Raw genomic sequence first — 144,179 nt, forward strand, 5'->3', positions numbered from 1 at the left:
AAAAAGTGTGAACACATCATCTCCATACCAGAGGTCTCCTCAGTCAGGGCCGGGCAGGGCACTGCAGAAGCATGTTGCAGATTGGCTCAAACCTCTGTTGGTCCATGTGTGTTGGACTGAAGTCATCCATTCAATTTGACTGGCAAAGGGTGAAATAGTACACATGCTATCACCTTAGAAACTATTCAATGTTTAAAATGTTCAACCTTGCCTTACTTTGCTCTAAAGGAACTCCCCTGGGCACCCTTGCAGATCCTGTTTTCAATCAAGTTTTGATTTGCTGCATTGCTCCTTCATAATGGATTAAATCATCCGCACTATACAAACACCTGCAAGACAGCACTCTTTTAGCTAGCAGTCAGCTAGTGGCTACCATTGGCTCCATTAGCTGTACGAGCCGGTTGTGTTGCAGCATCATCATGATTGGTGTTAACGTTGTGGACTAGTAAAGACACATAGATGTTAAACACTGGCCACCCTGGCACATCCTGGTCAAAATAACTGCTTCAAAATCAAGTTGTATTTGCTGCATTGCTCCTTCATAATGGATTAAATCATCTCCACAATGATACAAACACCGGAAAAGATAGCACTCTTTCAGCTAGTGGCTAGCGTTAGCTACATTAGCTACACTAACAGTTTTGAGCTGCTGTAGCGTTAGCTTGTTCTGTATTTTGGTTAGCTTGATGCTATTAAATCGTTTTTAGGGTAACAAGAGTTTTTTAAGATGCTCTAATATATATATATATATATATATATATATATACCAAACCATAATGTGCTTATCAGGCAGTGTACTGTTGTCAGCTAGCTAGGAGCATGGAGCTCTTCATGGAGCTCTTCATGGAGCTGTTCATGGAGCTCTTCATGGAGCTGTTCATGGAGCTCTTCATGGAGCAGCAGCATGTTGAGCAGGTTGTTATCCTCCTCCACACCTGTCCATTGAGGTCAGCCACAGGTACACTGTTTACTTTAAGAGAGTAAAGGAGGACTCTTTAAACAACTGTACATACGTTTATAATGTGCTTAATCTTGCTGTTCTGACGGGACATTTAATGTTACTGGTGATAGATTTTACTCACTGATGAGAAATTAAATTCAAAGTTATTATTGACACTTTTTTTTTTCATTTTGCATTAAATCTTTTTCAGTCTCTCGATTCATACCTTTTATACAAGCAATGTGTTACTAATAAATCATAATACTGCATAGTCCAAGATGAATCGCTCTTTGGTTAACCTATAGTCATACAGACCTAACTGATAGATATATGCAACAACTAGGCTTATTCATTTAATAAGTGAAGGACTGTTTCACATGTTTTGTACCTTTGCATCCCAGACTGACGGCAACGTTGGTAGAAAAAGACAATAACATGTGACAGCACTTTGCATGAAAAATAAGATCACATTAAATCATATTAAACAACTGTAATACTAAACCAAATGCACAAATAACTCCATGATACTGGAGTTGGACAACATGACTAGCCACTAATTCAAAGAAGGCTAATATTAGCTCTTTAAATGGGTCTGACTAATGCTAGAAAAACAATATAAATCCACGGGGGGGTAAGATGAAAGCTTTATTGAAATAATGGATGAGTGTGTTGGCGTACGTGGGCTCCGTGAAGTTACAAAAAAGTGCCGGTTTGGTGCAGATGTAGGATTATATTACAGCTTGGGGACGTAAATTGGCTCGGTCGCACTCGATGACCTCAAGGTAGTTTCCAGTGTCCGTGGAGGGAAATTACTGCCCAGCAGTGCAACATGTTGGATGAAAACCAGGCTGATTGCAACCAATTTTTTGATGTTTTTGTGGAGGTCGGTGATAGCCGTCGCACAGTAGAATGGGTCGATCTTAGCCCTCAACTCTCACGGGTCCAATTCGTGATGTTTCTAGGGTTAAACCAAAACCACCAGAGAGAATATAAACTCATGTGGCACTGGTATATTTTTGATTACTTCCAGAGTATGTGTTGGCCCTGTTGAGGTTTTATTTCCATTTTCCGCTCTCTCTGGATTCAAACACACCCTTATCACCTCTTAAACCTTTGAGTTCGATCAGCCGTTCTCAACCTCGTCGCCTCGTGAGCTCTTAAAACGAAGCAGAGCCGGCTCGTGTCACCCAATCAAAGGCTGCGTCTGCAGTTCAACCAAAGGAATGACGTTCCCTCTTCGGGTTGTTTCATTTGATTAACTACCAGCAGAGGCCAAACAGGCTGGAAAACCTGCAGTATATCGCTGGAAGGAACTAATTTAGTGCACAATATCTGAGAAATAATATGATTTTATGGGTTGGCAGGGTTAAAGTTGTAAGTTGTGCAGGAGCTACATATTGTGTGACTAGGCTCATCATTTTGGGGTGTTTTTTTTGCAATCCTAAAAGTGTTTTCCAGGTACCAGGAGGGCATAAATATTTGGTCAGCCTCTTCTTGAACTTCCCCAGACACACTGAGTTCAGGAGGGGTTCAAACTATTTGATTACCAGTTAGGGGTGGGCCTACTGGGAGAGATCAACTCTGAAATTCCTCATTTAAAATGGAGGTCCGGCCTTGTCAGCACATCTTAAAGTTGCACTGATCAGGATTTTATAATATCAATGGATCAAATGACGACATGTAAAGTGAAAAGGGCTGCTTTTAGTGCCAAAATCAACAAAATCGGCTGTTCCCCCTCAGCTCTACAGAGCGTTTTATTGTCTTTGAGCTCATCGTTTTGGTTTTACAGTGCCAACTTTACTGCTTTGGTTCACGTTTACCGTTGACTGTTTCCTACAGGAGTTGATTGAGATCGAAACAGAACTAAAATGAGAGTGAATGTGAGATAATGTGGCCAGGAACATTGGCTTCAAATGAACGCCGATGTTGCTCCGTGTCTGCTCGGGGTGACGGATTTTTGTAGGCCAACCAGGAAGTTAGCATCGCCCTGGTTCCCGGGGTTTTTCCATTGGGTTTTGGATTATTGCAGAAAATAAGCTCTGTGGTAAACACACATTTATGATACTTACACGTTTTGTTCAGCAAGATAATCTTCAAAATGAACAAATGAACATCCCTTTTATGATTTTTGAAGTGTGAATTCAATCGCCAGAAGTAAAAAGCTAACGTTAGGATATAAACAAACTACTGTACACCACGATCGCATGAGTGTCAGTATACACACAACAAGGCTGTAAAGGTAAACTAGTGTTCGGCGTGGTGACGTATAATGTCCCCGACAACCTCTAAAGTCTAATTTAGCACGAGTGGGATATTTACTAGGGATGTGCATTCCAAGCAAAAATACTATTCGAAAATCACTGGGTATTATTCGATTATTATTCGAATACAAGGGCAATATATATTTTTTAAGATGGTACGCATAAACTATTTGATTTTTTTTATAAATTACGTATTTTATGTCATAGAACAAAACGTTAAAATCTCTTCAGCTTGTGTTAACCACTGACCTTATTTCAGGCATGTAACTAAAACCCATTGACCCTCCAGACGAGGGAACAGGCAGTGCTAAAATACTAACTAATTTCTATGTTTTAGGACTCATTCCTGCAGCTCTCTACAGGAAATGCATTTGGCATATCAACTTTATAAGGTGCCCCAAGTGGCCAAAATCAATTAACCCAGGTTTAAAGAGGACCTATTATGCTCATTTTCAGGTGCATACTTAGGTTTCTACTTGAACATGTTTACATGCTTTATTGATCAAAAAACGCTTTATTTTTCTCATACTGGCTGTGCCGCAACACCTCTTTTCACCCTCCGTCTGAAACTCTCCGTATTAGCGCCTGTCTCTTTAAGCCCTCTCCTGAAAAGCCCAGTCTGCTCTGATTGGTCAGCTGGCCCACTATGTTGTGATTGGTCAACTGAACCAAACTCTTTGGACTCCACTCCAGCTCCGCTCTAACTAGCTTCGTTTGAGGGCGTGCCAAACTAGCCGCTAGGGCAGGTATTATGCAAATATGTTACTTGGTGACATTACCACGTTACAGAAGAAAAGGCGGGACTTCAAGCGAGGCATTTCAGACAGTTCAGGAGCAGTGATTCTGTGGGGGAGAATAACTTCCTTTTGCAGACCTTTTACATGCACAAAAAACGATATAACACTATTAAGAAAAGCGGAAAAGCACAAAAGCAAAACAGGTCCTCTTTAAGTTATCTTTTTTGCAACCTCTGGTGGCACGCTAAATATGGTGTAAAACTGCTGTCTGATTGGCCTTTGAGTTGCACCTACAGTCAAACGTTTCTCTCCTTCCTCTTTAGAACAGTTTCACATTGTAGGATTCTTCGAAATGACGTTTGGCTAACAAAGCTAAAAATAACTTGTTTATTGATGTTAACTGAGCTTTGAATATACAGTATAGTGTTTAGAAATACATCACTAAAAATACAGTAGTTTAAAGTGAATTAATGACGTCTACCACCTACCAGACTGTTTGCATTTAGTCAGAATATAATTCCAACCACAATCCTTTGTGTTCAGTGTTCCCTGTACATTTTTGTTGACTTCCTAATAGACCGTTAGTAGTGGGCTTTAGGTTGGTTCTAGGAATGTCACGGTACCAGAAATCTAGTAGTCGATACCAATACCAGTGAATTTCCACGATTCTCGATACCCAATTCAATACCACGGTAAAAAAACAACAACAACAACAATAAATCCCCTGTAATTCAACACGTACTCTTTTATTAAAAACATTTGAAGATTACAAAAAACAGAGGCATGTAGTCTTTAAGTAATAAATAAAAATAATTGACCCATTTAGTTCATTTTGGCGTATCAGCGGCGTGTTATCAATCGATAGTCAGACGACAGACACTACATACTGACCGTGAACGCATCTGGTCCGTCAGCTCAGAGTAGTAGGAGCAGGAGGCAGAGGATTTGTTGTGGAAGTGAAAAGCAAACGCACCTATTTGGCAAAGTTTCACGTTTAACCCCAACGCTATAAGGGAACCATAACTTTAGTGAGGTAATCATCGCGAGGTAGATGGCGCTGTCACAGCCGGTGTGCACGGAGCAGCGGCGCCAGGTAGACCCCCGCAGCGTAGCCCCGCAGCAAAAGCTCTACCGGAGAGGCCAGACACACCACCACTCAACAGTAAAGATCAGAGTCAGCGCTCTGCACATGTTGACTGTCATCTTTTCTTGTAAAATGTCCGGTGTGATCGGTAACACGGTGTTGTCACCAGTTTATTAACCGGTGGGAACATTTTCCTCACTGTCACATCCCTACCAATGACCATTACAGGCATCGTACGGTACCTTCAGTACTGTAGAAAAAGAGTACCGTCACTTTTTTAAAATGTTGGCATCGACTTGGTACCAAAGTATCGGTTCTTGTGAAATCCCTAGTTGGTTCACATGTTTGCTAGTGAAAGGTCAGTGTGATTATTGTGTGGCGGCAGAAGCTGTGGGAACCTCCACCTTTATAACCTCAGGTGAGGCCAAGAGGGCAGAGACACAACACTGTGGAGTGGATTAGATTGCATTCCTTGAAAAAACACACACACACACACACACACACACACACACACACACACACACACACACACACACACACACACACACACACACACACACACACACACTCTTGCTGCTTGCTCCAGGAAATGAACATGTCATCTCTTTGCATGCACGCTTTCTGCCAGAGAAAGGTAAGAGAGAGAAGAGATGTGACACTCTGGGGTGTAGGATGACACCTTGAATTGGCCTGTTACCACATCAGAATGATTTTGTAATGTGCACCGAGACAACGGCGGGCCTGGGAACGGGATGACTGATATGAGAGAGAAGCAAAATGAGGTGAGGCGACATATTTCAGAGAATAACCGACAAGGAACACACTGTAGAGTTAAGACAGGGAATCAAATGAGGAGGAAATAAAGAGGAGCACAGTGTGTGGAGGTACAACCTGGCTGAGTCTGAGGTGTGAGAATGTAGAAGCCACGAGCAGGTCGGTAACTCGAGCCCCATGTGAAGTCTCAGCAGCAGGAACTCAAGAATACACTGAGTCATTACTAAGCAGCTACAATGCACTCACATTCCATAATAGTCTCTCACACACACACACACACACACACACACACACACACACAGAGAGATGTCAACCACCCACATGAATACACACTTCCTCTCCATCTTCGCCGCTCTGAACTCTGAACTTCTCACAGAGATTATGTGGCCAGAAACAAGCTCTGACTCGCTGTCGGAGACACTTAGTCAAGAGTGACGGCGTGACACCTTTAACCCCGAGGGTCTGCAGAATAAACACACACACACACACGCACGCACACACACACACACAGAGGTCGTCTAGAGTGGTGGTCCCCCAGCATGGACAGATTATAAAACAATGGGCCTCATGCATCAACATTCTCTTAAATTTCTCTTAATATTTTCCCTTAATTTTCTGTTAAGAGAAGAAATAAGAGAAGTCAACTCCAGATGCACCAAACGTTCTGAACCATCCACATCAGCTCTCACCCCGGTGAGCTGAAAGATGAATCCCACTTGATCCTAAATTGGAGGCGTGTGGTTGATTGTTTATTATCAGCGTGGGTAACGCCCCCTAAACACCGTATAAGGGCAGGTGTTGTGCTGTGTGTAAATACTCCCCAGAATTGGAGGGATGCCACCAAAAACAAGACTCGGTCAAAACTGTGTACGATCAGTCGGTGAATTTGTGGCTAAATTGTTCTACAGATAGTCCGTGGTCATGTCTATTATGTTAAATCCAGCGCTACATGTCCACCAGGTCCGGCGAGGACACTAGAGGACGCACTGCTCCACTCAACTGGCTGTTCAAGCAGGGATGTACCCTCTCGTTGAATGCACCCGATTGGTCCCTGGTTTTCTGCTCAGCGTTTCAAACAGGAAACAACATGGCGGCCTGCTCGTAAACGTTCTGTTATTCCGTCTAAACAATCCACCAAAATCTACTTCTGGAAACATCTTAAGAGAGAAATAGGCGATGATGTCACTGCTGAATCTGGTTTCATTTTATAACTAGATCACCATAGTTTCACAGTTTGGTCCAAGTTTCGTGAGCCGGATGCGTCGCGCTGGACGGGCTCATTTACATAAAGTTGAGATTTTTCAATTTTATGCAAATACAGACCCTCTCCAACTCACCTCAACACTCCCATCATGCACTGGGAGACTGCTTCTCCTGCTTTCTATAGGAAATGAATGGAAAGCAGTGAGACCATGGATGTATTAAGAGGCTGAGACGCCCTCCGTCACCAGATCTGATGGAAATGCACCGATAGAGGATCACTCGCACCGGTGAGTGGAACCGCTGACACGCCCTCTGACAACATAAACAAAGGACTGCTCCCGTCTTTTCATTTTGAAAGAGCAACGACCAATGAGGAAACTCCCAACACTCGGCCGACCAATCGTGTAACTTCATCACTCAGTCACTCAGTCAGTGACAGACTTTTGCATTTGTAGGGCTGACCCTCTGTGGTCCAGCCAGAAAGGGTGTAAGAAGAGGAAGGTCGGTCGGTGGGTCGACTTTATTCTCAAGTTGGGAAATTCCAGAGCAATAGTGGCGAAATTGAGGTTCTTAAAGGTCCCATATTGTAAAAAGTTAGATTTCTCATGTCTTTTATATTATAAAGCAGGTTTAAGTGCTATATAAATACTGTTAAACTATCAAAACACTCAATATACGGAGAAATACACACAGCCTGTATTAAGAAATTGTGCGTTTGAAACAAGCCATTAGGATTTCTGTCCCTTTGTGATGTCACAAATATACAATATTTAGACCATTACACGGTTTTAAAGATAAACATTCTGAATGTGTCCCAGTTTATTTCCTGTTGCAGTGGATGTAAATAACATCAGCTGAGAGGAAGTAAACATGGACCCAAACTGTTGCCTAGCAACGCAATTCTGTTGAAATGCACTAAAACGGAGTGTTTCAGACAGAGGGTAGATACAGGTATATTCAGACAGACAGTATGAGGAAAATAATGTTTTTTTTTTTTTTTAACATTACAGCATGTAAACATGTTCTAGTAGAACAAAATACAAACATGAACCTGTAAATGAGCACGATATGGGACCTTTAAACAAAGTAAACGTGATTTTCCAGAGCGTCAGTAAATGGTAAATGGACTTGCATTTACCACTCAAAGAACTTCACACAGTACTGGCATTAGAAAATCAAAAAGTATCTAAGAACAGCATGTAAACCATTCAGAAGCTGAACGCACACAATATCATCCAACAGCTTTTATAGTCTCAATGGGATCAATGGACCAATAGTTGTTCTTTAATAATCCCATCATTAGAATTACTCTAAAACATATAATAAACATATAAGACTACATTTGAAATGCTTGCTTGCATTGGACAAACAAGTTGTGGACGGTGAAAACCAGATGTTTCTTTCTTATCTTGGTCAGAGTGCTCTCGACCACTTCACATGTTCTCCTACCAAAGAGAGGAGCAGAAAGAAGAAGACATCGGTGAATCCCAGAAATCAAATAAGAACAAATCGTGGATACCAACAAAAATAAGAGGAAATGTGTTATCGCTTCCTGCTTAAGGCCCATCGGGTCCCTGGACACAGACAAGGCTAAAAGGAGGATCCCTGTTGCACACTGTGGCAGGAGGTCCACATTGACACTCCTCTACCAAATATACTAACTACTACTATACACAACTAATTATAGGAAACCATCAGTCAATGGAAAAAGAGAAAACATGACTAAATTTAATGTTGACCTACTGTAGCTGTACTGTGCTGCTGTATTTCGAGGACAAATACATAGAACAAATATAAAAACAAGACTATAGTCTACAGCCATGCTAGCAGCTCAATGACAATGTACTCAGGCTCATAATGACAATGCTAACATGCTGACATTACCGGCGCATGTTAGCATGCTAACATTTGCTAATTAGCACTGAACACAAAGTACAGCTGAGGCAGGTCAAAATGTAAATGTTGACCTGATGGGTCTGTTTTGTGTTTCGAAATATGAAATCAAATCATGGTCACAGATGATTTTATGGTAATTAGCCGAATATTTCTCCTCACCTGGATGTGGCTATTTGCTGGTTTGGAGTGTAATCACCAGCGACCGCCGAGCCAATTATCTGACACGAATCAACGTTTCATTGAAAGAATTATTTCCCTGGCAGTAACTTAACATAATGAATCACAACGGAGGAGGCTGAGACTAATTCAGAGTGGGTTTATCTCGCAACGCATGGCAACTGAAAACAGATGTTCTAATAAAGACATCACAGCATACTGCTGGATGCTGTGCAATAACAGATTCAAGCAGGGCACCACTGAGAGAGGACTCTTCCTTATGTTGCATTTGACTTGATGCTGTCAAACTAAAACAATCAGGCTGATTTCAGAGATTAAATCCTCTTGGAAGTGCTGGACCTGACTACAGTAAGAAATCCCTAAACAAAATCAGTCAATTTGCAACAGATAAACTAAAGGAAACAACCTGCAGGTTAACATCGTTTCACCAGGTTTGACCACTTGAGAGCAGCAGAAACCAGCTGTAGACACGTAGCAACATCTGGAATCATGTTTGTGTCTACGTGATGAACGTTAGTCCAACCCGATCTTATGGGAAGGCGTAGAAATAGCACAACATTTCAACCCATTTAAGGCTTTTCGCATGTCATTTAATGCTACGTCATAACCGTGAAAAAGTCACGGTTATGTTTAGGCAACAAAACCACTTGGTTAGGTCACGAACACCAGTCTGCTGGTTGATAGTCCTGTGTTTGTTGGTGCTTTTCGTGTGTCATTTATACGCCACGTTGTTACCATGAAATGGTCGTGGTTATGTTTAGGCAACAAAACTATGGTAATGTCGGCATTTAGGTTCAGGCAACAAAACCACTTGGTTAGGTTTGGGAAAAACATCATGGTTGGGCTTAAAATAAGTACGTAAACTAAGTAAAATACGACCGTAAACAACATAACATAAGTACGGAAAACACGTCACAAACATAACTTCAAAATATCTCAACAACACTTTGGGACACGAGCACCGGTCTGCTGGTTGATAGTCCTGTGTTTGTTGGGGCTTTTCGCGTGTCATTTATACACCATGTTGTTACCAAGAAACAGTCGCGGTAACCTGTATGTTTAGGCGACAAAACTACGGTAACGGCCTCAGTTAGGTTTCGGCAACAGAACCACTTAGTTAAGTTTCGGAATAACATCACGATTGGGCTTAAAATAACTATATGAACTAAGTAAAATACGTACGTAAATAACGAGACATAATTACGGAAAACATGTCAAAAACTTCACTAACATAACTTTAAAATGACTCAACAACACTTTGGGACACGAACACCAGTCTCCTTGTTGAAAGTCCTGTGTTTGTTGGACCCATCCACCTCCCCTCCCGTCTGCCATAAACAGTCACAGTTTTTATTCTACGTCACTAGCTCTGAGTGTAGCATATTACCGCGGGTGCGTTCACATTACAGTCGATACAGACTACATGGCGTACACATGACAGGCCAAAAGCAACAAAGGTGTTGTTATTGAACGCAAAATGACTTACAAAATAATTCATACATCATTTGGTGAGACCGGGCTGAATATTCACTCTCCTTTTAGCTCCGTTTTTGGTCTCCACCAACTCCCCCTGAGAAGAAGATCTGGCTCTTTAGCTGCTAAATGTGCCACTATGTTGTTCACCAGCTTTTTTTTGTTGAAAACATCTGCCTGCTACATCTGCAAACTTTGATGACAGAGAATCATATTGTGGGCCATAAAACGAAACAATTCAAATTAACATACCGTATTTCTGCCAAGTGCCCAAAAACTAAAAGGTCATGCTTCTCCAAACAAGTGTGTTTCAGATTAATAAATTAGGTACAAGTCAAATTTCAGCCTCCCTGGAATGTTTTTACAGGCAGCACAGAGCAATCTCCAGGTGTGACGGAGTGAGAAAAAGACAATTCAGTGGATAAATACAGAGTCGAGGAACCAGGGCTGAACTTTATGAGTAGCAGGCTGAAAAAGAAAAGAGCACGAGACCCAGACAAGTTGACCTGCTCAACCTTAAAGGGTTCAAAATAGTCTTGAATAATATTATTCTGCCGAACTGGACAGTGATATAACGTCTGAAATATCAGGAGCTGCCTTTCTGCAAGCGAATGTTTGTCCAGACGTCAGCAGGGCTAGTTTGATCTGAATCAAGAAACAAATCTGTTCAAATCCCTCATTGGATATGTTCTTAGGTTTTTAGCAAATGTATAAATACCATTAAGAGTATTTAAGAAAGAAAAATCGATTTTTTCTCGTCAGATTACTTATTTTATATTCATCTAATTTTAATAAAAAAACAAGAGAAGAGATAAAAGATTCAAATGATTTTGTTAGAATAAAAATATCTATAATCAGGTCAACATGGAACTAGTGCTGTCACAATGTCAGATTTCCACTCCACCATTATTGTAGCAAAAAGAATTTACAATATTATCACAATATTTATAGAAATAATATTAATAATAATAATAATAATACTTTCAATAACATTAATCTTTAACTAATTAAAAAATATATTTTTAATTATCTTTTTTTTTTTTTTTTATAAAATAAAATAAATATATTTTTCATATGTGTATTATTAACATGATATCAATATCTAATTTTTAATCACAGTTATCGTCAATACCGGTACATCAAGACACCCCTACCAAACCCAAACTGGAAAAATTCACAGGATGAGAGTCAACATCATACAAAAAACACAAACAGACACGTTCAAGTCAGTGAAATAATTTAGTGGGACAAACAATTTTACATTTACATAAATTACTTATGTGTCATGATTCTCTCTTTTTGTATTATTTTAGCCCTTCCACAGCAGCCCAGAAACACCTACACCCTTCCATAAGGCATGACGTGGTTTGTGCAGAATTGTCATTATGATTTCTGTATTGGAATATAACCGCCACTCAGAAGAATGGCGAGACAACACTGCATAGTTCCCAGGCTGGAGCCGCGTTACTAATCACAAGAGTCTATATGACAAAACATAAAGACATTTCTGGAGAGTTCCCAGGCTGTCATGAAGTCTTTATGGAGTGTAAGTGTGTGTATTAGATCCTCTTCTCACACTCCTGGATGCTTCACCCCCCCCGAGGCTGCAGGAAACCTCACAGGAGGGAGGGAGGGAGGGAGGGAGGAGGAGGAGGCCGACTATCCATCAGCCCAGCTCAGAGTGCTCTGTCTGGGCTCGCTGTGACGGCCGGAGGGCACGGAGCTCCACAAACCCCCCTTTATCTCCCCTGATGTCTTTATTTCTCCTCAGTATCTATGACAGAGAGGATTATCTGTTCCCTCCTCCTTTTAAATGTTTTTCTCTTTAGGTGTTGCAGAGAAGCAAGATGGCATTCCTCACTTTAGAAAGAGAGAAAGGTAGGAATGGAAAAAGCCAAAAAGGGAGCAGATGTGAACTAATCCATTGACTTATTTCTCATGTGTCCCTGTACTGCATCCTTCTGGGTTGAACATGAAATTGGGGCCAGCAGTGTCAGCGAGGATGAGCCAAAAACGGAAAGCCAAAAACGCCTCCACGTTACAAAAAAAAAAGAAGGATTCATTGTTCTCTAGTCGCCTGTGCAAACGGAGCTCCACTTACTTGGCCTTCTCCAACAGCCTTTTTTATCAAAGTTGAAGAGGTAAAAGGTGCGTTTCATTTCCGAGCTGGTGTCTTCTTCTCCCGCTGGTCTACAGAGGAGAGATGGAAGGATGACGAAGAGGACGGAGTTCAGTTGAAGAGGATGGAGTCGGGGTCTCTGTTGGCGATCTGCGCCATGTGTTTCAGGATGTCTTTCTTTGTGATGATTCCCAGCAGCCTCCTGGTGAGCCACACAAACAGAGAGGGAGAGAAGATTACTTCATATCATACTTTGCTTGGTTCGTCACGGAGAGCCACAGAATTGACAGAAAGCAGAGATGCACATTGAGTGGAGATCTGGCCTCCAGTCTCGTAGTTTTATTACAGTCCCAGGAGGAAAACTGGCACGCAGCGTAAACAGAATGAAGAGGGGAAACACAAAGACCCTCATCACACTGACGGCAGTTACTCCTTACATACGGTCAGGTTCACTCTCAGGACAGTCAGCAACAAGAGCACAAACTATCCTTTAACAAGCAGCTTTTGAAAAATGGATCACTTTCTCAGAATGAGCCACCCACACGTCCTCGTGGAATCATCTGTCACTGTCGAAATATCTCACAAAAACAACTTATATGACTTAATTCATTCACAATGTGAGTCTGACCAGCATCAGTGGGATAACAACTGTACACAGAGTAAAAACATAAGACGGAAAATAACCACGCTCTTCAGATATGTCAAGGCTGGGTGTTTTTTTGTGGTTTCTGTCATAATTACCTGTCCTATTTCTGCACGAAGCTCTTAAAAAGGGACAGTGTGTAGGATTTGGAGGCATCTAGCCCGACTGAATACCCCTCCGCTCACTCCTCCCTTTCCAAGACTGAGGTAATGTGAGCCACTGAGTGCAAAACCGCGGTAACGCCGTTCACCTCGCTCAGAGACCATCCTCACTAGGGCTGCAACTAATCATTATTTTCATCGTCGATTCATCTGTCGATTATTTTCTCGATTAAGCGATTAGTTGTTTGGTCTATAAAATGTCAGAAAATGGTGAGAAATGTGGATCAGTGTTTCCAAAGCCCAAGATGACGTCTTCAAATCAACTCATCAACTCAAAGATGTTCAGTTCACTGTCATAGAGGAGGAAACAAACCAGAAAAATACACACTGTTTGTTGGACACTCACTAAAGTTCCGCCGGGCAGACACACAGCTGACAACCTGCTAAACTAAACTAAATGTGCGGTGGAGACTTCTACTGGGAAAGTGGCTGCATGTCTGCGACACTACACGCAGCATCGTAGCTGCTAAGTTAACGCTCCCGGATGGTGAACTGGGGACTCCCGTCAACCAATATCTGTTGTGCTCCTACAGCTGGTACACCGCTTCAAGGGTCGGTTATCGGTTAAGAAAATTTTTCAAAATGAGCATCCCTATTATGAATATTATATTCAATTTCTGCTCATAAATCCCCTCAAATGTTACACACTGTTCCTTTAAAACAAGCTTGTGTTCCAGAATAAATTGCAGCTAAGCTGACAAAAGAAAAGAAACAGGCTGGGAGTGTCTTGAAGCCAGATATGACTCATGCCAATGAGGCAACCTTGAACTAAAGACACCAACTACACTGTAGATATTCTGTTGCCAGTCAGAGCGATGAAATGAAGATCTCACAAGACGGCCGTAGAGATCGTACACTAACGCTGCACTTCACACAGCCTCAAGGTCTTTTCTCTGAGTGTGTCAGACTGTCTTCATTCTCAGTCAATGAGTGATAAGCTTGCTCTAAAACCTCACGTGAAAATACAAATCCAGCATGATGAAGCAGAATGAGACACTCCTTCTTCCTTCTGCCCTGAAGACCAAGCTTTTCCCTTTTATGTGCCTCCTCTTGTTCTCATAAAAAAATGTCTTCCTGTCACACGTGGATCCACTCTGGTATAGTTTCAGCTTTCTATTGTTGGCCGGCGAGCAGCCCATCTGAAGCAAATATGTGCGAGTCCCGAAGAAGTCGTTGGGCCTGTCAACGGCCTGTCAACAGCTGCGTGGGATGTCTAAAGTGCCCTTGGGCCAGGCAGTGAGCGGACCTTAAGTTGCCCATTGGTAATCAGATCTTCTGGTGGTACAGCGGCTAAATGACCGAGAAGTAAACATGTAGAGCTGAACTCAGAGGAGCATCGGAGGCCGTTGTTGACAGCGTTTTAGCTTGATTTGGTTTGAATTATAGTTGATCAAACAAGTCACCTCCAGGCTACACACACACTGAACAGATCTTCCCCAACTGGCAGCAGATGTAACCTTAACCAGTGGTTTAACACATTAAGATTAGTCTACAGATTGCTACCAATGTTCTGCTACAGCTCCATCTACATATCCATCCATCATGTCCCAGATCTCTATGGCAGTTTGGTCTCAGACTAATGCCGACCCCACACCAAACGACTGTTCAAGCCATTTCACTGTCACAGATATATGTCCAATGTCGGAATCAAATCACAGAGTGGTGCCGTCAGATGTGGTGGTGTTTACCATGTCACCAGAAGAGTCCATATGAACGCCCTGAGGAAAATGTTGATATTCCCAACGGCATTTCTTGCATTATGTTACCCTCTTGCTTGCTAACTTGTTAGCCTCTGTGGCTTCTAGATGCCGACAGTAACGTTAATATCGGCGTTGCTTAGCAGTGTTGTTCTCACCAACGCCGCGCTTATCGTGTACACGATTTCCCATGTTATAAACACAAGCTCACCAGTTTCATTTGAAGGCACCATATTGAGTATTGAGTATTCCTGATCTATTTTCCATCAACACTGATGCATAGGATTCATTTGCAACAGGTTACAGCTTTCTTGGAGCCCGAGCAAGGCTATTACTTTGACCGCTAGATGACGATCTCACGCTCAATTTACACCAGAGCAGTGGCGAAGCAGCCGTTTATTCTGTGGCGAAGTGCGGTCAAATAAAAGTTGGGAAAAGTTTTACTTTTAGCAGCCAAGTTCAGCCAGAGAGGAACCACAGCTGATCAGTAAACATATCATGTGACATGTTGACTTATGTTACAAAGAATTTCTTCCCAACTGAAACACATGAACACGCCTCCCGGCCGCAGAAATATAGAATTATTGCGGCGAGCTGCACTTTGCCGCTGCCTGGTGTGAATTTGACCCCACGCATAACAATTAATTTTTGTCCTGCAGCTGATAAAGTTTAAGGGTTTGAAAAAACCATAACACAAAGTTTAACAAATAAAAGGATAGAATAATGCTAAAACCCTAAAATATCCAGTAAATTGTAGTGATATAAAATAGTAGTAGTGTTTATTTGCCACCAACCTTGCGTTTACGTGCATATTATTGGAAAGAAAACAGACTTCAAGCCTAAATAAACGCATCAGGTCGCGGTTACGCCACAGCTGAGACTGCACGGATCCGATGTAGACAGCTGCATAGATTAACATCAGAGCGTATCTGTTGTGTCAGACGCACGACTGAAAAACACGTCTTGCGGTCTAGACACGGGGTCAAGACGAGAGCTAGTTGGACCAAGACTACAAGCTCAATAAGCTGAGGGTCTACGTTTCACTGGAAAACAAATACAACTGTGTCAGAAATAGAAAGTGACAAAGAGAAACCACAAGATATATTGTTACATCTGTGTACAAGGCACTATAAGCCTGCGCTTGACAGTGTTTGTAAAATACACTATTTCTGTACATAACTCCGCTCCCAAATCCCTGAGAGCTGTGTGTCTGAGGACACATCTAAACAAATGAGCGTGTGTGTGAGAGACAGTAAGGAAATGAAGTGGAGAAAATGAATGAAACGCTGATTAAGTTTATTCTCACTGGGATTATCTTCTGTTCTGGTCTGTCTGAATGTAATTATTTGTCATCACAAAGACAGTCAGACAGCGTTGTGTGTGACATGTTGGAGCTGGAAGTGGTTTTGTGGATGGAGACGATTTCAAACAAAGTGATGGAAAGTTCTTGTAAATATGTTTGAGGTTAAGACCCATTTTCAAAAGACAACACATATCCTGGCTGTGCAGTGTTTATCCATCAGATGGATTTACGCCAACAATAGACTGTATATAAAAAGTGGACGTAGTCACCGTTAGGGATGTCACGATACCAGAAATCTAGTAGTTTAGTACAACAATAAATCCCATGTAATTCAACACGTACTCTTTTATTAAAAACATTTGAACATTACAAAAAACAGAGGCATGTAGCCTTTAAGTAATAGATAAAAAGAATTGATCCTTTTTGTTCATTTTGGCGTATCAGCAGCAAGTTATCAATCGATAGTCAGGCGACGGATGCTACATACTGACCGTGAACGCATCTGGTCCGTCAGCTCAGAGTAGAGTTGACAGACCGAGAAATGGCAGAGGATTTTTTGTTGAAGCGAAAAGAAAACGCACCTATTTGGCAATATTTCACGTTTAATCTCAATGCTATAAGGGAACCAGAACGTTAATGAGGTAATCATCGCGAGGTGGATGGAGCCGTCAGAGCCGGTGTGCACGGAGCAGCGGCGCCAGGTAGACCCCCGCAGCGGAGCCCCGCAGCAAAAGCTCTACCGGAGAGGCCAGACACACCGCCACCCAACGGTAGAAATCAGAGTCAGCGCTCTGCACATGTTGACCGTCATCTTTTCTTGTAAAATGTCCGGTGTGATCGGTAACACCGGTGTTGTCACAAGTTTATTAACCGGTGGGAACATTTTCCTCACCGTCACATCCCTACCAACGACCATTACAGGCATCGTACGGTACCTTCAGTACTGTAGAAAAAGAGTACCGTCACTTTTTTAGAACTTGGGCATCAACTTGGTACCGAAGTATCGGTTCTCGCAACATCCCTAGTCATGGTGACGTCACCTGTTGGTTTGTGGACTGCCGTTTTGAAGCCTCGTGTCTGGCATTTTGGACGTCGCCATCTTGTTTTTTTTGCAACCAGAAGTGACACCACTAAGCAAAGAATGTCTGGAAAAAGGAGGCTTTTTTTGTCGGGAAGTTTGTCTCTTCCTTCTATTGGAAACTAGGGCTGCCCTCGATCAACGGAATTCTTAGTCGACTAACACTCAAACGATTTCGTCGACTAATGGACTAAAGAAGACTCAGTAGACTAAGACCAAAACGACCGATTAGTTGACTAATGGACTACGAGGGGACAGCCCTACTCGTAGCACTAAAACTCTGTGTAGCGAAATACCCTCCTTCTAGATATCTGGCTGTGCCTTTGAGCCCCTAAAGCGTCAAAAGAAATGTCTACTGAGGTGCTTCAGGACATCCTCATAAACACATCCCTGCTTTACCATTTCTCTAACTTCCTTTCTCCTTTGATAGATGCTCACAGCAGAAGAAGCAGAACATAAACTCGTCCTCTGATTAGGTTCCAAAACAGTCCATAAATCAGCACTTTGAAGTGGCGGGTTTGACTTTGAAGATGGAATTTTACGAGCTACATGTAAAATACCAAATACCACGGCAGCTTTGCCGCCGTGTCCGTAAACATCTCCGCGAGGTCAACATGAATGTTTTCCATTACGTCAGCGGATGCTACAGATACCATGTTTGAAAGGGGCTCTAAAAGAGGTCAGCGGCGGTGAAGACATTTGGGTAAATACACCTGAAGAGTTTTTCTGTACCATCTCTCACTCCCCCCCCGCCCTCCATTAACCGTCCATGTCTTCCTCCCTGTGCCTCCTCGCTTTCCTTTAATGCATGACCTGACAGCTGAGCGACCCGAGGCGCTCCTACACACCCATCCGTCACTCCTTGTAGCCCTACACAAGCACAATTTCCTGAAGATGTCTCACTTTAACGTCTACAGGCGTGGGAGTGTGGTCGGTTTATGTATTCGTCCATCTTTCCTCCTATCTATCAGTCCTTTCTCTTCTGACTTTAATGCTACAGCAAAGAGGATTTTCTAGAGGAGTAAAAATAACTAAATCTGTGTGTGTGTGTGTGTGTGTGTGTGTGTGTGTTTGTTCTCACCCGTTATGTGTAACTAGACACTGGCGTAGGCCCAGCTTCCTGAAGATGTCCACAGTGATGTCCATGGGCGTGTGGTCTGTGACGGTGAAGGGGCTCAGGTCCATGATGCCTCTGAGGCGTAGTGGCGGTGGACCGTCGGCAGGCTGAGCTGGAGTATGCTCAGTGAAGACCACCTGGGAAGCGCTGACGACGCCCTCCTGGCGCTTTCGGGCGTTGTCTGAAAGGAGTGGTGGTTAGAATTTGTTGTTCAACCCGTGTGATTCATGATGCATTAAAAAATTATTTGTGTCTCGCCGTGGACTACGTTCATATTTTAAAGTCCCATGGTGGTCCACCGGAAGGGGCGGGACTTCGCCTCTCTATATGGTAAATGGTAAATGGACTTGCATTTATATAGTGCTTTTCTAGCCTTCTGACCACTCAAAGCTCTTTACACTACATGTCAGTATTCACCCATTCACACACACATTCACACACACATTCATACACTGATGGCAGAGGCTGCCCATCAGGATCTAATCTAAATACTCATTCACACACCGATGGCTATGCCTTCGGGAGCAATTTGGGGTTAAGTGTCTTGCTCAAGGACACATCAACATGTGACCCGGAGCAGCCGGGGATCGAACCACCGACCTTCCAATTGGTGGACAACCTGCTCTACCCTCTGAGCCACAGCCTATAGACATCAGATATGTGGTCCGGTTCTGACCTATTGATATGAGCAGGTCTCTTCTGAGGACAAATCCCACCAGCCTCTGGGACTCCTGAGAGACGACCACAGGGAAGCCACTGTAGTGAGTGCTTTCCACCAAGGCCTGGGGACAAACCAGAACAGTACATGTTATATATCACAGCTTACACAGGTCTATATCCGTATCCACATCTACACTCGTTTTGCTTTAAAGGAGAACTTTAGTATTTTTCAAACTGGACCCTATTTTAATAATAATCTGAGCTTGTCTGAAGCAAAAACAAGAACTTTTAGTGGACAGTGCAGGGTAGCCCCAAATTATTACATTACAGCCCGTTTAGTGTCTGCAGCGTTCTCCCTCAATACTGGACCAGTTTCAAAAAGTATTGTCCCTACAAAAACATGAGAAAATAGGGTCCAGGTTGAAAAATTCCAAAGTTACCATTTAATATAACTACATGTGCTTTCTATAGTACTGTGTATTTCTGCTTTGCATTCCAGTTTGTTGCCCCAAGCGAGGGAGTTTAAGTATCTCAGGGTTTTGTTGGATACTGGTAACAATCTCAGGGTAAAATGGAGCAGGAGATGGACAGGCGGTTTGGTGCAGCGTCAGCAGATATGCGCGCGCTGTGCCGGATAGTTGTGGTGAAGAAGGAGCTGAGCCAGAGGGCAAAGCTCTCGATTTACCGGTCCTTCTACGTTCCAACGTTCAACTACTAAAGAATGAGATTGCAGATACGAACGGCCGAAATGACCTTCCTTAGAGATTAGGGTGAGGAGCTCAGACATCCGGAGGGATCTCGGAGAAGAGACGCTGCTCCTTCACGTCTAAAGGGACCAGCTCAGGTGGTTCGGGCATTTGATCAGGATCCTCCTGGACGCTTCCCTTTGGAGGTTTTCAGGGCATGTCCAACGGGTAAGAGGCCCCGGGGTAGACCCAGAACACGCTGGAAGGCTGGTTATGGGTTAGAGGGCTCATGTTTTTCCTTGATATGTTGGCTAGAACATTTTGTAGGAGAAGTTATACAAGTAATAGCATAGTTTTCATTATTATCATTATTATTACTGTCATGATTATTACTGTTTTTCATTTATATTATTATTGTTGTTTTTATTATTAATTTATTTTTTATATATATATATATATATATATATAAAATGGAATTTATATATATATATATAAAATTCAGTATTTATTTGTTTTTCTTTTTTTAATTAGGTATTTATTTTATTATTTTTGAAAACTCTTTCTTGCGTCTTGTGACATTATTGGCAAGAACATTTTGTAGTAAAAGTTACACAAGTAATAGCATCATTTTCATTAATATTATTATTATTGTCATGATTATATTATATATACATATATTATATTTCATTTATATTATCATTGTTTTTATTATTCATTTATTTTGAATATTTATATATATTTTCATTGTATTATTCAGTATGTATTTGCTTTCCTTTTTTAAAAATTCCATATTTATTTATTTATTTTCTTATTTTTGAAGAGTCTTCTTCTCGTGTCTTGACATTATTGGCTAGAACATTTTGTAGGAGAAGTTACACAATTCATAGTATTATTTTCATTATTATTGTTTATTATTATTGTTATTGTCATGATTATTACTGTTGCTCATTTATTACAATTATTATGATTATTGTTTTCATCACTAATTTATTTTTTATATTTTATTACTCAGTATTTATTTATTTTAATATGTTAGTGTTGTATGAAGTGTTCTTCTATGGAAAAGATTATATGTTTTGCTATCTTGGAAAAATGATGCTTCACATTAAAAACATGTGAAACAGAACCCGCTGGAGAGATTCTATATCTGGTCTGGTCTGGGAACGCCTCGGGGTCCCCCAGGAGAAGCTGGAGAACGTTGCTGGAGAGAGGGACGTCTGGAATACCTCACTAAGCCTGCTGCCCCCTGCGACCCGGCCCCTGGATAAGTGGAAGATAACGCATGGACGGTGTTTTTATGATCGACTGCATGCTGTCGTGTGTCCGTACCTCTACCTCCCCTACAGTCATGCCCTCCTGTGTGAGCACAGCCAGCGCCGGGTCCGACCTCCTGGGCCTCATCACGTCCACCGTCAGGCTGCTGTGCTCAAACTCCTCTTTGGCCTCCAGGAACGGGTATCCGTTCAGCCTGATGTGAGCCTGCACAACAGTGAGGAGGAAGTATAAAAAACTTTGACCTCTTAAATCTAACGCACATCACACCAACTTTATACTATTGTGTAACTTAAAAAAAAAAACAGAGAGATGGTACAGTATGGTATGTATTTAGAGCAAAGAGTTCAGGAACAACCACCTCACCTCATAGATTCCCTCTCTTCCGAAAGCATCTGCCACCCATTTGCTGGTCATGGTCGCAGCCATGAGGGGGACGATGTACTCCAGACCGCCAGTCAGCTCAAACATGATGACGACCAGCGACACCGTCATACGAGTCACTCCCCCTGGAGGGAGACAGGAGGGGTGGGGGGACATGTTCAAAATACTCTCCAGCAAAGCATCCGAGGTGAATGATTCATGTCTGATTCATCTGAACTCTAGAACTACAGTATGAGAAGTGTGAACAGGGCTGAAACAACCTTAAAATATAAATAAAGCTGCATTTTAAACCAAACGCAGCTCGACATGTGTGCATGAACAGTTCCTGTTCCAACGCACAAACATCCTGCTGCCATTTAGAACTAAAGAGGAGAGTTTATCTGGATGGTCAAGACAGCTAAATGGACTGAAAGTTTGAGCTCTTCATGTGGTAAATGTTGAAGTTTAGGTCAGTGGTTCATCTTGCTTGGTTGCAGCCAGAATCTCTCCTCTGTGGCCTCCTTCCTCTTAACATCTAGCTTAAGTCAGCTGGTTGTGAAAGAGTTTCACTGTGACTGTTGTATATCAATGTCTGGGACGTTAACAGAACAATATGATACAAAAAATGTCAACATCGAGGTGATTATATGCTCTCAAAATTGTTCCCCTTGATGATGATTGTTGTGTTGTTTAGAGAAAATACTTTCACATGCTCTCCTCTAACAATGGACAATTGCATTTTCATGCAAAAGAAAACGCAGAGAAGAAACTAAAATGTCAACAACAGCCTATCAAAATCTCATGTTTACATGCACACTATTACTCCACTATATGACAGTATTGTGAATTTGATAGGGGTCACGTAAACTAGGGGTGTGATAGTAATATTGAGAGTATTGCGATATGTTTTGTGATACTGTATCAATTCTCAAAAACACTGTATTGATTTTTAATTAATAGTTTACATGCAAAGATTAACTCAATACTTTATTTATTTCGTTTGCAAAGATATGCATCCTCTCAGTGTGTGTGTGTCCTCTGATAGTAGAGCTATGAAGTTGGATGTTACAGGGACTATGATAAATGCAGATCCCATAAAAAGGTAAACTTTTTTACTCTGATTTTATACATATGGTGGTGTGTTCTTTATACTGCCACAGTTTCCCTGAATTATACTTCAAAAATTGCAATATATCGCCTTTATTACAGTTTCACAATACATTGAATCGTAACCCCCGTATCATGATATCATATCGTCAGATTCTTGCCAACACACAGTCCTAATGTAAATAGCATATTCTCTTTGGATATTCTGAATTAGGCCTTATCCCGAATGGAGCATTTCCCGATTAAGACATGTGGGATATGACGATATTATTCTGGTTTTAGGAGCATTCTTTGGACATTCAGAATATGCGCCTCAATCAGGGTTTTAACGACAGTTTGCGACACACGGCCTCTCTCAGTCTGTTTATGTTGAACACAAACCAACTAGCCGACAGTTCGCAGAGATGCAAGGAGAAACACACCTACTTTGAAACATTATGAAAGACTTGGATATCAACAGGTTTTTGGATATGAGCAAATATCACAGCGCTGGTCGCCACACGGTCCAACAAGTCCAACCACTGGTTATGTTAACTGGAGTATGAACGGCTACATGTAAACAGAAATATTAGAGGAATATTCATTTTAATGTAAACAGCTTAGTAGGAATACTGTCTTTTTCAGAATAAGGGCAAAAAACTGAATATTATGTGCATGTAAACGCTGTTTTGTCCCTTATATGAACATCCAGCAGCCACTTTTGTTATCAAATCTCAAGAGCCATCTGCTTAAAGGTATATAATATATTGTATTCATATTGTTCACATATTGTAAAAAGTGACATTTTCATGTCTTTTATATTATAAAGCAGGTTTAAGTTCTATATAAATACTATGAGAGTATCGAAACACTTAATTCACAGAGAAATACACACAGCTTATTTAGAAACTGAGCTTTTGAAACAAGCCTTCAGGATTTCTTTCCATTTGTGATGTCACAAGTCTACAATATTTAGACCCTTTCAAAGTCTTAAATGTAAACATTCTAAATGGGTCCCAGTTTATTTCCCATTGCAGTGTATGTGAATGACATCAGCTGACAGGAAGTAAACATGGACCCAAGCTGTTGCCTAGCAACGCAATTCCATTGCGATTCCATTTAAATGTTCTAAAACGGAGCGTTTCAGACAGAGGGTGAATACAGCTATATTCAAGCAGACAGTATGAGGAAAATAAAGGCTTTTATAAACATTACAGCATGGAAACATGTTCTAGTAGAAACCCAAAATACAACTATGAACCTGAAAATGAGCATGATATGTCCCCTTTAAGAGAAAACTCCACCAGTCATGAGCCAGAAACTGGTGAACTTCAGCTGACTGGTGAGTTTATCTCTCGTCCAGCCACAGCTAGAGATCACCAGTTTCTACTGGTGTCAGTTTCTCAGCCTTATTAGGGTCAAAAGAAACGTTCACATACTCACATTAGATTCAGGATTCAGATCTAATACTTCATTGCCATATTTAATAAGAATTTGCTTTGGTGAGCTCACATAAAACACGCAGGGCTGAAACCAACGATTATTTTCATTATCGATTAATCTGCAGACTATTTTCTAGATGAATGGATTAATCGCTTGGTCTATAAAAAGTCAGAAAGCAGTGAAAAATGTCCATCCTAAGGTGATGTCTTTAAATGTCTTGTTTTGTCCATAAACCAAAGACATTCAGTTGAGCATGATATAAAACAGTGAAAAGCAGCAAATCTCCACATTTGAGAGGCTGAAAACAGGATTTTCTGCCATTTTTGTGTGAAAAATTACTATAACAATTAATTATCAAAATCAACATGTCGACTAATCGTTGCAACTCTAAAGTACACAGATACATAAAACAAGTTGTAAAAACATAAAAATGACCAATTTATGCATAAAAGAATAATACATTAATAAATAGATAAATAATGGTTCCATGGGGCTCAAAGAGCTTCTATGATGCACCATCGTACACACACACCATTTCAGTGTTTTTAGGACAAGCGTTATAAAACAGCACATGCGTAATTTAGGAGTTAAGGACGCAGACGGCCTCTGGGTAAATTCTGCTGCACTTTGATCGCCTTCAAAGCCCTGACTGTATGAGGACATTACAAAGAGAGGATAGTAAAGAGACACTGACGTCTTTGCTGAATCTCACGGGATCCTCTCATTGCTGCGAGTGATTCTTGGCCACTTGTGTTAAATGCTACTTAACGAGGGCTCACAAAAAGTACAGAATGTCACGCAGAAATATCAGTGCATATTTCAGAAACAAAGAAACTTTGTCCACAGATCTGCTCGACGGATGAGCTGACCCGTTACCCTGAATGCTCCGACCCTCTTCCTCAGTGTGACCGAGCACACCAGCTGCCTGAGAGGTAAAAGGGTTCATTCTCCTCATCCATTACGTCTGCTATTCACTGTACATAATATGAAAGAGCAACAGTTAATAAGAGAACACTCTGCTTGGGTTTCCTTCTCTTTCTATGAACCCTGATCTAAATCCTATTGAACATCTGTGGAAGGAGCTGAAACATGCATTCGGAGAAGGCACCCTTCAAACCTGAGACAGCTAGAGCAGTTTGCTCACGAGGAGTGGGCCAAAATACCTGTCGACAGGTGCAGAAGTCTCATTGAGAGTTACAGAAATCACTTGTTTGCAGTGATGGCCTCAAAAGGTTGTGCAACAAAATATTAAGTTAAGGGTACCATCATTTTTGGCCAGGCCAGTTTCATTAGTTTGTTTTTTAAAATGATTCTGTTGAACCACAATTCAAAAACAATATCTGATTTTCATTAGTTCATTTTCAGTGAATTTTTATTTATTATTACTTTTGTCAGTTTCAAGTTATTTCAGTGACCATCGTGGGTTTTCTTTCTTTAACGGAAGGGTACCAACAATTTTGTCCACGTCTGTAATAAGAATTAAAAAACGAACGGATTCAATAATCAATAACAAATCAATACTCTGAATTAGGGATGTCCATAATTAACCGTTTAACCGTTAACCGACATTAAGCATTTTAACCGCTTAACGCTATCGGTTAAAAGAAATGTTAATAATTAAGGATAAAAGCTGGTCCACCTTAACAGTCCACCTTAAGAGGCGGAGCCGGATACAGGAAGTCGGCTCCGGTCTCTCTGGCTCGCTTGAGCGGAGCGGAGGAGTTGTAGTTTCGTAGCATTTATTCACCGACAAATAAACTGTGGACACACTGCTACACCTACGATCACAGCTAGAACGCCACCAACAACCTCACACTCACCGCCAACACACACACATGGTCTGTTGGAAACTCACTAAAGTTACTCCGACTATGTGTGGCGGCGGCGAGCACGAAGCCTCCGGCAATGCTAGAGCTCCTAATGTAGCACAAATACACACACTGTTTGTTGGCCACTCGCTAAAGTTCCGCCGGGCAGACACACAGCTGACAACCTGCTAAACTAAACTAAATGTGCGGTGGAGACTTTTACTGGGAAAGTGGCTGCATGTCCGCGACACTACACGCAGCATCGTAGCTGCTAAGTTAACGCTCCCTGACAGTGAACTGGAGACTCCCGTCAACCAATATCTGTTGTGCTCCTGCAGCTGGAACACCGCTGGATGCGAGGCATAAATCTTGTTGGTTAACGGTTAATAAATAAGATAAATTTGCTACTCCGTACACGCCCCTCAGAAAAATATTGCTTTTATTTGGTCCGCTTTAATTTGTGCACTGTGAAACTGAACCAGACTAAATAGAAAAAGAACCAAAAGTATCAATATCACTCTGATTCGTACTAGACAAACAGATTAATGGTTTGTGAAAACCCCTTAAAAGTTATTTTTTTTATTAAAACACGTGGAAAAAAGTCAAACAAAACCTATGAAATACTTGAAACTACAGCTGTCAATCAATTAAAATATTTAATCGCGATTAATCACGATTGTCCATAGCTAATCGTGACTAATTGCAAATTAATCGCACATTTTTTATCTATTCAAAATGTACCTTAAAGGGAGATTTGTCGAGTATTTAATACTCTTATCATCATGGGAATGGACAAATATGCTGCTTTATACAAATGTATGTGTATATTTATTATTGTAAATCAATTAACAACACAAAACAATGACAGATATTGTCCAGAAACCCTCACAGGTACTGCATTTAGCATAAAACAATATGCTCCAATCATAACATGGCAAACTGTAGCCCAACAGGCAACAACAGCTGTCAGTGTGTCAATGTGCTGACTTGACTATGACTTGTCCCAAACTGCATGTGATTATCATAAAGTGGGCATGTCTGTAAAGGGGAGACTCGTGGGTACCCATAGAACCCATTTACATTCACTGATCTGAAGGTCAGAGGTCAAGGGACCCCTTTGAAAAAATGTAGCGTAAGTTTGGAGCGTTATTTAACCTCCTTCTTGACCAGCTAGTATGGCATGGTTGGTACCGATGGATTCATCAGGTTTTTTCTGACATTTTTTTTTTTTACAATTTTCTGAAAAAAATTGTGGACATTTTTCAGAACTGTTTTGGTACTTTTTATCGAACATTTTTTGGACTTTTCTTTGACAGTTTTTGGACATTTTCAGACTTTTATACGGACATTTTCCAGACCATTTTTTGGATATTTTTCAGGTTTTCTTTCTTTTTTTTAATTTATTGTTTACTTACATACTTTTTTTTTTTTAAATGTTTAGGAAATTTTTTTCAGACTTTTTTCAGACATTTAAAGACTTTTAAGTGGTCATGTCTGTAAAGGGGAGACTCGTGGGTACCCATAGAACCCATTTTCATTCACATATCTGGAGGTCAGAGGTCAAGGGAGCCCTTTGAAAATGGTCATGACAATTTTTCCTTGCCAAAATTTAGCATAAGTTTGGAGCGTTATTTAACCTCCTTTGCGACAGATAATATGACCTGGCTGGTACCGATGGATTCATCAGGTTTCATTTGATGTCAGTATCACTCTAGCTTTAAGACTGAGCCTGCTACAACCAAAAGTTGCTTTAACGTGTTAATTTGTGTTAACGTGTTATTATCACGTTAACTTTGACGGCCCTATTGAAACCTATAAGACTTGAGGGACTCAAGCCCACTGTGAAGTCTCCCTCAGTCCGTCCACCACACACTTATCTGGGTCCAGACGTCCCTCTCCCCACCCACATCCAGCTGCTCTCTGGGCATTCCAAGACATTCCTAAGTCAGACTGAACATGTCACCTAACCCCCTCTGACATGCTACCAGTTGTACATGCTCAGAATACCACTATAGGAAGGCATGCTCAAAACATCCTGATCAGATGCCACGTTAACCCTTTCATCTATTCCAGGCTGCTGCTGGATATCTGAGCTCCTCACCCTGAGAGTGAAGACAGGCATCTCATTCTGGCTATTTGGGTGTTGTGATCTTATTTTTCCGGTCACTTCACCTTCAGGTCTCAGCTCCGTCTTCACCTCAACAAACAGTCCTACATAAAAGTACCTCACAGATCTATCTAAATAATCTGTTGCCGACCGCCACGCACGCCTCACCTAAACATGCGGCGGCTCCCACCATGGCGTAGAGGCCCGGGGTGATGCAGTCTGCTCCCGGCGAGCACCAGCCTTTAAAGATGAACGAGTCGTGGTTGTAGTAGGCCAGCTGCTCCATGCCGACGCCCAGCAGTCTGCCAGCGATGGCTCCGACTGCCATGCTGGGGATGAAGAGACCAGAGGGGACCTGGGTGGGCAGAGAGGAGACGACAACAAGATGGAGATGAAGGATTAGTCAGTGCTGCTTAGCAGATATTAGGGCTGCCCCTTCTTAGTTGATTTATCGGTTGTTTTGGACTGAAGCCTGAGACACACCAGGAACGTTAGCAGCGTGTGGCGGCTGCGTTACCTATTGTTTTTTATTTCGGCGTCCATGTTAACAGGTTAGAGCAGCCACACTGCCCGCGTGAGACGCATGTCGCTTCTAGAGAATAGAGGTCTCGCCTATTTTTGACGCGTGTCGCGTGCATTTCACAGCAACAACAGACAGTGAAAGTGATCTATTGACTGTATATTAACATCATATCAGCTACATTACTACAGTTTACATGTCTAGACATCTGTAGAATATGTTACGGACAGTGAAGGTGATCTATTGACTGTATATTAACATCATATCAGCTACAGTACTATAGTTTCGATGTCTGTCTGTAGAATATGTTATGGAGATGAAAAAAAAGTAAAGACTTATTTTTAAATCAACACTTCCTGCTTTCATTTCAAAATAAAAGCCCTCAAGCGTTTTTTCTACGGACAGAATTCCTTCATTTGTTAGCACAAGGCTTTTATTCTGAAATATGTGCCGGACAGTGCTCTAGAACATGCAATGACTTGGAGAGCTCCATGAATGAATAAAGTACGAAGTTTTAATTGTGAATTATTATTATTATTATTTACTAATTACCACATGTTTCTTAACCTTTCTCTGTCTAAATTAAATATAAATGATATTTATAATGAAATGAAATGGCCATTAAAAGACAAACTCTATGTAGAAAGAAAGGGCTGATGGCAGCAGCTGCAGCAGCAGAAACGCACCTGGTGTGAACACCCGATGCGTGAATCACGCAGCCACCATGCAACGCAGCCGCCACGCGCTCCTGACGTTCCTGGTGTGTCCCAGGCTGTAGTTGACTAAGATTTCTTTAGTGGATTAGTCATTTTTTTATACTTTTTTTATGCTGAATGACTTATATCCAAGAAACTTGTGAGCACATCTCTGGTAAACACCAGCTTTAAAGTGGTGCTTCTGTGTGATTCTTCGTGGAGAAACTCAGTTTCACAAATCTGTCGATTAAATCAACTAATCGATTAGTCTTGTCAATTAATCGAGTGTTAGTCAACTAAGAGTTTCTTTGGTCGAGGACAACCCTAGTAAATTTGTTTTTGTGACATCATAAAATACTCTTCTCTCAACAGTTAATAATAGCTGAGGTGCAGGTAAGATGTGAGGAGTTTCACTGATTCTCACAAGGTGACTGAGTCACTGCAGAGCAGGACACAAAGTATTGAAGATTAAGAGGCATGAGTGTATTAATGAAACTGACTAACACTTCAAAAGATGCCAAATTGTATGTTTTTGGGGGGTTTAGTAGTAGCGGAAAAGAAAGACTCGAGACCATCTTGTGATCCCACCAGCCATGACGTCAAATCGAGCCGAATTAGAATATAATTAAAACTAACTGGTCTCTAAAAAGATGATGCTAAAAACAACATCCATATGCATTTTCAGCCAAATTAAGTCATAAAAACAATCTGTCTTAATCAACATGTAAACCCCACAAACTTTCATTTTGTTTTTAACAATAACTTGATCCTCCAGAGAGCCTCATGATAGTGAGTCATGTTGCTGTGACTCATCATATAAACCATGCAGAGAGGCTCCAAGAGGCTCCATTACTAGATGACCAGTGAATGAAACTGGGACACACTACTTCAAAATATGTCTCCAGACAGATTAGAGACAGCTGTCCCTCGTAGCACGCCATGTTACGCAGAGAGCGGTGCATTAATAAGACTCTAAAACCAGCCAAAGAGGCCTCATCGATAACAAAGTTCAAAGAGAGTGGTGTGTGTGTGTGTGTGTGTGTGTGTGGACCTACCTTCATGCCGAAGGTGATCACAGTGATCATCATCTTGAAAACTAAGGCCAGGGCCAGCTGCCACAGAGCGGTGTAGAGGCCCTCTCCTGCCGGCCGGTCGGCCAGGCTGTTACCTACACCTGTTTCTGATGTGTTGGTTGGCTGCGTGGGGAGAACAGTAGGAGAGAAACATCAACACAGAGATGATGGAGGAGATAAACGAAAGGCAGTATTAGAGGAACAGAAGGATGCCAGACAGAGACACCAAAAATAAAAAAGGCAGAAAACATACTGGAGTTCCGACACAGTTTCCATTTCAAAATTGTATTTCTCATATTTGACTTTGTGACTTTAAGATTGTTTTACACCAGGGGTCAGCAACACGCGGCTCTGGAGCCACATGCGTCTCTTCAGCCCCTCTCCATTGGCTCCCTGTGGATTTTTAAAAATGGAAATGAATAACTGTTTTTTGTTGACATTTTCATTTGTATTTATCATTGTTGTAGGTCTATGGTACGACGGTACGTGTTATTTTCTTTTTTTCTCGTAAAGTTCTGACTTTATTCTCGTAATAGTACGACTTTTTTCTCGTAATATTCTGACTTTATTCTGTAAATCTCAGATGTTTTTTCCCTCAATGTGGCCCTAATATTCTGTAGTTACTTTGTCTCTTTGGCCCTCACTGCATTAGACTTATATACTATATACTTAGACTATAAACTGTGTTACCTTCATCACAATGATCAAATGTTTTGGGGCTCCAGACAGTTTTTTTTTTTTTCTTTACTAAAATGGCTCTTTTGATAGTAAAGGTTGCTGAGCCCTGTTTTACACTAAAAGAAGTGTTCACTAAAAAAAAAGATGTGTGTCCTATGTGTGATGAAATAAAAATATGTATTAGAAGCTTTGTTGAATACTCGATTCTGATCAATTACAGCATTCTACTGTCTGTATAACAGACCGTTGCTATGGACGCAGTTCTGATTTTCGCATTACAGTACGGTACATTCTCCCTTACTTGTGTCGTGAACCTGCAGTAGGCAGAATGTTTCTGGCATCATTGGGCAAAAATCCCATAATAACTTTTCAGTATATTGTAATTCAAGTGCTCTGAGAGAAACCTAGACTTCTGCTCCTCCTCATGGCTCTGTTTTCAGGCTTTAGAACATCTAGCCTGTGACGGGAGACTTTGACCAATCACAGGTCATTTCAGAGAGAGAGCGTTCCTATTGGCTGTGCTCCGGCTGGTGGGTGGTGCATGGTATTTCCTCAACAGATCGCAACATGGCTGCTGGGTCACAACCCTTCTCATTTTACAGCTAAACAGTACACTACAAGATGATTCTGAGAACATCTGACGAGAGAAATAGACATTAACGTAACAGAATATTGATTCATATTTGATCAGCGCTGCCTAGTTTGACCATTTGATCGGAGTTGGTGAGTGATTGACAGCTGCTCAGAGACGGCAAGGCTCGGCTCTGACTGGTTATTTTCCTCCTGTCTGTGAAATCCTGCAGATGCTGTTAGGAGCACCGCAGGACACCGGAGGAACATGATTTTTTTTAGATTACTGGTCTCATGCACTACTGTGATGCACTGATAAGGTGACCATTGAATAGAAAATAACTTTTTTTAATCATATTTGCTCCGTTTCTACCTGCTGCAGCTTTAAAGGTCCCATAATATGCTTTTTTTTCCAGGTTCATAGTTATTTATAGTATTATAAATAATAGTATTTCTGTTTCTACTAAAACATGTTTACATGCTTTATTGTTCAAAAGTATTTAAACAGCACTTAAACCTGCTTTATAATATAAAAGACATGAAAATCTCACTTTTTACAATATGGGACCTTTAAGTAATATATACACTCACAGGCCACTTTATTAGGCACACCTGTTCAATTGCTTGTTAACACAAATAGCTAATCAGCCAATCACATGGCAGCATCTCAATGCCTTTAGGCATCTAGACGTGGTGGAGACGACTTGCTGAAGTTCAAACCGAGCATCAGAATGGGATTTAAAGGTCACATATTATGCTCATTTCCAGGTTCATAGATGTATTTTAATGTTGCACTAGAACATGTTCACATGCTGCAATGTTCAAAAAACCCTTTATTCTTCTCATACTGCAGCCTGAGTCTCCCTGCCTCAGAGCCTAATTCAGCCTCTGTCTGAAAACCACTGATTCACAGCCTGTCTCCTCCCACTCTGATTGACAGAAAACGCTGACCAATCAGAGCAAACTTCCTCAACAACAACAGCGTCACCCTCCCCCTCCCTCCCGGAGAAGCTCTGGAGAGAGGAGTGGAGAGATAGCAGCTAGAATAGAGCTTATAAACCACTTTAAAGTTTATAAACCAGAAACTTCACCCAGCGCACGTGACCGGAGGAATCTGATCAGAAATCGGCGACACATGATGAACATCTGCGGTCCAGATTCCAGGTTTTCCTGACGGTTTCTCTCAGGTAAATAATACTATTTATAGCTCTGTTAGTTAACTCAGTGTTTACCTCATGCATCAACTCTGTAAACCGTAAACATACACTCTGTTTTACGTCTGTCTTTACAGATCCATCTGTGAGAAATGACCGACAGAATCATCCCAGAGGAGAGCAGACAGCTGAAAGCAGATGGGAGATACAGAGCTAATCCGTTAGCATGTAGCTACATGCTAACGGATTAGCTACATGCTACCGCTATGACACGGTGTGTAAACACAGCGACCATCAGGGTGGAAAATAGAAGATGTGAAACAGTAGTCAGTTCATTATTTCTGCTAAAAGATAAATGTATGGAAGATCAGAGTAATGGTATATTATTTACAGTAGTAGCTGTCTCTGTGTTACCATGACTACAGACCACCGGAGCTTAGTTTACCATAGTTTACCAGAGCTGAAAGACTTTCTCCTGTACCATGTCACATAACTAACTAACAGGTGGGATGATTACAAATGCTGTGAATAATTAATATTGTCATCTGTCAACTCAAATAAAGTTTGACTGAAACAGAAATGTGTTGTGTTGCTTACAAGTCACTATTTACTACCTGTAATCTGCTACATGCATGACATCAAATATATATAATATATAAATATCATCTGTTTAAACAGTGTAATTACATAAAGCCTTTGTGAAAGAACATGTTATATTTAGATGATGGGAGTACATGAAGCCTGTTCTGCTGGTTCTTGCAGACTTTGCTCAAGTTAGGTTGAGGAGGAGAGACAGTGACGCGCTGTGGGGCGGGGTCAGCTACTGAAGGTTCTCTCTGGTTCGACCAGGAAACCCTTACATGGCTTGCATTTCTCTAATGACGTCAGAAGAGAAGGAAAAAAAGCGATTTTTTTTTCTGCACCCATTTCCGGACAAACGGAGGAGGAGAAAAAGAGAGAGGATGGTCTTTTATGATACTATGGTGGCCTGTAGACACACTGGGGACAGATATTGATGTTTAAAAGACATGGAAAAGTGCATTTTGCATAATAGGTGACCTTTAAGTGACTTTGAACGTGGTTCAAACATGGTTGTTGGTGCCAGACGGGCTGGTCTGAGTATTTCAAAAACTGCTGATCTACTGGGATTTTCACGCACAACCATCTCTAGGGTTTACAGAGAATGGTCCGAACAAGAGAAAATATCCAGTGAGCGGTAGTTGTGTGGACGGAAATGCCTTGTTGATGTCAGAGGTCAGAGGAGAATGGGCAGAGTGGTTGGAGATGATAGAAAGGCAACAGTAACTCAGATAACCACTCGTTACAACCAAGGTATGCAGAATACCATCTCTGAATGCACAACACGTCCAACCTTGAAGCAGATGAAGACCACCCGGTACTAGCAAGGTGTACCTAATAAAGTGGCCGGTGAGTGTATAACATGACACCATTCCCAATTTAAATCAGATGCTCTAAATCTCTCTATTTGCTTACTTTGTAGGAATGAAAATGACAAACCAGAAAAACTTTCTCTACAAACAAACAAAATCTATTCCTTTCCTCCGCAAATAAACAACTCCTCCACTCACACTTACACTCACACTCACTGTCACACTCACTGTCACTCAAACTCACTGTCATACTCACACTCACTGTCACACTCCCACTCACTGTCACTCACACTCACACTCACAGTCACACTCACTGTCACACTCACTGTCACACTCACTGTCACACTCACTGTCACACTCACACTCGCTGTCACACTCAAACTCACAGTCACTCACACACTCACTCACTGTCACTCACTCACACTCACACTCACTGTCACACTCACTGTCACACTCACACTCACGCTCACAGAGTGGATATCTGACCTGTTTGTAGCCGCAGAGCTGCGAGGAGTCGAGCAGCGAGCAGTCGTTGAACAGCTCAGCGATGAGCTCTGCTCCGCTCATCCTGGTGTAGCTGTTCGGGTAGGCGACGACAGCGGTCAGCGCCGCGACCACCAGCACCTCCATGACGGGGTAGTGACCCAGACGAGTGGATTTACCTTTCAGAGACACACATGATTACTAGGCATGCTGGGGGTTAGAAAGAAAAGAAAAAGGGTTTGTTGTGTGTGCAGCTCTTTTAGGGCACATTTCACCACTCACGTCTCCTGCACCAGGCGATGTTGGCCCTGATGAACAGCGCCCCCCACAGGCCTCCGAAGATCCCCAGCAGGATGAAGGGGGCCAGCTCCACCAGGTGCCACGGGGCGTGAAACTCCACGTAGAACAGCACCAGGCGGCTGTTTCCAAACGGGTTGATGGAGCGCAGAGTGAAGGCTGCTACCAGGGCGGCGAAGAAGGAACGCCACAGGGTCTTCAGAGGGAAGTAATAACTCACCTGGAGGAAAACACAGACAGAAAAGATTCAATATTAGTGAAGACAAACCTGCTTTTCTTTTCTTTCCTTTTCTATCAGTGGTATTTACAAAGGCAGTTAAATGTGTGAAACTGTAGATGGGATTGTAGTTTATAACATTCATATTTGTAAAATACAGATGTATTGGTTAAGTGAAACTAGTTTCTACTAGGGCTACATCTGATTATTGTCATTGTCAATTAATCTGTTGATTATTTTCTTGATTAATCGATTAGTTGTTTGGTTTATAAAATGTCAGAAAATGGTGAAAACATGTCGATCAGTGTTTCCCAAAGCCCAAGATGAGGTCCTCAAGTGTGTTTTGTCCACAACTCAAAGATATTCAGTTTACTGTCATAGAGGAGGAAAGAAACCAGAAAATATTCACATTTAAGAGACTGGAATCAGAGAATTTAGACTTTTTTTCTTCTTAAAAAAATACTCAAACCGATCAAACCATTATCCAAATAGTTGGCGATTAATTTAATAGTTGACAACGGATTGATTAATCGTTGCAGCTCTAGTTTCTACTATTTCAAACACCAACCGAGGTGCCAAAAATACAGTGAAATATTCAATTTCATCACATTTTCTTGCAGTAAAACCAAAACTCTGGATCATCTATTCATCACTGATATTCTACGTCACTTCACTCACAAATAAATCAACTATTTAGAGTTTAATCCTTTTCATTTTTGAGCTTGGAGAAGCAGCAGTCTGCCCTCTGAATGGGAGACCCCCAGCATCCTCATCCAAAAACTCCTCAGGGAGTTCTGCTGAAGATGGATTATAAAGCTGCTGAGACACATTTAACTGTTTATCAGGTCCCAGTTAGGTGCCAGTAGGCGTGTTTTAGTATCTGGAGGGAAGCAGGGAACAAGGAAAGAGCCTGGAGAGAGTGGAAGAAGAGAAGCACCAAAGTGAGTTTATACTTTTTGAGGTCAAAAAAGGTGAAGGAAGATGCCAGCCTCCACTTCGAAAAAGACGGTCAAACTAGCCCCCACGTTGCGGTACGTGTATATACTAGACATTACGGTAAAAGGGTGTAAGAACTGGCACAGAAATCTTGGTCCACGCGTTTGTCACATCCCGGACTACTGCAACGCCGTCCACTCTGGCCTTCCCACCAAACTGCTCAACAGACTTCAAATCATTCAGAACTCTGCCGCCCGGATCATCACCCGCACCAGATCCTCCGACCACATCACTGGAGTACACCCCCTCCCGTTCCCTGCGCTCATCATCAGCTGGTCTTCCGACCAACCCCCCACCTCACACCTCAGCATCATGGGAGCTAGGGCGTTCAGCTGCACTGCTACCAGGCTCTGGAACTCCCTCCCTCCTCACATCTGGCAGTCTGACTCTGTTACTACATTCAAATCCCTCCTCAGAACTCACCTGTTCAAACTGGCCTATTCCCTGTAGTGTGTCCATCAGTCCATCATATGTGTCTGCATAAATGTGTCTCTGTCATGTCCGGCTGTTTTTATCTGTTTGAGTATAATTTTATCTTTGTAAGGAGTCCTTGGGTGTCCTGAAAGGCGCCACCGAATAAAAAGTATTATTATTATTATTATTATTAAGTGGAAAGCAATTAATTCAGTTTCGTTATCCGGTGCTGATGAAATAACCGGCTAATTGTTCTGACACAGTAAACACAAGAAAACCTGATTCTCTTTCATCCTTGTATGTTATGATTTTGTAAATATTTTTATTTTATTTTAATAATTAATTAGTATTATTTTCATATTAATATCATTATGGCATGTAGGAGTTATTTGATTTGTTGACCAAAATGTGACAATGTTCATGTAAAAAAAAAAAAAATCTATAAAATACTAATTACAAAAAAAAGAAAAACACATTTTATTCCTGATATCACGGAAAGGTACTACATTACCCACAATCCTAAGTGCAACGGTGTCTCTGATTGGTGGAGCTCCCTGTCACCTTTAAAATGTTTACCTACCGCACCCGCGGGTGGCTTGTGAGGGTACGTGCTGCTCTGTGGCGTCTGCTCCCGGATTTCACTTTTGTCTTACATCACGAGAGAATAGTTCACCGAAATGTGTTTCTGAAAATATCTGAGGCGAGAAATAAGCCATGCAGTTGCTAGTAATAGTTTAAACGTTTTTGGGCGGCGAGGCTGCATTTGCAGTGGTTTATGGGATGAGTAGTTCCTTCACTCTATGTTGTACTCAGTCTTGTACCTTTGCCTTTTTTTCCCCATTTTCCAATTTTTCTTTGCTCCAAATTGAATATTTTATGGTCACGATTCTTCTCGTAACTGTCCCATGCTTAAAGGTTCCATATCGCGCTGATTTTCAGGTTCATACTTGTATTTTGTGTTTTTACTAGAACATGTTTACATGCTGTAATGTTCAAAAAACACATTATTTTCCTCATACTGCTGGTCTGAATATGCCTGTATTTACCCTCTGTCTGAAACGCTCTGTATTGACGGAATTGCAACAGAATTGCGTTGCTAGGCAACAGTTTGGGTCCATGTGTACTTCCTGTCAGTTGATGACATCCACATACACTGCAACCAGTTCTAAAATGGGACCATTTAGAATGTTAAAGTTTAAATCTGTGTAAAGGGTCTAAATATTGTATATTTGTGACATCACAAATGGACAGAAATCCTGCCAGCTTGTTTCAAATGCAGAGTTTCTGAATACGGGCTGTGTGTATTTCCCTGTGTATTGAGTGTTTCGATACTTTCACAGTATTTATATAGGACTCAAACCTGCTTTATAATAAAAAACATGAAAATCTCACTTTTTTATAATATGGGACCTTCAAAACTCTTTATAGAAGGAATTTCCTGAAACGCAATGTAGTGAATGATGGGAAACAAAAAGTTGGCGGTCACTGTTGAGCTTTATTTGTACTCACCTCCTCCAGGCTGAACAGGACTCCTCCGATGGGAGCACCGAAGGCCACCGACACACCCACCGCCGCTGCTGCAGACAACACCTACGAGACAGAAACAAACACACACATCTGTGCTGCGGTACAACTGAGAGGTTAAACAAAGACAATCAAACAAGAATCTATCAAGGGAACGCCGCGTTCTCCGCACTGTTGAATGAACACATGTTCTTTGGTCCAGACGACTTATTATCAAAAGGCTGATCAGAACCCCTAGTTCCCAGCGGTGCTGTGATAAAGGTGAAATACAAACACAGAGCACCGAAGCAGTGAATCTAATCTGTCCTACCATGAAATAAGAGAAATATTTGAAGATTATCTCTCTTCAGCTACTGCTACTAGCTAATGTTTTTCCAGGATTTCAGAGAATATATTCAGAGATTATAAGACTACAGCAGCTTGTTTGGTTCCATATTTCATTTTACAACTTCTCTATTCACCCGAAGAGACCAACCAAAGACCCATTTTAGTCTTTTTAGGGGGTCCAGGGGGTCTTTAGGGGGAGATAGTAGGTCAGCAGCAGATGTCACATAGTAGTAGTGAACATCATCTGAAAGCTGAGAACCTGAACATTAATTTGAGATGCAGCTCAGAACTGTGTGTCAAGTTCTTCTAGTCATGAATCAGAAATAAACATGCTCACTTATGTCTCTTAAATGTTGCAGCAATGTTTGGGTTGATACCATTTGTTCCACAGATTTGGTGCTAAATTTAACCATTTTTTACCATTGGAGAATTGATAAAAATGATCAATAATCCCTCCAGAATACCACATTAAGACACCAAGACCTTGATGAACACCATAGAAAAAGACATGCTGTGATTTGGGATCAAAAACTTTTGACATTTGGAGATTTCTGCAAGAATTGCATTTTTCAGTGATTGATGGCGAGCACTTGTGTTGTGTAAACTGCTCAGAAACCCCCTTATTGTCCATCTAGCTAGGAAAGCCATCCATCCTCTGAATACTCTAGGTCTCTAGTCTGATCCATCCATCCTCTGAATGCTCTAGGTCTCTAGTCTGATCCATCCATCCTCTGAATGCTCTAGGTCTCTAGTTTGATCAATCCATCCTCTGAATGCTCCAGGTCTCTAGTCTGATCCATCCATCCTATGAATGCTCTAGGTCTCTAGTTTGATCCATCCATCCTCTGAATGCTCCAGGTCTCTAGTCTGATCCATCCATCCTCTGAATGCTCTAGGTCTCTAGTTTGATCCATCCATCCTCTGAATGCTCTAGGTCTCTAGTCTGATCCATCCATCCTCTGAATGCTCTAGGTCTCTAGTTTGATCCATCCATCCTCTGAATGCTCTAGGTCTCTAGTTTGTGGCTGTAAAGTTTCATGAGGCTGTGATTATCCTAGAGGTCATTTTATACAGTGAGGTCAATGAAATGTCTCCTATGGGGACTAACATCATCACACATGAATACAGTTGGGCTCATTGGATCCACCATAGTCTCAGCTTTACAGTGAGACACAATCTATGGAATTCAAAGACTGTTTAGGGACCCCAGTAAGCAGATATATTCAGATACACCATTTTAGAATAGGAGACAATAACCCATTTCTACTGCATGTGATTATCATAAAGTGGGCATGTCTGTAAAGGGGAGACTCGTGGGTATCCAAAGAACCCATTTTCAGTCACATATCTGGAGGTCAGAGGTCAAGGGACCCCTTTGAAAATGGCCATGACAGTTTTTCCTTGCCAAAATGTAGCCCTACTTTGGAGCGTTATTTAGCCTCCTTCACGCTAACATGAAACCCAGCTTTCAGAGCCGACAGGGAGTTGTCTGTTAACTCTGTTGTATGAAAGTAAAAAAACAAATAAAATAGAATAGCCGCAGAATACGTAACCACACAGAGCTTATCTCAACACTTCCCTTTTAGGAAGACTACCAAAACAATCCATTTTATGAGCACCATTACTCGTTATTTATCACCTCGCCCCAACTGCCCCGGAGCCTACCTCTCGTCGCTTGGCTTCATTCTTGCGGTACTTGGTGAACAGATGACACAGTATGTTAGCGCAGCAGCAGGCCACGTGGACCAGAGGGCCCTCCTTCCCTAAGCTGAGGCCAGAGGAGACGGCTAGGACCAGGGTGATGGTCTTGATGATCAGGGTCCACTTGCCCAGGTAGCCACGGATGATGAACCCACTGAGGATGGTTTTAATCTGAGAGAGACGGAGAGAAAACAGATGTCAGGGAGGGATCAGTTTACATGTGTGTGTGTGTGTGTGTGTGTGTGTGTGTGTGCGTGTGTGCGTGTGTGAGGGTAGAGAAAGTCCAAGAGAGTGGAATGGAAGGAGAGAAAATGGATATTATTCTTTCAAATAAGCAGTTAATCTGGTGTGCGTGGGCCTGCTGACCGCTGTCCGACCTTCCAGTGACGAGAAAAGGTCTCAAGTTCCGTGGAATTAAAGGATAGTCTTTGTCTGAGAGCAGCGAGAGAGTGGAAGAGGGAGTTTATATCTGCAGGAAAAAGTTGTGTTTGTTTGTTTTGTTCTGTGTATATGAAACGAGGGAATCAGTTTGGATAAGTCAGGTTTTCTTGCTTATATTTCCAGAGTATAAGCAAATCTCCAGCTTTTCGCTTCCTTAGAAATAAAGAGTGTTCGAACAGAGACGAAGAGAACGTAAACACTGAGCAGAGAGGACGGCTTTTAGGTTTAGTGTCATTTATCTTCTGGATGCTGTAAGGAAAAACTAAGGGACGGTAGGGAAAGGGAGGACAAATCTACTTAAGGTTTATTAACATTAAATAAAGCTAAAGAAGAAAAATGCACATATTTTTGTATAAAACTGAGCTGGAGCAATATTACTGTCCAAACACAAGTGTTGGAATCAACACCACCTAAACCGAGACCAAGTCATGACCAAGACCAGAGTGATTCCACACTTTGTACACCACTTTAGCTCGGATTTTCCACTTGCTGACAGTTTTTGGAGCTCCCAGACAAAAGCCCAGATCAGAGGCAAATCGGCGTTGGCTCGAAGCTTGCACATCGGCGCTCGCACACCGGCGCTCGAGCGTCATGTGCGAACTGCTCAAAGGCGCTCGCCGAGAGGCTCACTGACGCTCACGATGCACAGTAGACACATTCCAGATATCTAGCACGCTAAATATCTGGACCTGTCGGGGACTCCGGCCACGAGCTCCAGCCAATGAGAGCGTGAGACACGGGTTGAGGGTAAACCTGGAGGAGGAGGGGTCGCCTGTAACAACAGGAACTGACTGTATATGTGCTGCATTTGCAACACGGAACAAAGTTGTTGTTGCACCTAGAAGAATAAAAAGTAAAGTGAGGAAACTGATGGACACAGGCTATATTGTAAACACTCGTGCCAACAACAACATCAGCAATGTGTCTCGCGTATGATATCACGTCATTTATCATATTTCTCGCGTGTGTTTTCGTGACAAAGTGTAGTTTGTTGACCTCATCAGGGATTCCTCCTGGTGTGTGACCTCCTGTCTCCAGTCAGTCATGTGGTGTGAAAACCACAACGACTTCAAGCCTCACGATTACAAGACAGCAGGTTGTGTAGTGTGAACAGCACAGAGATCTGACCACTTTGATAGACTTGTAGTGTGAACTTAGCATAAGTTAGACCAGTGTGAGTCCCACACTGCATGACACACTTGTGATAAAATGTGGAGGCTCTCCTCAAAATGATACGAAAGATCCACATTCCCATAAAAACACCCACAGAAAACAAATAAAGATTCCTCTCCACTATATGTACTGTGTATGTGTGATTGTTACGTGCCGTGCTGTGTTGCATGTATGTTGTGTTTTTGTGCCCTCTACTCCGTCTCCTCAGGTGCCCCCTTTGCAGCTGCAGTGGATTAAGGTACGCAGCCTGCAGCTGATCAGCAATCAGGGCGGAGTATAAGAGAGCTGGAGAACGGAGAAGAAGTTGCCTGTGGGCCAAACGGCAGTATTCAATACTGTGTGTGGTGGTTGACGTGGTGGTTGACGTCGTGGTTGGCCAGTGTGTCTGAGTCGGCAGTGTTCTTTTGTGAATTCAGTGTGTTTATTGCTATATTGGTAGGAAGTAGTGTGAAGTCGTTCACTACCTGATTGTTCGCTGTCTCTGTGGAGCGAGACAAGGCAGAGTAAAAATGAGATGAGATGAGACCTTAAAAAAAGTGGTCTAGAGACCGAGTAGTACAATACTGACAAACCCTCCACTGAGACATCTCCAAACTGTTCATTCCTGCACAAGAATTAAACCAGCAAACCACGTTATCTATGAAGAATTAAATATAAAACGAAAAGAAATGAAAAAACATCATTAACGCAGACTCTATCTGCTGATTAACATGTCAACATAATTAATAAGAGGAAAGGCATCATCTTGATGCTGCTTTTTAAATATGTTATCCTTTCCAGTGCAGTCTTACCTCTGGTATTCCTGAGCCACATGCGTACGGAGCGAAGGCCCGGACCAGCGTGACGGCTAGGAACGCGAAGAGTAGCGCCCAGACGATGTACATCAGGTAGTTCACTATGTAGGCAAACGGACCCTGCGGGGACACACACACACACACACACACACACATGTAACATAAGTAGACAATTGATTTATTAAATCCTTAGAGACGGTGGTTGTATGGTTACACATCCATATGGTGTTTTTATATGGTAACACGTCCATATGGTGTTTTTATATGGTAACACATCCATATGGTGTTTTTATATGGTTACACGTCCATGTGGTGTTTTTATATGGTAACACATCCATATGGTGTTTTTATATGGTAACACGTCCATATGGTGTTTTTATATGGTAACACGTCCATATGGTGTTTTTATATGGTTACACGTCCATGTGGTGTTTTTATATGGTAACACGTCCATGTGGTGTTTTTATATGGTAACACGTCCATGTGGTGTTTTTATATGGTAACACGTCCATGTGGTGTTTTTATATGGTTACACATCCATATGGTGTTTTTATATGGTAACACATCCATGTGGTGTTTTTATATGGTAACACATCCATATGGTGTTTTTATATGGTAACACGTCCATGTGGTGTTTTTATATGGTTACACATCCATGTGGTGTTTTTATATGGTAACACATCCATGTGGTGTTTTTATATGGTACAAGACATGTGTGACGTGCACATACCTAAGGAACCAATCCCATCAATTTACAGGGTGGGGCTTTCCATATCATTAGCATAACGCTACGGCGTAACGAGGGGTGTCAGAGGAGATCAGTATTTTGTAAGCTAAGTTTCACTATTTCATCAAAATGATGGCAGAGGCGTGTTGTGTTTACGGTTGCAAAGTTGCAAAGGGAGAAATGGTGAGCCTTCATGTTTTATTAAAGGATGTGAAAATCAGAGAGAAATGGATGCAGTTTATTTGGAAAACTTGTAATGTCCCTGCCAGACTTCCAGAGAATACTCTGGTCATTTTCCAGAGCACTGTTTGGAAAACATACTGAACAAAACTGATACTGAAGCCTGAACGCCGTTCCATCCATTTATCCTGGGGACACAGCGAGTAGGAGTGCATACTAGGGCTGCAACTAACGATTAATTTCATTGTTGATTAATTTGTCGAATACTTTCTGGATTAATGGATTAGTTGTTTGGTCTATAAAATGTCAGAAAATGGTGAATAATGTCGATCAGTGTTTCCAAAAGTCCAAGATGACGTCCTCAAATGTCTCGTTTGTCCACAACTCAAAGACATTCAGTTTATTGTCATAGAGGAGGAAAGAAACCAGAAAATATTCACATTTAAGAAGCTGCAATCAGAGAATTTAGACTTCTTTTTCTTAAAAAATCACCGATAAATCGATTATCTAAATAGTTGGTAATGAGGTGATCTAAGCCATTTTATGGCATTATGGGATTTTTTTTCATGGAAAAAACTTCTCAATATGTAATTTCGATGAACAGAGAAAAGTTTTTAGGGGTTTAATCGATGCCAGGAGAGAAACTCAGCTGTGGTGTTACAGCTTACAACCAATAGATGGAACCAAAGCACCATTAAAATTAGTGGTAGTGTTTGCATAAAGATAGACCATGACTGGACATCTTGCATAGTGCAACTGGTCTTCATTTAGAAGCAACAACTCTCTTCAAGCACTAAAGAAAATAGTGAGAGACAATAAAACAGGCAGTAGCTCATAGTTCTGGATCATGACATGGAATTCATTCAGTTTTCATTCATACATTGGGATCCAAGACGTTTGCATTTATTATCCCAACTTTCACTCTGCAAACACACAGTAGGCTTGAGGCAGCTTGGATACTATACTGTACATATAAATGTCATGGATCCGAGTGTGCAGAAGAGCATTTTCAGTCAGGATTAAACCGGTTTTGTAATGTCCCCCTACCTCCGATGTCCCCGTTATGAGCTCGGCCCAGCTCTGCCACTGTGGACACCGGTCCCTCTCCTGGAACGTCGTCTCATTGGACGTCCAGCAGCAGTGCTCGTGGTTGAACCAGAAGCCGATGAGACAAACTCCTTCCTTCATGTCCGTCAGCCAGTGGGCGGCAATGTCGATGCCGCCGGCCAGAGCACCTGGATGAGGATGAAGGATGAGTTCAGGACAACATTAAGTGGTGGGCAGCGTTTCACCGCATCCAAACACAGAAGCTTAATGTATAGGCTGGTTGTGCCTCTGTGGTTGAAGGTGTGTTAATGTGCATCCTTGTGTTCTGTGTCTAAACTTTTTGGCTTGCCAACATGATAAATATTCATTTCCTTTAGAAATATGTCACCCTGCTGCCTATTTACAGCGCAATGTTAGTGCTATTTTGTAGCTGTACACCTGCTTTCTGTCACCACAGGGGAATTCACTTTCAGCTGAAGCAGGCAGCACAGAAACGAGAGGAAAGGTATGAACGGCATCGGCCTTGACTCGTCCGAGTGCGGCACAATGATTGAAAATCAACCAGAGAGACATTCAGAGCGCAGTAACGTAGTTAGCGTATCTGATGTCGTCCTCCGGCTGTAAGAGACTAGTTTTGTTTGAACTGGTCCGCTGTGAAGCTAGCGCTGGGAGGACTTTCTGAGATTTCTCGTAAAATAAAAAGCCGTTTTATTTATTTATGGTGAAAAGCTGAAAAAAATGCAGAATTACAACCACAGCGTACTTTTTGCGTCAACTCCAGATGAGGACAGCCCTACTATTGATCCAATCTAGGTCAAATGTTTAAAAACAGCAAAGTTGTGTGATCTAAACGTCTCATGGGGGGAGAGGGGGGGCAGTGGTTCTGCTTGCTACATTGCTCACTGCACCGATTAGTACCAGGTGTCTGAGTGTTAGAAAAGCTGTACACCAGATATAAACAACAGTTCTATTGGTTCATCCCAGTGTAGGAGGATCATTTTGTCCCCACACATAAGCTGCATAGTGAACATCAACTCATTGTGCTGTTGATCTCAATGCTGTGCAGATAGGTGGGGTTTTATTTCCTGTGGCTTTTCTGCTGAAACTTGACACCTAAATGCAAACTAGGTGAGAGGGATTTGGTTTCTGGTGTCTAAAGCATTAAAATACCTTGTAAAAAATGATTTTTTTGCATTTTAATTTGCATGATTTACTGTCAAGTTGATTAAAGTCCATGTGCATTAAACAGTGTGATGAATGAGTCCAGACCATATGTGAAATAAATAGAGCTCTACCTGACATGAGTCCCACCAGCAGCATGAGCAACCATCCAGAGAAGGCATCACTGACGCTGTGCAGCAGAGCCATCGTCGACTGTTTGCTCTTATTGGTGATCTGTTGACACGGGGACGAGGAGATCGATATGAGAAAGTCATTACCATCATCATTTTATTATTTGGTTTCATATCCTATATTATATTGCATTACATATGGTATCAGCGACTTTATTTTCATGTTGCTGCTTCACTGCTAAAACACAAGTAGTGTACTTTTATTTTGCACAGTTTCAGTCTGTTTCGGGTGCTTTAACACTTGAATTTCCTCCTGGAGATCATAAAGCGTTATCTTAGCGAATCAACAAACTATGTAGGAAAACCACGACCACCAGCAGCTACGATCGAGAGCAATCTACAACCTCAATGTTTCAGTCTCTGTGTGTGAATGTGTGGAGCTATAAATATAAAGCAGGGCGTAGAGAAAGATGTTCTTATAAACTGACACCCAGAGAGCATTCTGTACCTTATATTACAGGTATGACAGTAAACACTTCTTTGTATTGAATAATGATGATCTATTTAAGGTCTTTCCCCTCCTTCTTTGTACCTCTCTGTGTCTGTCGCGGTCCTTGCTCTTCTCTCGGACCCAGTCGATGGTGTTGAAGTCTTCGTAGGTGCCCAGTCCGGGCAGCGGGTCCTCCAGCGGGTCCACCAGTTTAGAGGGGCCGTTACCGTTCATACCGGCTGCTCTGCTGCTGCTGCTGCTCTGCTCATCATCATAACCTCCTGGGAGGGAGGGAGGGAGGGAAGGAGGGACAGGGAGCGAGAGGAGAGAGGAGCACATATTAACATCCTCACACACAAACACCAGCCTCTCGCTTGCTACCACATTGTTCTTGCCTTGTCATTTTGTTCTATTGTTTTCCACCATGCTGTATTCTAATTCTGTCATTGAAATATTTGGTTTGTGACTTGGATGTGCTTTGTGTGGTCAGAAGAGGTCATACCAGTTGAATGAACAAGACAAGCCTGTGAACTCCTTCACACACTGTGAACTCCAGCGGTGTTTCTCAGCGTGAACTCATTTCACCATGTGTCAACATGCTGTATGCTCTTAAGTAACATCTACTCTAATGTCCACAATCTGCACAATAACAGCCAGGAGCATAGCTGGAGGGTAAAAGCCCTGCAGTGTTCAATGTGACGTAGCAACATACTACTTTATTTCACTTTACAGGAAGTCGGCTCTGGTCTCTGAGCGGAGCGGAGGAGTTGTAGTTTCATAGCATTTATTCACCGACAAATAAACTGTAGACACACTGCTACACCTACGATCACAGCTAGAACGCCACCAACAACCTCACACTCACCACCAACACACACACACACGGTCTGTTGGAAACTCACTAAAGTTATTCAGACTAGGTAATGCTAGAACTGCTAATGTAGCACAAATACACACACTGTTTGTTGGCCACTCGCTAAAGTTACTCCGGGCAGACACACAGCTGACAACCTGCTAAACTAAACTAAATGTGTGGTGGAGACTTTTACTGGGAAAGTGGCTGCATGTCCGTGACACTACACGCAGCATCGTAGCTGCTAAGTTAACGCTCCCTGACGGTGAACTGGAGACTCCCCTCAACCAATATCTGTTGTGCTCCTGCAGCTGGTACGAGGCACAAATCTTGTCGGTTAACGGTTAATAATCGGTTAACGAGGGTCGGTTATCGGTTAAGAACATTTTTCAAAATGAGCATCCCTAGTTTGAGCCTCAGCAGTGTGGTGAAAAATGTAGGAAAAATGTTAGGAAACATTAGTTTACCATTATTTCACTCAGATTATCTAGAGACTGTTTTATACGATGTTCAGGAACGTTGACCAATAACACGAGCTGAGGTTATGACCTGCACGGACGCTGCATGCAAGGATCATTTGTCCATTTGGAAGTTTAGGATTGGATGAAAAGTGTTTTTGCTTTTGGCTAAGAGGCAATGTTATTGTGGTTCTTTGTTCTCTGAGGTACTATATGTATATTGTACTGTGGAAAAGAGTCCATAAGATGCCCTGCCTGACTTCTGATACAATCATGTTTAAACTTTAACCCTCACAGTGTTTTGTGCATCATTTCATGGATATTAATTTACAGTTTCCACAACAGGGGGAAAAGTCTTCGAGTTAATAAAATCAAAAGGGTTTTGAGCATGAATTTCAGGTCAGTCTGTAGGGACTTGGCCTGAGAACCGGAGGGTCGCTGGTTCAAGTCACCGCGCGGACCAAGTACGGACTGTGAATTGGTAGCTGGAGAGGTGCCAGTTCACCTCTTGGGCACTGCCAAGGTGCCCTTGAGCAAGGCACCGTACCCCAAAATGCTCTATATAGTAGCTGCCCACTGTTCCTAACACTAGGAGGGGTTAAATGCAGAGACTAAATTCCCCTGTGTGCTGTGCTGGGTACAATGTGTGACAATAAAAGCTGATTTACATTTTAAAAAACAATAATTCTCTATGGACCGTGCATATGAACTTTGGTGCTAGATGTGAGATCATATTTGGCTCCAAAATCCTTGTACAGCATCCTCTGGAGTCTTTGAGTTGGATATCAACTAGGGTTGGCTGTGACGGTATATAATGTGCAACGGTAGAAATGGTTCCACCGCTTTCGTGATTCTGTAGTGATCTTGCGATATCACAAGCTCGCAAATCCAGCTACCTTGCAAGGTAGTGTCAGGCTGGTATTTATTTGCTCCTGTTAACCTTAAAACCTGTAACACTTGAAACCATTTAAACTCAGGAAACTTAAAACTTCCATTTTGAAAGAAGTCTTTTGTTTTTAACTCAACTGTTGTCTCATGTGAGGTTGCTTTTGTTTGTATGGAAGTTCCAAATAAGAAAATAATCAAATGTGATTTAGTACGATGTGGTTATTTTATACCATTTCTTAATTGAATTCACAGAACAATTACTGTGACACGATATATACCGTTACTGTGATATAAAAGGACCTATACAGTAATAGAAGGTTTGGGCCATATTGCCCACCCCTAATATCAAAGTGTTGGATGGACACATGGACCATCTGACTGCTAGATAATAGGGGGGTGGGGGGGATCACTAACTTATAGTTTGAAGTTGATCTTTCAATATCTAAAATCAACATAATTTACAGAATGAATCTCTTTACAAGAACATTTTCTGTCCTCCAAAGATGGATACATCAGCAGCAGCAATCTGGATGCATGCACACTCATGCACAAGCCTTGAGAAAGTGCTAGCAGTAGCAAACCCACTATTATTGCCGAGCAAAGAAAATGGGCACAACGGAGCAACAGAAAATGTGTATTGTAACCTGCTGTTGTAATATTGATAACACTTCTCCTGACAACACTGTATTAGTGAGTGTTTGAGGCAAAGACACACAAAGCTATGAGATCGTCTTCAGCTGCATTTGGCTCACAACAAAAGAGCTTCGAGTACGTGGCAGCGTCTCAGCTACACACAGCAACAACTAGCACACAACCGCGACCAATGAGAAACCGCTCTGGACAGAAACAGGAAACACCGCAGGAAGTTGTGATTTACGCTGTATGGAAGCAACCTACAACGGAGCTGAGATGGGTCATTATGGGAGCAAACCAATCGCCTGAGCCAAAATAAAAATGGGCTTTCATTGGAGTATTAAAGGAAGACATTATATGAATGTAGATGATGATGATCATGTACATGACGGTGCAGGTGGTGCTTCCTGTCTGCGTCAGGAAACAGAAACTGACGGGAGATCTACATGCAAACGAACATGCAGGATGGTCACGCAGGCATGTTTTCTCACTTTAACATTATTTCATCTCATATTTCAGAAAGATCACCATTAAATTATTGCCTGTGTTATAGTGTCAGCGTAAAGTTTGCAGGAAGAGACCATAATACCATATTTCAAACACAACAATGGCTGCTCACACATTCAGGATTCCTTCACACTTTCCATTATGCAATAGTAAAATCTTAATCTACACCACCATCGTTGCTTCACAAACACCGGCCACATTTCTAACATGACAATGGGGAAGGAGAACACTGGCATCCACTCAAACAAAAGGAGCTTTAATACACCTGAGCTGACAAGTTAGACTGGTTTTAAACACTTCAAGAATGTCTCTCTTTCTGCCTCTCTGTCACCGTGACACCAACAAACAAGAACACCTGTCAAATACAAGCCACCCCACTGGAAAAAAGGCCACTTCAAAAATAAGTAGAGTAAAAAAACAAAACAAAAAAATGAATACAAAGTGTTTTTTGCTTGGAATAAGTGGAACAAGTGAAAATTCACTTGGTAACATTTCTTTGATTAAGATGTATTATTTAGGCCTTTCAAGATAAAAAGAGATCTTGAAATTAGCTGGGGAAACTCATTTTCAGCTATATTTCACAAGTATTAGGAAGTGCCGGTGCTCAAAAGTCATATTTTTACACTTAAAGATTCAGTAAGCAACAATTTATTTGGCATCATTGGGCAAATATCCCATAATAACCTTTCAGCATATTGTAATTCAAGTATTCTGAGAGATAACTAGACTTCTGCTCCTCCTCATGGCTCTGCTTTCAGACTTTAGAACATCTAGTCCGTGACGGGAGACTTTGACCAATCACAGGTCATTTCAGAGTGAAAGCGTTCCTATTGGCTGTGCTACGGCTGGTGGGCGGTGCTTGGTATTTCCTCAACTGATCTCAACATGGCTGCCGGGTCACAAACTTTCTCATTTTACAGCTAAACAGTACACTACAAGATGTTTTCTGAGAACATCTGAGGAGAGAAATAGGCATTACAGTAACAGATTATATTAGATTCATATTTGATCAGCGCTGCCTAGTTTGACCATTTGATCAGAGTTGTTGAGTGATTGACAGCTGCTCAGAGACAGCAGACTCCAGATCAGCTCTGATTGGTTGTTTTCCTCCAGTCTGTGAAATCTTGCAGATGCCGTTAGGAGCACCGGAGGACACCAGAGGAACATGATGTTTTTCAGATTACCTGTCTCAACTTTTTTTAATCATATTTGCTCCATTTCTACCCACTGCAGCTTTAACAAGATATTCCAGATGCTAAAAACAAGTCCATATATCTCACTGAAATATTACTTGTCAGGTGTTTGCGTCCTATTAAGTGACTAGTATTTAGACAAATATATACTTGCTATGCTTTTGCATCTAATAAACAGCTAAATTACATTAAACTTTAAAAAAAAAAATGTACAGCATCTTTAAAAGGATAAAAGCAAGGTGAAAGTACTGCTGAAAAAACAGCTACTGGGAATAGATGTGTACATTTATATTACTGCTTCACTTTGTTATTTCTGCAGATTCACTAGCCAAACACAAACAAGGTTCCATGACTGGGAGATATCAAAACACTTTCAAACAGTAACTTAAATATATTAGAAAGGGGACAAGGAAGTCAGACTGCACCAAAAAGCAAAACAAGTAGCACCAGTTCCACATGAATTAACTTCTGAACAAACAACTGTTTATGTGTGAGTATAACTAACACACTTCCTCACCGGCACACTGATAGCATCTAGGGTCACTTCAGGTGGAAAAACCTGTTTATATCTTCTGCCACGTCTTTCTTACAAACTCTCTGTCTCCACTTACCATCACCGTCTACAAGGTTACAGGAGTCAGCTGATGGTAATGAAACCTAAAATGTAACTAGATCCAGGTGTCTATAATAGCAGTCACACATTGTTTTGCTTCCTATTAGTTTAAACCATTTTGTCACTTAGCTTGTGCTAACAATTTGTTGTACTATGTGTCTGTCTACTGCCTCTCTTCAATCAATTCGCCTCGCTGTATAAATGCATGCTGGGATAAGCTGCGGACCTCTCATGACCCTGTACAGGACTGGGGTGGAACGAATGAATGTGAAATGTTTGGCTTGTTTGGGATGCATATCCTGCACATGACCATGTACTGTAGGTAATACACTGACTATGGAGAAGTACCTCACAACCCCACTGAGAATCACCTGAACTATCCTTTTAAACTGGTAGGCATAATCATATCCAACTATGGCTACCATCTGTCATATTTCTTTAATTATATTTATAGAAAGCTCCTTAGTAAAGAGTAACAGGATAATTAATACTTTTGCATCTCTTCAACATTACTGCACCAGAGCAAAGCAATGTACTGCTGTGGACGGGGGCAGCAGCAAAATGTACTTTAGCCACCTAAAAAAAATCAATACCAGTTTAAGTGTACGCTATATTTAGAATATTTTCAGTGCTTTACCTCGCTGTCAGACAGCCCTTTCCGATGGGGAACTGAAGCCATTGTATCCATCTATGCTCTCGCCAAAGCCACCAGACTTTGGTGTTTTAAAGGGTTAGTTCAGATTCACAAACGTCACACATTAACACAAACAAACTAACCGATAGAGGCAGCGGTAGACCAGCAACCCCTGTGTTCTGTGAGGTAAAATTACTATTTTTTTCCAATGGAGTCTGGTTGATTTGGCGAGAGCATAGATACTAGGATAGATAGAACTGTATAGCTGTCTCATGGCAAGGTAAACTAGTGAAAATACTCTAAATATAGCGTATACTTGAACTGATATTGATTTTTTTAGGTTTCTAAAATAAGTTTTGCTGCTGCCCCCGTCCACAGCAGTACATCTCTTTGTTCCTGTGCTGGTACTCCTGTCTGTTTCTCTAAACTGGGGGCGTGCTGACTGTCATCTACTGTAGGTAATACACTGACTATGGAGAAGTACCTCATACAACCCCACTGAGAAACACCAAGACTATCCCTTTAAGAGATAAGAGAAATCACAAAAGCACACATTGTCTTTGACTGTCTAGACCTACAGTATGGGTGGCAGTATAAGTCATCTTTCTTATCATGATCTCACGATATAGTACATTTTCTTGAAACTCATTTGAAAACTCTTTAAAATAAAATAACTGGATGGGACTGTCTGTTTCTGATTAATCCACTTCCACATTAAATATGGGATGCCAAAATCGGCACATGAATTTCTATTGTCTCATGTTATACATCGCCATATTTTTCTAACCTATTTAAATCCTCAAAATTATGGAGTCATAGGAGTACCATAAAAAAAAGTATAAATCTGTAAAAAAAAAGAAGAAAATAAATGTAGAAATATAAAGAGGAATAAATATAACAATAAATAAGTAAATGGAAAAAGTGGTCTCATTTATATAAACATTATATATATATATATACACAGAAATAAATGAACAAATGCATGGAAAAAATAAATGGAAAATGCTTATAGTTATATTATATTTTATTTGTCTTTATGTTTCCAGATGATTTATTTATTATTTTATTTATTTCTATTTCTATTTCTTCATATTTTTATTTACTTATTTATTGCTCTTTATGTTTCCACATTTATTTCTTTATTCTTTTACAGATTAATTCTTTATTATGGAACTCCTATGACTCCATACAAAATCATCCACTGTAGAAAGATATACAGTATGGACCCACAGCCATATTTTTACCAGCCTTTGTCTGGTTAGATTTCTCTGTTTTCCAGCTTTGGATGATAGTAGCACGTTATTATTCATATAACCAAAAATCATTACAACCATACACGTCCTTGTGTGGCCTGTTCTATTTTGGGTGGATTTGCCGCATTAAAAACACAACAACTGTGACTGACCTTTGCACCTTATTCATGATAGCAAAACACTCAGTAAAGCCTCGAGAGAATGAAATCACATAACCCAAACACACTCCAAGACAATAACACAACTACAGGAATTTTCAAAAGTTAAAAAAAAGGGACAAATCTGATCTGACAAAGACAAACGGGAGCAAAAATATACAAGGGGAAAGCAGACTAAAGCCAAATATTCACTGCTCTACATAAAGTGGACTAAAAAAAGCAAAGACAACAAAAGAAAACAAGTGGTAAGGATCCGAGTTGACCTCCGATGCAAAGTCATGACCGTATAAAAAGGGACAAAACAGCCTCCAAACATGTATGAGGAAGGAAATACACCAACACACACAGATACGAACGTTAGGAATTCATCATGTATCTGTTGCTGTAGACCTCGGTGTCAAATACACACCGACTTACACAGCTGTATACACACCAAGAAAGCACCAAACAAGGTTTATTTCTCTCATGCAGGCTGCAGCACAGAAACATTAACCACATGAGTCAGGGCCTGATGGGTCGTAAATGGTCTTAATGATTAAACTGCACCGTGTTAAAGTTAAAAGTATCAGCAAAAACACAACAACAGGCAAATTCAATTCAACACCATTTAAATACGTGTAAAAGCAGAGACCTGCAGTGAAGAAAATTCATACAACTTGTTACTCAAGCATGACCCTTGTCAGCAGTCTAAGAAGAGATGACGACAGCCTGTCTTCTAACTGCATTTAAAGCTCAGCATGGGAGCAGAGTACAGATTTTATCAGATAGCATAAAGAAGCTCTTCCTGAGGCTCAAACTCACCATCTTCAACCAGAACATCCTGATCCAGCTTCGTACTCCAGAACTCCCAGTCCATCGCTGCTTTCCTGCCCCAAAACTTGAGTATCCAGTCGGTGTTAAAACTCAAACTGGAGAGCTCTTCCCTCCTCTGAACTCCTCAAGGAAGTGGACTCCAACAGAGCACTACCTCATTGGCCAGAAAGCTCTGGGAATGAGTCATGATTGGCTAATCTGTCTGTGAAGTAGATGGTGATTTGCTGAGCTGGTGGGAACTGTTTCTTTATAGCTCGCTCTGATTGGCCGAGGTGGTTCACTGCGTAAAAAGGAGGTAATTTGTGTTTATAAGGTCTTGACCTTTTGACCCCTGCCAGGAAGAGAGGCTGTGTGATGCACAGTGCTGCGTAACAAGGTTTGATGTAATATTTGAAAAAAACAGTTCACAGAATTAATGAGTGAACAGAATTTAAACAAACTAAACTTAACATTTTGGAAACGAACCCACTACTTCTAACCCTGCTCCGACCTCAGGGGTATGTTACCTTACTTCCCCTCACAAAAAAGCTCTGAGTTAGACCTCCATGAGACAAACAGTAGTACTGTGTATTTAAAGTAGATAGGGCTAAACCACAATCAAATTCTTCTGGCAGAGGTTTCAGCTTACAGTGAACGGTTGAGACTGGACTGTGGCATCTATTTTCCCCTTTACTTCCTGTCTGGTGGCTTGACTTTCTTGGGAAAATATGTCAAAAGCCGAACCCAAAGTTAGTCACGAATAGCAAATTATGCAAAGATTAAATTATGTGATTAACTTCATTGTGAGCTTCTGGCCTTGGAGGACCCTGGTGAAGGCCACACAATGTGGTTGTTCTGAATACTACAAGTTAACAGGAAGTAAAAGTGGTAAGCTGGTGTCAAGCAGTCATAGTGACGGTTCTATGGGTACCCACGACTCTCCCCTTTACAGACATGCCCACTTTATGATAATCACATGTAGTTTGGGGCAAGTCATAGTCAAGTCAGCACACTGACTCACTGACAGCTGTTGTTGCCTGTTGGGCTGCAGTTTGCCATGTTATGATTGGAGCATATTGTTTTATGCTAAATGCAGTACCTGTGAGGGTTTCTGGACAATATCTGTCATTGTTTTGTGTTGTTGATTGATTTTCAATAATAAATATATACATATACATTTGCATAAAGCAGCATGTTTGTCCACTCCCATGTTGATAATAGTATTAAATACTTGACAAATCTCCCATTTTGAACAGCGATTAATCACGATTAAATATTTTATTCGATTGACAGCCCTAAGAATAACTATATACAAACAGCCAGTCTTCTCGCTGAGGGTCTCGTTTACTTATGTAGATCATATAGAAGCATTAGTATTAAATTGAAACTGTTTCATAACCAGTTAAACATTCCTCACAGTAACTTTAATTACTGATGCAATTTATTTTAATAAGCATCCATCTACTCTCTATAGACTGTCCAGTGCAAGGAGCTGAAGCTCTATCACAAGGTTAACGGAAAAACATAGGCATGCTAATGTCTCTAAAAAGACAGAGCTAACCACTGAGCCACCGTGCTTCATCCGCTCTAAAACAGACACATGGTGGTGCAATGAAACAACCAAACAGACAAGAATCCTGTCTACCACTTCACATGTCGAAGGCAAAACAACCCCAGATAGATTTCAACATGCACGGTGCAAACTGATCCAGTATTAGTACTTCTCAGAAAATGGGTCAGCAAACACAGAGTCCCTGAGTGACTCTGCTGGTTTCCAGTAAGGGATGTCATGCTGAGCTCAGCACGCACTGTGTCCTGAGGGGACAGGACAGACTATAATCTTACATTTCCACAGAATATCAACACACACACACACACACACACACACACCTTTAATTCTTCACATTCAACACGCTGCCTTTGTGATAAGACCGCCGCAGCGCTGTCTGCCAAAACGTACTCAGTGTGTTATCTAATGCACATTGATTTGCAGTTTGTACACACACACATATTTAAAAGGCTGACAGAAAGATACACACACACACACTGTCTCCAGTGAGGGTCTGAACCTTGAACTCCTGTGGTCTAGTTGCCATGGGAATTGGCATCTCATGTGACCCCTGTGACGCTTGGCGACTCCAAACAAGCATCTCTGGAACATGTTGACGTCGTGGACTTGTCATTACGCTGCCAAGACCACATTTAAAAATTGTATTTACTGGGTCAGAGGAAATTGAATAAAGATGGAATGTGCGTCTCTGCGGTTGATTCGATTAATTTTCATGTCAAGAAGATAAAGATCTTTTCCACGTACTGGAAAGAAAATATGAAGATATGACGTCCTGCTTGAAAACCTGGCTCGGGTGTTACAGGAAATGAAGCACTTCTGAAGAACTTCTATCAAGTCGGGATTTCCTTTCATTGATGTTTAGTTGGACTGAACCACAACGTCCACACAGTGTTACAAACATAGAAATAGAATAGGAGTAGAACAGACATTTGACAGTTCTGCCTGGTCATTTGACGATAGTAAAGACAACGGCGATTGTTGTTAGTTGTTATGGTGACAACACACGTCTGTGGGGCCGTAAATTGTGGTTGTAGCTCACTGGGAAGCGATATTATGAGTCCTACTATAGCGCAGGCATGACCCGCCCTACTGCGGACGCAGCTCTGGAGATGGACAGCTGGCTAGTAGTAGACCCGGGGCTGCTGTTAGCCACCAGCTAACCTGTTTGGCTCATTTTCTGTAACCAGTGTAGCATTAAAGCATGGCAGAATTAGCAAGCTAGCTAACTACCCAGCTGAGTAAGAAATGAGAAAATGAGCAGAACAAAGTTCATCTGGCGGTATCAATGTGCTTTCCTACGCTGTGACAAGAGTGTGTGGATGAAGTGTTAAGTTGTTAAATTCTACTCATTTCCTCTTTCTCTCTATGCTTGGTAACGTTACTACTCCACTGATCGTTTTAGTCATTACTGCAAAACCTCACCTCAGTGAGTCCACAACTTGCCGTAAGTCGGTTTAGTTTATACGGAAGTGAGCACACTACAACGGTCGCAATGGCAATGGTATGTTGATTTTAATGTGAATGTCCATTCTACTCCTATTCTATTTCTATGGTTATAAACTTCAATACAAAAAAAACTTGGCTGGGTATTTAACGTAAATACTTTTTAAAGTACTACTGACTGAAAAGTCTGCAGCATTAAAGGAACAGTATGTAGCATTTAGGGGGATCTATTGGCAGAAATGTAATATAATAATAATAACTATATTTTCATTAGTGTATAATCACCTGAAAATAAGAATTGTTGTGTTTTTGTTAGCTTAAAATTAGCCGTTTATATCTACAGAGGGAGCTGGTCCTCTTCATGGAGCCCGCCATGTGTCTACGGTAGCCCAGAACGGACAAACCAAACTCTGGCTGTAGAGAGGGCCAAGTTTCAGTTGGTTGCAATCTGCAACCTCACCACTAGATGCCACTAAATCCTACACACTGCACCTTTAAGTTTAAAAAAGTGTCAAGTCCTGAGATATGGCATTGACTGCTTAATGAAATTCTTCGGCTTGTTTACATATTTTTAGATCACATATCTCCTGATTTAAAACTGAAAACGTTTGCTTATACTGATGCAATATGCAGTATTTCAACGAAATTTTCCCAAACTAAGGTATCAAAAACAATTACCTTTGGTATTGTCACCGAAACTGACGTATTGTATTGCTACTTATATCGATCACGTTCAAACTAGAGCTGAAACAATTGGTTGATTTAGCCATTGTGGTTCCCAAACTCTTTCCTTAAGAGCCCCCATTGAGTAAACTGATGACCCCTGACTAAGTGACATATTTTATGGATATTTTATATTATATTCAATGCATCAAAATAACAGTACAAAACAATTGATAAACTGTACAATTAATCCACATAGTGAATGCAATAACAGCAGAATGTTTGTGTAAAACGAGTGATTTGGATCAATTTTGAGCAGATTATTTCCTGTGAATGTTGCACCAGAGATGAGTTTTCCTGTTTATTTTAGGAACTTTTAATACAATTCTCTGTCTGCATTATGTATTTTTTTTTTTTTTTTTAACAATCATTCATACTTAATAGGCTTCTTCTTCTTCTTCTTTGACAAATTCAGTGTTGGCTGGCCTGGCCTTTGTTCTATTAGCTCTTCGGTTGATTTAACAGTGTATTTTTAAATTCATATCTTAAATGATAATCCAATATCCCCCATCCGTGAAGCTTTGGCGTCCCTTAGTGAGGGTCGGGACCACCAGGATGGGAACCAGTGATTAGTCAACCTTATTTTTTATGTTTTAATCAGATACTATTTGGAAAATTGCAGTCATTTTTCAAGGTAAACATGTTCTGGTTCCTGCTTCTTAAATGTGAGGATTTGCTGCTTTTTTAATCTTATGTGATGTCAATTGATAGTCAGACAAAACAAGGAATTTGATTACATTACTATTTCACTTTTTTCCGACATTACATATACACCAAGCGATTGATTTAGCGAAAAAAGGAAATTGGTAGATTAAAGGTGCAGTGTGTAGGATTTGGCGCCATCTAGTGGTTAAGTTGCAGACTGAAACCAACTGAAACTTCTTCTGTGTGCCAAGCGTGTAGGAGAACTACGGTGGCCGACGCGAAAACGTGAATGTCCCTCTCTAGAGCTAGTGTTTGGTTTGTGCGTTCTGGGCTACTGTAGAAACATGGCGGGCTCCGCGAAGAGGACCTGCTCCCTATGTAGATATAAACAACTCGTTCTAAGCTAACGGAAACACAATTCTTAGCTTCAGGTGATTATACACTAAACATACTTATCAATATTACATTCAATAGATCCCCCTAAATGCTAAACACTGTTCCTTTAATTGGTCCTGATTATAATAGCTATTTACAGCCATATTTAAACCGACACCCAGCCCGACATGACGCCAACTTATTGTGAAATTCCTACACCTTAGTGAGAAGCTGGGTGGGCGGGCTTATACTGTGTCGACAACATCTCACCAGGAGCTCTGGCCTCATGACTGATCTCAGTCACAAAAAGCTAATGCATGTTTTATCTCAAAAACCAAACTGTGAGTCATTCAGTGTTTGAGTCACACATCTTAAAGGTTAGGTGAGTATGATTATGACTATGAGGCTGCCACTTAAGAGCTGTATCAATGCACTTAACCTCTAATAGAACCAGTGGAGCTTCTTGGGGTTTACCAGTAAGTCTGTGGTCGTACCGGCAGACAGCTCCTAACTGTGGAAGAATACAGACGTAGGCAAAATCGTTGGTACCCTTCCGTTAAAGAAAGAAAAACCAACAATAGTCACTGAAATAACTTGAAACTGACAAAAGTAATAATAAATAAAAATTCACTGAAAATTAACTAATGAAAATCAGATATTGTTTTTGAATTATGGTTCAGCAGAATCATTTAAAAAAACAAACTAATGAAACTGGCCTAGACAAAAATGATGGTACCCTTAACTTAATATTTTGTTGCACAACCTTTTGAGGCAATCACTGCAATCAAGTGATTTCTGTAACTCTCAATGAGACTTCTGCACCTGTTGACAGGTATGTTGGCCCACTCCTCGTGAGCAAACTGCTCCAGCTGTCTCAGGTTTGAAGGGTGCCTTCTCCGAATGCATGTTTCAGCTCCTTCCACAGATGTTCAATAGGATTTAGATCAGGGCTCATAGAAGGCCACTTCAGAATAGTCCAATGTTTTGTTCTTAGCCATTCTTGGGTGTTTTTAGCTGTGTTTTGGGTCATTATCCTGTTTGAGGACCCATGACCTGCAACTGAGACCAAGCTTTCTGACACTGGGCAGCACATTTCGCTCCAGAATGCCTCGATAGTCTTGAGATTTCATTGCACCCTGCACAGATTCAAGACACCCTGTGCCAGATGGAACAAAGCAGCCCCATAACATAACCGAGCCTTCTCCATGTTTCACATTAGGTACAGTGTTCTTTTCTTTGGATGCTTCATTTTTGCGTCTGTGAACATAGAGCTGATGTGACTTGCCAAAAAGCTCCTGTTTTGTCTCATCTGTCCAAAGGACATTCTCCCAGAAGCTTTGTGGTTTGTCAATATGCATTTTGGAAAATTCCAGTCTCACTTTTTTATGATTTGGTGTCCTCCTCGGTTGTCTTCCATTAAGTCCACTTTGGCTCAAACAGCGACGGATGATGCGATCTGACACTGATGTACCTTGACCTTGGAGTTCACCTCTAATCTCTTTGGAAGTTGTTCTGGGCTCTTTGGTTACCATTCGTATTATCCGTCTCTTCAATATGTCAACAATTCTCCTCTTGTGGCCACGTCCAGGGAGGTTGGCTACAGTCCCATGGACCTTAAACTTCTGAATAATATGTGCAGCTGTAGTCACAGGAACATCAAGCTGCTTGGAGATGGTCTTATAGCCTTTACCTTTAACATGAAGGTCTATAATGTTCTTTCTGATCTCCTGAGACAACTCTCTCCTTAGCTTTCTGTGGTCCATGTTCAGTGTGGTACACACCATGATACCAAACAGCACAGTTACTACTTTTCACCCTTTAAATAGGCAGACTGACTGATTACAAGTTTGAAGATACCTGTGATGCTATTTACAGGACACACCTTAGTTTAATATGTCCCTACGGTCAAATTATTTTACATCTTTTCTAGGGGTACCATCATTTTTTGTCCAGGTCAGTTTCATTAGTTTGTTTTTTAAAATGATTCTGTTGAACCACAATTCAAAAACAATGTCTGATTTTCATTAGTTCATTTTCAGTAAATTTTTATTTATTATTACTTTTGTCAGTTTCAAGTTATTTCAGTGACCATTGTGGGTTTTTCTCTCTTTAACTGAAGGGTACCAACAACTTTGCCTACGTCTGTATGTAAGCCCAGCCAATCCCTTCCTCCTTGCACGGATTAAAGAGGAATTTTTACTACTATGGAGGCAAAGCCGTGACCGATTAACAGCTGTTGTGAAATGTATGGCTTTTCAAAATGACCGTTACTTTTCCCACTCTCTGCAGAAGCCAGAGCCGTTGCCCTTCCTCTTATTCAGTTGACCATTCATTCAACTCTTTTTCCATTTTCTCACCTTACCTATTCCTCTTTCAGGCTGCAGCCCCATGTGAAGTAAACACTGAGATATTAAAACAGCTCCACACAGTCAGACCCAGTGTACCCGAGGCTCTGACTCATCCCTTGTCAATCATTATATCCTGTTGACATCACCAGTCACACAGGAAGGCGTTGACTAAAGAAAGTCCACTGCCTACAACAGCAGCACTGCAGGATGTAATGTCAATATAACTAGCAATAAAAATATTATTGGCAGGAAATGATTTATACAACAGCGGCGTGGTGATAAAGCAACAGGAACAGATTTAAACAAATCAAATAGCTGGCAGTAAAAAGAGTAAGGTAAGCAAAGCAAGATTCATAAACACACCTCATAAAACCAGAAACATCAACATCTGATGGTGTTTCTACATGAAAATGGTATAAAACATATATACTGTAGTTTGACTGTTACTTCATTTTCCTTTATCACTGTGGTAGGGGAATTCCCTCTCTTTTTCCTGGTGTTTTTTTTGTGAAACTTTTTCCTCCTCTACAACGCTGGATGAGGTCCAGTTTTAAATAAAATGTAGTTTTGTTTTCCACTAAGTAGAGATATTCCAATACCATTTTTCCTTCCCCATACTGATTCCGATACCTGAACTTGCGGTATAGGCCAATACCGAGTACCGATCCGATACCAGCGTGATAACAAAAATGAGGGCTGTCAAAGTTAATTTGTTTTAACGTCACATTAACACAACTTGTGATTTTTACGTTGTAGCGGCTCAGTTTTAAAGCTAGAGTGAAGATACTGATATCATATGAAACTAGACTAAACCTGATGAATCCATCGGTACCAATCATGTCATACTAGCTGGTCAAGAAGGAGGCTAAATAACGCTGCAAACATGCGCTAAATTTTGGTGAGGAAAAACTAGCATGGCCATTTTTAAAGGGGTCCCTTGACCTCTGACCTCCAGATATGTGAATGTAAATGGGTTCTATGGGTACCCACGAGTCTCCCCTTTACAGACATGCCCACTTTATGATAATCACATGCAGTTTGGGGCAAGTCATAGTCAAGTCAGCACACTGACACACTGACAGCTGTTGTTGCCTGTTGGGCTGCAGTTTGCCATGTTATAATTGGAGCATATTGTTTTATGCTAAATGCAGTACCTGTGAGGGTTTCTGGACAATATCTGTCATTGTTTTGTGTTGTTAATTGATTTACAATAATAAATATATATATATATATATTTGCATAAAGCAGCATATTTGTCCACTCCCATGTTGATAAGAGGATTAAATACTTGACAAATCTCCCTTTAAGGTACATTTTGAACAGATAAAAAAATGTGCGATTAATCACGATCAACTATGGATAATCATGCAATCACGATTAAATATTCTAATTGATTGACAGCCCTAAGAATATAATAATTTAACAGCTGTTTACTACTGACCATGTATGTATGTGATGTGATTATTATCTTTGTTGTATCATGCTCTTTCGCGTGATACGTCTTCAAATGTTTTATAAGATTGCTGGTGTTGAAGGCAACACTAGTGCCACTGCTCGAAACGGAAGCCTTACATACAAATGGCTGACATTTTCCTCGCTCTGACTACCATTCCGCTCTCCACCAGCACCGCACTGTTGTTGTTTACTATCGTCACGTGACAGACTACCTGCATTCAGTTCTTCTTCTCTGCTTTAAAACAGTAGTAGCCAGTGGCAGCCATGATACATCCAGGGCGACAGCACAGTGAAGAATACTGTTTTGAAGCGGCAAAGAAGAATTGATATCCGACAAGTTAATTTTTTTGTGGGTTAATAAACTATGGTATCGGATCAGTGCACAGATTGGTGTACTGGCCGATACCCTATCCCGTAGCATCGGATGCATTTCTGATACTGGTATCGGATCAACTTCTGTGAAGCCTTTTGAGACTTCACAGTTGTCACAGGCTGTAGAGAGACAAAGTCCCGCCCCTTCCAGTGGACCACTATGGGACCATATTTCAGTAAAAATATCTGCAGTAGTTAACAGTGAGAGAAACAAATTTTTTGTATCCCGTTTTTGTGCCATGAATCACACATATGATGTTTGTCAATTTAGTCAGGAAAGTGTCAGTTTGTTGTAAAACTGTTGAAGTATCAGACTGTGAAAATACGTCATTAGAAAGACGACACACCCTAAAGTGTGGTAGTGACGTCTCTCTCTCTCTGAAGCTACGATGTCTGAGTGTTTCCTACTGGGATGAAGTCACACCAGCAACACGTCTGATCCTTCTTTCTCTTCTCGGCTGATACAAAGACCAGGAGTCTCTGGATAAAACACATCAGGTCAGATAACGTTGGAACACAGCTACGTTAGCTAGCGTTGGTGACGTATATTGTGTGAGATATAGTTCACTGAGCGGTTTCACACAAAACTAAATGATACTACGACAAAGGGGGGGACTTTGTGTCTCTATAAAATCCTTCCATCTCACTCAAACCACAACCTGAAAAAGATGTGTGACTACTTGTTTCAAAACCAGCAGCTCCTTAACCATCCTTGTGCTTCCTCTCGTTAATAAATCATTACTACAACGATGGAGGTCAAGTGGTGTCAACAGTTGTAGATGTTGATCAGTTCAAGTATTTGAAGAAAATGATGAGGACAATAAAAACAGTACAGAGACCCAGCGCCTGCACTGTTTCAGTCTGTTATCACCTCGTTTCTGTCTTTCTGTTCTTCAAAAACAAAAAATAACACCGAGGCAGCGAAGCCAGACGGCCTGGACGAGCAGCAACATGCTCCCTTCCTCCAGAGAGCAAAGGGAGCTCATGGGAAAGGTGGTCTTTCTTTTGATCAACACAAAACACTGCACACCATATTGGACAGATGGAATTACAAGGAATGAAAAGCACAATGCCAAAACATCTGTTCCATTCATCTGATCCCTAAACATTAGCTGAGTGATTGTTATGATGCCTTAGGCCCGGTCCCAATGTCCCCCCTGAGGCCTTCAGCCCTGGACCTTCAGGGACTGGACTGATGTCACCTGGTAAATGGTTGAGTGTGAGAGGCTGCGAGGGTTTGAAATGGTATAAATATGAATGGGACATATCACGTTACCTTGACGACGCCAATTTTTGGTTTTTATTTTACGCTTTTTACTGCCTGTTTTGGGCCGTTGGTGAAAGTCTGTCGGCCTAGTTTTTGTGGTGTGTCCTGCCCTGTCGGCTCTAGTCTGCCCGTGCTGGAGGTTTTTTGGCTGATTCAGCATGTTGAATCGACGGCTGAGCCCGTCGGTGAAGGAAATCACTCTGATTGGCTGTTCAGCTTAAACGAATCAGTGCACGAGAAGAGAAACGTACGTGAGGAAAGCAAGCCAACGAGTAAAGTCAAGAGGAAAAACACAGAAGGCTCTTCTCATTTTACATCTTCATCTCACTCAGGCCCAGAACGTCCGTGGTAGTTGGCTGTCAGCTGTAGTCTTTGTGGTGTGTTCGGGTGCAACTTGTCGGCTAAAACAAAGGTGACGTAAAGCGACACAACAGGCGGCCTTCGTTGCCGCTAGTTCTCTGATGTCGGGTTGGTGTCCCCCCTCCCCCCAGCTTTATGAGACGAGAGGTAACTGTCAAAAAAACTTTTTGTTTTTGTCAAACTTCATTAAGCAAAATGAAAAGAGCTGGTTGATGAATAAACCAGGTGTGTAATATAGTCTAATGCTGCATTCCTCTGATTTCATGTGCTTTTGATGCACCATCTTAAATCCTTAATGTTAATGTTTCTGTGTAAATATATATATGCCTGGCTGAACACCCATGTGGCGTCCTCTTTGTTTACCTTTTGTTTTTTACGCCTACGGGCTTCCCTTGGTAACTGTGGTAACCCCGTGTTTGACGTCACACAACGCTATGAATTGTGGGTAATTCCCTGAGGCAAAGTCTGCAGAAATGTAAACTCACGGAAAGTGTTCATAAGGGCTAAAAATGTCTGCGAGAGAGTCCTCAAGGACTTGATGATTTGACAGCAGGACAGCCCTGAAGAGTGTGGAGATTGGGCCTTCATCTGTTGAAGACGGTTTGTGTTAATACTGCAAACACAACGCAACAGGAGCATTTGGGAGGAATACTGCTTTGCTCGAGAACACTTTCCTTGTACATGAGTTGTTGACAGAGGGATCAGAGTACCTTGATATTACTCCCAGGCCAGTATTTGGACTAACAACCGCTCCCAGGCTCAAACGCCCTTCTATAAACATTGGAGGCTAATGAGTCCCTGAGCAACAGGTTACACCAGGCTAAGCGATCACGACAGCACTAAGAATGGCTTTTAAGAGGACTTGCTTGGCAACAAGTTCAAGTACTCGCTAATAAGCAGTTAGGGACGGCACTTTCCACTGCCTCAAGGGGAAGAGAAAAGCAGGAAGTTGAAATACTAAAAAGGCAGGAAATAAGATGAGACCATGTTAATCTAAAGGGTCATAAAAAGATGCTTTTACCTGTTTAGGATGCAACCTGGAGATTATTCACTTATATGTGCTGCACAGCAACATCTGCCACCACAGATAAAACCGCTGCTGTCATCCAGAACTTTAATGATCGACTCTGCACGGCGGCGAAGGGTGAAATTAACCCTGCCTCACTGCTGAAATCCTCCCGATTTCCCCGGAGCCTGACGCGCTATTATAATCAGTCTGAGGCCAAGCGGCGAAGCACTGCTATCAGACGGAAACTCCAGTTTTGCTGATTTAGCTTGAACTGAATCACTACACACATACACACTCACTTATGGGTTATGATTTTCTTTCACAAACCACTGTGTAATTTTAAAAGTACATTGCTGTCAGTTTTAAAACAAGGCTGTGCTTCTTCACTCCCCCTAAAGAGGCTGACACACTGGAAACACACAGTTCAACCCAACAGAAGCTCCATCCATTGAGAGAAAATCTCCTCATCCTGACTTCCTTCCTGTTGGCACAGTCTTATCGCTCTGTTCCAACTGGTGGGGAGGATGTGGTGCTGCTGATGTCACAGTGACATCACTAGTAACCAGGCAGCTGATATCAGTCTGAGGTTTTTTTTCACTTGTCCTGAAAGTTAGAAGTAATCTTCTTTTTGGTCTTATTTTGGTAAAGATGTTGTTGTGAAGAAAAGGACTGATACCGGACGCCAGTAAAACGTCCGCCTATAAAGTGCTGTACAAAAGTAAAACAAATTATTTCTATTCTATTGTCATATTCTACCGAAATGGCCTGTGTTGAACAATAAAATATTATAAATATAATAAGTGCTTTCAGTCCAAAATGGAGGCAGTGGCTGTTGTCAAAAAAACTGTTTTGTCTATTTGCTTCTAAACTCTTTGCTACGGCTGTGTCCAAAATCACATACTACGCACTACATACTCAATATGTGTACTATCTTTCGACATACTTTTGTGTGAATAAACAGTAGTATGTATTGTACCGTATTGTATTGTATGTATCGGACGCACTGAGCTGTAATTACCACGTAACCCATACCAACATCATGTGACCAAACAATCTGTGAGAATCAAAGTCTGAACTAATTTAAAAACAATATTACGCCTATAGCAAGGTGGAATCTTATACTTACACTTAAACTGAAGCGTTACTGAGCTGTCTGTCTGTTATGAGCATTGCATTGTGGGATATTTATGCCAGCGTAGAGTCCAGGATTTGCATACTGTAATCTTTCACTGGAAAAAGTATACAATTTGTGTACTATTGGTTTCATACTAAGACATATACATATTCAGACATACTAAATAGGATGTTAGTATGTAATTTCAGACGTAACCTACATTTTCCATTGCACTTTTGAATGTCATTCAAATTGCTTTTAATGTGCTGAAAAAAACTTGTGATTCCCTATCTACATGAAATCACATTAGTGGAAGAGGAAACATTAATGTTTAAACATGCATCTTTACAAACAAGGCCACGGTTATTGATAACAGTTTACACAGTTTTTCCATGTAAGGAATAATTTAGACTCTCAGGATGTTTGTATGAAAACATCTGGAAGAACAGACTGCACCAGCGTCAGGCCTCAGTCTGGATATCTTTCTGTTTAGACGAGGTAAAGAAGACCCAGAAATGGGATTAGGGCTGTCCTCCACCCAATGAAACTCTTAGTCCACTAACTCTCATACCATTTTGTTCTGTGAAACTGAGTTTGTCCACAAAGAATCACACAAAAGCACCACGTTAATTCTGGTGTTTATCAGAGATGTGCTCTTTCTTGGAAATAAGTCATTCAGCATGAAAAAAGCATAAAAAACGACTAATCAACCAAAGAAATCTTAATCGACTAAGACCAAAACGACCGATTAGTCGACTAATCGACTACGAGGGGGCAACCCTGAATATATAATATCTGTTTATATCTATGGCTAACATTGGCATAAACTGATAACATGTTATCATGCTTCATTGTTTAGTTAACTTCTGAAAGAACATGCTTTTCTTCAATTCTGCGACTGCAAAAATAAGATCCTGCTGTTTTTAAGAACTTTTAGGGATTTTAAGGAGGATTTAAACATATCCACAGCTCAAATGGACCATAACACATCTGCAAGAGGTTAATGAGGTTGTTAAACTTGTTCAAGAAACCGTAAGACATCTTTTTAGATTGAAGACTTTTCAGACCAAACGCAAAGAACTTGTGCGAATGAATCACACGGCAATTTAAATAAATCAAACCCCTCTATCTCTATCAGCCTATCTACACCGAATCCAAAACTTTCCTATTTCACAACGCAGTGTTGTGAAATACAGCTGTTTCAATTTCTGCGAATATCGGACGCCAATAAAAACAAAGCAACCACAAACACATGGATTTTCTCGGACATCAATGTCATAATTCTGTTGATACGTCACACAACAATATGAATATTGATCTCACAAAATAGTGTTGAGGTTTTCAAATGAAGCTTTGAATGTCTGTCGACATTTTATGATACCATCACCCTGAAAAATGTGGAAAAGGGGTTTTTGTGTTATTGTGGTTATATAAATGCAATTTATGGTGCTGTTTAATCATACCATCTCTTGAGCCTATTTATTCTAGTGACTTTAACTCATTTTAACTTTTTATTCTTGTAATTTTTTTAGTCTTGAAAAATTCAATTTATTGTCTATTCTTTTTCTTTTGTTTGTCTGTGATGTTTTAATCTTGCTCTGTGAAGCTGTGTTGAGTTAATCAATACCAATGACTCAGCAATAACCTGACCTGGAGCTGCAGACTTTAAAAAGCTCTGCTAATATATTAATCCTTCACTTGACATTTCTTCTGGATCTTTTGTTCTGATTATCTAACTTGAGGCACACTGACATGTTATGATGACATAAGCAAAGCAGCCATCAATCATTAACTCTGTGCAGTAAAAGTTATAATACAGCAACAAGTCATATCCAGCCACTTGGAGCTTGTTGTACTAAAGGAGCGTCACTGACATCATCAGTAACCGGGCAGTCTGGTGCAGAAACAGCCAGGACTCACCCAGCTACTCCCACCAACACCACCAGTACTAGAACTCACTCTAACGGTTGCTTTATGTTCTGATGTGAAGCCAAAGAACAACACAGTAGATCTAGTTGATACTGTACTGTTTGTTTCCACGTGTGTGTGAGAGAGAACATGATTATTCACATGTATGACCACGACTCACTGGGAGCATGTGACACACACGCGATTACAGATATAACTTAACGGTGGACTTCAGGGCTGTAACAGACACATACTGGACTGTAGAAATGAGCTCGGTTATTAATGCTTAAATATCCTACCACTGCTTCAGAAATACTCTTAATATCAACAACTCGGCAGCAATCCAAAAACACAAAGCTTAATTGAGGACTCAAATTTCTCCGTTCAAACAAAGGAAGCCAAGTTTTATGATGTTTGAAGAGATCTTTACTGCTACCTGTAACTGAATTTTATACCAGCTCAAACAAGAGGGCCATTACGATGAGTGACAGAACTGGTAATAAAAGATATTATATTACCTAAGATAGCAGGTAATATAAGACGGATAATTAGTAAGTAAAAGACATGTTGTCTTTTTTAGACAGTAGATAGTAGAGAGCAGGAAATGAGAGATATATAGATGAGGTATGAAATGCAACAGCTGGAGTTGAACCAGAGATGTTGTGATTCAACGCAGTCTCACAGGAAGGTGTATGAATACCACGACATCACACGGACATTCTGCGTGTCATGAGTACGCATTTTAGCCTTTTCAAGTGTCATTTGTAAGCCAAACAAACGTCTGCAACGCGGATGCGTTTACACTGCTGTCAGTACAGGATACACGGCCTACACGTGACACATGAAAATCAGTAAAGGCGTACTTATTGCACGCCTTGCGCATTATCGGGCCATTTATACACCTTTTCGTGATTAAATGGTCAGTGCCTTAAACCTCTACTGTAGGTCACCCCAGATTTTACTTGTAGATTAGTTGATGAAGTTCACTGACTTCTAGGGGCTCCCAGACACTCCTAATGTGTCGGCTTGAGTTGTTTAATTCATTTTAAACAGTTAATAAACTTATATTAAGATGCCTACAAGGTCTTGATGTCTATTTTATGCAGAGGTGGAATGTAACTGAGTACATTTACTCAAGTACTGTACTTGAGCACAATTTTGAAATACTTGTACTTTACTTTCCATTTTATGCTACTTCCTACTTCTACTCCACTACATCTCAGAGGAAATATTGTACTTTTTAAACCTCTATATTTATTTGACACTTCTAGTTACTTTTTAAATGATCACAATATAGGATATGATGCAGTACTAGAAAAGTAATATGAGCAGATGGACAAAAAGAAAATGCATTGAATTCAGGAGAAGAAGATCCTTATTTGAAGTCTAATTTTGATGCAAAGATTTGTTAATTAGCAGGAATATAATGTAGCACAATGTGAAAGTGAAAGCAGTGCTCTATTTAGTTTAAATGTTAAAGTGAAATAAAAATATGTTGTCCCTAAAACCAATGAATAATCGTGATAAATAATCGTGATCTCAACATTGATCATAATAATGGTGATTATCATTTTGGTGATAACCGTGCAGCCCTACCCAGCAGTACACAAACTATCAACACACACACTCCACATTGACGAACATTAAAAACGTCTATTTGTGATAAAAACAGAAGAATGTGTAAAGGAGCCATTCTGTATAATGACTACTTTTACTTTAATACTTAAATTACATTTTACTGATAAAACTTTTGTACTTTTACTTACGTATCGTTTTGAATTCAAGACTTTTACTTCAAATATGGTATTTGTACTTTAACTTAAAGGCACTTGATGTAAGAATCAGAAATGTCTTGTTAACAGTAACACGAAGGTAGACGAAGGTCCCACCATGAATCGAAGGCCCGGCTGATGATGATCCTAGTTTTCTCCCTGACGTCGGTCACATTCCTGTTTCACAGACGGGCTTCACCAGATAGAACTTTGTTGTTTTCGTGCTTTCGTGGAGTTTGTGTTGGAGTCTGAGTTGTAGTAGGGGCTGGTCGTTTATTGGCATTAGTGGACTTCATTTATAATCAAACATTAGCTGTGGTTGCACACTGTTAGTTCTGTAAGCGGAGCTGAAAATAAAGGCACTAGCGAGGGTGCATGACATCACGTCCGTTGGATTTTCCCGGCCCGGGTTCATCACATTAAAAGCAGTCTACAGGCTGATAGAGGAAACTCAAAAAGTCGCGGACGGTCTCATTTTTAGGTTACAACCTGTTCACGCAGTAGCAATAAAAATAATTAAAATATGTGTAAAAAGTTATATACAGTCCCTTTAAGTAAAGAGTACTTCTTCCACCACTGTATGTATGATGTTTTTGATGGCATCCCCATACTCTTCCTGCAACATACTGTATGTGCAACCACAGGAACATTTCTATGTCTCTGTTTGCATCCTGAATGGGTTGAACAGGACTAACTGGATCTCGCCTTATTAAAACCATGTTTGAGCAGTTACCTGAGCTGAGAGGGGGGTCGTCGTCCGTGGTGGAGAAGTCCAGTGTGGCTCCTGCAATGTCCACCATCTCGTCATCATCATCGTCACTGTTGGGGTGATGAAGGCTGTCAAAGCTCCCGGTGCGGTATCCGGGGTTTTCCATCCCTTCAGATCCTGCTCCCAACACACAGGACAGAGTCCGTTTAGCAAACAGCTCAAGACAGCTTCTGGGACTGAACCCCAACAAGATGAATATTACCTCTGTCACTGTCCGCCGCATATTTACCATACAAGCTCACTAAGAACTGAAACATGGTGGCCTTCTTCACCACACAGCCTCCTTAAGTCCAACTAGCTGGACTTCATCAAACTAACTGCGGGTTCTTGAGAAACAGCCGCCTGGGACAACTAGAGCTGCTCCCATCTCCCGGTTCACCTACAGCTGCTCCTATCTCCCGGTTCACCTACAGCTGCTCCTATCTCCCGGTTCATCTACAGCTGCTCCTATCTCCCGGTTCATCTACAGCTGCTCCTATCTCCCGGTTCATCTACAGCTGCTCCTATCTCCCGGTTCATCTACAGCTGCTCCTATCTCCCGGTTCACCTACAGCTGCTCCTATCTCCCGGTTCACCTACTGCTGCTCCTTTCTCCCGGTTCATCTACAGCTGCTCCTATCTCCCGGTTCATCTACAGCTGCTCCTATCTCCCGGGTCATCTCAGCCAGTAATGACAGCACGTCTCCGGTTACAGGGAAGTTTAAGCAAAGCAACCAGTTCCGCTCTTCCTCTGTTCTCATAGATCTGACAGGCTGACACCAGACTACTAGACACCAGACTAGACACCAGACTACTAGACTACCAGACTACCAGACTACTAGACTACTAGCCACCAGACTACTAGACTACCAGACTACTAGACTACCAGACTACTAGACTACTAGACTACTAGCCACCAGACTACTAGACACCAGACTAGACACCAGACTACTAGACTACCAGACTACTAGACTACTAGACTACTAGCCACCAGACTACTAGACACCAGACTAGACACCAGACTACTAGACTACCAGACTACCAGACTACTAGACACCAGACTAGACACCAGACTACTAGACTACCAGACTACTAGACTACTAGACTACTAGACTACTAGACACCAGACTACTAGAAAACCAGACTAGACACCAGACTACTAGACTACCAGACTACTAGACTACTAGACTACTAGCCACCAGACTACTAGACTACCAGACTACTAGACTACTAGACTACTAGCCACCAGACTACTAGACTACCAGACTACTAGACTACTAGACTACTAGCCACCAGACTACTAGCCACCAGACTACTAGACTACCAGACTACTAGCCACCAGCACCGCGTCACTAGTCAACCCACTGCGGCTAACGACGACAACATGATGTTAAGCCTAGCTAGCTACATGACGCCGTTACTTTCGCGACACTCCGATAGACCCGTTGAGCTAACTTACCGCTCTACACACTTCTATGTGCGCGTCTTCTTCTACGTAAATAAATAAAGGAAGATAGTAACTTAAGGCCTGACTTTACCTGGAGAGAAACAGAGCAGACGGCCAGCAGCTCAGGGGACAAGTCTTGTGACTCGGATTGGCCCGCCGACGTCTCCTAGTGGACGTCTGTCTTCTACTGGACGTCTCTGTCTCCTACTGGACGTCTCCTAGTGGACGTCTGTCTTCTACTGGACGTCTCTGTCTCCTACTAGACGTCTCCTACTGGACGTCTCTGTCTCTTGCTGGACGTCTCCTACTGGAGGCTGTTAATGTCAACAGTAAACTCCGCAGCGGCTGCTCCGTGGAAATCCTGCGTCATTCTCCGTCCCATAATCGACCGTTTTAAACTATAGGAGGTGTGCTGAATGATGCCATAGTAGACTATTAACTCGGTTAGATCCCCAGAATAACGAGGCAGTGTTGAATCAGCTGCAGCGCGAGCTGTTTTTACCACTAAAAACTGAAAAACACCAAGCCAGCGCCAAGCTAGCTAGATTTAGCTACAACTTCCGTTTAGGCATTAGGTGAAGCCACCGTATGAAATCATTAGTGATTTTATAACATGACACATTTAACGATTTTATAGTCAGAGTTTGATCACATGGGGATTTTATATGTATATGTATATATGTCACATGTACAATTGTGTTCAAAAATTGTGTTTGTGTTTTTCAAGACATCAAATTGTGTCGTTTTACTTTGAAGGCCAAATCACTCAATTTCCGGTTAACCTGTCTTATTGCCGCTACTTTTACGTGATCAACGGAACGCCAGGAAAATCAGTCAAGTCAAGATCTATCGAGCTTCTCCAACTGGGTCAGTGGAGCAGTTCGACTAATCGGTCATCTGTTATTTTCACGGCAATAAATATTACTGTATTTAATAGCATATTTTTATGAATAAGATGTGCTTTTCATATATATATATAAACTGGAAAAAGAAAGTTTGGAAACTTGTGTTTGATGGATTATTTCTCTGTTGTTACAGTACTAATGGTCATTGTATTTTACATGGTTGGAAAGCCTGTTTATTTACCTTCACAATGATGTCCAACTTGTAAGGATCATGCATTTGTGGGATAAGCAGCACAGCTGATTATGTGGGGAGCGCCCAAGAAAAATTTTCCAAAATGCTCCGTCAATGGTAAACAGTGTATTTTCCTGTTGGTGTTGACTCTTGTTTTGAGTTGTTTGGTGGATTGGATGATTGAACTCTATCAGTAACAAGGAACAAACAAGACATATTAGCTATTTTACACTTTATTCATTTAATACACCATCAGGAGCCTCGGTAGCGGTGGAAGATCCATACGCAGCCACAACAGCCTGGCACCTCCTCCTCATGCTGGTCACCAACCTGGTCACACGTTGCTGTGGGATGGCATTCCATTCCTCAACCAGGATTCATTGCAGGTCAGCCAGCGAGGTTGTGTTGGTCACTCTAACACGTACAAGCTGATCCTACAAGTGTTGAATTGGGTTGAGGTCTGGACTCTTGGCAGGCCGTTCCATTCTCTCTACTCCCACATTGTGGAGGTAGTCTGTGATAACCCTGGCTCTGTGGGGGTGAGCGTTGTCAACTTGGAGGATGAAGTTAGGTGCCAGATTGTGGAGATATGGGATCGCCACTGGCTGCAGAATCTCATCCCGATATCTCACTGCATTGAGATGGCCTTCAATGATGACAAGCCTTGTTTTACCAGTGAGGGAGATGCCCCCCCACACCATGACACTGCCCCCACCAAAAGCTGTTACTCCATCGGTGCAACAATCAGCATAGCGTTCTCCACGTCGTCTCCATACTTTGACCCTGCCATCCAACTTTGGCAGACAGAACCTGGACTCATCACTGAACATGACATTCCCCCACATGTTCAGGTTACATTGTCTGTGTTGTCGACACCAGCGCAAACGGGCCTAACGGTGAAGGGCAGTCATTGCAGGCTTCCTGGTAGCCTTATTAGAATAGACTGTTTACCATTGGCAGAGCATTTTGGCAAATTTTTCTTGGGCGCTACCCACATAATCAGCTGTGCTGCTCATCCCACAAATGCATGATCCTTACAAGTTGGACATCATTGTGAAGGTAAATAAACAGGCTTTCCAACCATGTAAAATACAATGACCATTAGCATTGTAACAACAGAGAAATAATCCACCAAACACAAGTTTCCGAACTTTCTTTTTCCAGTATATATAGAGACAGAGACTTTTCATACAAACAGTTTTTTATAAAAATACAAAAAAGTTAATTTAATTAAAGGGACTGTTTGTAACTTATTAAGCGTATAAATGTACCGGGTCGGGATCCCATGCGCGCTCGCGTATGCACGCTCTCGTGTGGCCGGAGTCTCTCCTCCTCTGCCTGCTCGCTTTCACTCACACACCGCGCGCGTTCTCGCTGTCTCGCTCCACCTCTACACGTGAACGCGCGCTCACTCCACACTGCAGAAGACTTCGTAGCTCTGAGAATATCTAGTGGATGTTTGTGCAGAAATAACTGCTGCAGCTCCTCCAGACCAACAGAGGTTTCCCGTGTCTTGTGAAGTGACGGGGCTCCTCAGAGAGAAACGTTATCGTCTCCAACCAAAACTCCGGTGTCTCCCCTGTTCCCTCCGACCGCGGTCGGGAGGCTGAGGCGGGAAAAGCCAACACTAGTATCAGCATTGATTCATGGAGAGACCTTCGTCTGGTCAGCTAACATTACTGCCAAGCAGCTGAAATATAGAGTGATATTGTGCTTTTAGCTGACGTGTGTCGCCTCACTGTTTTGAGCGATGCTCATTCATATCTATTTAGAGCGAGCAAGCGCGAGCAACAGGACGCTGATTTTCGTTGACTTAACGGCCACAGGTGTCGCTGTTAACAAGCATTTCTGAAAGTTACAAATAGTCCCTTTAATATTATATGATTATTTTTTTCTACAGTTATTTAAACAAGCAAAACAAAACAAAAATGTGTGAAATGAAATGCTTAGGAGGGAAGGGTACCTTCACACTACACCTGGAAACCAGACATTATGTTGGTATTAATGTACAAGATTGTGTCAGTTATGAGAGTTAGAGATTTAAATTTATATATATATATATATATATATAGTCATTTATATCACAAGCCAAGAAAGAGGTTATATCGGTAGTAGATCTAAAAGAAAAGATTAGTTTGTATCATATTTTTTATGAGCAGGAACATTAGATTTGCTATAACAAACTTTTCATATATAACCTTTTTTTTATAAAAATAAAAGATTAAGTTAAATTAATTACATTATTATTTTATTTTACAGTCATTTAAAGAATTAAAAAAAGAAAAACTGGGTTTGATACTGAAAATTGTGTGACATGAAATGCTCAGGAGGGAAGATTATCTCCACACTACACCTGGAAACCAGACATTATGTTGGTATTAATGCACACGATTGTGTCAGTTGTGTGAGTTAAATTACATACAAAAACAAAAGGTTGTAGAGGTAGTAGATCCAAAAGAAAAGCTTAGTTTCTCATGGAAGATGCTAAAATAATGAGAATAGTATGAAACAGACATTAGTATCTGAACAATGATCACAGAGAAAAAAAGGTTTGACTCTGTTTTCAGTGTTTTGCTGTAATGATTTGTTTGTAAAGGACCATTTAAATAAAACCAGTTAAAGGGCGACACCTTGTGGTCATCTGCCAAAAATGAATCAGGGCTCCTTTTGAGCAAAAGTGGGGCATTTAATGGAGAAAATATCCCCAAGTTTACTATGCACGGGTGCAGACAGCATAATGCTATCCTGGTTTATGTCTGTAGCTCTGATTAATCGTTGCAACCTCTCGTCCTTCATTACTTCCCATGATGCCTTGTTCCTCTCTGCACACCTCCCACTCATTCATCTTCTTCTTTTTCTCCCCTGCTCAGCCCAGCGTAAACATGTCTCCACCCTGCCTCCCACGATGGGGCCTGTTTCTCTTCTCTTCACTTCCTTCTCTTTCATCAATATAAACTCTTTCATTCAACGTTTTAAATCCTTCTTTCTCTGATTTCTCCGTCATTTTATACCTTCTTTTTACCCACATAGCTGCTTTACTCCTCATGTTCTTAGATGTGGGTCACTTGGCCCTCTGACCATGTTTCCTCTCTTTGTTTCCAGCTCTCCTTACCTCCCCATCAGCCCTCTGTTCTTCAATCTGGGTCAGTCAGAAGAATGCACTCCCTCGCTTCCCCCAAAAACACAGATTCTTCATTTCTTCTACGACAGCTGTTTTCTTTATTATTTCCACAGAGCAGCAACCACAGACTACTTTTCAGTTTTTATTAATGGCTCCGGCTCTAAAAGTACCACTCAGTTGACGGATCCACATGTGTTATCGTCTAAAATAACATTATTCCGCCGCCCCTTCCATCCCCAGAGGAGGATGTGAAACTAGTTCAGGGTGGGATGTCAAGAAAAATTCATTTCTTATACAAAACAGGCTTTTATCATGTTTTTGATACAGAAAAATGTCAGTTTCTTGTGAAGTAATACATATTTTCAGCTCCCTAGGTTCCTCCCAACAATTGACTAATCATCCTTTGCTGGTATCACATATTTATTATGGAAGAAAATAACATGAACCAGAAGAAAGGTAGAAGTAATGAAATATAAATGACAATAAACATAATTTTCTTGCTGTGAAACACTTGCTAAAAAATAAGTTTTTTACAACTTTGACTTCATGAGTCAAACATTTGCTTTGTATCTTATAATCTCTATTTAAAAAGTCTCATAGTTCTCTCATAATTAGGATTTCTTTTAATTGGAAGTCAAAACCTGAATTTCATCATTTTGACATAAAATTTGCCTTTATCATAATTTTAAAACAGAGTAAAGATTTCGACTTAATGTCACAACACCTTTTAAACAGAAAGTATAAATCTTGCCTAATATCTTACAAGTAAACATGGACCCAAGCTGTTGCCTAGCAACGCAATTCCACTGAAATGTACTAAAACGGAGCGTTTCAGACAGAGGGTGAATACAGATATAGTCAAGCAGACAATGTGAGGAAAATAATGTTTTTTTTAAACATTTAAGTATGTAAACAACCTCTAGTAGAAACACAAAATACAAATATGAACCTGAAAATGAACATGATGTGGGACCTTTAATACAAAATATAAATCAACTAATAAATGATAAAGTATTATAGATAAAGCTGCCTGGCATTATATAAAGCAGTTGGAATTAGCTGCAACATTAGTGATGCTTAAATATTATTCTGAAATGGGCCATTCTGCATGATGAGAATTTTTATATTAATACTTGTATATTTCGATGCTAGTACGTAAGTACTTTTACTTAAAGGGACAGTGTGTAGGATTTGTCTACATCTAGTGGTGTGGTTGCAGATTGCAACCAACGGAGAACCCCCCCACTCACTCCTCCCTTTCCAAGACTGAGGTAACGTGTGTCGCCAAGTGCAAAACCGTGGTAACGCCGTTCACCTCGCTCAGACTCCATCCACTATCAAACATACATCCAGTTACACGAATGACCATAGTAACGTTAAAAAACGTTCATAGTGTGTGAGAAAATAATCATTTATAAAGTGCACATTAAGTTTAGTTCACTAATGAGGTCACAGTTTATGTGACATGATCATTTATGATCTCACAGATGAAACCACTGATGATGTCACAGGAATGTCAGTTTAGTCTGAATGACAGAGATCATTGACTTCATCAAGGGAAATGTGAATACAACTATGTGAATGTTAATTTAAAAAAAACAACTAAATAGAGCAGAACTTATGTGAGTGTTGTTCGACCTAAAAAAAATCTAAATACAGTAAAATATATTACCTAAAAAAAAACACTGAAGCATTATTTGCTTAGTGCATTAATGCTTACCCTTCATGTTCATGAATACTACTATGTGAATGTTGATTAAAAAAATCTAAATAAAGTAAAATATACTACCTAAGAAAAACCACTAAGACAAATGAAAAGCATTAATGCTTAATGCATTAATGCTTTCCCTTCGTGGTTTATGGCGTTGCCTAGCGTCTGCGTCGGGCAACCCCCCGTCTGCTGACAGTGGAGGACCTGCGAGTCTTCGGTCTTCGGTCTTCGGTCCCTGTCTGCGAGCGGAGCGAGTGGCCTGTCGTCCTACGCGTGGCATTGTCAAAAAACACTTGTTTTCTGATCTGTGATTGATGGGCGTAACGGGGGTTCTATAAGTAAACTTTCGACGACGTTCCGTGATGTCACTTATGATGTCACAGTTTATGGGACATCATCATTTATGACATCACAATGGCAACATTCCATCATGTCACTGATGATGTCACAGGAGAGTTAGTTTAATCTGATTGTCAAGACTTTCTGGCAATTGTAGTGTCTCATGTGTCTACTACTACTCTGTCAATCTCTGTGAGAAATCATTGACTTCATTGGAGGAACTATGACTACTACTATGTTGATGTTAATTTGAAAAACCTAAATACGGTCAAATTTATTGAACTGTTCTATGCCTTAAAGGTCCCATATTATAAAAAGTGAGATGTTCAGTTATTTTATATTATTAATAAGGTTTAAACAAGCAGTCAGGAGTACTACGCATGTGTGATGTCACAAATCTACGATATATGGAACATTTAAACGTAAATGTGTCCCAGTGTATTTCCAGTTGCAGTGTATGTGAATGACATCAGCTGACAAATAGTAAACATGGACCTAAACTGTTGCCTAGCAACGCATTTATGTTGCAGATCCATTGAAATGCACTAAAACGGAGCGTTTCAGACAGAGGGTGAATACAGGTATAGTCAGGCAGACAGCATGAGGAAAATAAAGTTGTTTTTTAACATTACAGCATGTAAACATATGGGACCTTTAAAAGAAATGATTGGCACTGTCATTTTGATGATTGGGCTACATGTTTATTGGCATTGCCTAGTGTCTGCGTTGGACAATTCTATGGCAAGCTGTTTTAACATTTAATAGCTAAGCTTGACTATCTGGAATTAACATTAGAGATATCCACAATTGCGTTTTGATTAGTCGTAATGACATTAGAGCGGAAAAGAATGCTGTCATATATAGCGTCACAGAATATCACAATTGCTGATCAAATGCTTTGATATAGAGTAGAATACAATAGCATCATATAGAGCATGATAGAATGCTGACATATAGAGCAGAATAGACATTCCTGTGGCATCATCATTTATGATCTCACAAAGGCAACATTCTATGATGTCAATGATAATGTTGCAGTTTATGTAACATTATCATTTATGATGTCACAGAGGCAACATTCCATGATCTCAATGACGATGTCACAGGAATGTTAGTTTAATCTGAATGACAGAAATCATTGACTTCATCAGAGGAACTATGACTCCTACTATGTTGATGTTAATTTAAAAAAACAACTACTCAATAGGTGTACGATAGTACAATAGTAAGTTCAACATACTTTTGTGTGAATAAACAGTAGTATGTGTCTTTTCGGACTCACTGAGAAGTAATTTAAGTCATTACTTCCCCCATGCCGGTTGGAGACGCATAACCATGGTAACCTGTGCCAACCTCATGTGTTAAAATCGACGGTTTGTGAGATGCAAAGTCTGAATTAATTTCAAATATTTATTAAACCGAGCAAAGTGAAATCTTATATTTACAGTTAAATTGAAGTGTTATTGATGTTACGGAGCTGTCTGTCCACGTCTATTATGAACGTTGTCTTCACTACCGCATTGCATTGTAGAATATTTATGCCACCGTAATGTTCAAAGTTGCATACTGTAATATTTTACTGGAAATAGTATGCAATTTGCGTACTATAGGTTTTATACTAAGGTTTCAGACCTACTAAAATATCTCACATACTGTTTTAGCGTACTAAATAGCATGTTAGTATGCTTAATGCATTAATGCTTTCCCTTCATGTTCATGAATACTACTATGTGAATGTTAATTAAAAAAAATCTAAATAAAGTAAAATATGCTACCTAAGAAAAACCACTAAGACAAATGAAAAGCATTAATGCTTAATGCATTAATGCTTAATGCATTAATGCTTTCCCTTCGTGGTTAATGGCGTTGCCTAGCGTCTGCGTCGGGCAACCCTCCGTCTGCTGACAGTGGAGGACCTGCGAGTCTTCGGTCTTCGGTCTTCGGTCCCTGTCTGCGAGCGGAGCGAGTGGCCTGTCGTCCTACACGTGGCATTGTCAAAAAACACTTGTTTTCTGATCTGTGATTGATGGGCGTAAAGGGGGTTCTATAAGTAAACTTTCGACGACGTTCCGTGATGTCACTTATGATGTCACAGTTTATGGGACATCATCATTTATGACATCACAATGGCAACATTCCATCATGTCACGGATGATGTCACAGGAGAGTTAGTTTAATCTGATTGTCAAGACTTTCTGGCAATTGTAGTGTCCCATGTGTCTACTACTACTCTGTCAATCTCTGTGAGAAATCATTGACTTCATTGGAGGAACTATGACTACTACTATGTTGATGTTCATTTGAAAAAGCCAAATACGGTCAAATTATTGAACTGTTCTATGCCTTAAAGCAGGGGTCTCAAACTCGCGGCCCGCGGGCCAATTGCGGCCCGCAAGACGATATTTTGTGGCCCCCACCTTGATATGAAAGTTTAATGTTAGTGCGGCCCGCAAATTTTTTTTTTTTTTATAAAGTTTTTTATAAAGTTTTTTTTGGGGGCATTTTTTCATTTTTATTGACAGGACAGTGGATAGAGTCTTGGAAAGGGGGGAGAGAGAGAGTGGATGCGGAAAGGGCCACAGGCCGGATTCGAACCCGGGCCGCCGCGGTCAGGACCAAGTCTTGTTACATGGGCGCCCGCTCTTCCAACTGAGCTAACCAGGCGCCCTCGGCCCGCGAGTTTTATGTGAATGGCAGTTTGCCGTTGAAGGTCCCTTTGTTGCGCGAGCCCGAGCTGAACGAACCTACCAATCACAGTGGGGTATATGGCTCCCGGGGACGGGCAATCGGCCGGGCTTGATGCAAGCAGAGAAACATTTCACAACAACTGTGGCGGCGCCCGTGTAACATCGCATAAGCTTGATTAAAGCTTGATTTATACTTCTGCGTTGAATCGACGCCGTAGCCTGACGTGCACCTCTCCAGAAATGTAACTACACGTCGCGGCGACGCAGACCGCAACAGCTGTGATTGGTCCAGTCTCTCAGCGATGCTGAGCGGCCAGGACCCCGGACAACCACAGAAAGTTCTACTTCTCTCTGCCTCCATCTTTTCAATGTTTGTTCACACAAATCCACTCAGATATATTTTCTCTTTTCGGCGTTGCAGTAATGTCAGTAAAAGTTCTGTGGTTCAACAGTTATTAGCTCCAACTCCCTCAGTTTCTGTTTGTAGTACAAGAAGAAGAAGGAAACTCATAGAGACGCCGCCGCCAACTAGCGGTTTGGTGGTGTAATTGCAGAGCAACACAAACACAGCAGGCACAACTTTATTGCGGAGTGACACCAAGTGGAATGAATATATATCTTGTCACACAGCCCCAATCATGTCTTTTTCAAAGCCTGCAGTGAAGAGAAAGGTTGGTGACGAGCACAGACAATTTCAGGAAAAGTGGGAGACGCAATAGAGGCCATGTTCAGAAGAACCGTTCATGTTCTTCAATGTTCCATTAATGTTCAGGACAGTTCATGTTCAGAAGAACCCATTCAAGTTAAAGAACTGTTAATAATGACGTTTGAGAAGATTGTTTTTTTTTTTAACAAAGCTTTTTTTGTGGAATACCTGATGCGGCCCAGCCTCACCCAGACTCTGCCTCCAGCGGCCCCCAGGTAAATTGAGTTTGAGACCACTGCCTTAAAGGGACTATTTGTAACTTTCAGAAATGCTTCTTAACAGCGACACCTGTGGCCGTGAAATCAACGACAGTCAGCGTCGGGCTCGCGCCTGCTCGCTCCAAATATACCTGAACGAGCATCGCTCAAAACAGTGAGGCGACACACGTCAGCTAAAACCACAATATCACTCTATATTTCAGCTGCTGGCAGTAATGTTAGCTGACCAGACGAAGGTCTCTCCATGAACATGATTTAGATCTGATCTTAGTGTTGGCTTTTACTGCCTCACCGCAGGCTGATGCAGCGGGGCTCTGCAGCGTGTCCCCCAGCTCTCTCCGCCCGCAGCCGGAGAGAGCAGGGAGACACCGGCACCCGGTCGGTAACGAGACGATAACGTTACTAGCTGAGGAGCTCCGTCACTTCACAAGACACGGGAAACCTCTGTTGATCTGGAGGAGCTGCAGCAGTTATTTCTGCACAAACGTCCACTGTACATTCACTAGATATTCTCAGAGCTAAACTAACTCTTCTGCAGTGAGGAGTGAGCGCGCGTTCACGTCTAGAGGTGGAGCGAGCTGAGAACGCGCGCGCTCTCTGAGTGAAGGCAGGCAGGCAGAGGAGGAAAGGCAGCGGCCACACGCGAACGCGCATATGCGAGCGCGCATGTGTGGCGACCCGCTACATTTATACGCTTAAAAAGTTAGAAATAGTCCCTTTAAAGGTCCCATATTATAAAAAGTAAGATGTTCAGTTATTTTATATTATTAATAAGGTTTAAACAAGCAATCAGGAGTACTATGCATGTGTGATGTCACAAATCTACAATACATATGGAACATTTAAACGTAAATGTGTCCCAGTGTATTTCCAGTTGCAGTGTATGTGAATGACATCAGCCGACAGAAAGTAAACATGGACCTAAACTGTTGCCTAGCAACGCAATTATGATGCAGTTCCATTGAAATACACTAAAACGGAGCGTTTCAGACAGAGGGTGAATACAGGTATAGTCAGGCAGACAGCATGAGGAAAATAAAGTTGTTTTTTAACATTACAGCATGTAAACATATGGGACCTTTAAAAAAAATGAAGGGCACTGTCATTTTGATGATTGGGCTACATGTTTATTGGCATTGCCTAGTGTCTGCGTTGGACAATTCTATGGCAAGCTGTTTTAACATTTAATAGCTAAGCTTGACTAACTGGAATTAACATTAGAGATATCCACAATTGCGCTTTGATTAGTCGCAATGACATTGGAGCGGAAAAGAATGCTGTCATATATAGCGGCACAGAATATCACAATTGCAGATCAAATAATTTGATGTAGAGTAGAATACAACAGCATCATATAGAGCGTGATAGAATGCTGACATATAGAGCAGAATAGACATTCTTGTGGCATCATCATTTATGATCTCACAAAGGCAACATTCTATGATGTCAATGATAATGTTGCAGTTTATGTAACATTATCATTTATGATGTCACAGAGGCAACATTCCATGATCTCAATGACGATGTCACAGGAATGTTAGTTTAATCTGAATGACAGAAATCATTGACTTCATCAGAGGAACTATGACTCCTACTATGTTGATGTTAATTTAAAAAAACAACTACTCAATAGGTGTACGATAGTACAATAGTAAGTTAAACATACTTTTGTGTGAATAAACAGTAGTATGTGTCTTTTCAGACACACTGAGAAGTAATTTAAGTCATTACTTCCCCCTTGCCGGTTGGAGACACATAACCATGGTAACCTGTGCCAACCTCATGTGTTAAAATCAACGGTTTGTGAGATGCAAAGTCTGAATTAATTTCAAATATTTATTAAACCGAGAAAAGTGAAATGTTATATTTACAGTTAAATTGAAGTGTTATTGATGTTACGGAGCTGTCTGTCGACGTCTATTATGAACGTTGTCTTCACTACCGCATTGCATTGTGGGATATTTATGCCACCGTAATGTTCAAAGTTGCATACTGTAATATTTTACCGGAAATAGTATGCAATTTGCGTACTATAGGTTTTATACTAAGGTTTCAGACCTACTAAAATATCTCACATACTGTTTTAGCGTACTAAATAGCATGTTAGTATGGAATTTTGGACGCAACCACAAACTGTGATGTCACTGATGAGGTCATAGTTTATGTGACATGATCATTTATGATCTCACAGATGAAACCACTGATGATGTCACAGGAATGTCAGTTTAGTCTGAATGACAGAGAACATTGACTTCTTCAAGGGAACTGTGAATACAACTATGTGAATGTTAATTAAAAAAATCTAAATAAAGTAAAATATATTACCTAAAAAGAACACTAAGACAAATGAAAAGCATTAATGCTTAATGCATTAATGCTTTCCCTTCATGTTCATGAATACTACTATGTGAATGTTAATTAAAAAAAATCTAAATGAAGTAAAATATGCTACCTAAGAAAAACCACTAAGACAAATGAAAAGCATTAATGCTTAATGCATTAATGCTTAATGCATTAATGCTTTCCCTTCGTGGTTAATGGCGTTGCCTAGCGTCTGCGTCGGGCAACCCTCCGTCTGCTGACAGTGGAGGACCTGCGAGTCTTCGGTCTTCGGTCTTCGGTCCCTGTCGGCGAGCGGAGCGAGTGGCCTGTCGTCCTACGCGTGGCATTGTCAAAAAACACTTGTTTTCTGATCTGTGATTGATGGGCGTAACGGGGGTTCTATAAGTAAACTTTCGACGACGTTCCGTGATGTCACTTATGATGTCACAGTTTAAGGGACATCATCATTTATGACATCACAATGGCAACATTCCATCATGTCACGGATGATGTCACAGGAGAGTTAGTTTAATCTGATTGTCAAGACTTTCTGGCAATTGTAGTGTCCCATGTGTCTACTACTACTCTGTCAATCTCTGTGAGAAATCATTGACTTCATTGGAGGAACTATGACTACTACTATGTTGATGTTAATTTGAAAAAGCTAAATACGGTCAAATTATTGAACTGTTCTATGCCTTAAAGGTCCCATATTATAAAAAGTAAGATGTTCAGTTATTTTATATTATTAAGCAGGTTTAAACAAGCAGTCAGGAGTACTATGCATGTGTGATGTCACAAATCTACGATACATATGGAACATTTAAACGTAAATGTGTCCCAGTGTATTTCCAGTTGCAGTGTATGTGAATGACATCAGCTGACAGAAGGTAAACATGGACCTAAACTGTTGCCTAGCAACACAATTATGATGAAGTTCCATTGAAATGCACTAAAACGGAGCGTTTCAGACAGCGGGTGAATACAGGTATAGTCAGGCAGACAGCATGAGGAAAATAAAGTTGTTTTTTAACATTACAGCATGTAAACATATGGGACCTTTAAAAAAATGAAGGGCACTGTCATTTTGATGATTGGGCTACATGTTTATTGGCATTGCCTAGCGTCTGCGTTGGACAATTCTATGGCAAGCTGTTTTAACATTTAATAGCTAAGCTTGACTATCTGGAATTAACATTAGAGATATCCACAATTGCGTTTTGATTCGTCGCAATGACATTAGAGCGGAAAAGAATGCTGTCATATATAGCGGCACAGAATATCACAATTGCTGATCAAATGCTTTGATATAGAGTAGAATACAATAGCATCATATAGAGCTGATAGAATGCTGACATATAGAGCAGAATAGACATTCCTGTGGCATCATCATTTATGATCTCACAAAGGCAACATTCCATGATGTCAATGATAATGTTGCAGTTTATGTAACATTATCATTTATGATGTCACAGAGGCAACATTCCATGATCTCAATGACGATGTCACAGGAATGTTAGTTTAATCTGAATGACAGAAATCATTGACTTCATCAGAGGAACTATGACTCCTACTATGTTGATGTTAATTTAAAAAAACAACTACTCAATAGGTGTACGATAGTACAACAGTAAGTTCAACATACTTTTGTGTGAATAAACAGTAGTATGTGTCTTTCAGACACACTGAGAAGTAATTTAAGTCATTACTTCCCCCTTGCCGGTTGGAGACACATAACCATGGTAACCTGTGCCAACCTCATGTGTTAAAATCGACGGTTTGTGAGATGCAAAGTCTGAATTAATTTCAAATATTTATTAAACCGAGAAAAGTGAAATGTTATATTTACAGTTAAATTGAAGTGTTATTGATGTTACGGAGCTGTCTGTCGACGTCTATTATGAACGTTGTCTTCACTACCGCATTGCATTGTGGGATATTTATGCCACCGTAATGTTCAAAGTTGCATACTGTAATATTTTACCGGAAATAGTATGCAATTTGCGTACTATAGGTTTTATACTAAGGTTTCAGACCTACTAAAATATCTCACATACTGTTTTAGCGTACTAAATAGCATGTTAGTAGGGAATTTTGGACGCAACCACAAACTGTGATGTCACTGATGAGGTCACAGTTTATGTGACATGATCATTTATGATCTCACAGATGAAACCACTGATGATGTCACAGGAATGTTAGTTTAGTCTGAATGACAGAGATCATTGACTTCATCAAGGGAACTGTGAATACAACTATGTGAATGTTAATTAAAAAAATCTAAATAAAGTAAAATATGCTACCTAAAAAAAACACTAAGACAAATGAAAAGCATTAATGCTTAATGCATTAATGCTTTCCCTTCGTGGTTAATGGCGTTGCCTAGCGTCTATGTCGGGCAACCCTCCGTCTGCTGACAGTGGAGGACCTGCGAGTCTTCGGTCTTCGGTCTTCGGTCTTCGGTCTTCGGTCCCTGTCGGCGAGCGGAGCGAGTGGCCTGTCGTCCTACACGTGGCATTGTCAAAAAACACTTGTTTTCTGATCTGTGATTGATGGGCATAACGGGGGTTCTATAAGTAAACTTTCGACGACGTTCCGTGATGTCACTTATGATGTCACAGTTTATGGGACATCATCATTTATGACATCATAATGGCAACATTCCATCATGTCACGGATGATGTCACAGGAGAGTTAGATTAATCTGATTGTCAAGACTTTCTGGCAATTGTAGTGTCCCATGTGTCTACTACTACTCTGTCAATCTCTGTGAGAAATCATTGACTTCATTGGAGGAACTATGACTACTACTATGTTGATGTTAATTTGAAAAACCTAAATACGGTCAAATTTATTTAACTGTTCTATGCCTTAAAGGTCCCATATTATAAAAAGTAAGATGTTCAGTTATTTTATATTATTAATAAGGTTTAAACAAGCAGTCAGGAGTACTATGCATGTGTGATGTCACAAATCTACGATACATATGGAACATTTAAACGTAAATGTGTCCCAGTGTATTTCCAGTTGCAGTGTATGTGAATGACATCAGCCGACAGAAAGTAAACACGGACCTAAACTGTTGCTTAGCAACGCAATTATGATGCAGTTCCATTGAAATGCACTAAAACGGAGCGTTTCAGACAGAGGGTGAATACAGGTATAGTCAGGCAGACAGCATGAGGAAAATAAAGTTGTTTTTTAACATTACAGCATGTAAACATATGGGACCTTTAAAAAAATGAAGGGCACTGTCATTTTGATGATTGGGCTACATGTTTATTGGCATTGCCTAGCGTCTGCGTTGGACAATTCTATGGCAAGCTGTTTTAACATTTAATAGCTAAGCTTGACTATCTGGAATTAACATTAGAGATATCCAAAATTGCGTTTTGATTAGTCGTAATGACATTAGAGCGGAAAAGAATGCTGTCATATATAGCGGCACAGAATATCACAATTGCGGATCAAATGCTTTGATATAGAGTAGAATACAATAGCATCATATAGAGCTGATAGAATGCTGACATATAGAGCTGAATAGACATTCCTGTGGCATCATCATTTATGATCTCACAGAGGCAACATTCTATGATGTCAATGATAATGTTGCAGTTTATGTAACATTATCATTTATGATGTCACAGAGGCAACATTCCATGATCTCAATGACGATGTCACAGGAATGTTAGTTTAGTCTGAATGACAGAGATCATTGACTTCATCAAGGGAACTGTGAATACAACTATGTGAATGTTAATTAAAAAAATCTAAATAAAGTAAAATATACTACCTAAAAAAAAAACACTAAGACAAATGAAAAGCATTAATGCTTAATGCAATAATGCTTAATGCAATAATGCTTTCCCTTCGTGTTAATGAATACTACTATGTGAATGTTAATTAAAAAAAATCTAAATAGATTAAAATATACTACCTTAAAAAAACACTAAGACAAATGAAAAGCATTAATGCTTAATGCATTAATGCTTAATGCATTAATGCTTTCCCTTCGTGGTTAATGGCGTTGCCTAGCGTCTGCGTCGGGCAACCCTCCGTCTGCTGACAGTGGAGGACCTGCGAGTCTTCGGTCTTCGGTCTTCGGTCCCTGTCGGCGAGCGGAGCGAGTGGCCTGTCGTCCTACACGTGGCATTGTCAAAAAACACTTGTTTTTTGTTCTGTGATTGATGGGCGTAACGGGGGTTCTATAAGTAAACTTTCGACGACGTTCCGTGATGTCACTTATGATGTCACAGTTTATGGGACATCATCATTTATGACATCACAATGGCAACATTCCATCATGTCACGGATGATGTCACAGGAGAGTTAGTTTAATCTGATTGTCAAGACTTTCTGGCAATTGTAGTGTCCCATGTGTCTACTACTACTCTGTCAATCTCTGTGAGAAATCATTGACTTCATTGGAGGAACTATGACTACTACTATGTTGATGTTCATTTGAAAAAGCCAAATACGGTCAAATTATTGAACTGTTCTATGCCTTAAAGGGACTATTTGTAACTTTCAGAAATGCTTCTTAACAGCGACACCTGTGGCCGTGAAATCAACGACAGTCAGCGTCGGGCTCGCGCCTGCTCGCTCCAAATATACCTGAACGAGCATCGCTCAAAACAGTGAGGCGACACACGTCAGCTAAAACCACAATATCACTCTATATTTCAGCTGCTGGCAGTAATGTTAGCTGACCAGACGAAGGTCTCTCCATGAACATGATTTAGATCTGATCTTAGTGTTGGCTTTTACTGCCTCACCGCAGGCTGATGCAGCGGGGCTCTGCAGCGTGTCTCCCAGCTCTCTTCGCCCGCAGCCGGAGAGAGCAGGGAGACACCGGCACCCGGTCGGTAACGAGACGATAACGTTACTAGCTGAGGAGCTCCGTCACTTCACAAGACACGGGAAACCTCTGTTGGTCTGGAGGAGCTGCAGCAGTTATTTCTGCACAAACGTCCACTGTACATTCACTAGATATTCTCAGAGCTAAACTAACTCTTCTGCAGTGAGGAGTGAGCGCGCGTTCACGTCTAGAGGTGGAGCGAGCTGAGAACGCGCGCGCTCTCTGAGTGAAGGCAGGCAGGCAGAGGAACGCGCATATGAGTGAACGCGCATATGCGAGCGTGCATGTGTGGCGACCCGCTTAAAAAGTTAGAAATAGTCCCTTTAAAGGTCCCATATTATAAAAAGTAAGATGTTCAGTTATTTTTTATTATTAAGCAGGTTTAAACAAGCAGTCAGGAGTACTATGCATGTGTGATGTCACAAATCTACGATACATATGGAACATTTAAACGTAAATGTGTCCCAGTGTATTTCCAGTTGCAGTGTATGTGAATGACATCAGCTGACAGACGGTAAACATGGACCTAAACTGTTGCCTAGCAACACAATTATGATGCAGTTCCATTGAAATGCACTAAAACGGAGCGTTTCAGACAGCGAGTGAATACAGGTATAGTCAGGCAGACAGCATGAGGAAAATAAAGTTGTTTTTTAACATTACAGCATGTAAACATATGGGACCTTTAATAATAATAATAATAATAATACATTTTATTTAGTGGCGCCTTTCTGGACACCCAAGGACACCTTACAAAAATCTGTTAAAACATAGACAGACATGACAGAGACATATTTGTACAAACACATAGGATGGGTGATGATGAGTTCTAGAGAGAGTAGGCCAGTTTAAACAGGTGGGTTTTCAGGAGGGATTTGAAAGATGTGATATTGTCAGACTGCCGGATGTGTGGGGGGAGTGAGTTCCATAACCTGGGAGCAGAGCAGCTGAATGCCCTGGCTCCCATGGTGCTGAGGCGTGAGGTGGGAGTGGTCAGAAGTCCGGCTGATGATGAACGGAGGGAACGGGAGGGAGTGTACTCCTGGAGGAGGTCTGTGAGGTAGGTGGGGGCGAGGTTATGGAGGGCTTTGTAGGTGAGCAGAAGGTTTTTGTAGTCGATCCGGGATTTAACAGGGAGCCAGTGCAGCTGGATGAGGATGGGGGTGATGTGGTCGGAGGATTTGGTGCGGGTGATGATCCGGGCGGCAGAGTTCTGAATGATTTGGAGTCTGTTGAGTAGTTTGATGGGAATGCCAGAGAGGACAGCGTTACAATAGTCGATCCGGGATGTAACAAAAGCGTGAACCAGGATTTCAGTGCTGGAGTGGGATAGTGATGGACGGAGTCTAGAGATGTTGCGGAGGTGGAAGAAGGCAGTCCGGGTGATGTTTTTTATGTGAGATGAAAAAGAGAGTGTGCTGTCCAGGGTGACCCCAAGACTCTTGACATGGGTGGAGAACGGTACTGGGAAACCATCAATGGTGATGTTTTGAGCAGTGGTGTGTTGAGTTTTGGAGATGTTGTTCTTGGAGCCGATGAGCAGGGCCTCAGTTTTATGGCTGTTGAGTTTTAAAAAGTTCCTGCTCATCCAGCTCCTGATGTGTTGAAGGCAGGTGGTGAGGGAGGCGGGTGGCAGGGCTGCAGTGGGTGCAGTTGAAATGTAGACCTGTGTGTCATCGGCATAGCAGTGGAATCGGACATTGTGATGACGGAGGATAGTGCCAAGGGGAAGGAGGTAAATGATAAACAGGAGTGGACCCAATACTGACCCCTGGGGGACACCCAGTGAAACAGCGGAGCACCTTGACCTGTGATTACCCAGTTTCACAAATTGTAGTCTGTCGGTGAGGTATGAGGAGAACCATGTGAGTGCAACACCGGTGATACCAATATCAGTCAGACGTGTGATGAGTAGTGGGTGGGAGATGGTGTCAAAGGCAGCAGTGAGGTCGAGGAGGATGAGGATGGTGAGCAGTCCAGAGTCAGCTGCACGGAGGAGGTCGTTGGTGATTTTGACCAGGGCTGTTTCAGTACTGTGTTTGGGGCGGAAACCAGATTGGAAGGGTTCATGGAGGTTGTTTGAGTTGAGGTGGGACTGAAGTTGGGCGGCGACCACTCTCTCAAGGGTTTTGGAGATGAAGGTGAGGTTGGAGATGGGCCTGTAGTTGTTCAGATCAGCTGGGTCAGCACCGGGTTTTTTGAGGGTTGGTGTAATTGCAGCAGTTTTGAGGGTGGGGGGTACAATACCAGTGGTGAGGGAGGAGTTAATGATTCTTGTGATCATGGGGGAGATGGAGGGCAGACAGGCTTTGACGAGGATGGTGGGGAGGGGATCGAGCTGACAGGTGGTGGGTTTGGCTTTATGAATGAGCTCAGTGATGGTTAATTCCGTTGTGGGTGTGAAGTTAGAGAGGGTGCTGATGAGTGGTTGGCAGGAGGTTGACATCCAGGGTGGGTCACATGGGGAGGTGCAGGATGAGGCCAGCTGTTGGTGGATGGTGTTGATTTTGTTTTCAAAGAATTCCAGAAAGGCAGTGCAGTGATCAGTGGAGGTATTTTGGGGGAGGGTTCTCGGAGGCTGAAGAAGGTGGTTTACTGTTGAGAAGAGGGTTCTGGTGTTACCTTGACCTGTACTGATGAGGTTGGAGTAGTAGGAGGATTTGGCGGTGGAGAGAGCGTTCTTGTAACGGTGGAGGTGTTCTGTGTAGAGTTGGATGTGCACTGAAAGTCCAGTCTTTTTGTATAACCGCTCTAGTTGACGGCCGGTGGTTTTGAGATGGCGGAGGTCAGGGGTGTACCAGGGAGCGGTGTGGGTGAAGGAGACTGTGCGGGTTTTCACGGGAGCCAGGGTATCCAGGGAAGAGGAGAGACAGTTGTTGTAGTGATTCACCAGTTCAGCAGGGGAGGAGGATGGGGGAGGACTGGAGGAGGAGTTAATAAGGGTGATGAGATCTGTGGGGTTGATATGCTTGATGTTTCTGAAGGAGATGGTCCGTTGCTCTTTTATTTTGGATAGGGGGGCGTAGATTTCAAACAGGATGACTTTGTGGTCAGAGATGGGGAGGTCAGCATTAGCGAGGTTATGAGGGGTGATACCAGTGCAGCAGATTAGATCAAGTATGTGTCCTTTGTTATGGGTTGGGAAATTGACATATTGGGTGATATCTAGACATTCAAGGAGTGAGGTGAAATCATTAGTAAAACCAGAAGAATTGTCAATGTGGATGTTGAAGTCTCCTAGAAGGATGACAGTAGGGGACATGGCACACACAGAGGTTAATAATGCTGACAGTTCAGTGATAAAGAGGGCAGAGGGCTTTGGGGGTCTGTAGATGGTGATAATGATGATGGGTGTGGAGCCTGTGAGTTGTATGGCTAAGCATTCAAAGGTGGAATGATGAATGATGATGTGGAATTTAAAAAAAAGAAGGGCACTGTCATTTTGATGATTGGGCTACATGTTTATTGGCATTGCCTAGTGTCTGCGTTGGACAATTCTATGGCAAGCTGTTTTAACATTTAATAGCTAAGCTTGACTATCTGGAATTAACATTAGAGATATCCAAAATTGCGTTTTGATTAGTCGCAATGACATTAGAGCGTAAAAGAATGCTGTCATATATAGCGGCACAGAATATCACAATTGCGGATCAACTGCTTTGATATAGAGTAGAATACAATAGCATCATATAGAGCGTGATAGAATGCTGACATATAGAGCAGAATAGACATTCCTGTGGCATCATCATTTATGATCTCACAAAGGCAACATTCCATGATGTCAATGATAATGTTGCAGTTTATGTAACATTATCATTTATGATGTCACAGAGGCAACATTCCATGATCTCAATGACGATGTCACAGGAATGTTAGTTTAATCTGAATGACAGAGATCATTGACTTCATCAAGGGAACTGTGAATACAACTATGTTAATGTTAGTTAAAAAAATCTAAATACAGTAAAATATGCTACCTAAAAAAAAACACTGAAGCATTATTTGCTTAGTGCAGTGGTCTCAAACTCAATTTACCTGGGGGCCGCTGGAGGCAGAGTCTGGGTGAGGCTGGGCCGCATCAGGTATTCCACAAAAAAAGCTTTGTTAAAAAAAAAAACAATCTTCTCAAACGTCATTATTAACAGTTCTTTAACTTGAATGGGTTCTTCTGAACATGAACTGTCCTGAACATTAATGGAACATTGAAGAACATGAACGGTTCTTCTGAACATGGCCTCTATTGCGTCTCCCACTTTTCCTGAAATTGTCTGTGCTCGTCACCAACCTTTCTCTTCACTGCAGGCTTTGAAAAAGACATGATTGGGGCTGTGTGACAAGATATATATTCATTCCACTTGGTGTCACTCCGCAATAAAGTTGTGCCTGCTGTGTTTGTGTTGCTCTGCAATTACACCACCAAACCGCTAGTTGGCGGCGGCGTCTCTATGAGTTTCCTTCTTCTTCTTGTACTACAAACAGAAACTGAGGGAGTTGGAGCTAATAACTGTTGAACCACAGAACTTTTACTGACATTACTGCAACGCCGAAAAGAGAAAATATATCTGAGTGGATTTGTGTGAACAAACATTGAAAAGATGGAGGCAGAGAGAAGTAGAACTTTCTGTGGTTGTCCGGGGTCCTGGCCGCTCAGCATCGCTGAGAGACTGGACCAATCACAGCTGTTGCGGTCTGCGTCGCCGCGACGTGTAGTTACATTTCTGGAGAGGTGCACGTCAGGCTACGGCGTCGATTCAACGCAGAAGTATAAATCAAGCTTTAATCAAGCTTATGCGATGTTACACGGGCGCCGCCACAGTTGTTGTGAAATGTTTCTCTGCTTGCATCAAGCCCGGCCGATTGCCCGTCCCCGGGAGCCATATACCCCACTGTGATTGGTAGGTTCGTTCAGCTCGGGCTCGCGCAACAAAGGGACCTTCAACGGCAAACTGCCATTCACATAAAACTCGCGGGCCGAGGGCGCCTGGTTAGCTCAGTTGGAAGAGCGGGCGCCCATGTAACAAGACTTGGTCCTGACCGCGGCGGCCCGGGTTCGAATCCGGCCTGTGGCCCTTTCCGCATCCACTCTCTCTCTCCCCCCTTTCCAAGACTCTATCCACTGTCCTGTCAATAAAAATGAAAAAATGCCCCCAAAAAAAACTTTATAAAAAACTTTATAAAAAAAAAAAAAATTTGCGGGCCGCACTAACATTAAACTTTCATATCAAGGTGGGGGCCACAAAATATCGTCTTGCGGGCCGCAATTGGCCCGCGGGCCGCGAGTTTGAGACCCCTGGCTTAGTGCATTAATGCTTACCCTTCATGTTCATGAATACTACTATGTGAATGTTGATTAAAAAAATCTAAATAAAGTAAAATATGCTACCTAAAAAAAACCACTAAGACAAAGGGAAAGCATTAGTGTTGTACGACCTAAAAAAACCCAAAGGGAAATGTTATTTAACGCTTACCCTGCATGTTTATTGGCGTTGCCTAGCGTCTGCGTCCGGCAACCCTCCGTCTGCGGACAACGGAGGACTTGCAGCGGACATTGGAGGACTTGCGTCCCTGTCAGCGAGCGGAGCGAGTGGCCTGTCTTCGTGTGCGTGGCATCGTCAAAAAACACTTGTTTTCTGTTCAGGTAATACCTGATTGATGGGCGTAACGGGGGTTACACCTAAAAGTTTACTTATAGAACAAAAGTAAACTTTTAACGACGTACCGTAAATGAAGTGAATACAGGCATATTCAGGCAGACAGAATGAGGAAAACTAGAAAACGCATTTCATGCTGAAAATGCAGAAATGTGAAATGACTTGCCTAAAAATGTTAAAGCTCAAATGCATTGCACTGCACTGCTGAAAACCCTAGAAGATGAAATGTACAACTGGCAGAGTTGGAAGCTGAACTGCATTAGCTAAAGAAGCTAAGAGCTGAAATACATTGCTAGAAAAGCTGGAAGCTAAACTGTAATACTGTCAAAATTGGTAAATTTTAATTTTCCTGAATAGGCGGAAAGAAGAAATGCTTTGTATGTATATCAGACAGATGAACTGCATTGCTAAACACAAACAGAGACAGAGAGAGAGAGAGAGAGAGAGAGAGAGAGAGTAGTATTTGGGTGAAATAAACCTTTAAAACTATAAGTGCTTGGACAGAAATAGTATTTTCGCTGAATGAACCTTTAAAATCTATAAGTTGTTACACAGAAAGTGGTATTTGGGTGGAAAGTAGAGGTAGTAGTTGTAGTAATAGTAGTAGTAGTAATAGCAGTAGTAGCGGAAGGAGTAGCAGTAGTGGTAGTAGTAGTAGTAGTAGTAGTAGTAGTAGTAGTAGTAGTTAGTAGCAGAAGGAGCAGGAGCAGGAGCAGTAGTAGTAGTAAGAGTAGTAGTAGTAGTAGTAGTAGTAGTAGTAGTAGTAGTTGAGGCAGTAGGAACAGCTGCAGGAGCAGTAGTAATAGTAGCAGTAGTGGTAGCAGTAGCATCACTGGTAGTAGTAGTAGCAGTAACAGTAGTAGTAATAGTAGTAGCGGTAGTAGTAGTAGTAGTAGTAGTAATATTATTAGTAGCAAAAGCAGCAGTAGTAGTAGCAATAGTAGTAGTTATCGTGGTAGTAGTAGTAGTAGTAGTAGTAGTAGTAGTAGCAGAAGGAGCAGCAGCTGTATTAGTAGTAGAATCAGTAGGAACAGAAGCAGTAGTAGTAGCAGTAGTAGTAGTAGTAGCAGCAGCTGCAGCAACAGTAGTAGTATTAGTAATAGTTGTAGCAGTTGTAGCGGCCAGAACTTTTAAAACTGTAAGTCGTTAGACAAAATATAGTAGATAGAGTTACTCTATAGCAGGGGTCTCAAACTCGCGGCCCGCGGGCCAATTGCGGCCCGCAAGACGATATTTTGTGGCCCCCACCTTGATATGAAAGTTTAATGTTAGTGCGGCCCGCAAATTTTTTTTTTTTTTATAAAGTTTTTTATAAAGTTTTTTTTGGGGGCATTTTTTCATTTTTATTGACAGGACAGTGGATAGAGTCTTGGAAAGGGGGGAGAGAGAGAGTGGATGCGGAAAGGGCCACAGGCCGGATTCGAACCCGGGCCGCCGCGGTCAGGACCAAGTCTTGTTACATGGGCGCCCGCTCTTCCAACTGAGCTAACCAGGCGCCCTCAGCCCGCGAGTTTTATGTGAATGGCAGTTTGCCGTTGAAGGTCCCTTTGTTGCGCGAGCCCGAGCTGAACGAACCTACCAATCACAGTGGGGTATATGGCTCCCGGGGACGGGCAATCGGCCGGGCTTGATGCAAGCAGAGAAACATTTCACAACAACTGTGGCGGCGCCCGTGTAACATCGCATAAGCTTGATTAAAGCTTGATTTATACTTCTGCGTTGAATCGACGCCGTAGCCTGACGTGCACCTCTCCAGAAATGTAACTACACGTCGCGGCGACGCAGACCGCAACAGCTGTGATTGGTCCAGTCTCTCAGCGATGCTGAGCGGCCAGGACCCCGGACAACCACAGAAAGTTCTACTTCTCTCTGCCTCCATCTTTTCAATGTTTGTTCACACAAATCCACTCAGATATATTTTCTCTTTTCGGCGTTGCAGTAATGTCAGTAAAAGTTCTGTGGTTCAACAGTTATTAGCTCCAACTCCCTCAGTTTCTGTTTGTAGTACAAGAAGAAGAAGGAAACTCATAGAGACGCCGCCGCCAACTAGCGGTTTGGTGGTGTAATTGCAGAGCAACACAAACACAGCAGGCACAACTTTATTGCGGAGTGACACCAAGTGGAATGAATATATATCTTGTCACACAGCCCCAATCATGTCTTTTTCAAAGCCTGCAGTGAAGAGAAAGGTTGGTGACGAGCACAGACAATTTCAGGAAAAGTGGGAGACGCAATAGAGGCCATGTTCAGAAGAACCGTTCATGTTCTTCAATGTTCCATTAATGTTCAGGATAGTTCATGTTCAGAAGAACCCATTCAAGTTAAAGAACTGTTAATAATGACGTTTGAGAAGATTGTTTTTTTTTTTAACAAAGCTTTTTTTGTGGAATACCTGATGCGGCCCAGCCTCACCCAGACTCTGCCTCCAGCGGCCCCCAGGTAAATTGAGTTTGAGACCACTGCTCTATAGAGATTTTATTTTGAAAAAAAACTTGTCCTGAGTTCCCTGTTAAGATACAGTTACCTTATGTGTGTGTGTGTGTGTCTGTTTGTGTGTGTGTGTGTGTAATCAAACATTGCCGTGGTGATGGCCACACTGTTAAGCACCCTCAGTGAGACAGTTTATAATAGGAGTTAACCAGAGACATACGTGTCATAAAAGTGTCTCTCAAACAAAAACCGTGAGTCCAATGGGCAAAATAATGTCATCATCAGAGAGAAGCGTCTCTGCCGAACGCATTGATGTCGTTTTTTCTGTGTGTGGAGTCAAAAATGGGATCATGGGAGCAGGTTAGAAAAGTGCCATTGTCAACTTTCTGTCAGACATTTCCCGTCTGATTTAACATTGCTCTCTATGGAGCGGCTTGTTGGACTTACTCTCACTTTTGGGACCCTAGAGACAAATGTGTAAGTCCGACTGATTCCATAGCTACATGACTGCAACCGGCACAAAATTTCCTGCAATTTAATGAAAAAATTATCTATTAAGAGTGAAAATTGTGGGCTACGGAGCAATTTGTTCGGAAAATTTTCAAAAGATTTCAAAGCTTTCCCGCACTCTAACGATGATGTCACACACTCTAGCCCTTAACGACCAACGCAATACACGCCCATTATAAAATCTGAAATGGTCTGAAAATTTCATAAAACGTAAACTGCGAGAAATGAAAAACTGTAAAAGTTATCAAAAAGCTCAATCATAGCTTAATAGTTCAAAGACTTGTAACCCGTTTAAAGTTTAAATGAAGTCTGTAGCTGAAAGTATGCGGAAGCAGTAGCATTTCAAAGTGGAGTAGGTTTAAGAGGATTTGAAGATTTTTTCCATTGAGTCACATTATAAAAAAAATGTGCTTCTGCATGTTTAGTTCTGACTCTAAGCAGACCTGATTCAGATGACCTGAGATGTCTGGATGGTTCAGAACATAGCAGAAGATCAGAAATATATTTTGGCCCTAAACCATTTAGTGCTTTGTAAACCAGCAGGAGTAGTTTGAAATCAATTCTCTGAGAGACAGGGAGTCAGTGTAGAGACCTCAGAACTGGACTGATATGATCCACTATCTTGGTCTTAGTGAGGACTCTGAGAGACAGGGAGCCAGTGTAGAGACCTCAGAACTGGACTGATATGATCCACTATCTTGGAATAGTGAGGACTCTAGCAACAGCGTTCTGAATCAGCTGCAGCTGTCTGATAAATTTTTTAGGAAGACCAGTAAAGACGCCGTTACAGTAGTCAAGTCGGCTGAAGATAAATGCATGGACTAGTTTTTCCAAATCCTGCTGAGACATCAGTCCTCTAATTCTTGCTATATTCTTCAGGTGATAGAAGGCTGTCTTTGTAATTGTCTTAATATGGCTGTTAAAGCTCAGGTCAGAGTCCATGACTACACCTAGGTTTCTGGCTTGGTCCGAGCTTTTTAACATCACAGATTGTAGGTGAGCACTAACCTTTAATCTTTTTTTTTTGGCTCCAAAAACTACGACCTCAGTTTTGTCTTTGTTCAGCTAAAGAAAATTCTGGCACATCCAATTATTGACTTGTTCAATGAACTCACTCAGTGCTTGTATTGGACTGTAGTCTCCTGGTGATAGAGTTATGTCAATTTGTGTGTCGTCTGCATAGTTATGGTAATTTATTTTGTTGTTATCAAAAATCTGAGCCAGTGAGAGCATGTAGATGTTAAACAAAAGAGGCCCCAAGATGGAGCCTTGGGGAACTCCGCATGTGATTTTGTTCAGCTCAGATTTGCAATTACCTATAGACAAAAATAAGTCCCTGTCTTTTAGGTAGGATTTAAACCAGCTGAGTGCTATGCCAGAAATACCCACCCAGTTTTCCAGTCAGTCTAGTAATATATGATGGTCAACCGTGTCGAAAGCAGCACTGAGATCCAGTATAACTGAAACTGAAATTCTACCACTGTCTGTGTTCAATCGGATGTCATTGAAGACCTTAACAAGAGCAGTCTCAGTGCTGTGGTGAGGTCGAAAACCTGACTGGAAGACATCAAAAGAGTTGTTTAGTGCCAGAAAGCTATGTAATTGTTGAAAAACAGTTTTTTCAATTATTTTAGACAAGAATGGAAGATTTGATATCGGTCTGTAATTATTTACTACTGATGAGTCCAGATTGTTCTTTTTGAGGAGCTGTTTGATGACGGCACTTTTCAGGGCCTGTGGGAAGACTCCTGAAACAAGAGATGCATTAACAATCTGTAAAAGCTCTGAGACCATACAATCTTTTTTGAAAAGGCCTGTTGGCAGAATGTCAAGGCAGCATGAGGAGGATTTTAGATGTTGTATGATTTCCTCCAGGTATGTCTGATTTATTGGATAAAATTGTGTCATGTTAGGTTTAAGTGGACGCAGGGGCAACAAACATCCTGTATCTGCTAAGGAGGAAGTGACTGCTTGTCTGAGTTTGTGATTTTTTCTGTGAAAAAGGAAGCAAATTCATTGCAGGCCCTGGTGGATAAAAGTTCAGAGGCTACTGACACAGGAGGGTTTGTTAGCCTGTCGACAGTAGCAAACAGGGCACGTGCATTATTATTGTTTTTGGTGATGATGTCAGAGAAGAAGGACCGCCTTGCATTTCTCAGTTCTGAATTATAAATGCAAAGTCTCTCTTTATAGATGTCATAATGAACTTGTAGATTTGTTTCCCGCCACTGGCGTTCAGCTTTTCGACATTCTCTTTTTTCATTTCTTACTAACATGGCATTTCTCCATGGAGATTTTTTCTTACCGGAGACAATCTTCACCGTGGTGGGTGCAATGCTATCAATAACATTTGTAATTTTAGAATTGAAATTATCTACAAGCTCATTGACAGAGGTCCAGGGGAGGGTGGGTGTGTTAGAGAAAGCCTGAACAAATTGATCACTGGTATTTTCAGTGATATACCTTTTTGTGATTACCTCTGTCTGATCATTTCTGTGCACAGGAAGAGTACTCTCAAAGAATACACAGCAATGATCAGACAGAGCAACATCCATCACTACAACCTTGGAAATGTACAGGCCCTTTGATATGATTAAGTCCAAAGTGTGTCCCCTATTGTGTGTGAGCTCCGTCACATGCTGGGTAAGTCCATAGTTATCATAGTTTTAGCACATTTCAATGGAATTGCAACAGATTTGGGTCCATGTTTACTTCCTGTCAGCTGATGTTATTCACATACACTGCAACAGGAAATAAACTGGGACACATTTAGAATGTTTACGTTTACAACTGTGTAATGGTCAAAATATTGTATATTTGTGACATCACAAAATGGACAGAAATCCTGACGGCTTGTTTCAAAAGCTCAGTTTCTGAATACGGGCTGTGTGTATTTCTCTGTGGATTAAGCGTTTCGATACTTTCACAGTATTTATATAGAAGTTAAACCTGCTTTATAATATAAAAGCCATGAAAATGTCCCTTTTTATAATATGGGACCTTTAAGTAAGATTTTGAATGCAGGACTTTTACATGTAACCGAGTATTTTTGCACAGTGGTTTTATACTTTTACTTGAGTAAAAATACTTGTTATTTTTCCTATAAAAACCTAGGAATGAAAATGGCTGTAATAACAAGACTACAACGTTCAAACTAAATACGTTTCTGGGCTTTTTTAAATCATTTGTATTGCTGTAGCACTTCCACTGAATTCAAACAGTCTCCATCAACCACTTCTGTTGTGATGAGTTGATTTCTAATCTCTGGTTTGAGGCTTTAAACGTCTCTCTGGCCTCCTGCTCCACACCATCAGTAATGTGTTTTAATGAGCTCTTCTCTTCGAGCTCCAGCACTAACTTCCCTTAACCGAGTCTCTCTCTTCCCTCCAGCTCCCGCAGAGCTGCTGAACGACTCCAGCTCCACCGCTCCGCCGCTCCACTTATCAACCTCCATCTGCCCTCGGCCATATTGACTTAACCGTCCCACCACATTCAACAGTTTCCCCCCCAGAAGGGAACAGAGAGCGTTCACCCACAGCGGATATAAATCACAACAGGAGACGTCAAGCTAGTTTAAAATACTATTATTATTATTTATGGTACTTTTTTCCTCACTTGTGTTTTTGAAGTTACACAATTTGTAATGCATTTTACAAAAAGAAGTTCTGTAATAAATCAAAATTACATAAGAAAACATGAACAGAAGAAATATACTCTCAACAATGAACTTTCTCTCCTTTCTTGTCAAGTCAATAACTTTCCAGTCGGTTTAGAAAATGGCTGTTATAGTACAAGAATACACGTAACATGTACAAAACACAACATGTATGTGTTTGGTATTAAAACAGCAGGAACTATCTGAGAACAAAATGTGGAAAAGAGCAAAAACCAAGAGTGAAACTGTAACTTTTAATCAACTTTAAGCTGCAGATTTGCTTCATCAACAGTTACGTAGTTAAATGGTAAAGTGTGCCTGTTTTTTTGCTTAACTTCAGTCTACCTTTCAACAGCCAAAATATACACATTCCCTCCTCCAAGTCCCTCCCATCTCTTGTTGAGCTGCAGTTTTTTTTTTCTTTTTTTTTTTTTCTGTATTTGATTTACTCAGAGCTGAAACCGGTTAAAGCTCGGGAGACTTTGGCAACATCACTAATCACAAGACATCGAGGCAGCTAAGAGGAGAAATTCAATTCACAAACTGTGAAAAACAGAGTTTTGGCACTTTAAACTACAAACAAAATTACTCAAGTTTAAAGGAATAGTTTGACATTTTGGGAAAAACACTTTTTTGCTCTCTTGCAGAGAGTTAGATGAGAAGATCAACACAACTCTCATATATGTGTGTTAAATATGAAGCGTCCGGTTAGCTTAGCTTAGCACAAAGACTGGAAACAGAGGGAAACAGTTAGCCTACATGTACCATCGCCTCTAAATCTCACCAATAACACCTTATATGTCTCGTTTGTTTAATTCAGCCAAAAAAGTGTATAAAACGACGATAGGCTGGCTAGCATGATATAGCATGTTAATGAATGAGCTTTAGAGGTGCTGGTAGGACGTATGTAGATTTGGTTACATTTGGACAATGCCAGGCTAGCTGTTTCCCCGTTTCCTGTCTTTATGCTAAGCTACGCAGACAAGCCTTATACTTAACGTACAAACCATAGACCGTATATAACAATAGACGACATGACAGCTGTCCAAAAGTGAAGCCACAACATCTGGATTGCCCCCTGGTGGCTGGCTGCAGTATAAATCATAAGTCCCCTCCATGTTAGCGGATGGGACATGGGCCAAACTAAAAAGTCAAAGTACATGTCAAATACATTTTTCACAAAGATGGTTTCTGTCATTTTAGGTAGTTCTTATAATGTGTTAATTTTTCTGACAAGTTTGGTTTTAATTAGTTATTTGATTCTATAAAAAGGGGGCGGGACGTCATGATTGACAGCTGCTCTGAGTGAAGTAGTCGCAGCCGGAGGCTCGAGGAGATGTAACTTTAAAGGTCTTATTGATAACATTTTTTATGTAGATGAACATTTTAAAAATAATACATCAACAGAGCTTTTAGAAATGTGTCAAATAAAAGTATGGCTTCTTCTGAAAAAAAATATTATGACTGTGAATGAATCATTTCAAAAATGTTAGCGGGTCCAAAATGAATGTTTTATTTATCTCTGTGAGACATCTGATGTTTGGTTTCCACCTCTAACAAGGCTTGTGAGCCAATAGTTAAACGATGTTGGTATCACGGGTTATCTCTGGGTAGTCAGTTAGAGTGGAAATGCTGAGACTGATGGTAAATGTCTGGCAACGACTTGTTGTGAAGTAAATGCAATGAACGGGGAGAGAGAATGCGACATCTAGTGGCTGAATGTTATCAATAGCACCTTTAACTTTCCATAACCGTCACCAGTCTGTGTAGTTATAGAGATTAAATGGTTAGTTATTGTGTCCAAACAGCTACCGTGGTGCTAACGTAGCAGCTAGGTGAATCACGCCAGCAAGCTGCGGCCGTGCTCAGCTCTCGATTGGCTTGGGTGGTTGTGTGGGCAGGACCTCGATACCGCGGCTCCACCTCCGATCACTACTGCACAGACTCTGGCTCCAAATGACGTCAAAATCTCAAGATGGCAGCTCCCGTATCCGGGATATTTTGGCTTCACTTCTGTACAGTGGGAGGAAGTGGAGACGCGTCGTCCATCTTTATATCGCCTACAGTCTACGGTACAAACATGAGAGTGGTTTGAATCTTCTCATCGAACTCTAAACAAGATAATAAGTAAATATTAAATGTCATCTGGGGCAAAAAAAACTTCAAATGTTTGAACAAGCTAACGACAAAATCTGCAACTCTGGTTTCGAGACAAACTCAAAATATACAGTAAACGTTGACTCTTCCCGGTCTTCTCGTTCATCTTTTACAACCAATTTTTTACAACCGATTCCAGTCGTTCCAAAAAAAATATCACTATATACACATGGTATACATTATAAACACAAGTGTCTTCTGTACATAACAGTTATCACGTGACAGTCGGCGGAGTCTCAAACCCCACACAGTAAAACATGTTACAGTAACGGGAGTACAGAGTGATATGATGCTATTATGGGAGATAATACAGTATATTATGTCGTGCTGAATGCAGCTGTCAGCCAGCAACAAAACGTGAATACAAAACAATGTCAGTTAATAACGCTGCATCTCAGACTTTAGTGTGAACATAAAGTCTCCTTCGATTCTCTGAACCAGGAGATTTAAATACAAAAGAAAACACGCAAACAGCAGCGTCTCAGTGACACATTCATCAAGAGAAAATGTCTTTGGCAACGTAGTGTTAGAAGAAGAATAAGTGTAGTGTTTTACAGTACATGTAGAATGTGAAGCAGACGGTGTCATAAAAGTGGGTGAAATTTGGGAAAAACATCCTTTTTCCTTCTCTGTTCACAAACCATCAACACGCTCTGGGCTCTCTCATCACAAGGTGTTGATATGTTTCTGGTCTTGTATTTTAATACGTGTCTGGTTCACTGTTTCTGTGAGTCCCTGCTCAACTTTCTTTTTCTTCTTTGTCTTTTCTTCCTGCGCTGCAGCACTAAAGTCCAGTTTATCTGGTTGATGAAAAACACCCAGAGCTGTTATAGCTGTTGGTTTAGTCTTCTGGATCTACGTCTAGCCCTTAAAGGACTAGTTTGACATTTTGGATGGCTACATATGAAGCTATACAGCTGGGAGACAGTTAGCATAGCTTAGCATAAAGCCTCCCCCAGTAAAACAAGATATAACATGTTAAAACGGTTTTAGAGGTGCTAGACACGAGAGTGGTGTTGATCTTTTCACAAATGTCAAACTAGTCCTTTAAGAGAAGACTTTTATAAATACTGCATGTTTAAATCTTCCTCTTTGTTCCTTCTCCTGCTTCTTCTTCTTCATCTCTTTTCCTTCAGTAATATCCGTATCCCATCGACATTCCCATCCCGATCCCGATCCCGATCCCCAGCCCCAGCCCCAGGCTCTCCCTCAGCCCCCTCAGCTGCTCCTCTCCCAGCCGGGTCTTGTCCTCCAGCTGCCTCTGCTCCACCAGCAGCGCTGCCTTCATCTTCACAAAGTGGCTACGACGTGAAAAACACAACAAGACATTTATTACCTTTATATTTATAGTATTTTGTGAATTTTAATATGTTTTATTTATGTCATCCTGTCCGGTGCAACTATGAGCTCGCCACTGTCAGTTATAACAATGTTTGTTAGGAACTGAGGCGGCTGCTGCAGCCGCTGCTGTCAGCCCTTTCTTTCTACATAGAGTTTGCCTTACATAATGGCCATTTCATTTCCTGCTTTCATTTCAAAATAAATGCCCTCAAAAGGTTTTTCTATGGACAGAATTACTTCATTTGTTAACACAAGGCTTTTATTCTGAAATATGTGCTGAATAGTGTTGTAGAACATGCAGTGACTTGGAGAGCTCCATGAATGAATATAGTACGGAGTTTTAATGTGGATTATTACTATTATTTAAAAATTACCACACGTTTCTTAACCTTTCTCTGTCTAAAATAAAGAGAAATGATATTTATAATGAAATGAAATGGCCATTAAAAGGCAAACACTATATAGAAAGAAAGGGCTGACAGCAGCAGCTGCAGCAGCAGAAACGTAGCAGACAAGCAGCTGAAATGCAGCTAGTGTGAACACCAGACGCGTGAATCACGCAGTCACCACATCACGCAGCCGCCACGCGCTCCTGACGATCCTGGTGTGTACATTTTTTTTGGATTTTCTAAATTTTGTAGCCAAAAAAGCCCATGCTGTTGTGTTTATGTCTCTGTGGTACAGTAGTGAGTCTGTATAAGCTTTAGAGGCCGTTCATATGGTCATCCTTTTATCCAAGATGCTTAGGAGGTTGCGCTCCTGCCGTTACTAAGCAACCAAAATGATGATAATGAAGTAGCAGTAATTTAGTAGCTTTACTGCTCGACCTTTCAACCGGATATTGTGACGTCCTCGGACAATACAATTAAAATAGTCGGTGTGGCGGCTGGTAAAGCTCTGGGTAGCCCTGCACTAAAATTATGAACTTTTCCTCCGTAGATTGACATTTACAGAAGAAAGGAAAGATATCTGTCCGCTGTGATTGGTGGTTCCTTGTCACATGACATGTGGTGCACCCTGCAGCGTTCCAGAACTATCTTTATCTCGGGGCGCAGCCATCACACCCTGAAAGATAAGCGTCATGGTGCATTCAACAGATCTGCGACGGAGGGCGTCTCAACGCTTTCCATTCATTTCCTATGGAAATCAGGAGAAGCAGTTGCCCAGTGCATGATGGGAGCGTTGCTGCTTGGTGGATTGTTTAGATGGAATAATAGAAAGTTTACGAGCAGGCCGCCATGTTTCCCGTTTGAAAACGGCGAGCAGCAAACCAGGGATCAATCAGGTTGATAGGGTACGTCACCACTTGAACGGCCAGTTGAGTGGAGCAGCGCGTACTCTAGTGTCCTCGCCGGACCGGCTGGACATGCAGCGCCACTCTCGCTTTTTCCACATTGACAACAATGTAGACGCGCAACAATTTGAGGGCACAAAAAAGGCTGCATGTGAACGGCCCCTTCCCCATTCCTTTATCCAAAAACACAACTATAAAAGACACAAATGCTCAAACGCATCAAATCTTTTCCTTCATTAAAAATATATTTACAAAAGCAAGCACACATCCAGACGATGAATATTAGATACAGAAGAGCATGTGGAAGAAATAGACCCGTACATATATTTAACTAGCCCTGGTGTACTCGGAGACGGTGGATGGTTTGTGTCGTACCTGTAGTCTCGGTGCTGCTCGGGGGAGAGGCAGCGGGCCAGCACCCGGCTGACGGCCTGCTCTCTGCGATCCACGTGGTCCTTCAGGTCCTGAGCCTCTGACAGCTGCCTCATGAGCTGACGCTTCTTCTCCAGCAGGGGGAGCTACAGGGCAACGGTTACAGAGAGACAACAGGGGATGAGCCGGGACTATGTTTAGTACATGTAGCTATTTATTTATAGATCCTGGAACATCTTAACTTTCAGTCCCTCCCATCATTTATCATCCTTCTCTATACTTCTTGTTGCCCTTTAAACCTGAATCTTGAGGAGGAAACCGCTTAAATTGTAACTCCTTAAAGTTACAATTTAACACCATTTTCTATCAAAACATGGGACCAAATGTACCGAGTAGTAGCAGTTTAAAGACGTCATGCTGCCCCCACAGTCTCTGAATATGATGCTAAAGTTCAGTTTGAGTATACTGTCATTTAAACACCCACTTTGTGCATTTAAAAGCTACCGGCAGTTCTCTGCTCACCCTCTCGTGGTGCTCCGTCTCAGGGTCCAGTGTATCCAGCGTGGTCTCCACTCTCAGCAGCCTCCCGGACAGCGACAGCAGCAGGCTCACCACCTTGTCCAGGTCGCCGATGAACATGCGGAACTTGTCCACCTCGTTGGGCTTACACACCGCCACCACCATGCTCTCCACCTGAGGATAGACACGCACAGCTGGAGGATGACTGAAGTCCTTTAACATCGGGTGTCTTTCTTTGCTGTCAGTCCCTCCATGTTAAAAATGTGGTTGGATTTGGTGCATAAGATAAGAAGGTAAAACTGTGAGATAATAAATACATAAATATTAAACCGTGTCTACTTTCTCTTGATGGAACACTTTGATGTATAAATCAATGTGCAATAATAATGCAAAAGTCAAATAAGTAAGTAGGTGAGTGAAAGAGTGAAATGAATGCATTAAAGCTGAAGTGATTCACTGACAAAAGATTTAACAGCAAGAACAGTCCAAAAAATGCCAAAAGTTCACAGCTACCAGCTTCTAAAGTGTAAATACTTGCTGGTTTTCTCTTCTGTGATAATAAATAGGGATGCACCGATACCGATACCGGTATCGGCTATCGGGTCGGATACTGTGCTCATGTACTCGTACTCGCAAAACGGCTCCAATACAACTTGTAGCGTGATGTTAACCTCTCATCACCATCTTTCAGGTTCTATCGCACACGCTCACGCTGCACCTTCCCGACGGTGTGGGTGAGACGGGCCGGTGGTGCGCCCGACCCCGTGGGGCCGGGATCTCACCTCAGCCGGCGCAAGCCGGCCCTCACTTTCATTGCGCTACGGGGTTTTGCTGGCACCCTCTGACTCGCGCGTGCGTTAGACTCCTTGATCCGTGTTTCAAGACGGGCATCCAGTGCATCCAGTACATGAATGTAGAGCTGCAACGATTAATCGTTTCGTTAACTATTAAATTAATCTCCAACTATTTTGATAATGGATTAATCGGTTTGAGTCATTTTTTAAGAAATAAAAGTCCAAATTCTCTGATTGCAGCTTCTTAAATGTGAATATTTTCTGGTTTCCTTCCTCTATGACAGTAAACTGAATATCTTTAGACATTTGAGGACATCATCTTGGGCTTTGGGAAACACTGATCCACATTTTTCACCATTTTCTGACATTTAATAAACCAAACAAACAATCGATTAATCCAGAAAATAATCGACAATGTAAATCATTTGTAGTTGCTACATCACTGAGCAAGAAAGTAACTCCATTTAACAAAAGTTTGTTTTATCAAACAAACATTCACCCATTTCAGTTCCTAAAATGTGAAGATTGCTGCTGTTCTCTGTTTTATATCAATGTAAACTGAATATTTAAACAACATCAAAACATCACCTTTGACTCACCAAGCCAACAGGAAGTCAGCCATTTTGAATTAACAATGTGTAATATTATCATTATGGTGATTTTTTTTACCATTTCCAGGCTCTGTACTTTAACGAACTCCTAGAGATTTAACCCGATTTACTTCTTAATTTGGTCGGTACAATCTGAAGACCTTTATGATGAAAAGTTAATAAAAGCTTGAGTTTTTATGGAACTATGTTGCCGTGGCGTGGCGTGGCGGCAAAAAAGCGCCTTTTGCCATAAAACAGGAAGTTGTTGTAACTTCAGCGTATATTGTCCAATTTGCTTCAAATCTCTCGTGAATAAGAGTCCCGGCCTGAGGACATCCACATGCACATTTTGACTCAGTCATAGCGCCACAACGTCACCTCTGACTCACCAGACTTGAGATGGGCATTCTTTATTTCTGACATTTTATAGATTAAACGGTGAATGGAGAAAATAATCAACTGGTTTATCTGTAATAAAACAAGAATTAATTCCAGCTCCAATGAAGTACTCTAATAAAGTTCTTAGAAATACGATAAATGAGACGTTATTTGAATCCCTAAGTGAGCGTGTTTCAGTTCACCACATCTAGTATTGGGAGGAACAATGTGACGAGTAAGAGCCAGAGGAGATGAGAGAATAAGAGGATGAAGTTGGTCCCACCTCGTCTCCCAGCTGTGCGTTGGCTCTGATGTCCTCCTGCAGTCCCCTCTGAGCTTCTCTCAACACTCCCAGCTTCTTACGGAGGCTCTCCATCAGCTGTTTCTGCACCACAGACGGAGGAACTGTTGAGTTAAATACTCAAAAACACTGCTTGTACAACACTCGCAGCTCAGCAGCGAGACGGTAGCCGCAGGTGTTACCTTGTAGGTCAGCTCGTCGTCCTCGTCCCTCTCTCTGTTATCGGTGAAGTCCTTCATCTGGGACAGCAGCTGAGCTTTGGCTGCCGACGTGCTGTAATAGGACGAACAGCTGGAGCTCGCACCGGACCGCCTGACGGGGAGAGAGAGTTGATTTAATTTACAGTACGCAGAGATAAAAACACACAGAGGCCGAGCGATAAAACAGACACACGCTCGTAAAACACAGTGATTAGGAAAGTCCATAAATAAGAAGAGCAATCAGTTATGTGGGATAAGTGAGGCAGAAGGAAAACAAAGGGGGCATATGGAAAACGTCTCAGCTCCAAACAAGTGAATAAAGCAACAGAAAGAAGATGAAACTGCAGTTTACAGAGCAGGTGACACCAGAGAAAGACAAAGATGTGTAAAAATAAGAATCTACTTTTTACCCAGGGTTTGTTGTAACATCATAAAATAACACAGATTAAGATTAAAAATTAAAACATGTTTCGTTTTAAACATTTGAAGAGATTTGTCAGGTACCTTCCACTATCACTAACACATCGACTGAAACTAAACTGCTTTCACCGTTTACAGTTCAACTGACATTTAAAGGGACTGTTTGTAAGAATCAGAAATGTCTTGTTAACAGCTTCACCTGTGGCCGTTAAGTCAACTAAAGTCATCATCCTGTTGCTCGCGCTTGTGTTCGCTCTACATAGACATGATCGATCATCACTCAACACAGTGAGGAGACACACGTCAGCTAAAAGCACAATATCACTCTATATTTCAGTTGCTTGGCAGTAATGTTAGCTGACCAGACGAAGGTCTCTCCATGAATCAATGTTGATCCTAGTGTTGGCTTTTCCCGCCTCAGCCTCCCGACCGCGGCCGGAGGGAACAGGGAGACACCGGAGTTTTGGTCGGAGACGATAACGTTTCTCTCTGCTGAGCCCCGTCACTTCACAAGACACGGGAAACCTCTGTTGGTCTGGAGGAGCTGCAGCAGTTATTTCTGCACAAACGTCCACTGAACATTCACTAGATATTCTCAGAGCTAAACTAACTCTTCTGCAGTGTGGAGTGAGCAGCATGCATGTGAGAGTGGAGCGGCCAACACTGTTTAACAGACGGGCTTCACTAGATACAATCAAGAGGTTTTGGTGCTTCACTGTAGTTTGTGTTGGAGTCTGAGTCTGAACAGCGTAGACACACACAAGCGCGCATGGGACACCGACCCGGATTGATTTACACGTGTAAGTAGTTACAAACAGTCCCTTTAAAGGACCATTATGTAATATATTTACTGTAATAAATCCTAAAATGACCATGATATGAATTGAAATACTGGCTTCTCGAACAGCAATGCTACAGCCAGTATGTCTTCCATTCCGGTGCTGAACGTCTGTTTTTGTTTTGGCCAGTGTGATCCCGAGTGACAGGTGGGTGCCGTACCAGGTTGCTAGCTGCTAGCTGCCTGCTCTGCTGCGTCACCCAATGATCCACCTCTTTACCCATTTTTGGATTAGTGGGGAGTCAGGCTGTGTCGTCACTGCCAAGATGGCGACGGCCGGAGCCACCCACTTTGAGCTTCACCACCGCTCTTCAGAAACCTGTGGGTGACGTCATGGAGACTACGTCCATAGTTTATACAGTCTATGGTGTCATCACTGTGGATGAAGCGCTCTGCAGCTTCCTGCCACTGCTTTTCTCCCAGAGCAAAATGCTAAATGTCTCTTTTGATAGTAAAGGTTGCTGACCCCAGATCTAAACTCTCTAGGACCTGTTTTCTTTCTGTCAACAGTTACCCATATGGCATCTGTGTTGGCAGAAACTAACCATTTGTGAAGGTAACAGTGAGAGCAGATAGAAAGCTGGCTGCAGTGAGGAGCTCTGGGGAGGTTGTGGGAAACAGGGAATGAGCTTAGTAACGGGACAGTTCGGTGTTGTACAGATCAAATGGTCTGTGTAATTAACACACACACACAGAAACACACATTCACATCTCTCTCGTTACCTATCCAAGCTGTCGGCGTTGTGCTCGGTGGTTTGGTAGGCCCCTCTCCAGCTCTCCCTGCTCTGGGGGAAGAGCTCCTCCAGGCTCAGCCTCTCTCCGCTGCTCTCCCCGGCCTCCAGCTCCTCCTCCAGGGAGCTGCTCTCCGCCCTCGTCCTGCCCGACGGCGAGGCCTCGGCGGAGTCCGGTAAGGTGTCGATGTCCGTCTCCAGCACCGTAACCGGCAGGGCGAAGCACGGGAGCTCGCTGTTGATCGGCTCGTCCCCCCCCGGGAGCCCGTCGTCCTCCTGGAAGTCATCGATGTCTGTTTCCATGGGGATGTCCAGGTCTGCGTCCAGGCTGTGTGCCGGACTCGGGCTGAGGGTCGTCTCCGATTCGGTTCCTGGTTCGAGGATCTTCTGGGGCTCGATGCTCTGAAAGCCTCTGTTCATACGAAGCTGCTGCTGCTGCTGTTCGTAGTCAACGGAGAAGTAGGATTCATGAGGTAAAACCCCGCCAACGCCTCCATTTTCTAAGACAGGTGGAAGGGTTGAGTCGCTATGAACTGTGGGAGATGGGGCTCTCTCCCACTCGGCTGCTGGTCTCACGTTGGACTGTTGTTTGTGAGGTTTCACTGTTACTATGTCCTGGTCGGGGCTGACGATCATCTCAGATAAACTGCGGAGACACAGATAAACTTTATTAACACAAACATAAAAAATACGACATCAGTGGTGTGCATGGCTACATGTGCAACAGTAAAACAAAGCATTTTAACTTACTAAAGTTCATCTTTAATATGTACTTTGTGCTGTAGTAAAGCTACAAACATTCATTTTAAGGGCGACGAGTAATTTCAAATAAAACTTTAAAAGGGTCCATCTTTGTTCTTTTCTGGGTTTTTCAAATGGAAACGTCCACTCAGCAGTTAGCTAAAGTAGTGACGTAGGTTAGCACAGTAAGCTAATCAATAAGGTTATGAATAATGTGAACGCTAGCACTAGCGGAGTCAACGCTAGCTGTGCTAAAATTGGAAATAACTGAAAGTGTTTGTTTGGATTTATTTGAAGTGGGGTTGTATGTATACTCCTGTGTTCTGTGAGGTCAAATTACTGTTTTTGTGAATGGAGTCTGGTGGCTTTGAAGAGAGTGTTATAACAGCTTCAGTTCCCCGTCAGAAAGGGCTGTCTGACAGCAAGGTAAAGCGGCTGTGGACGGAAGCAGCAAACAAAAGTATTTTAGCCACCTAAAAAATCAATATCAGTTGTAACGTACGTTATATTTAGAATATTTTCACCACTTTACCGCCAGCCCTTTCCGACAGGGAACTGAAGCCGTTTTACTGCTGTCTTCAGAGCCACCAGACTCCATTCACGAAAACAATAATTTTACGTGGCAAAACACTGGAGTTGCTGGTCTACCGCTGCATCCATCAGTTAGTTAGTTTGTGTTATTGTGTGACTTTCTGATCCAAACTAACGTGACGTCCACACAGCAGTACGTTGTTAAGCTTCCGTGCCAGTACTCCTGTCTGCTTCTCTAAACTGGGAGCACGCCGACCGCCTTCTAAGTCACTGTATGTAACGTTAATACATGTAGGAAAACATTGAGAAGCCCTTGAAGGGAAAATGGCATTTCGTCGCTAAAACATGCGACCAAAATTTGAATGTATGGATTTCAATACATCAGGAACACCACTGGAAAGCTACAGAATGATATAAAAACCTCAAAATAATAATAATAATAATAATAATAACAATAATAATAATAATAATAATAATAACAATAATAATAATGGACACAGCCTTTAAATAACTTATTTTATTTTCCCACAGATGTTTTTGAGGTCTATTCAAATCCTGTCTTTTGAAGATGATTTTTTTTGGATATTTTATTCACTGAGAATCTGAAAATTGAACTTCCAGGTCTCCAGCATGGCTCACAAGGCAGGATTATATTATTATATTATCATTAAATATACCGTAACCACTTCAGAAGAGCGTAGCTGTGGTTGTATGAGTCACTCTATAAACATGAACCATGTGCAGGCCCATTATGTAACAATAGAACTACTATAAATCTTTGAATTTACGGCCCAGCTCACCTGCTCATGCTGCGCTCTGTTGGTGGCGGTGGCGGTGGAGGAAGAGACGATAAAACCTCCACCCTCTCCTGCGGTCCATACGTGCCCCTCAGGTTCCTCTCTTTCTGGGGCGGAGCCACCGGTCTGAAGGCCCTCCTGGAGAACATGGGACTGGGCGGAGCAACGGTAAAGGCCCGGTCCTGAAACTGGACCTGATTCTGATTGGACGGAGCGTGGGAGAAGGGGTGTTCTTGCATTTGTGGGTGATTCTGATTGGACGTGGCGTGGGATAATTCCTGGGTTTGGCTGCAGCTGCATCGCGGGCAGCCCTCGGTCACTTCCTGTCTCTCCGGAGGAAGACTGTAGGACCTCTGTCTGGACGTTTCAGATGGAGGGATGCATGCGGAGGAGTGGGTCGAGTAGTGTCCCTCTGCGGCGTCGAAGGAGGGAGGGATGGCGTGAGGAGAAGAAGAGGTGGAGAACAGGGTGTGGTGAGACGCACGCCTGCGGTGGAACTGCTCCCACTTTGGGGGCGGCGGTCTCGGCGGAGGTGGCGTCTTCTTCCTGTTTGGCCGGACGGCGCCGGCGGTTTCTCTTCCCCTGACGCCGCCTGCTCCTTCCTCCACCTCGCTCAGGGTCTGGCTGGTCCCCACGGAAGTCGACGGCGACCAGCGGTGGCTGCTGTCGAAGCGGAGGTCGTTTTCGGACATGGCTCGCCCTCGGAGTGAGAGAGGAGCCGGCGGGGGAGCAAACGCGTATCCGTTGCGGTCATCGTCGGCCTGTCTGTGGCCCCACCGACCCCGGTGGTGCTGATGATGCTGATTACTGCTCTCTGGAGGTCTGGACTCCCGCCTCCAACTGGAATAGTCCCTGGGATGTGGACATTAGAAGGACAGAGGATTAGAAATGACATTTCTTTGTCAACAAAAGAATACAGAGTAAAGGGGGCACATTAAAGAACATTAAATTAACAGTTTATTCTCATTCTTGATTCCGTTTCTTTCCAAGAGAAAGCAAAAAGCAGTCCTGATAAAATAGTTTTTACAGGAGTCATGAGTGTTAAACTCTTAATAATTAATAACTTTAGTAACTTTTATTATGTCTTATTTAATGATTAATATTTAAAGGGATAATTCAACATCTTGTACGCTTGTTGTTTGCATTTCTGTTTGTGGATGAGATTAAACGAAGGACAGTTTGTTAATTTGTGTATTCTTCACTTTGGATAGAGCCAAGCTAGACATTTCTCCCTGTTTCTTGTATTTATGCTAAGCTAGCTACATTCTGACTCCAGCTCTGTATTAATCATACACTGTATATAAGAAGTGGATGTAGTCACTGTGACGTCACCCGTTGGTTTGTGGACTTTTGAAGCCCTGAGTTCAGCATTTTGGCCGTCGCCATCTTGTTTTTTGCAACCAGAAGTGACACTAGAGGGCGGAGCTAAGTGCAACCCAACACTGAACAAGACATTTGAGGCGACTTACAATGTCATAATTAACTTGCATGAACTGAAAACACACTGTGAAAGGGTTAAAGTTCTACGATGAAAACACGGACAACTACCAGACCGGACAACGCCGTGGTAGCGACCTGTCAATCACAAGGTAGCCCCGCCCTAAATCATCCCCTGCTTTATGGTCTATCTGACTCTAAATGGGACCATCATTTACTAAATGAACATCATGCTGTATTGAAGAAGACTTGAAACTAGTGACTGAGACCATAAACTCATGTGTACAATGTTTACTGAGGTAATAAATCAAGAGAGAAGTAGGCTCAGTTTCTCATAAACTTCTACACAACCAGAGGAGTCGCCCCCTGCTGGCTGGTAGAGAGAATGATGGTTTAAGGTACTTCAGCATTGACTTCACTTCTCAGACCTGGATGTAGCCCACTGGTATCAATGCACAGATGAGAGTGGTCTCTTTTCATCTAAATCTGGGGAAAAGAAAGCTTAGAAGAGTGAACTATTCCTTTAAATATTCACAACTAAAACAATCAAAAGTAAAGTTATAAAAAGTACAACATAAAGCTCCTCAGCTGATCTGTATTATTGGGGCTGTGTAGGTGTTAAGTTTGATTGACAGAGGAGTTTTCTGGCAGCATACTGCCATCCATAACCTGATTTTGTCATTGTATATGATTTGGATTTACACCTTATTTGAACCGTAATGTAACTTAGACTTTTATAATTGCACTCTATATATTTGCACATCCCCCACTTTTTGTATTACAACTGCTGCACAGCAGTTTCCCTTTGAATAAACAAGGCAAAAGTGAGCATGGCTCACATGCCCCCCCGCTCACTGCTTGACCCATACTAAAGTAGGACCAAAGGTTTTGCCCTCTAGGAACTAATGGCATTAGTCTATTAAGCACAATCTAGCTTGTTATAATCAGAAATGTAGGGCACCCTGGACTTCTAACCCCCAAAAGGCACAACTAGACCACACTGTCGACCATCAGACCCAATTTGAAGTGAAATAGTTTTCTGAGTTCTGCTCTGGAAACGAAAGTGTGACACATGGGCGGACGGAAGGACGGACGGAAGGACAGACACGCGGAGCGCTATATACCCCCCAATTACGTTGTCGCAGGGGGAATAATAAAGTCTTATCTTATCTATGTTATACGAAATCAACCTCACAACTGTCATCAGTTTCTTTGGTGCATAGAAAAACTAACTTTAAACCAGTGAGAAGACGCAAAATACACAAAACTGATCTAGATTTTGCTGGATTGTGGATTCATGTAGGATCCCATCACTCATCTCTATAATAAAAAGCTTTTCAGGGCCTTGCAGGACGTACGGCAGACATTTCTGGAGAGAAATTTCCACGTTACGAAACAAAATCTGTCAGAGAAAGCGATTAAATTACAGTAAATGTTTCCTTTCTACATTCCAGACTCAGGTCAAATATGAGTAGAGGCCTTTTCACCAGCCATGCGTATCCTAAACCCCCCCCCCCCCCCCCTTCCTACATCCTAACATACAGGAATCACCATCCAACCACATTATAAGCTTGGATGATTGCTCCGCACACTTAGAGCTCATTACAGTCAAATCACAGCCAGGCATGACTGAGAGGGGTTTCTACAACGGGCCGACCCCACCTTAAGTCTTCAGAGACTCACTGAGACACAATCAGAGATGGAGCAAGTGTGTCGGCCATGTCAGAGAGGAATATAGAAGATAATCAAGTCAGAAAAATATCTTGTTTATATGAATGTATGTGTCCGGACCGCTACAGGAAATGGCTCACCTCTCCGTCAGGCTGTACTTCCTGTTGAGCTCGGTGGTTTCCTGTTGCCGGGCGGGATACATCTGTGGAAGACATTTAAAGGCGGTTAATAACAGTGAAGGAATGAAGGAAGGGATCAATCTGGTGCTAAGTGTTGGTCAGCACACGTCCCTGCTGGAGGGAGATGGGGGGTGTTACTCCATCCTGCCGTATACTTCTGTGGTGATGAGGTTAATTAGGGCGGAGGGATTTTCCCATGTCAAAAACATGTCACTTTATTTTAACCCAACTCACATTTCAAAACACATTTTTATACAAAATTGTTTTATATTCTGTGTCTCCTACTCGGACTGCAAATAATAATGACTTTTATTATCAATAAATCAACCAATTATGTTCTCGTTTAGGGAGGAAAAAAATATACAGTTGGCCTATATTTCAGCATTTGATTCATTACTGTGAAGAAAACTAAATGAAATTGTTATTTTTAAAATCTGGAATTTACTATTTAAGATATAAACTTAAAATGTTCACAGTTAAAACAACCAAAGAGCTAATAGAAAAATGTGAGAGCGTCAGGGGGAAGAAAACATACGTTAAAAAAACATACATAATACAGACAAAGAAGTGTATTAAACATTCACATGAAATAATCTGCTCATCCAAATCGCTCATTTTACACAAACTACCTGCAGTTATTGTGTTATTGTGTATAACGTTATTGTTATGCATTGAATATATAATATGAAATATCCATAAAATGTGTCACTTAGTCAGTGGAAAGGAAAAAGGTTGGGAACCATTGATATAGTCTATAAAATGTAAATTAATAGTTAAAAATGCTGATCACATTTTCTTCAAATTGCTTGTTTTGTCTGATCCATCAGTCCAAAAACATAATTTATTTAGTTTACTATCATAAAAATAATAAGAGAAACATTAAATATTTATATTTGAGATGCTGGAACCAGTGCATTTTTGGCATTTTTGCGTTTTTAGCAATTTCTTTTAATATATTTTAGCTTGTTTTTATTTCTATTCTCTTGGTCCTAAAAGTGGTTTACAGATTATGTATAATTTAAATATTATTATTATTCAGTGGGTTTTATTTCCCATTTTATGTCATCTATCTATGTTATGCATTCTATGTATTCTATTTCTATCTAATTTGATCTCATATAATGTATTTCTCGATGCTTTTAATGTTTTATGTAAAGCATTTTGAATTGCCTTGTTACTGAAATGTGCTACATAAATAAATAAACTTGCCTTAAAAACAAAAATTCATTGAATATCAGCTTGGTTCCCAATTAATCTGTCAATCAGTCCGTTAATCAATTTATTGTTTCAGCTTTATCTTTCTCTGTGCTATTTTTGCATATTTACATTTAATTTAGTTTATTATCATATTTGATTTTATTTCAGTTGAACAAAATTAGACTTTATTATATTTAATTTCATTCTGAACTATGTGTTTTCATGGTTTTGTCCTTTTGTTAAGACCTTTGTAACTTGATTACAGTAGAAGGTCAGTTAATTGCTTTTTTTCCCCTGGAGCTTTCAACCGTATCTCAAGGTCTTCATCGGCAGATAGTTTGCTCAGTTGTCGTTGAATTAAGATTATTTAGTCACACTAGTATTTTTAAAGTCAAGAATGATCTTTCATGCACAATTTTGTAACTTTTTAACAAGTTGAAATGTGCTGTAGTTAAGAGTTACGACTATTCTTCTTCTTATAAAACAATAATAATGAAGTTACATTTTAAAACAAAATCTATTTACTAAAAGTTCCCACTGGAACCAGTTTCACCTCGATATTATATATAAACAGGAAGACTTTAAGTGAGGGACAGAGAAAGACTGATAAAAGCGTCTCTTGTTGATCTAAGATGCTCATCATGGCTCCAACACAGGATACGTCTGCACAAAGCATCCCAGCTGGTTTATTACCCCACCGGTGGAATGCTGAACTCACTGCACTCTCTTTACTGGTCAGAGATTCAGCAGCCAGTAGAGAGCTGCACAAACACACCGGTGGGGTAACACACACACACACACACCACACACACACAGATTCCTGTGCAGAGGTATTTTCTGACCGTCTGCGATGCAAATCTCAACATTCAGATGGTATTTTTGTTGGAATGGTGCGAAGTGAATTTAACATATTTGGCCGTCACTTGCTGTCAACAGAGCATAAACTCCATAAAATGGTAACAACTGATAAGTTTGTGATAATGAACTTCACACCACAAGTACCTGGACGGCCCCTCTGCATTTACATTCATTGTCTCCTGGGCTTTAAAGGGACATTAAGTAGTTTATAGCTTCTTTTGGCCTCCATTGGTGAATTGAAACATCTACAGGCAAATGTCTGACTATGTTTTGGCAGAGGGCAGTGACTATTAGGAGTCTGTCCCTTTAGGTCAGGGCTCAGCAACCTTTATTATCAAAAGAGCCATATTAGGCAAAAAGAAATCTGTCTGGAGCTGCAAAACATTTGATCATTGTGATGAAGGTAACACAGTTTATAGTTTAAGTATATAGGATATAAGTCAAATGCAGTGAGGGCCAAAGAGACAATGTACTACGGAGTATTAGGGCCACATTGAGGGAAAAGAAATCCGAGGTTTCCAGAATAGTCATTTTTTTACGAGAATGAAGCCATAACTTAATGAGAAAAAAGTCGTAATATTACGAGAATAAAGTCATAACTTAATGAGAAAAAAGTCGTAATATTACGAGAATAAAGTTATACCTTAACAAGAAAAAAAAGTCGTAATATTACGAGAAAAAAAAGTCGTAATATTACGAGAAAAAGTCATAAATTTACGAGAAAAAATTAAAATAACACATAAAATTACTACTTTATAAAATTATGACTTTTTTTCTCGTAAACCTATGACTTTATTCTCATAATATTACGACATTATTCTCGTAATATCATGACTTTATTCTTGAAGTCTCAGATTTTTTTTCCTCAATGTGGCCCTAATACTCTGTCATACCGTCGGACCATAGACCTACATCAATGATGAATCAAAATTTAAATTTAAACAAAAAAACAGTTATTCATTTCCATTTTTAAAAATCCACAGGGAGCCACAGAAGAGAGGCTAAAGAGACGCAGGTTGCTGACCCCTGCTTTAGAGGGACATTCAACAGAAACACCTGGTAAAGTAGAAGAATATCAATATGCTAAATACAGGAGTAATAATACTGCTCCTGTTTCTGCCTTTTGTTTGAGAGCAAGATGCAACAACTAATCGATTAATTGATGAGTGGATTAGTTGTCAACTATTAAATAATTGCCAACTATTTTGATAAGTAAAATCAAAGAAGTTAGGCAATTTTTTTGTATCATATAAGACATTCCCCAGTGTATTATATGGAGATCTATTGTGTTATTTATTTTCTTTACATTTTTTAAGTTATTATTTTATATCTGTTTTTAATTATTATTATTATTATTATTATTATTATCTATTTTAATTAATATTGTGTTTTACATTATTTAATTTTTTGGTTAATTTCCAATGCATATCTTTAAAATCAATAAAATTTGATCACAAAAAATTATAATAATAATAATAATAATAGCTGCCAGTTACATTTCTATATTTGAACATTCTGTTTCCTTCTTCAGTCCAACAGAACAGACACACACATACTGGAGCATGAAAGCAAACAACTTAACGAATGACCCTGAATTCCTTATTTAATCTAAAAAGGGAACTGGGTGAGTGTGCGTTGGCATTTAATAGAGAAATTTGGCATTTTATAAATATACTGTATGTACGCCAAGATACTGGACCTCATCAGCGGCAGATATGAAACAACACTTCAACGCATGGGGTTATCATCGCCGCCGTGGCATCAAACCAACAACCTCTCACATGGAGGCCTCAGCATGGCAAACACCACACAGAAACAACAGAACATATCAGAGTCAAATGCTAAGGTTACTAATAGTTTGAAGTTCACAGAAGTGTTAGAAGTGGCTGCACCCCCCGCCAACAGACCCGAATCAATTTGTGGTAAAGGATGTAACCCAACGCTGCTATTATCGCTGACACAAGGGTCCGCCGCTGTTGCCCAATCTCCCTCAGTTCCACGAGCTATCTGAACTTTCAATGAGAATTTCAGGCTCTGACCACATGCGGGATTTGACTTCAAACCAGCCGTTCAACCACGGAGGACTTGGACCGAGTGGCCACTTATAGCTCCAACATCCAAGCGTGGCCACTCGATCCCCTTTCTGGTGCTGGGTTTAAAGATAGTTTTCAGTCTCCAGTGGTCATTTCAGCTTCAGTCCAAACCCACAGTCTGATTTCAGCGAGCTGCAGAGTTTATCTTTGACTCTGAGAGGCGTTACTTGGTTTCAGTGCTGCATGCTGGGACCCAGGGTGTTATTCAGCTTAGCAAGCCCGCTGCTGGAAATCAGTTTGGCTTGTAAACATACTTGTTAATGGATGCAATTAGAACCGCTAATGTGTTCAAATCTCCACAGTACTGATGCCTTGGAAAAATCATGTTTTCAGGTCTTGTAAATGTTGCTTTAGTATAGAAATGAATTTACCAGTAGTGATGATAATAATGCTAATGGTTGCAGGCCATCTAGGCCAATGTTTAAAGGGATAGTTTGGGTGTTTCTCAGTGGGGTTGTATGAAGTACTTCTCCATAGTCAGTGTATTACCTACAGTAGATGACGGTCAGCACACCCCCAGTTTAGAGAAACAGACAGGAGTACCAGCACGGGAGCAAAGAGATGTACTGTTGTGGACGGGGGGGGGGGGGGGAAACAGATTTTGGACACCTAAACGAAAGGCCCACCTAAAAACATCAATATCAGTTTAAGTGTGCGCTATATTTTGAATATTTCTACTGGTTTACCTCGCCGTCAGACAGCTATACAGTCTATGTTTCTGACGGGGAACTGAAGCCGTTATCTATGCTCTACTGCTCTCGCTGCAGCAACCAGACTCCATTGCAAAAAACAGTAATTTTATTACGCAGAACACGGGAGTTGCTGGTTTACCGCTGCCTCGATCGGTTAGGTTACTGTTTTTTTCAATGGAGTCTGGGGCATTTGGCGAGAGCATAGATGGATACAACGACTTCAGTTCACCGTCGGAAAGCGCTGTCTGACGGCGAACTAAAGCGGTTAAAATAGTCTAAATATAACATACACTTTAACTGATATAGATTTTTTTAGGTGTCTAAAATCTGTTCTGCTGCTGTCCCCGTCTACAGCAGTACATCGCATTGCTCCTGTGCTGGTACTCCTGTCTGTTTCCCTAAACTGGGGGCGTGCTGACCGTCATCTACTGTAGTAATACACTGTCTATGGAGAGGTACCTCATACAACCCCACTGAGAAACACCCAAACTGTCCCTTTAACAGTTTAAAAATGAAGCTATTTTACCCAAACCGCCGAGGTCAAGGTGCGGACCAGAACCACAATGTCCCATAAACTTTGGAAAGTATAAAAATTGTTGGACGCAGCCCCCCCAATTCTGATTCCATCTGATTTAGTCTATCCAGCAAGCTAACAACACATACATTTCTCTGAGTAGATACACCTAAAGCATGTTCTTCATTCTTAGCCCTCCTCTCAGTGAACGTATTTCAAGCCCAAATGGCAACTGACCGATACTTCAACTCACTCCAGATCACTATCATCCACTCTGTCAGCCCACATTTCACTCTCTGTCTCTTTTTGTCTATAAACCTGACACATTCAAGTTTATAATCCAGATCCCAGGACAGCAGACTCTCTCCTGAGAGCTAACCTGGCAACCCTCGACTCCCTCATGACCCATATAAAGCCAGTGTGTCTTTCATCAATGGTAAAAACAGAATGGGCTTGTGTGTGTGTGTGTTTTGATGCATATTGGAGTGAGAGCGGCACTCTTACCTCTGTAGGCGTGTGGCTCCTTGCTGTGTATCCCTGGTGTAGAGGTTGTTGGTTCTCCAGGTGCTGGGAAGGGGTGTTGACGGGATAAAAAGCCGATCGTGGGACTTGATTCTGGGTTTGGCTTTTGGAGAACGTCTGGAAGTTGTGTTGGAAGTCTTGATTTCTTTCTTTGATGCCATAAAATTCCTGATGTGAGGTGAGCTGAGCATCCTCTTCCCTTTCCCTCTCTCTTTCTCTCTCAAGCTCTTTTTCTCTTTCTTTTTTGAGACGTTCCTTCTCTCTGGCTCTCTCCATCTCTTTTTCTCTCTCCAACTCAAGCTCCCTATCTCTTTCCCTCTCCCACTGCCTCACCCTCTCCTCTCGTTCCCTCTCCCGCTGAATCTCCCTCAGCCTCGCTCTCTCCATTTCTAATTCCCTCTCCTGTCTCTCCCTTTCTCTCAGCCTCTCCTCCCTCTCTCTCGCTTGTTCCCTCTCCTTCTCTTTCTGCCTCTCCATGCTGGTACTCACAGACATCCTCCTGGCTTCCACAGTGTTTGGAAGCAGGGCACTTTCTTGCTGAAGCCCCCCCTGGTAGGAGTATCTCCTTTGGGTTGGGTGCTGACCGAGCTCCCCTCCCTGGAGCTCCAGATGATGGAGGGGTTTCTTCTGCCTGCGACTCGACAGATTTGAGACGTTTGGCGTGGACATACCCTTGCTCGTCTCCTCAAAGAACTTCATTCTATCTGCAAACGGAAGGATATCCGACTCCTCCATCCGAGAAGAGGAAGAGGAGTGACTCTTTGAGGAAGTGGATGATGAGGTGAAGGCACAAACCCCATGCTGTGACCCTGTGAGTCCCAACACCTTCTCACCCAAGGCTCCACACCGCCGGTCTGGTTCTGGTTGGAGTTTATGCTCGGGGGTCCAACGCCAGCGCCGGGCTTTGCCAGCAGGAGCTGGTTCCTCAACGACTCGGACGCCGACACCAAAACTGGGCATTCCTGGGGCCAGAATCTGGTCAGACCTGGATAGGTTATTGTTTTGAGTGTAGCTTGTTGACTGTAAGGCATCATGATTTGATTCACTTGAGGTGTTTGCTTTCTCGACAGGTGTGGCATCTTGGGGACTAACAGGTGAAGCAAATGTAACTTTGGCACTCCTCTCCTGGGCAGGCAGTTCTGGATTTGCCCCCTCCTCATTGAGGTCCGGACCTTCTTCCTCCTGGACAGTTTCCCCACTACAGAGCAACCCTCCTGGGCCATGGCTCCTCTGAAGCTGAGCCTTTTTCCTCTGGATCTCATTGCGGAGGTTGGTAGCAAATCGCTCGCTACGACGGCGGTTCCGACGATGGTTCCTGGACGCATTTGACTTCTTCATGTCCGTCTCTCTTGCTACACCATCCTCACTTTTACCTCTATCCACTGATTTCTGCTCCTCCAGTAACGTATCCATGCTTGCAGCAGCACTAAGAGGCTCAAAATCTCTCTCTAGTATCTGGTCAGAGCTCAACCTTCCCTGGGTTGACGATCCAGTGGGGTCCCCTGGTACGCTCACAGAGCGGCCCCAAGGATGGTGATGCTCAATTGGCAGAACGGACCCTCCATTTACACCCATCCCTTCCCGCCTTTCACTTGAATCTCCATCGTCATCATCCCCTTCCAGGAACACAGATCCTGGGGTGGAGCAACGGCTGCCTCCCCATTTGTTTGATGCCGCGTGGAGGTGGTTGTGAGGAGCTTCTTGGTCTTCCCTCGTGGGCTGGACTGATGAATGGGACCACTGATTGGTACAAGGGGACAAGGAGGGATCAGAAGTGTTTGACGGATTGTGAGGCTCCAATGAAGAGCCGTCACTGTTAAACTGCAATAACTGGAGTTGTGTAGCGAGGAGCTTATCGGGGGCGCTGTGCCGGTGCAGCCCCGTAGAGGAGTGCTTGGACTGGGAGTGCATGATACGAGACTCCTCTTGAACCTCTATGAAGGATTCTGCTGGTAAGGAGCCAGGACGAGAGGAGGTGATGGGGACTAGGGAGGTTGTCACTGGGTCAGATAGGTGATCTGAGGTGGTCTCTGATTGTTTATTAGCATTAGCATCACATCTGATATGTCTTATGTCTTCAGTCTGTCTTTGGGTATAGTGCGAGTCTAAGGTATCCTCTTTGAAATTCCCAGTTTTGTCACCTTCTTCTGGTGCACCAAAGCCGTTATGAATTCCTGATTCAACATTCAGAGAGGACTTTTCGTCATGGTAAAAAGAAACACTGGAAATATCAACTGGCGCAGAGACACAACGTTTATTGGCGGCATTAGGGCGACTCCGGGTTGCCCTAAAACTGTCCTTCCTGGTTGGAGGCTGAGGAGGGTTCATCTTCCTCTCAGCTCCTCTTTCTACATTTCTTATGATCTCAAAGTCTCCTCCTCTACGCTCCTCCTCATAACAGCAGGAGGAAGGCCTCTCTTTCACCTCAACAGGCCTTGGTCTTGGCCTTGTCAGGGACCTGGACTTGAGTACAATAAGCTGCACCTCATCTGGAGCCTCGCCAGATGAACTGCCCAGGGTTGAGGTGTCACCACCAGGGTAGCCTCGACAAGCCGGTCCCAGGCTCTGGAGGAGGTTATCCATGGAGCAGGCGTCACCAGGCCTCAGTGGCACTGTTGCGTAATCGGACGTGTTTGAGCTGGCGGAGAATGAGCTGTAGGCAGAATCTCTCTTGTTGTTGAAGAGGGTGGGGTCGACGGGGGAATTATGGGAGTCGGAGTACGGTTGCGTGGTGGGTGTCGGTGTGTCCAAGCTCTCCATGGAGCCCAGGGAACTGCTTCGGTCAGTGGAGGAGTAAGGTCTGGACAGACCCCACTGCAAGGACAAGTCACTGCAGAGACATGGAGACAAGGAAGATCAACTTAAGCGTTTCAAAAAACAGACATGGATTATCTTCAGACAAAACAAGCAAACATGCGTCACCTTGGTCTCTGGGAACTTGCAATGTGCCCATTCGTCATTGTTCTCTGACATTATACAGTCTATTAATTGAAAAATCTGAACTATTCTCGCAACAGTGTAGAAAAAAAAAACTTTTAGAAACCACATACAATAAGTCATCTTTATTTCAGCTTCCCCCCTGAGACAAATACAGTATATCATTCAGGAATAAAACTTTAGAACTGCACAGCTGGGGAATCTGTTTTCTATCAGTCCTGAGCCGAAGATCCACGGCAGCCCCATGTGTTTTCAAAGACCCTCGGAGGAAGCCTCTTAAGGCGGAGAGGGATTTCCTCCTCATCAATTCCCACTGCCCCGGAGTCAAAAATCTCCAAGTCATCCCCTTGATTCCTCTCTTCCTCTGTCATTCCTTTACTTCCTTTTGTGGATTCTGTCCCATCTCCTTACATCAAATGTGGATTCAATCCAAAATGATAACCCTTTTTCTGAAACCTACTTATTTAGACTTGAATGCCATCGCAAAATGAAAACAAATTAGTTTCATTTTACTGGATTGTAGGTCAGTTAAGCTTTTGATTACATGACAGGATGTTTACAGAAGAGCCCGCTCATGCTTTAGTCAGTACTAACCCATATTTCGTTTTCACATCCCAAAATCACAAGGGCTTTATAATCTGACAACATATGACACCTGTTATCCTTAAACCTTAGACCATCCTTACACCAAGCCGACAGTCAGCCATCGGACAGTTTGGTGGTCGTTGGTGAGCGTCGGCCTAGTTTTTTCGGTGTGTTCCGCACCGTCGGCTCTAGTCTGCTTGTGTAGGAGGTTTTTCAGCTGATTCAACCTGTTAAATCAGTGGTGGCGCCCGTCGGTGAGAGAAATCCCTCTGATTGGCTGTTCAGCTTAAACGAATCAGCGCACGAGAATATAAACGGAAGTGAGCAAATCAAGCCAACGAGTAAAGTCAAGAGGACAAACACAGAAGGCTCTTCTCATTGTCCATCTTCATCTCATCTGATCATTTCAACACACAAATATTTGTATAACAACATATCCATCTGGAATGAAGCGGTGTGGTGAGTGAGAGTGGTGGGAAAATGGTCGGCAAATGGCGCTTTGTTTCATGTACGTATTATAACAACGGCTTGTATATCCACAGTCCTTGGTCTTCAGGTTTCCCTTTTTGAATGATGACTACCTGCAGGTGCAGAACGTCGGTGCTAACTGGCCGTCGGTTGTAGTCTTTGAGATATGTTTGGGTGCAACTTGTTGGCCAAAACAGAAGCGATGTGAGGCGACACGACCTTCGAAGCCGCTAGTTCTCTGATGTCGGGTTGGTGTGTTCCCAGCTTTAGACGCTTGATTCAGATTCCCTTCAAACCTCAAGGGAAGCATAAGAGGGATACCTCTTCCACAACTGCACACCATGCAACCACAATAGTCGTGCAAATTTTAAGCTTTGAAATGTCGCAAAAAAAAGAAATGTGAATTAGGCGCGTTTCCATCAACTGGTTTGGAGCAAATAAACTCGGCTTCAGTGTAGTTTGGTCAGAAGTTGGCTCTATAGGCTAAGCATGGCTGTAATCCACCATTAAACAGTAGAAGAAGAAGAAGTTGAGGTTGAGAACCAGAAACAAAACAAGTCGCCTTGGCCATCCAACCATCTACGAGAGAAACATAGAGAGAGGTCACGAGGAATTTGTTTCAATTGGGCAAGTTTTAATTGTTCTTTCACGTCAGCTGGTATTGGGTCCGTTTCATGCTGTCCAGAGACAAAGACAATATAGATATATATCTGGGAAGATGCCGACAACGGAAACAGCCGATCAGTCATGTGAGATAAATGTTCACTATGTCAGAATTTATTCTGCAAAGGCGTTTCCATAACTCATTAAGTGCATCAAATCCTTATTGATAAAAGACAAAAATCACCTCAAGCGAGCCTAAAAACGTTTTTGCCCAATTGAGGACGTTTTTTTTCCGAATTTTGCCATTTCCGTACATATTTTCTAAAGCGATACTTCAAAATGTGAATAAAAAAAAGTTAATGGAAACACGGCTAATGTCCCTGGTTTGAATCTGACCTGTGACTTCTGTTGCACATCACCATCCTCTTTCTGTTCCCTCCTACTTCTAACTGTATTAATAGTCAAAGAAATGTCAAAGAAATCGTACAAAAAGAAGATAGAAAAAAATGGATTTCTCAACAATCCGAACTTCTTGGAGAACACCACATAAGACAAAGGGACAGGGAGTCTTTTCAGCATAAGGAAAACTCAGGGGAATGGGGGTATCGAGAGCTCCAGAAGGAAAGGGCACCAATGTTTTTGTGCTTGGTTTGAAATCCAATCCCTAAAGGCAGCAACAAAAATATCATTTTCATTTTTATTGTGGTATTTCTTTTTCCTATAAAAAAGAGAGAGTGGTCACTAACCCTTTGTATTTCTTAGCTTACTTATTCACACAACAGGGAAAGTTGCCGTGGAGACCGAGGAGAGGTTATAGAGGAGAGAAATTTCTAAAAGCCAGGCTTTGATCTCAAACCAGTATGAGAAAAAAAAAAAACGGCAGACAATCCTTGGACTGCTTCTGTGGTATTTATGGTTTACATTCCATGCAAAGATCTGGAAACCGATGGCTTTTGTTCCTCTTATAAGGCATTTTACCACAACTTAATCTTGTAAAATTATGATTATGTGCTCATGTAGTCAAATATTTTGGTGGTCTGCAGAATCATATATGGGTCATTTGTCTTTTTATGCACTCAACATTTAGGTAAATAAAACCCATGAAAGTTATTTTAGGAGCATACAAGTGGTTTTGTGTGTTGAAGCCTATTTATTACAAACCACGTACGATTTATAACGAACCTGTTTTGCAAGTGATTCTTCTGTGTTTAAGAAAAGAATGCAATTTATTTGTCAGCCATTGGTCTTAATGAATTTCTGCACAACATGAGGATCAATTAATCTGTGGAATCCATCTGCCTGAACATCAAGTCTAATCAAGTTATTTTTAATAATGCTTTTTATTGTTTCCTTAAGAAAAAGGGCTACAACATCCTAAACCATTACAAATAAAATTATATGTACAAATAATAACAGATAGTAACTGCAAATTGAATAACAAAGTATTAAAAAACAAGGGAGAAAAAAAATGTATAATAATAATAACAATGATAATAATAATAAAACACTGAATAAAAAAATAATTAAATTATAAGAAATTAAAATAAATTAAAAACAAATGAAATAATAATAAATACATTTACATGCAGTGAATCTATCAGCCCTTAAACTGGACCATCATGCACCTTTAATGTAACACGACGGACATTAATATTGAATGGACGTTCACTGTCAAACCGGGTAAAGCGGGCGACCAAAAATCCCAAGTCCACCACATGGCAGTTGGTTTTGGTAATGTGATTAATTGCAAATTTGTTTGAGAAATTGAACCTATAAAGTAAATCACTTAAGGCCGGTCCTGCATTAGCCTATTAGCTAATCTTGGAGAGGAGCCCTTTGAAAACATCTGGTTTTAGAACTAAATTCTTTTAGTTTACATTGTGCTCACACTTTGTTAAACACACAAAGAACCTGCTGCCAGATAATGAAGCATCCATGTGTAGCCTACTGTGTACTTAAAGGTGACAGGGTACAATCGGCAGCAGTTTATAACAAAGGAAGAATACATTCAGACTAGTGGGGAAAAAAGTTTCATTATCTGCATGAGAAAATGGTCTTTTGAAGGAAGTGAGCAATGAATGAGAAAGAAGAGGCGGCTGGATAGATTTGACCTGGGCGACGGAGAGAGGAAGAGAGGAAATGAGACGGGAGCTGGACAGGAAATGACAGTCACTCCTGTCCAATCAGACGGCGATGTGGAACATGTGAGTGTGAGGGGCTGACACAGATAAACCAGCACAAATACTGTACTGGGGCGTGTGTGTGTTCAGACAATTAATACAGACTTACACATACTGTATCAGCTAATAGCTAGAAACCTTTCATGGATTTTATCCTCAAACACTCATATTTTGTTTTAGTACTTCCATAAACACACACACACACACACACACACACACACACACACACACACACACACAAAGATGCAGACTGAACAAAATGTCCCTCTGCTTCATACAAACACAGTTTATTGAATGTCTTCCTCTCTTTGTCCACATGTTCTGGGAGTCACATGCCATTGTCCAGAGTTATGCCGGGAGCTGCCTCCTCATCAGATGGTGTGTGTGTGTGTGTGTGTGTGTGTGTGTGTGTGTGTGTGTGTGTGTGTGTGTGTGTGTGTGCAGGACAAACTGTGGAAATAAGAGACCCACACACACACACACACACACTGCTATCTAATCCACATGGGACTATTCAATCTAATAGAGGGACATTCTATCAGTGATTGTTATCAGAAGGAGAACAGTACAACAGTGACGTACCGTACCATGAAACTGACTATTTTTATTGTGAGTCAACATACAGACTGAGGTAACTTCCTGTTTCCCTTTAAAGGATATCAGTTTAGCTTAGTGAGATCATACGCTAATACAAAGACTACTGTAATGACACGCCTGGACAAGTCAGTCTTTTGTCCCAACTGTTTCACAGTGATTGAACTTTGTGGTTTAACTATTTCAATAATTGATTAATAACTCAAGTCTTTTTTTTGGACTGTTAGTTGGTCTAATAAGCAATTTGAAGACATCCCTTTGGGCTGTAGGAAATTGTGGTGGGCGTTTTTCACTATTTTCCCACATTCTTGAATAATTATCAAAGTAATCGATGATAAATAAATAGTTGTAGTGGAGCCTTACAAATGAAAAGTTGAATACATAAGCAATACATAAATGTTGCTATAGCCTCATAAGGTCTGGTATGACCAGTAGCTTATGGTGGCTAATGTTAGCCAACTTTAAAGGGAGGGTCCATCTCTGCTCTTTTCCCTATTTCTCAAATGAAACACCCACTCAGCCGTTAGCTAAAGCAGTGACGTAGGTTAGCACAGTAAGCTAATCAGTAAGGTTATGAATAATGTGAACGCTAGCACTAGTGGAGTCAAAGTTAGCTGTGCTTTGGAAAGTTTGAAAACAACTGAAAAAGTTAGTTCAGATTTTTTTAAGTGGGTTGTATGTATGTTCACTTGTTTTAGTGAATGGAGTCTGGTGGCTTTGGAGAGAGCGATATATATAACAGCTTCAGTTCCCCGTCGGAAAGAGCTGTCTGACTGCGAGGTGAAGCAGCTGTGGACGGGAGCAGCAGAAAAAACTTTTTTTATCCACCTAAAAAAAAATGTGTTTAAGTAGTGTCTGTTACTGTATGTGACGTTAATACACTGACCATAAGGATGTACTTATAAAACTGGGAAAAATAAGTTCGGAAATTATTTCTCTGTTGTATCAATGCTAATTGGCATTGTATTTTACATGGTTGGAAAGCCTGTTTATTTACCTTCACAATGATGTCCAACTTGTAAGGATCATGCATTTGTGGGATGAGCAGCACAGCTGATTATGTGGGTAGCGCACAAGAACAATTTGCCAAAATGCTCTGCCAATGGTAAACAGTGTATTCTCATAAGGCTACTAGGAAGCCTGCAATGACTGCCCTTCACCGTCAGGCCCGTTGGCGCTGGTGTCGACAACACAGACAATGGAACCTGAACATGTGGGGGAATGTCATGTTCAGTGACGAGTCCAGGTTCTGTCTGCCAAAGTGTGATGGCAGGGTCAAAGTATGGAGACGACATGGAGAACGCTATGCTGATTGTTGCACCGATGGAGTAACAGCTTTTGGTGGGGAAGTGTCATGGTGTGGGGCGGCATCTCCCTCACTGGCAAAACAAGGCTTGTCATCATTGAAGGCCATCTCAATGCAGGGAGATATCGGGATGAGATTCTGCCGCCAGTGTCGATCCCATATCTCCACAATCTGGGACCTAACTTCATCCTCCAAGATGACAACGCTCACCCCCACAGAGCCAGGGTTATCACAGACTACCTCCACAATGTGGGAGTAGAGAGAATGGAACGGCCTGCCAAGAGTGCAGACCTCAACCCAATTCAACAGCTTGGGCGTGCTGTACGTGTTAGAATGACCAACACAACCACGCTGGCTGACCTTGCAACGAATCCTGGTTGAGGAATGGAACGCCATCCCACAGCAACATGTGACCAGGTTGGTGACCAGCATGAGGAGGAGGTGCCAGGCTGTTGTGGCTGCGTATGGATCTTCCACTCGCTACTGAGGCTCCTGACATATTGTATTAAATGACTAAAGTGTAAAATTGCCAATATGTCTTGTTTGTTCCTTGTTACTGATAGAGAGTTCAATCATCCAATCCACCAAACAACTCAAAACAAGAGTCAATACCAACAGGAGAATACACTGTTTACTATTGGATGTGATGGTTTAACACATTTTAAGGCTTTCATGGATCTCCAGACTCCCTTATTTGAGTTGGAAAGCCCTACACAATGGTTATTAGCTGACACTGCTACATGACTAATGAAATAAAACAGAAGCTGCCAAAATATATATATATTTGAAACAAAAATTAATATCTTCTTCGTCAAATCACACCGAAAGATTTCGCAACTAACCTAACTAAACGTGAAACATACAACCATGTCTCTGAAGTTTTTTTTTCAAAAAAACAATCAGATCATGCATTCCAGCATGTCTCTATAACCTCTGTTTCAGCCCATTTCCAAAAGTGCTGATTTCTGTGTCTGTAGCCTCTGTCTCCTCCCACTCTGCTCTGATTGGTCAGCGTTTTCTGTCAATCAAACGTCCTCAACAACAGCGTCACCCTCCCCCTCCCTCCCGGAGAAGCTCTCTCTCTCTCTCTCTCTCTCTCTCTCTCTCTCTCTCTCTCTCTCTCTCTCTCTCTCTCTCTCTCTCTCTCTCTCTCTCGAGAGAGAGAGAGAGAGAGAGAGAGAGAGAGAGAGAGAGAGAGAGAGAGAGAGAGAGAGAGAGAGACGAGTGGAGAGATAGCAGCTAGAATAAAGTTTATAAACCACTTTAAAGTTTATAAACCAGAAACTTCACCCAGCGCACGTTACCGGAGGAATCTGATCAGAAATCGGCGACACATGATGAACATCTGCGGTCCAGATTCCAGGTTTTCCTGACGGTTTCTCTCAGGTAAATAATGCTGTTTATATCTCTGTTAGTTAGCTCAGTGTTTACCTCATGCATCAACTCTGTAAACCGTAAACATACACTCTGTTTTACGTCTGTCTTTACAGATCCATCTGTGAGAAATGACCGACAGAATCATCCCAGAGGAGAGCAGACAGCTGAGAGCAGATGGCTCTGTTTACATGGAGATACAAAGCTAACCCGGTAGCATGTAGCTAACCCGTTAGCATGTAGCTACATGCTAACGGGTTAGCTACATGCTACCGCTATGACACGGTGTGTAAACACAGCGACCATCAGGGTGGAAAATAGAAGATGTGAAACAGTAGTCAGTTCATTATTTCTGCTAAAAGATAAATGTATGGAAGATCAGAGTAATGGTATATTATTTACAGTAGTAGCTGTCTCTGTGTTACCATGACTACAGACCACCGGAGCTTAGCTTACCATAGTTTACCAGAGCTGAAGACTTTCTCCTGTACCATGTTAACATAACTGCAGGTGGGATGATTACAAATGCTGTGAATAATTAATATTGTCATCTGTCTACTCAAATAAAGTTTGACTGTGAAACAGAAATGTGTTGTGTTGCTTACAAGTCACTATTTACTACCTGTACTCTTCTACATGCATGACATCAAATATATATAATATATAAATATCATCTGTTTAAACAGTGTAATTACATAAAGCCTTTGTGAAAGAACATGTTATATTTAGATGATGGGAGTACATGAAGCCTGTTCTGCTGGTTCTTGCAGACTAACTGTAGGAGCTACTTTGCTCAAGTTAGGTTGAGGAGGAGAGACAGTGACGCGCTGTGGGCTGGGGTCAGCTACTGAAGGTTCTCTCTGGTTCGACCAGGAAACCCTCACGTGACTTGCATTCCCTAATGACGTCAGAATACAAGGAAAAAAGCGATTTTTTTTTCTGCACCCATTTCCGGACAAACGGAGGAGGAGAAAAAGAGAGAGGATGGTCTTTTATGATACTATGGTGGCCTGTAGACACACTGGGGACAGATATTGATGTTTAAAAGACATGGAAAAGTGCATTTTGCATAATAGGTGACCTTTAAAGGGAGATTTGTCAAGTATTTAATCCTCTTATCAACATGGGAGTGGACAAATATGCTGCTTTATACGAATGTATGTATATATTTATTATTGTAAATCAATAAACAACACAAATCAATGACAGATATTGTCCAGAAACCCTGACAGGTACTGCATTTAGCATAAAACAATATGCTCAAATCATAACATGGCAAACTGCAGCCCAACAGGCAACAACAGCTGTCAGTGTGTCAGTGTGCTGACTTGACTATGACTTGCCCCAAACTGCATGTGATTATCATAAAGTGGGCATGTCTGTAAAGGGGAGACTCGTGGGTACCCATAGAACCCATTTACATTCACATATCTGGAGGTCAGAGGTCAAGGGACCCCTTTGAAGATGGACATGACAGTTTTTCCTCGCCAACATTTAGCGCAAGTTTGGAACGTTATTTAACCTCCTTCATGACCAGCTAGTATGACATGGTTGGTACCGATGGATTCATCAGGTTTCCTAGTTTTATATGATACCAGTATCTTCACTCTAGCTTGGTATCTGAGCCCGCTACAACCTCCGAAAGATCGATATCGCAAGAAACTAGTAGTGTAAAAAGATGTAATACTTTTTGATAGATAGATAGATAGATAGATAGATAGTCCACTTCTCACCTGTTGTCAGTTGTATGCCAGGGTAGTGTGTAGGGGCCGGGATGGAGCTGCATGGCAGACAGAGGGGGAGGAGGAGGGAGAGGAGGGGAGTCGGCAGGGGGGAGGCAAGACGGAGGAGGAGGAGACGGAGGAGGGGGAGGGAGGGGCGGCTCCGATAGCTTTGCCAGGTGCCAGGAGTGAGGCCTGATGAGAGGGACGCTGCGCCTGCAGAGACGAGACGGAGAGACTCAGGTGAGGACCGACGACAGCAACAAGACATCACGGCGTACTGAAGTCCCCTTTACATCCTTCAGTATAATGCATCACACAGGCAACAATACCCTTAATTAATCTGAAGAATAAATGCAATTCTGGCATGTAGAGTTTGTGTATATTTGTGTTTATGATGAAGTGTCCTCTAGGATGCCCCTATGGTAGATAAAACATGATGAAGTGCCCTCTTGAATGCCCTTATGGTAGATAAAACATAATGAAGTGCCCTCTAGGGTGCCCCTATGGTAGATACAACATGATGAAGTGCCCTCTTGGATGTCCTTATGGTAGATAAAACATGATGAAGTGCCCTGTAGGGTGCCCTTATGGTAGATAAAACATGATAAAGTGCCCTCTAGGATGCCCCTATGGTAGATACAACATGATGAAGTGCCCTCTAGGATGCCCCTATGGTAGATACAACATGAGAAAGTGCCCTCTAGGGTGCCCCTATGGTAGATACAACATGAGAAAGTGCCATCTAGGGTGCCCCTATGGTAGATACAACATGAGAAAGTGCCCTCTAGGGTGCCCCTATGGTAGATACAACATGAGAAAGTGCCATCTAGGGTGCCCCTATGGTAGATAAAACATGATGAAGTGCCCTCTAGGGTGCCCCTATGGTAGATAAAAGATGATGAAGTGCCCTCTAGGATGCCCCTATGGTAGATACAACAGGATGAAGTGCCCTCTTGGATGCCCCTATGGTAGATACAACATGATGATGTGCCCTCTAGGGTGCCCCTATGGTAGATAAAACATGATGAAGTGCATGCAGCTGGTGCCCCATTTATTTTTTTTGCCCCTGACCCTCAGACAGCCTGAGTCCGCCACTGGCTATATGAATGTGAAACACGGATAAATGAAGGTTGTCATCCTTTTCCCCTGATGGCTAATGTCATTTCCTTTTTATACAGTATGTCACTTTTTCCATTTTGTAACCTCCTCTCGTTCGACTACAGGATCCCTTTAACCACAACTCAAAGCAACATGTAGTTTTCTGTCTCAATACAATGATTTATCCAGGCAAGATGGCTAAGATGACATCCTTATATGCAGCCACAGTTGTAAGTGTCTCTCAAGATCAGGGCTCACATAAAACTTAGACCTACACGGCAGTGGTACCTTGCCAACTCAAATTCTGTGGAAACAGCTTCCTCCAGAGTTGTTTGGCCTTCTATTGGGCTGCCATTAAAAACTCATCTAACATGTTCAGTAAGTTCCCCGGTCTGATCTGAAGCCAGACATTCCAGCGTATCCCAAGATATTCACTAATTCCCTTATACAGACTTCCGATCCCATATGTGAGCCAGATTCAATACAACCCCCTGCAGACAGTGTGTGTGTGTGTGTGTGTGTGTGTGTGTGTGTGTGTGTGTGTGTGTGTGTGACAGAAAGATAAACAAAAAGAAATGAGAGCTAGAAACACGCTCAGTCAGGTATAAATGTGCCATTCTCAGAGTTTAAATGAACCATCACGTGTTTATCTTTCAGATTAATAACAGTTGGGGGGGGGGGGGGGGGGGGGGGGGCTGCTGGATAGAAATAACGTACAGAGCAGGAAACTACCAAAGCTGTTGACTTGACAATACTCAGAGTGTCTTGGACCTGATTCAATTGAGTTTTATCAAGACTCAAACTAGATTTGGTCTTGTCTCGATTGACTTGAAACCTAACAAGCCGTGTACCTGACCTGAACTTGTTTTGACTGACTTGAGACTTGACATGGACTTTTTTTATAGTTGTTTAACCTAGCTTAAGACTTGACTTGAACTTGTCTTGACTGTTCTGAGACTTGTATTGGACTTATCCCGTTTGATTTAACACATGACTTGTCTCGCACCAGACTTGTACTTGTCTTGATTGACATGAGACATGACATGGCTCTAACATGACTTTGACTTGTCTCAATAAACTCGAGACTTGACAAGACTCGTTCTCGACTGGGACTTGAGTTGGTCTTGTCTCAACTGACCTGAGACATGTCGCACTAGACTTCAACTTCTCTTGATTGACATGATACTTAACAAGACTCTAACCTCATTTGTACTTGGCTTGGTTAGCTTGAGACTTGACTTGGACTTGTCTCGATTAAGTTGATATTTAACAAGATTTGAACTTGAGTTAGACTTGTCTCATTTGATTTGACACTTGACCAATATTGAACCAGTCTTTGACTTGTCTCAATTTACATGAGATTAACTAAGATATTAACTTATCTTGGACTTTAATTTGACACTTGACTAGTCTCAAACCTCATTTGGACTCGTCTTGATTGACATAAGAATTGACAAGACACTAACTTGAGTTTAACTTGAGTTTAACTTGTGTCAATACACTTGAAAAGACTCGAACCTAAGTTGGAATAGTCTCAATTGACTTGACACAGACTTGTCTCTGTTGACATGGACTTGAAAACTCTGGCAGAGTTTGGTAAAGAGGTTTGAGTCCCACCGACAGAGTCCCCCCTAAAAGTGTTTTGGTTAAGATTGTCAAACTAAAAGTACAAAAATGTAAAATGAGACTATTCGGGGTATTTCGGAGGAACATTTTGGGAGAGGAATGTGGATCCTGTCACCACGAGGGAAAGGAAAGGACCATTTCAGAGTATTATTGTTTATGATAAAGCCGTAGCTGGGGAACCATTTCCAAAATAAACACTCTTGTTTCCTGCTTCTCGCTCCTTCAGATGGATTTCTATCGGAGCCCACTGATTGTTCAAGTCCGCTGACAATGTCCTTAAATTATCCCCTGAGAAAGTTTATGTAGAGGCTGTGAGTGTTTCTTTATGTGCGTATAGGCCTGTGTCTGTGTGTGTGTGTGCATGAACATGTGTGGGAACTGTCCAAACTCGACCAGACTAAATATCATTATCGAATCCACCACCTCCTCTTTTCTCAGAGTTTAGCTTTCGGAGATTGATGACCGTGAAAATAAAAACAAACAAAGTTAGACGTAGAATGTACGATAAAGACAAATGTGCCACTTCAGAATGTGATATAGAAAGCTACTGTACTGTTGTGTAGCCATGCAGGGGAGACGGGGTAGTTCTTCCAAAACCACAAAACCAATCGCTGTTTTTCCAAAATGCTCAGAGCCGTGCTTGAGAGGGGGGCTTAACCCAGTACGCATCATTTGGTGTTTTGCAGACAAAAGACATCCAAGTGAGATCTTCTTAGATATCTAAAAAAAACATTCACTTTTTGTTTCAACAATGCTTCAATAGCCATGTCTCCATTCACATATTTTGTATGCACATTTTTAAAGTATGGCATTAGAAAAGCTGTACGGAAACTACTGCAGGGCTGGGCGATACGGAGAAAATCAAATGTCACAATATTTTTTACCAAATACTTCAATATTGAGCCGGTACTGTAGGGTTGATTAATTGTGCTTTCACAAAATATTTACAAAATAAGTTTTGATTAATAATCCGCAGTAATGTGGATATAATGACTAAGTAGGTAGAGACAAATAATAGAACAGTTAGAACAGTCTGGTAAGTTACATCACTTTACTGTAGTGCAGCCTTTAAAACCAGGAAAAGACAACACTTATGCCATATTGCTATGTTACGATATCCAAAATCTAAGACGATATCTAGACTCATATCGCGATATCGATATATGTATATACTGCCCAGCTCTAATGGAAACAGCAAAATTTGATAAAAAAGTTTTTACGCTTTCTTGAGGTGGTTTTTGCCTTTGTCGAAAAATAGTTGATGCAGATATGGAAACGCCTTTGCCGAATAAGTTCTGACGTAGCGAACATTAATTTACATGAACAATCAGCTGTTTCTGCAGTTGGCGTCTTCGTCTCCAGACAGCAGTGAAACATGGTCACCACGAGGAATCCCCGACAAGTCAGTCTTGTTACCAAACTACGTTAAAACACACGCGAGAAGTGATACAGGAAAAGACGCAAAAGTTCTTTCCTCTAAAAATGGATGTCCGCAAGAAGCTGGCGATCCAAGCCAGGGAAGACAGAATAAGAGGTTGGGGAGACAAGGGCAGCAAGGATTGTCTGTTCTGCAGAGAGAGCTGGAGGTAAATAAATGAATTATGAATCCTCCCCGATATTTCCCTCGCCCCTGATGGCTTTAGGTCGTCGATGCTGTCATTGCCGGTGAAAACAATTTTCCCACTACAGGATTTGGACTTGCAAGTCCAGATATTCAACCTGCTAGATATCTCTTGGGCGTTTGCGACGCATCGTATCTCTCGGATCGCATCTTTGAAAATTCACAAACAGTTGCTCATTGGACTGAGTGCCAGTTTGCCTCTGATCTGGTGCTTTTGTTGGCGATCTCCATAAACTGTCTCAAAATCATTAGAAGAAGTCAGAGTGGCCAAGATGTAACAGAGACTGCACCTCCATTGGGCCGCTTGGGTTCAACCAAAAGTTGAAGACTTGCGTCATAAAATGTGCTACTTCAAATCTTTCTCAGGGAGTAAAGTGTTAAAAAAGGTTCCTTTGTCAGGGCTGGATTGGAGCTATGGAGGCTCCATAAAGTCTGTATCTCTTTCATTTATAGGACTCAGGAAACACACCAAAGTACCAACGACACTATCATCTGTACAAGTTGTTAATAACATAATCCAAAGAACCCCCCCCCCCCCCCCCCCTTTCCTGTTTCTGACACTGTAACCCAGTTGGCTACCTGTCGCGGCCAGGAACAACACGCAAATAGGAATCACATGAATCACGTTTTTCTAAGAATCCGCTGGCGTACGAGAGGTAACAGCGTGTCCTGTACGTGGAGATAATGCACTGTTGTGGTGTTGCTGCGACCGCAAACCGACCAGGAAATCCAATCAGGTTTGCAAGACATGGCAAGCTTCTATTTATAACTGAATTCTCAGGGGGTTTTCTGTTAATCTCTGAGAAATAAAGTAAATACACAAAAAAGATATGTGGTGGTGGTGAACGCATGAAATAAGAGAACAGAAGAGGCAAAAACAGACGGCAGTCAAAGGCCGAGAAATTATGAATTCTCCGTCGTGCAGCTCTGAATGAGCCTCTATGAAAGGATCTGCTGGAATGTCCCACTTAATGGTCAGAAACTGCAACAGCTGACTGATACCGCAAAGGTCAACGCGCATAATCTGAGTCACACACACTGCCTCGATACAGTACAGAACGAATGCCAGACGGGCGGCCAGACAAATAGATTTGGACTCTGCACAGTCGGTCACAGATAAGGACAGAAACGGTTGTGATATGTGACTTCCAGAGGAGAGGACGGACTCACAACAAGACAGGGTTGATTAAAAGATTGGAAGAGGAAAAGATTGTGTATCAGGGTGAAAAAAGGCATCATATGCTCAACAACCCCTCCCTGAAGATAAAAGCTTGGCGAACTTCAGATTTTCCCGTATTTGTAAGAAAATAAAGCTCCAGAAAAATTAAGATATTAATCCTAAACTGATGTAAACACCTACCAGACTCTGCAAGTTGAAGCATCCGATGTCAAACCTGTCCCAGTTCAGGTCCCAGCATCCCTGATACCCGGAGTTCAAGTTCAAAGAGTTGAGCGTCTACGACAGCAACTTCTCTAAATCCTCCTCTAAATGTTTTCCGAGAAGAATCGCCACCTCGTAAAAAACCTTTGGTCCTCAAGCCGGTTGAGTTCTGGTGAGAGAAGCAGGTTGTGTCTGTGACATCTGAGACTCAGTAGAAAGTGTCCGAGAGCTGATGTCCATCTGAAGAAGTAAAGTAGCTGGCAGGTTCTGACCAAGAGGGAAAGACCAACCGACGATGCTCACATCCCCTCTCCCTCCTCTTCCTCTCTCCCTCGCTCCTCTCGCTGGAAGACAAAACATGGCTATTTCTCCCTCCTGCACTCTGCATTTCTCTCTCTCCCACCCCTCTCTCTCTCTCTCTCTCTCCATCTCATTCTCTCCCTGCCTCTCTCGCCCCCTCTACGGCAGGATGTGTGACTCAGTGAGAGAGGAAGTATTGTGGAGAGCAGATAAAGTGGTGGACGGCTGCTAAAATAATACCCAGAGTTCCTCACTGTTATTGTTTGACGGGGGGGGGGAAATGCAGAGGTACTTCCTCCTTGTGTGTGTTTGCAGAGCATAAAAAAGAGATGGAAAGAGCAAAGAAAGCCGAGACTGTTGGACAGACATGGGGGCTTTCTCAGTTTGGCCGAGAGACGAGAGAAACAAAATGTGGTGAAAGGAGGGGAATGTAAGAGATGATGGGAGGTCTGCAAGAGAATAATTACAGACAGAAACAATGAGGAGGTGATGGATGAACAGGAGAGGTGACTTTTATTACTCTCCTTATCGCTGGATTTCTTTTAGCAAGCACTTCTGTTACAGGGATATTATCAATGAACTATGACCATTACACCTCCATGCTACTGAGAAGTACTGTGTTTTTTGCTATAGAGTGGTGCAGGGATAACGGATTTTTGTAGGCCAACCAGGAGGTTAGCCAGGGCCGGCTCTAGCCCTTTTGGAGCCCTAGGTGAAATTCAGATTTGGAGCCGTTGTGCGGTGTGTTCGGGTGCAACTTTTTTTGCCAAGACAAAGGCGACATGAGGCGACTCAACGGGTGGCCTTCGCCGCCGCTAGTTCTTTGATGTCGGCTCGGTGTATGAAGCTTTACACTAACCCGTAAACCGCTACACACATCATGGTTTTAAGATGAAAATGAAGATTTTTATTTTCATAAATAATTGTGTTCCTTATAATATAAATAAACAATGTATGTATATATATATACACATATATATACACATATATATACATATATGTATATATATATATATATATATATATGTATATATATATATGTATATACATATATATACATACATGTATATATATATATACATGTGTATATATATACACATATATACACATGTATATATATATATATGTATATACATATATATACATACATGTGTATATATGTATATATATATACATATATATATATACATATATACACATGTATATATATGTATATACATGTATATATATATGTGTATATATATATACATATATATATATATTTTTGTTTTTTAGAGAGCGACCAGCTTGACTTCAAGATGAGGGAACCGTTAGTGCTAAAAAACGATAATTAACCATTAACAGCCAAGATTTGTGCCTCGCGTCTGCTGTGTGTCTGCCCGGCGTAACGATACTCTGTCTGCCCGGACCAACTATAGCGATTGCCTGATAAACAGTGTGTGTATTTGTGCTACGTTAGCAGCTCTAGCATTGCCGGATGCTTCTTGCTGGCCGCTGTCGCCACACACATACAGTCTGTCAGCGCGACGTAACTTTAACGAGTGTCTGTGTGTGTGTGTTGGTGGTGAGTGTGAGGTTGTTGGTGGCGCTCTAGCTGTGAGCGTAGGTGTAGCAGTGTGTACAATTTATTGTCAGTGAATAAATGCTACCACGGGCTGTTAAGGTGGAACAGCTTTTCTCCTTAAAGAGACGAGCCGCTCCTCTGAGCCGCTCAGCTTTTGAGATAATTATTAACATTTCTTTTAACCGTTTTAACCGATAGTGTTAATCGGTTAAAATGCTTAATGTCGGTTAACGGTTAAACGGTTAATTATGAACATCCCTAATGTTGAATGAAAGTACACATATTGGGTATGTAGTGCGGACGCAGCCACAGGAAAGTAATTAAACTACAAATACAACCGTTTTTTGTACATATAATTAGGGCTGCAACTAACGATTATGTTCATTGTTGATTAATCTGTCGATTTTCTTGATTAATGGATCAGTTATTTGGTCTATAAAATGTCAGAAAATGGTGAAAAATGTTAATCAGTGTTTCCCAAAGCTCAAGATGACGTCCTCAAATAACTGGTTTTGTCCACAACTCAAAGATATTCAGTTTACTGTCATAGTGGAGGAAAGAAACCAGAAAATATTCACATTTAAGAAGCTGGAAGCAGGGAATTTAGACTTATTTTTCTCAAAAAATTACTCAAACCGATTAATCAATTATCAAAATAGTTGGCGATTAATTTAATACTCGACAACTAATCGATTAATTGCTGCAGCTCTACATATAATAAATATGATCTGCAGTTTAGCATCAGTAGTGCCCAGTGACTGTGGAGGGAAGGTATCTACTGTGGAACCAAGTATCTCCTCTCATTGACTGAATAAAATAATAAATAATAATAATTAAGTTCTCACATCCAGCAGCTGACAAATATATTTAATTGAATAAAATTGAAAATAAAAATAGGGCAACCTCGGGTTTTAAGATACCAAGCGTATAAGTCCAACATTACGTTACATGTCATCCCCCCTCTATCCTGTTATTTCCTGTCATGTCTCTACTGTATGCTACCTGATAAAACAAGAAATGCTCCAAAAAAAAATTTAAAAAATACATTGAATAAAAATTTAAATAAATAAATTAAAAAAGCTAAAACAAATATGTAAATTGAAAATTTTAATAAATAAATTAAAATCTAAAATAAAATAAAATAATAAAATAAAATTCTAGAAAAAAACATTTTTGGTATTATAAAAAAATATACGAAATAAGTAATAAGAAGGATGAACTATAACTCTGTCCCTCGCCTTCATTTTTTTTTTTCAATTAATCAATTTAAAAAAATAGTGAAAAACTCCATCAAGAGCTCAATATAACTTCAAATAGTTTGTTTTATCCAACAAACAGTCCAACAAAATCAAGATATTGAATTCACAATGATATATAACAGTGAAAAGCAGTAAATCATCACATTTGAGAAGCTGGAAGTAGAAAATGTTTTGCGTGATAAATAACTGAAACAATTAAATCGATTCATTTTCTGTCAATTCATTTATCATTTATTTGACTATTTGTTTCTGGTGCTGCCATTCAAACCTCTAAAAGGAGTTTAGTCAGAACCTTTG

General features: G+C 41.6%; 2 protein-coding genes and 1 long non-coding RNA gene across 8 annotated transcripts in view; all 3 read right to left on the bottom strand.

Annotated features, from left to right (window-relative positions):
- The window catches only part of LOC141760774 (uncharacterized), an 876-nt gene extending 520 nt beyond the window's left edge, over positions 1–356 (bottom strand). Inside the window, exons 1-2 of the long non-coding RNA XR_012592448.1 lie at positions 217–356; positions 29–139 (exon numbers count right to left, since the gene is read on the bottom strand). This is a non-coding gene — a long non-coding RNA (uncharacterized LOC141760774). The remainder of the gene's footprint in view (positions 1–28; positions 140–216) is intronic.
- Positions 357–11,770: 11,414 nt separating this feature from the next.
- On the bottom strand, positions 11,771–73,356 carry clcn5b (chloride channel, voltage-sensitive 5b). 3 transcript variants are annotated; one of them, XM_074623202.1, is made up of 17 exons: positions 72,902–73,356; positions 71,349–71,501; positions 46,375–46,553; positions 45,786–45,885; positions 44,491–44,678; positions 42,534–42,656; positions 40,093–40,299; positions 38,086–38,166; positions 34,935–35,169; positions 34,656–34,831; positions 30,359–30,499; positions 28,257–28,443; positions 21,648–21,790; positions 21,339–21,488; positions 19,340–19,445; positions 18,628–18,844; positions 11,771–12,866 (listed from the first exon to the last, which is right to left on the bottom strand). In XM_074623202.1, exons 2-17 carry the CDS (start codon positions 71,488–71,490, stop codon positions 12,776–12,778), a joined length of 2,466 nt encoding a protein of 821 aa, XP_074479303.1. In that variant the 5' UTR covers positions 71,491–71,501; positions 72,902–73,356; the 3' UTR covers positions 11,771–12,775. The 3 variants fall into 3 exon arrangements, with proteins under 3 accessions (XP_074479303.1, XP_074479302.1, XP_074479304.1); XM_074623201.1 differs by lacking the exon at positions 72,902–73,356 and adding an exon at positions 71,587–72,117; XM_074623203.1 differs by lacking the exons at positions 71,349–71,501; positions 72,902–73,356 and adding an exon at positions 54,264–54,420.
- A 28,653-nt stretch (positions 73,357–102,009) lies between these two features.
- shroom4 (shroom family member 4) overlaps positions 102,010–144,179 on the bottom strand; it is a 108,542-nt gene continuing 66,372 nt past the window's right edge. Inside the window, exons 1-11 of one of the 4 annotated variants that reach the window (XM_074623111.1) lie at positions 140,739–141,234; positions 135,043–135,246; positions 123,245–126,092; positions 117,348–117,409; positions 114,103–114,951; positions 112,023–112,676; positions 110,024–110,153; positions 109,824–109,925; positions 107,782–107,952; positions 107,263–107,405; positions 102,010–105,553 (exon numbers count right to left, since the gene is read on the bottom strand). In XM_074623111.1, the coding sequence (XP_074479212.1) occupies positions 105,385–105,553; positions 107,263–107,405; positions 107,782–107,952; positions 109,824–109,925; positions 110,024–110,153; positions 112,023–112,676; positions 114,103–114,951; positions 117,348–117,409; positions 123,245–126,092; positions 135,043–135,095 (5,181 nt within the window). In that variant the 5' untranslated portion in view covers positions 135,096–135,246; positions 140,739–141,234 and the 3' untranslated portion in view covers positions 102,010–105,384. Of the gene's footprint in view, positions 105,554–107,262; positions 107,406–107,781; positions 107,953–109,823; positions 109,926–110,023; positions 110,154–112,022; positions 112,677–114,102; positions 114,952–117,347; positions 117,410–123,244; positions 126,093–135,042; positions 135,247–140,738; positions 141,235–144,179 lie in introns of those variants that run through there. The other 3 variants (XM_074623108.1, XM_074623112.1, XM_074623110.1) reach the window with 3 other exon arrangements.

This window comes from Sebastes fasciatus, chromosome 22 (genome assembly GCF_043250625.1).
Source record: "Sebastes fasciatus isolate fSebFas1 chromosome 22, fSebFas1.pri, whole genome shotgun sequence".
NCBI classification, from domain to species: domain Eukaryota; kingdom Metazoa; phylum Chordata; class Actinopteri; order Perciformes; family Sebastidae; genus Sebastes; species Sebastes fasciatus.

Bases quoted from the DNA above. Each gene is read 5' to 3' on its own strand.
- clcn5b (XM_074623201.1), bottom strand. From the start codon at position 71,641: ATGTTTCAGTTCTTAGTGAGCTTGTATGGTAAATATGCGGCGGACAGT. The intron at 42,657-44,490 runs GTAGGGGGACAT...GTGTCCCCGCAG, and splicing joins TCATAACGGGGACATCGGAG to GGTCCGTTTGCCTACATAGT. The intron at 28,444-30,358 runs GTAGGTCCACAC...CTGCCCACCCAG, and splicing joins TGATCACCTTCGGCATGAAG to GTCCCCTCTGGTCTCTTCAT.